Source organism: Silene latifolia, chromosome 11 (genome assembly GCF_048544455.1).
Source record: "Silene latifolia isolate original U9 population chromosome 11, ASM4854445v1, whole genome shotgun sequence".
Classification (NCBI taxonomy): domain Eukaryota; kingdom Viridiplantae; phylum Streptophyta; class Magnoliopsida; order Caryophyllales; family Caryophyllaceae; genus Silene; species Silene latifolia.
Window position 1 is genome coordinate 132,043,168 of NC_133536.1, and position 144,179 is coordinate 132,187,346.

At 38.6% G+C, this 144,179-nt stretch overlaps 4 protein-coding genes and 2 non-coding genes across 6 annotated transcripts in view; 1 reads left to right on the forward strand and 5 right to left on the reverse strand.

Moving 5' to 3' along the window:
- The window catches only part of LOC141614001 (uncharacterized), a 1,567-nt gene extending 703 nt beyond the window's left edge, over window positions 1-864 (reverse strand). The window contains exon 1 of the mRNA XM_074432753.1: window positions 150-864. Coding sequence (XP_074288854.1) covers window positions 150-864 — 715 coding nt within the window. The remainder of the gene's footprint in view (window positions 1-149) is intronic.
- Window positions 865-17,419: 16,555 nt separating this feature from the next.
- On the reverse strand, window positions 17,420-18,772 carry LOC141614002 (uncharacterized). The gene has a single exon (XM_074432754.1). The coding sequence runs from the start codon at window positions 18,770-18,772 to the stop codon at window positions 17,420-17,422; it is 1,353 nt and encodes a 450-aa protein (XP_074288855.1).
- Window positions 18,773-27,468: 8,696 nt separating this feature from the next.
- Window positions 27,469-27,575, forward strand: LOC141616410 (small nucleolar RNA R71). Its single transcript, XR_012530759.1, has one exon. It is a non-coding gene; the product is annotated as a small nucleolar RNA R71 (small nucleolar RNA).
- A 3,969-nt stretch (window positions 27,576-31,544) lies between these two features.
- On the reverse strand, window positions 31,545-32,297 carry LOC141614003 (uncharacterized). Its single transcript, XM_074432756.1, has one exon. The coding sequence runs from the start codon at window positions 32,295-32,297 to the stop codon at window positions 31,545-31,547; it is 753 nt and encodes a 250-aa protein (XP_074288857.1).
- A 45,681-nt stretch (window positions 32,298-77,978) lies between these two features.
- Window positions 77,979-120,565, reverse strand: LOC141614004 (uncharacterized). Its single transcript, XM_074432757.1, has 2 exons — window positions 120,383-120,565; window positions 77,979-78,440 (listed from the first exon to the last, which is right to left on the reverse strand). Exons 1-2 carry the CDS (start codon window positions 120,563-120,565, stop codon window positions 77,979-77,981), a joined length of 645 nt encoding a protein of 214 aa, XP_074288858.1.
- Window positions 120,566-128,678: 8,113 nt separating this feature from the next.
- On the reverse strand, window positions 128,679-128,786 carry LOC141615582 (small nucleolar RNA R71). Its single transcript, XR_012529997.1, has one exon. It is a non-coding gene; the product is annotated as a small nucleolar RNA R71 (small nucleolar RNA).
- Between the last annotated feature and the right edge of the window lie 15,393 nt (window positions 128,787-144,179).

A 144,179-nucleotide genomic window follows, 5' to 3' on the forward strand; every position in this document is an offset into this window, starting at 1 on the left:
CCCACAGTTTAGATGGGTGAGCCTGAATCCACCAAACCAGTTTCCCAACAGCTGCTTTGTTCCATATGTATTCATCTCTCAGTCCAAGTCCCCCCTCCTTCTGATTATTACAAATTTTTGACCAGGCTACAGTAGGGGTCCTAGCATACTCAGTCCCTCCATGCCCGAAAGTTCTGCAGCAGACGCTTCAATTTTGAGGAGCACTGCCTTTGGAATAATGAAAATTGAAGCCCAGTACGAGTGTAAGGTTCTATATACTGCTTTTATCAACACCAGTCTCCCAGCATACGAGAGTTTTTTGGTCCCTAGTTGTCTTATTCTATCCAAAACTTTATCAATCAGTGGTTGGCAGTCTTTGATTGATAGTTTAGATGGTTTAATGGGCACACCAAGGTATTTGAATGGTAGTTTGCCTTCAATGCATCCTGAAACCTGTACTATTTCTCTTCTGACTTCACTGTATACTCCATTAAAGTACACATTCGATTTTCCCCTACTCATCTGAAGTCCTAATGCTTGTGAAAAGGTTGAGAAAGTACGTAGCAGTATCATAATGGAGTCCACATCCCCTTTAGAAAAAAGCAACAAATCATCTGCAAACATTAAGCTGCTCAGTTTCATAGATTTGCAAAGAGGGTAAAACCTGAACTTCATTGTAGAGGTAGTGTAGGCTAGTAATATGGTAAGATATTCCATACAAATTGTAAAGAGCAGGGGGGACAAAGGATCTCCTTTCCTTAATCCTCTTTGTCCCTTAAACCAGCCAAAGCTATCCTCATTCAGATTCAAGGTGTAAGTTGCAGTTGTAACACATTCCTTAATGAGAGCAATAAAACCAGTTGGGATATTTAATTCCTGCAGCATCTGAAAAAGGAAACTCCACTCCACAGAGTCATAAGCCTTCTGCAGGTCTATTTTGAATAGACATCTAGGTGAGACACTCTTCCTTCCCTAGAGTTTAACTAGATCTTGGCAGATTAGAATATTCTCCATTATGCTTCTACCTTGAATAAAGCCTCCTTGTGTGACAGAAATTAAGTGAGGGAGAACCAAAGCAAGCCTTGAACAAAGAAGCTTTGAAATGCATTTGTATACCACATTACAACATGCTATGGGCCTGAATTGCATTACAGTCAAAGGATGTGGCACTTTAGAAATTAATGTAACATTAGTAGCATTCAATTGCTTAAGCATTTTGTGTAACACCCCCATACTCCAAGTGCCTTACCAGGACCACTCAGGTATAAGGATGCCACCATCTCGGTTTTCCGAGGCAATGATAATCATAAGACAATAACGAAACATACTTAAAAGTAAATAATGTTTAAAGTGATTACATAGCAATTCCAAACTGATAATAAGAAATACAAGATTCTCAGACGGTCTACTGCTAAAACTATCAAAGCTATAAAACATCGTCGACACGGCGGAAGACTTCTAATCGCCACGTGATGACTCATCCCAGCTATCCCATACGCGTCATATCATACCTGCTCAATAACTGCTCACCACCTCCGAATGGATCACCACAGTTTTTAAAACATTTAGACGGGGTCAGTACTAATCACACAATTTATATAATCCAACAACACAACAAACAACACAGCTCAAACGGTCACACACACACAATCACACCACTCCCAACAATCTCCGTCACCGACTGTCCACTGGACCAGGCCTGCCAGTGGGGGACCGCAGCCGTTCCCACCTAAGCCCCGCTCATCATACCGAGCGATAACCTTGTCCCATTAATTTGCACATCCCCTTCCGTGGCGGGTTCCACGGAGGGCGAAACTAGGGCGTGAAGCCACTCCCGCAAGTGACTCCACTCAGCCGAGAACGCATCTCGGGAACCAGAGACAAACAATCACATCCATCCACATTAATCAATCAACAACCGTCACGAAACTAATCAACAAGCACTAATTACAGCACAATCACCACACATTATGTAACTAATACTGAGTAGGGAAACCCTACCTGGAAAGCACAACAGTCAGACGGTATCAACAGCTGTATCAAAAAGCCTCTTCTACAAAACCTCCTCCTATCATACAAACACATAAACACTACCAAATCACAATCTACACAAAACCCCCAAATCCCCATATTAGGGTTTAACCAACTTAAAGGAAATACTATAAAAACGGTACATAGATCTTACCCTCGACGCAAGGATCCCAACGGTATAACGAACGGTGAAATCCGACCTTCCAAACTCTGGGATTTGCTAACAATGCGATTAAAGTGAAGAATGTACTTTGCTTTCTCTCTTGACAGTAAATTAGGTTTTGAAAAGTGTTTAAGAACAATGACGGGAAAGATTATATACCTTAATCGCATAATTAAGAAAACCCTAGAAATAACTCCCCGTAAACCGGCTACTCGATCGAGTAGCTAAGGTACTCGATCGAGTGCCCCCTTACTCGATCGAGTATCCTAGTTACTCGATCGAGTACCCAACAGGTCAGAAACTATTTTAAAACGCAACTCACCCTTACTCGACAGAGTAAGGCCTACTCGATAGAGTACCCAAAGACTCATAAATACGGAGTATTACAGTCTTCCCTCCTTAAAAAGAACTTCGTCCCCGAAGTTCAACCCATACTCAAAAACAAACATACTAACTCGATCAAGGCACAACAACGTGACTAAGAAATCAAAACAAAACTCCAACCCAAACATGAACTCGTAACACCAACTCCACTAACTATTCCTACCTCCACAACATGGCTCACGATATCGTATCGACTCCATTATATCTCTCTCAACACTAACTCCATACACTACCAACTAGCTCCGTAATACATCATCCATAGCCAATCCAATATCAAAATACCCATAACATCAAACAGAATGTTACCCACCACCCTTAAAAAGAACTTCGTCCTCGAAGTTTACTTACACTCATAAACATCATCATGCCACTATCTAAACTCTCGAACTCCTAAACATCACACTACTGCAAGCACGGCCATGGCCTTTTAACAACATCAACCACAAAACAAATCCCTCCTTTACGCTATGCTAACACTCCACTTCCAATTATTTTACAACATGCACAACCATGAAACTCACTCTTATCGCATCCTACTCCTCTTAAGACAAATGTTACGTCCTCGTAACTCACTAATACTAAATCCTTAGTTAAATCATCTCATCATCCTCATCACCACCACATGTCAAAGATAACCGCCTATAACCTCATTTCTATACCCATTCCTATTTCCAAGGCTTTCTTACTTAAACAGTTCTCATACTTCAATTCACTCTGCACTTCATCTAACTAATACCGCAAAACCCTTAGCATAACCAATACTCCAACTCTTCCACATTACCGCAACATGACATACCTCTCTATATAGACTATATAAAACTTCTATCGCCAAAAGCATAACTCACAATCCACACTTGTTACGTACACTCACACAAGATCCTCAAGTTCTTTTCTTTCATCACTGCAAAACTCATACATGACTTAACAAGACACTGAATCCAAACACCCTTCCCTCACTGGCCCAACGAAAGATTAAAACCACCTACAGCTTTCAGATCATTACCACACATATTCTACGAATCACTTGCCATGACTATGTGCACCGCTGTCTCGTCTACAACAAGATCAAATGTTCTGTATAACCTCTTACAATCGTGCCCTATCAACGAAAAATCACTATACCATCACAACAACAAAACATACACAACTTTCTCCCATATCATACTCTACCCTCACACCCAAGTTTGGCGATAAGAAACATCAACAAACAAAACAACAGTCTACATGTTCAACCAAAACTCACAAAGAACAACAGCAAACAAAACAACAATCTATGTATAACTGGTATGCACTTTCGAAAACTCGTATCATAATCATCCCGCCTACTCCACCACAACCGGTGACGGCATCAAAACACCGTCACCAACAACCGCACCGTAGTGCGAAAATACCCGCATCACAACACGAAGTACCGTGCCCGGATCACCACCCGAGGCACCACAACCGCACCGATAGACATCACAACTTACTCAAACCCATAAACACTGACTCAACATAACTTCTCAGACAATAAAACTTACTCAAATCCACTTTATTAAATCACAACGCAACATATTATATGGATAAACAGATAAGCACCTCATGAACATCAACTCTACAATTTCACGGAATACGCATGTGTTATCAATACACAAAAAATTATAACTAGCCATACCAAATCAATCAAATTATTACCTTTTTAGCCTCATTCCATTAGATTGTCGTACCCTACATATATCACAAACATTCATATAACAACTTTATAACTATCACACCATACCGCTTCTCGTGAGGTCAGAACCTCACACAAACATTTATACACATCATAGACCCATAATCACAACCAACTAGTCAATCCTGATCACGTAAGTTACCACTCGATAACGGTTACCTGTCGCCCGAGCTTAACTCATAAGCCCCTCATAACATATTTTCCCATTCGCATAACCATCACCTCATGCCATACCATTAATATTCAACCACTAGCGCTCGCCTCATATAACCACATCTTATACTTCCTTACAACCATACATATCAATCCGGCCTTTATAAAATCAACCTCTCTAGGACTGCTGTCTTTCTTATCTATCATCACCCTTAACCACTAGTAACAACACCACAATACCACCACTGCTCGTATATCAAACCTCTTACACTCATATCAAAACGACACGGTTTTTCTCCTATCTTTGGTTAACATCCCCAAATAAAGAACATCAAACCCATCAACAAATTACCTCAACATTATTCCCAATACTATCCTTAATTGTATCGTCATCTAACTTTCCACCAAAAATCTCATATCGTGTAAATACTCCACCAACTCTTACTCCCTTAATTCCTCGAAACTCATTATTAATCATGTTGTCCTGAAGCTCCCATATAACCATTAACTAACATCCTCATGATAATATCACACATTTCGATGATTCCTTACCTTTATATCACATAACTCCGGTGAAAATTTTCCTTAGCTTACTTTTTACTCTTCTTTTCTCTTCACATTCAACAATACCATTTAATAGCTCAACTCCTTATTACTTCTATCTAATTCTTTAGTGCTCCGGTTACCTTCTCATTCCGCCAAAGCTCAAATCCCATTATTTCATGTCGATATCATCTCACTCTTTCTTACCATGGATCTTCTCTTATTATGCTATCGCTCACACTTGCCACTAACCTATCCATAAAATCAACGTTCACTGTTTAAAGAACTTCATTTCACGCCGTTAATTGCCCAAGGAAATCACACCTTAGTTTCACCTCTTAATAAACCAAATCTCCCAAACTCACTCATTGTCTATAAGTCCACCTCGCGGCATGTCTCCATCTCAGTTCACTATAGACCACCTGTTGGGGTTGGTGTCCTTAACAGTTAGTGCAAGGACTTATAAACCTCTAAAAGGATCAAAGGGCATACTTTTGGTATCATTATCAGTTGATCCACGTTTATCAATAACGGTTGGCTTGCTAGATAAGTTTGACGTTATTGTCATACAGATGGCGGTGATCAACTGGTCCCTAAAAGTCACACCTATAGGATACGTTTGAGTGATGTGACGGTATGAAAATACAGTCATGTAGATGCCAATTTTGACTAACCAGTTAGTCTGAGTTATTTGACTAATAATTAGTTAAAATGTGATGTTGAGATATAATATTTAATACGGATTAAATATCATGGGCTAAGGCGAATTAACCAGTTAATTCGTAAAATTAAATATAAGCGACTTATATTTGATTAATGTATATTGGATAAATATAATTATACGATATTGTCTTTGTCGGACACGTATTAAATAATTCAACTAATCCGTGTAATTGGTTGATGCTTTAATATCCGATAACCGATGACAGTTTATAATTAGACCGTGTCATATACACTTAGCGAATTATGAACCGGACCACAAGTTTAAATTAAGAGGAAGTGGAAGCCCACTTCCCCTTGATCCATTCGGTTTGGCCGAATTAGAGAGGCCATAAGGAGAGCTTTCTCCTTTCACTTCTAACCTAATTCATTTGCTAAAAAATATTAGGGTTTTGGGAATTGTGCCTCCTAAATCCCGGATCTCTCATCCAACACAAACTCACAAAACAATCCCCTCGATATTGCAAGGCAATTAGGGGATTCTCTCTAGCACAAGGGCATTACTCGGATATCTTGGGTGCAACGATTAGGAGGAGATCTAACTTGATCTCTCATTGCCTTTTGCACTAGGACCGAAGGTTATTTCTATAATTTTTATCGTTTTCATTGTTAATTTCGTTTCATGACTATAATCTACATATAAATTTTGCGTTATAATCCTATAAAGAAAGGGTTTTATACGGATCTAACCCTTCAAGTGGTATCAGAGCGAGGCCACGTAATTTTTATATGTGTTTTTCATCAAACGATTTTTGAATCGATAATTTTTGTCAAAAAAATTTGGTGCGGCTGGATTTTTTTTATTCGGCACAAATTTTTTTTGGTCTCGGCAATTTTTATGTTGCTGCGTTTTTTTTTTTTTGTGTTGGGATCCGTGTCTAGTTTACACGGTGATGATTGTTTTGTTTTAATTTTGATTGCATATTGTTTTGAAATCGATATTCATTTCAATATGTTAAAGATGCATCAAAATGATTGCATAAAATTTCGTGTGGCACAAATTTTTGTCTCGAAAATTTCTGAAAACCGTGTGGCCTCATGTCTTGGCCTGTTTTTTCTGTTTTTACATTGATTTGCGTGCTACACATTTTGTTTAGATCGTTCGATCTCAAGTTTTCAATCGTTCTTCACATGTTGCAATTCGAACCGATAATTATTGCAATATGTTGAAGATTAACAATTGTAATTTGATTTCTATACGGATTAGATTAAAATTGCAATTGTGTTTTTTTTTTTCAAACCGTTTTGTTTGAACTCTTGTTGCTCTCGGTTTTAGCCGATTTTTTTTTTGGCCTTAAAGGCTCTCGGCTTTTCAGCATTCAATAAAAAAAAAAAAAAAAAAATTTTGGCCACTGGTACTGTTCACATACAGCAGTACAGAAGAAAAAAAAAAAAATTTCTGTTTTTTTTCGGCCCCTTTTTAATGCATAAAACGGTTTTTATGCTCTCGCTTGTTAGTGAAACGGTTCACCCACGTAAAATAAAGTTACTTTAACATGATTTATTGTAACGGATTATTTCGGATTAAAATTAACTTGACTAAAGCGGTTTTGTCATGTAATTTTAATTATCTTTGGTGGTTTGGATAAAAATTTAACATAATTACGGAATTATGTCACGAATAAATTTAATTTTAGTTGATGCATTTTAATTTATCGTTCTTGTTTATATTTTGAATGTTTTGAATGCCTTTTAATTACGTATTTAATTATTTTGCAAACGGTTGTAACTTAGTGTGGCCTTAGTAGAACGTGTTACCGTAATGATGGAACACGGTCTTGGTTGTATTTTGAGATCTCGTATCTCCATTTTATTTCTTTTAATTACAGTTTTTATTTAGAATGTAAATAGGTTTATATTTGTAAATTTTAATTGTAATTTTTGAGAAGACTAAAGATGGAGACCGGATGCTCACTCCCGCTACATGGACAAAGATGGAACACCAAGACAAGCTTTCGGGTCCAACGGTGGATTCCAAAGTTGTATTTTGTTCTTTTTACTAGGATAGGCCACACTAGGAATTTTTATTTACGTATCGCATTCATTTATTTATTTTATTGTAACGATAGTATGCATCATATTCCGCCTAAAAACCAAACCACCTAATTATTGCATGAAAACTGACACATATAGAGGTCACGAGTTAGTTTTCTATGACATTCGCATGTCACACGATTTTAAGCCATCACCCAAATTAATTCATTCACGCAAACGCTAGTTATTCGTTCACTTAATATGAATTATAATTTAGTTGATGGGATCTTCCTCGTATAAACAAAAATTGAGAATAGTCTTTATAGGTCAAACTCCAATGAATCCCTTCTTCGTCGGTAGGCATACTATGACCCCTTCTACGTTGGGTAAGTTGGAACCGATTGACCTATTTTATCTCAACACTATGGTCACTCGTACGATCCTGTGACTGTGGTGGACTATAGATAGGATTTACGGAAATCTATCGACCAAGAGTTCTTCCGGAAGAATTAGCTAAACAGTTGGCTTATCAATTTACAGAAATTGAGTCTTGGGATCACTTGTATCATTCTTGAGGGAGATCAATTATGCAAGTGCGAGAGTCTACATGTTTAAAATGAATTTTAAAATAGACTTAAATCACCTCGATGAGTTGCTTATTTCGTTTTGTTTTTCTTCCTTTTTCAATGTAGAACACGAACATTTAAATCGCTAATAACATAATGGTCTGGCCGTGAGGACGACCCAATGCCAAGTGTCACATTGGACCGTGAGTCCCGGCCGGATCTTCATGGATCGGATGAATCGGTCTACTCGACTAAAGAATGATGGATCAAACTTCACGGATCGGGAGGCGGATTACGGAATGTCGCCATTGCCGATGGGAAGCTCAAATATCCGATTGAGCCCATCCCACCAAACCCAGGCCCCACGGCTGAAATTAACGAAATCGACAAGTATAACGATTTCGCCATGGAAGCGGGTGCGGTAAAGAACGTACTTATTTTTGCAATGGAATCCAATTTGCATAAACGCTTCATAGCTCAAAGTGCAAACAAGATTTTCACTACACTCACTAGGGAATTCTCAAAAGCACCGAGAATCGTGACCTATGAGCTTACCACTCGCTTCTTTGATGCGAGACTCGAAAGGGCCAACCGGTTAGCCCACACATTCTCAAAGCATGATTGAGAATGTCGAGAAGTCGGAGACCTTTGATTGTAAGATCGGCGAGAACATTGTTATTGACCGCATACTTCACTCACTCCACGATGGTTATTCGCAATTTAGAGCGAATTACTATATGAATGATTTGAAGAAAACTCCCCATGAATTGCACTCCCTCCTCGTACATGCACCGAGAAGGACATGAAGTTCAGTGGGAGCATGAAACAGGATGTTCTCGTTGTGTCAAACAAGGGCAAGGGTAAGGGCAAAGTTCAGCCAGGCCTAGCAGTAGGCAAACCGAAGTTTAAGAAGTCGGGATCAGGTAAGAGTGGGCCTGGTGAGGCAAGTAACTCATCAGGCGCGACAAAGAGCAAGACCGAAAACATGGAATGCCATCATTGCCACAAGACTGGGCATTGGAGGCGTACATGTCCTGTTTATCATGAGGACATAAAAGCAGGTCGCGTTAAACCTGTTGGTATGTCTTCTCCTTCTACTTTTATTCATATGATTGAGATTAACCACGCAAGTTACGGAACTTGGGTACTTGATACTGGTTGTGGTTCTCATCTGTGTAATCATGTGGGGCCCGAAATCTCGAACCTCTCGTAAAGGGTGAGGTTGACCTGCGTGTCGGGAATGGAGCAAGAGTGGCTGCCGCCTCGAGGGGAACATATGTGATCCAGCTTCCTAGCGGATTTGAGTTATCATTATATGATTGCTATTATGTACCCAGTCTTTCGAAAAACATTATTTCGATTTCCGCACTTGACAAACTTGGTTTTTCATTTGTAATAGAGAATAATACTTGCATTTTCTCTTTACACGATACGATTTATGGCAAGGCAGTCTCCATGAACGGAATTTATGTTTTAGATCAGACCACCGAAATATTACACGTAATGAATAAAAAGGTAAAGGTTGGTGACAAAGATCAAACGTATCTATGGCACTGCCGTATGGGACACATTAATGAGAAACGCGTTAAACAGCTCATCAAGAATGGAGCTATCTCGGCCTTTGATTTTCAATCATTTGGCACGTGTGAATCATGTCTCATCGGTAAGATGACTCGGATTTCCTTCAAAGGTGTTGGAATGCGCTGCCGACCTATTAGGGCTCATACACACGGATGTATGTGGTCCTATGTCAATCACCGCACGAGAAGGCTATAGGTATTTCATCACTTTCACGGATGATTTAAGTAGATATGGCTATGTCTACTTAATGAAGCACAAAAGTGAATCCTTTGAGAAATTCAAGGAATACCAGAATAGGGTACAGAACCTATTGGGTAGAAAGATTAAAACACTGCGTTCGGATCGTGGTGGCGAGTATCTTTCTCACGAGTTTGATCAACACATAAAGGACTGTGGGATTGCCCTACAGTTAACTCCACCTGGAACACCTCAGTTGAATGGTGTGTCCGAACGGAGAAATCGAACACTACTTGATATGGTTCGATCCATGATGAGTCACACGGTTTTACCGGATTCATTATGGGGTTATGCTCTTTTTGTCACCGCTCTAATACTTAATCAAGTCCGTCTAAAGCTGTTGACAAGACTCCATATGAACTATGGAAGGGAACGGTCCCCAACTTGTCCTTTATACGGGTTTGGGGCTGTGAGGCTTATGTCAAGTGGAGACACGAGGATAAGCTCGGCCCGCGATCGGTCAAGACATACTTTATAGGTTATCCTAAAGGAACACTTGGTCATTACTTCTATTTGCCAACCGAACAACGTGTTTTTGTTGCGGCTAGTGCGACATTCTTAGAGAAGGAATTTCTTGAGAATGCAAAGAGTGATAGAACCTTCGACCTGTCGGAGATTCCAGAACCACACACCGAGCAACCATTGGAGGAACTGTTCCTTCAATCCCGCTGCGGTGAATATTCCCGAGGAACCTAGGAGGTCGGGAAGAGTCTCTATTCCTCCGCATGATACATTGGTATGGTCGAGGAACATGACATAGATGACGTTCTACTCTTAACGAGTAGTGAACCCGCAACCTATAAAGGTGCCATGACTAGTTCTGACTCAAAGCTATGGCTTGAGGCCATGCAATCCGAGATGGACTCCATGTATGAGAACAACGTATGGGATCTTGTTGACTTACCTGCTAAGGTTCGTCCCCTTCAATGCAAATGGCTTTACAAGATAAAGCATTCTGTGGAAGGTCAACAAGATATCTATAAAGCACGACTAGTTGCTAAAGGTTTCACCCAAGTGCCAGGTTTGCACTACGATGAGATTTTTGCACCCGTAGTCATGCTGCGTTCCATTCGGATTATCTTAGCGATTGCCGCTTTTCATGACTATGAAATTTGGCAAATGGATGTGAAAACCGCCTTCTTAAACGGTTTTTTGGAGGAAGAGTTGTACATGGTACAACCCGAAGGTTTCATCGATCCGATACATCCTAAGAAAGTGTGCAAGCTAAAGCGTTCCATTTATGGACTTAAGCAAGCATCAAGGAGTTGGAATCATCGCTTCGACCAAGTGATAAAAGAAAATGGATTCACTCGATCAGTCGAGGAACCATGTTTATATATCAAGTCGAGTGGGAGCAAGATTGTCTTCCTAATATTGTATGTTGACGACATACTCCTGATTGGGAATGACATACCTCTCTTAACTTCGGTGAAAGTATGGTTGAAAAACCATTTCCGGATGAAAGATCTGGGAGAGGCACAAAGAATTCTAGGCATCCGTATCTATCGAGATAGATCACGACGGATGCTATCTCTCATCAGAGTCTTACATAGACAAAGTCCTAGAGAGATTCAAAGCATGACCAACTCCAAGAAGGGGTTCCTTCCTATGGCTCCAGGGGTGCATTTGAGCAAGTCTCGGCACCGAGACACAGGAAGAGAAAGAGCGCATGACACGGATTCCATATGCTTCGGCAATAGGATCAATCATGTATGCCATGATATGCACACGTCCAGACGTGGCATATGCATTGAGTATGACAAGTCGATTCCAACAGCATCCAGGTGAATCACATTGGTTAGTTGTCAAGAACATTCTTAAGTACCTCCGGAGGACTAAAGATTGGGCATTGACTTATGGAGGCGATCAAAAGCTATGCTAAACCAAGATTCGCAGATGCTAGCTTCCAAACGGATCGAGATGACTCGAAATCTCGGTCTGGATTCGTTTTTACTCTTAATGGCGCTGCGATCGGTGGAAGAGTTCGAAACAAAAGTTATTAAACAGATTCTACGACCGAGTCCGAGTACTATGCCGCGTCTCGAAGCTACAAAGGAAGCGATATGGATGCGTCAATTCTTACATGGGCTATCCGTAGTGCCTAGTTCGAATGACCCGATCACCATCTATTGCGACAATAGTGGTGCCATCTTCCAAGCTAAGGAGCCAAAGTCTAGCAACAAGTCTAGACATGTACAACGGAAAGCTCATCTAATCGGAGATTACGTGGAGCAAAAGGCGTAGTGATAGAAAAGATTGCTACGAGATGATAACATAGCAGATCCTCTCACTAAAGCATTACGACAAGATAAGCATGAAGGGCACGTTAATTCCATGGGAATTAAACGTGTTCCTAAGTTGTAGTACTCTTTTATGGATTAGATTCATTCGCTTTTGTACTCTATACAACATCATCGTTTTGATATTTTATATATATTTTGTTTTTCATGTGGATTTGTACGACAAATTTTGAACACCACAAAGTGAATGAAAGAACAATATATTTTTCAGTCCTTAATTGCCCACATGAGCTGATAACTCGGCAATTATTTTGTGACGTTGGTTGATGGTGGGTTCAACTAGCCATAAGTCAACAAGAGGTTGGTGACCAATCACAGAGGCGATTTATACGGATATTTCGTAGGACACAATTGTGACATCGACGTGGAGTCCTAAATGTTTTATAACATTCGGTGCCGGTCGTGGATAGGACCTCCATGGTGATCCTAAGAGTCGATTCTTTTGACTATCGATTGTCTCTAGAGACTAAGGCAGATTTTGGGTGACTTTGGTTTCTTTCTCACGGTCATCCGTAACAGGGGGCCAAGTAGATTGTTTCGGGTCATTTCATTTGTGCTTAGATCGGAAGGAGTTCGAGTTGAAGGAAATATTCAGCCTTTATCAGGTACTCGATATTTCTCAGGGCCACTCGAGGAGTCAGAATCGAAATGCATGGCCATGCTCGGATACGGATTCGTTTTATCAGTTAAGTTACTCTCTAGTCGGGGAAACCACTCTAGATCCAGATCGATTGTAAAATACGACCTTTATGGATCCAGATCTGCAAATTGTTTTACATTGAGTGGGAGAAATTTTAAATGAATATGAGAATCGGTTATCGCACATACACTTGTACGGACAAGTGGGAGTTTGTTGAGCTGTGTCCTTGATTAGTGCGGATAACGTCATTGCACATACACTTGTACGGACAAGTGGGAGCTTGTTGGGGTTGGTGTCCTTAACAGTTAGTGCAAGGACTTATAAACCTCTAAAAGGATCAAAGGGCATACTTTTGGTATCATTATCAGTTGATCCACGTTTATCAATAACGGTTGGCTTGCTAGATAAGTTTGACGTTATTGTCATACAGATGGCGGTGATCAACTGGTCCCTAAAAGTCACACCTATAGGATACGTTTGAGAGATGTGACGGTATGAAAATACGGTCATGTAGATGCCAATTTTGACTAACCAGTTAGTCCGAGTTATTTGACTAATAATTAGTTAAAATGTGATGTTGAGATATAATATTTAATACGGATTAAATATCATGGGCTAAGGCGAATTAACCAGTTAATTCGTAAAATTAAATATAAGCGACTTATATTTGATTAATGTATATTGGATAAATATAATTATACGATATTGTCTTTGTCGGACACGTATTAAATAATTCAACTAATCCGTGTAATTGGTTGATGCTTTAATATCCGATAACCGATGACAGTTTATAATTAGACCGTGTCATATACACTTAGCGAATTATGAACCGGACCACAAGTTTAAATTAAGAGGAAGTGGAAGCCCACTTCCCCTTGATCCATTCGGTTTGGCCGAATTAGAGAGGCCATAAGGAGAGCTTTCTCCTTTCACTTCTAACCTAATTCATTTGCTAAAAAATATTAGGGTTTTGGGAATTGTGCCTCCTAAATCCCGGATCTCTCATCCAACACAAACTCACAAAACAATCCCCTCGATATTGCAAGGCAATTAGGGGATTCTCTCTAGCACAAGGGCATTACTCGGATATCTTGGGTGCAACGATTAGGAGGAGATCTAACTTGATCTCTCATTGCCTTTTGCACTAGGACCGAAGGTTATTTCTATAATTTTTATCGTTTTCATTGTTAATTTCGTTTCATGACTATAATCTACATATAAATTTTGCGTTATAATCCTATAAAGAAAGGGTTTTATACGGATCTAACCCTTCACCACCATTCTCCATCCCTCTACAACGACCTTTCATTACAGATACTCTTAACCAACACAATCTAACCATCTCCCTCCATAATTCTTACACATCTCAAGTTGCTACTATCCACATCCTTCCTGTCAACCCTTTAGTCTCACGTTCCTTACACTTACATTACTCCTTACTCACATCCACTTGCCTTTACATCACTCAAATTCGCGAATATATCACTCACCATATCTCATTAAAACTTGCACCATGCCTCAATCAGCTCATCATTTTTTTTTCCACTTCTCAGCACAACCACATATAGCTCATCTCCTCCCACCAAACTCATACTCACCATAAGGTGCCACTCACCACCCCATAAGATTGGGTAACTTACGTATCAAAACCAACATACATGTAAAACAATGCATTAAGAAGCAAAATAACAACTTTGAATTAAACATAATATGCAACTAAGTCCAAAGATAAGCATATGACCCGAATCATGGGATACTAGATCGAGTACCGGCCACTCGATCGAGTAAGGGACTTACTCGATCGAGTAGGTGAAGATCAGAAGCACGTAAAACGAATCACCAGGGCTACTCGATCGAGTAACTAACGTACTCGATCGAGTTTCCTCTTACTCGATCGAGTACCAAGGCTACTCGATCGAGTACCCCAATTCTCAGCACTGTCCAGTTTTCGTAAAACAGTCATAACTCACTCATTACTTGGTCGTTTTGGGCGTGTGACCTATCGTTAGAATCGTAAAAGGACAAGCTATCACCTCCACTTGGAATAACATCAAAATCATTTATGAATCTCAAGTTATAACAGTTTAAAGACAACCTCTTTATAATCGAAAAACACAACTACTTGATTTTACTTCCAAACAACTTAAACAACAACCAAGCAAACAATACCAGTCCAAAACTCATAAAACCAGTATTCATAATTATATGTTACTATTTTCAAAAGCCAAGCAACAACATTAATCATGCACATAGATTATTTAACTTGTCAATCACGATTTACCCACATGCTTTTATTTTATAACTTTACGTACACAATAACATAATATACGACATAAAATCCCCTATTCACATGTTACACACATTGCAATATTATTAAAATCCATTACCCACATAAACATGTTCCACACATGAATTTCATATTTTTATGCAATTACTTAATCTCATCCAACCAATTCATCCATTACAGCTACACACTTCTTACCACATATACACATGAACAATAGTGGACAAGTACATAAACTTATCATACAACCTTATGCAAATCAAATATACGTATACGACACAACATTCCTATGCACATGTTATTATTATGCCACATTATGAATCATCCATCCTGCAACATCATCATTCATCACATATTATCACATATGAACTACTTCCTTTTTCTACCACATCATTCATCATTCTCATATACTTTTGCTACAATTCAAAACAACATTGTAAACCAACTATCATGCTTTAAATCAATAGCTTACGAAATCACATCATCACCATCTTTTCTACACATTCCCCATTCTCCACATACATACATCCACTGATTCATGCCACACATCACCATATAGGTACACAATTCACAAGATAAACACATAGCGATCCCGACTCATATCCCATGGTGACCGGTTCAAAATTGTAGGGCGAGTTCGCGACTTTAGGACGTCTCCCAAGCCTTTGCATTAGCTCCTACAACCTTTACCCCGGGTTCATTTTAATTGACTCCCTATATTCATTAAATTCATTGGTTACAGGTTTCAGGATCGTCGCTCTGATACCAATTGTAACACCCCCATACTCCAAGTGCCTTACCAGGACCACTCAGGTATAAGGATGCCGCCATCTCGGTTTTCCGAGGCAATGATAATGATAAGACAATAACGAAACATACTTAAAAGTAAATAATGTTTAAAGTGATTACATAGCAATTCCAAACAGATAAAAAGAAATACAAGATTCTCAGACGGTCTACTGCTAAAACTATCAAAGCTATAAAACATCGTCTGACACAGCGGAAGACTTCTAACTGCCACGTGATGACTCATCCTAGCTATCCCATACGCGTCATATCATACCTGCTCAATAACTGCTCACCACCCCGAATGGATCACCACAGTTTTTAAAACATTTAGACGGGGTCAGTACTAATCACACAATTTATATAATCCAACAACACAACAAACAACACAGCTCAAACTGTCACACACACACACAATCACACCACTCCCAACAATATCCGTCACCGACTGTCCACTGGACCAGCCCTGCCAGTGGGGGACCGCATCCGTTCCCACCTAAGCCCCGCTCATCATACCGAGCAATAACCCTGTCCCATTAATGTGCACATCTCCTCCCGTGGCGGGTTCCACGGAGGGCGAAACTAGGGCGTGAAGCCACTCCCGCAAGTGACTCCACTCAGCCGAGAACGCATCTCGAGAACCAGAGACAACCAATCACATCCATCAACAACAATCAATCAACAACCGTCACGAAACCAATCAACAAGCACTAATTACAGCACAATCACAACACATTATGTAACTAATACTGAGTAGGGAAGCCCTACCTGGAAAGCACAACAGTCAGACGGTATCAACAGCTGTATCAAAAAGCCTCTTCTACAAAACCTCCTCCTATCATACAAACACATAAACACTACCAAATCACAATCTACACAAAACCCCCAAATCCCCATATTAGGGTTTAACCAACTTAAAGGAAATACTATAAAAACGGTACATAGATCTTACCCTCGACGCAAAGATCCCAACGGTATAACGAACGGTGAAATCCGACCTTCCAAACTCCGGGATTTGCTAACAATGCGATTAAAGTGAAGAACGTACTTTGCTTTCTCTCTTGACAGTAAATTAGGTTTTGAAAAGTGTTTAAGAACAATGACGAGAAAGATTATATACCTTAATCGCATAATTAACAAAACCCGAGAAATAACTCCCCGTAAACCGGCTACTCGATCGAGTAGCTAAGGTACTCGATCGAGTGCCCCCTTACTCGATCGAGTATCCTAGTTTTTTTTTTGGTAAAATGTAAAAAATATATTGATGCTCAAAAACCATGTACAGAATAAATTGTTCACAACCATGTTCCTACCACAAACTCATCTATATCACTTATCATACTACAAAAACTAGAAGATCATACTAGCTAGTGCAGTAATTTCTCAATCCAATGCTTATCTTTCCTTGACACTGTACCCTGCAACTGTTGCTGAATCCTGTTCCTGATGTCTGCTTTTATCATCACCACACACCTGCCTGGGCTGAGTAGAACATTCTCATGCCTGCTTGCATTTCTCTGGTTCCAGATATAGTACATAGTAGCATTGAGAATACTATTCAGTACCCCAATCTTCAGCCTCGTGAACCTCCTGTGCCACCATTCTCGTGTATTGGCAATCGACATAACCACTCCTGTCCATTCTGAACTCTCTGAATAATTCTCTGCTATATTGACACGAAAGAAGAGGTGAGATGGTGACTCTTCCTCTTGAGCACAAATAGTTAGATTCTTATCGGGGACAATACCAAGCCTGTATAACTTGTCTTTGGTATTAAACCCTTGCTGGTAATGCAGCCAGGCTATAAAGCTATGTTTGGGAATGGACCATTTAGTCCAAACAATATGAGACCAACTTACAGCCTGAGTGGGTGGCCTTAACCAGCTATACCCCTTCTTGATAGTGTACTCCTTACCTGGTACCATAGTCCATTCATTCTGGTGGTATGCTGGCTGAAACTCCTGCTTCAATTTACAGACTTTCTTCCACGTCCAACTGGCATCCTGAGGTGGGTTATAATCCTCCCATTCTTGCCCCTTAAGATAGACAGCATGTACCCATTGCACCCAAAGTTTGGAGGGGTGAGCCTGAATCCACCAGACCAGTTTCCCAACTGCTGCTTTGTTCCAACTGTACTCATCTCTCAGGCCAAGTCCTCCGTCCTTCTGATTAGTGCAAAGCTTCGACCAGGCAACAGTAGGAGTCCTAGCATATTCAGTCCCTCCATGCCACAAGAAATTCCTGCATATTGCTTCAATTTTAAGGAGCACTGCCTTGGGAATGATGAAAATAGATGCCCAGTAAGAGTGAAGAGTTCTATATACTGCTTTTATCAACACCAGTCTCCCAGCATACGATAGTTTTTTGGTTCCCAGCTGTCTTATCCTCTCAAAAACTTTATCAATCAAAGGTTGGCAGTCCTTGATTGATAACTTAGCAGGTTTAATTGGCACTCCAAGGTATTTGAAAGGTAGTTTGCCTTCAATGCATCCTGAAACCTGAACTATTTCCCTTCTGATTTCACTAGCTACTCCATTAAAATACACATTTGACTTCCCCCTACTCATCTGAAGACCTGATGCATGAGAAAAGGTTGAGAAAGTGCGCAGCAAGATCATAATGGAACCCACATCCCCTTTAGAGAAGAGCAGCAAATCGTCTGCAAACATTAAGCTACTCAATTTCAATGATTTGCAAAGGGGATGGAATCTGAACTTCATTGTAGAGGTAGTATAGGATAGCAATCTGGTTAAGTATTCCATGCAAATTGTAAAGAGCAAAGGGGACAAAGGATCTCCTTGTCTTAATCCTCTTTGTCCCTTAAACCAGCCAAAGCTATCCCCATTCAAATTCAAGGTATAAGTGGCAGTGGTGACACATTCTGTAATGAGAGTAATCCTTCTTGATCGGAGCCATTTGGTGTTCACAATTGAGCATATGTGGTCGTTGGTCAATGGTCGATACAAAACACAATTTATACTTCACAAACAACTCTACAATTAGTAAAGAGGCAAGTAAAGGTCGGATCCCAAGGGACGGGTATTGAAATGAAGATTCTATTGTAACTAGCGGTGTCTAGGGGTGTCACAAATTGGGTTGATGTAGAAGGTTACTAAACTAAAATGGCAATGAAAATAAACTAACAAGGTAAATGAAATAAGGGTGTAAACAATTGATTAAAAGCACTAGGGTGTCATGGGTTCATAGGGGAATCATGGGATATGATCATACAAACATGTTCTCAAATTATAAGCAAGCAATTATTGTTGTGATGGATTGAGTTGGGTTATATCTTACAATCCTAGGAAAGTTTGGGTCCCGGAGCCGAATCTCTTGGATTGTACAACACCTACAAGTCGACTTAATCTTCCCTACTTAACACATGCATGGTCTAACAAGACTCGAGTTGGGTTATGTCTTACAAGTCAAGTTGAAAGGATAGAAGATGATAGTAAATGCAAGGATTCATAGGCTTAGCATTTCATCAAATATAACATGTGCATGCATTAAGATCAAAACAAGCAAGCAAATAAGATATGAAAGCATATTAATTTAAGCATGAATCATTCCCCATGTTGGTTTCCCCTAATCACCCATTAAACCCTAGCTAAGAGACTACTCACTCATTATCATATTGATCATGCTAGAAAGGTTGTCAATCATACTAACATAATAAAACATGATGAATAAATGAAAGTAATTAGCAATAATTAAAAAGGGATTAAGAGATTATACCTACTAATGATTCCAATAATAAAGCAAGAATAATAGAAGTACTTGAATCCTAGATTGAGAGGTTGTCAATCTCCCAATAATAACCCAAATAATCTTCAATTACCCAAAATAAAGTAAGAACAAGAGAGAGATTAAGGAACTAAAACTTGGATTAAAACTTGATTAATATTTGATTACAATATTGAAGAGAGATTTGATTGATATTAACTACACTAATTATTGATAAGAAGAACATGCTCCTCTAATTAGACTAATGGGGTATTTATAGTGAAAATTAGGGAGGATGCATTAGGGTTAACTAAGGGCTAAACTAGTAATTACACTTTTTAAGTTGAGCAAGGAGCCTCCGGGATTGTCCGAGAGAAGGGCTTCTTCATTTCGTAGCTTGAAGAACGAAACTGTGCTGTGTTGTGATCCGTGCGGCTGGGAGTCGGGACGGCCGGATCTGGGGTGGACGATCCGAGCGGATCAAGGAACAAGACGCTCGGACTGGGCATGGGGAATCCGAGCGGATTCCTGGTGAGGACGCTCGGATTGGCGAGGACGGCCGGATTCTCTACAATCCGTTCGGATTGTAGTTCAGCAGCTTTCCTTCTTCTTTTTCTTCCCTTTTCTTCATGAATTCCTTGGGGATTTCCTTGGGGACTCAAGGATCCTTTTCTCAACAATGCTCTTCTACTATGCTATGTACAAAGGCCTTCTAGTCTTGTCTCTCCTTGATGCTTGGTCATTGAATATGATCAATTTAGCCTTGTTTTGCCATGAAAATGCAAGATTCTTACTCCTTTCCTACCAAGGGATCAAAATCTCAAAGAATATGCAAAACAAAGAACTAAAGATAAGAAATGACCCAAATAGGCACTAAAAAGCATGAAAACACAAGGGTAATTCGGGGGGCTAAATATGCGCCAATTATGGTCGCATCAAATATCCCCAAACCGAACCTTTGCTCGTCCCGAGTAAAGAGGTGACAAAGACTAGGACCAAAACTAACCTAAAATAATAATAGTAGCCGATATGAGACAATTAGCGGGTCTCACTCCGCCCCTTCAACTCACAACAAGACAACCATGAGGTAGGATGCCTTCTTGCAAGGCAAGGTGGGTCTTGCCAAAATGGCGACACATCCAAACATTAAGCACACAAAAACACATAATGGATGCATCTACAAAAAGAATAGCCACTTTCTTCATCTAAGTGGCGGAAATTATCTATAAGGGAAGCAATTCAAGGGTACACAATCCTTCATAGATGCAATTTGTTCAAACTACTAGGCCTAGAAGGATACCAATAAATCACCTCCAAAATGTGTCAAGCTAGGGTACCTTTGTCCTCAATCGTTAAATGCTTTTGTCAAGAGTAGACTCCCTATGGTGTTAGAAACACTGGAGGATCGCGGAATTCCCCCTCTTGCCTAGACAAGAAGAAGGGTCGTCCCCTCTCTACCATGCACAAAAATGGATACGATGGATAAAGGGATCGATAGATGTTTGAGTTTCATTTTGGGAGTTTGCTTTTATTTTTGTTTTTCCCCCCAATTTCTTGTGGCATTTTGACTTTTTGAGAATACTTTCTTTGCCATTCTTTTTGATTTTTTTGGCATTTCAATGCTTGACAATTTTTTTGCATTTTCTTTTTGAACATTTTCAAAGTCACCCCAATTAGTAACGAGGGTGCCTTGTATTTGAAGCTTTAGGAGTCTATTTTTGCTCCTCTTTTCATTTGATGCATTTTTGCAAACTTTCTTTCACTTTTCATTTCATTGAACTCAAATTGATTTCTTTTTGTGCCCATTCCCTTTGATGACAAAAATATATGGTAGAACATGGATGAATGATGGAAGTATGCATGGTTTCAAGGGTCACCTTGGAATAAACGGTAGCCAAGGAGTTATCACACCACAAGGTACTCTTGACTAGGCCTTAAACCATGGGTCAAAGGATACTAGCATGACACATCCTAGGGTGTTTTACAAGTATTCTAACAAGCAAAGTCTTAAGAATAAAAAGCATCTACTAGGGCCTATATACACTTGTCAAGCTTCCAAAGTAGACGGTTTCGCAAAATTTTTCTAACATGCAACTACATGCCATGATGCAACTAACATATAAACATCCTAATGCATATGATTCTACCAACTAATATGCCATATAAACTAAATGCAATCCTAAGTTCACATTGTTTTACCGCATCAATCAAAATAAAGCCACATAGTCATTAACATAAAGAGGAAAAAGGAGATTGGAAAGATCATACCATGCGGTCTTCAATATCCTCATGTCTCGGATGTGGCGTAGTCAATCAAAGTGAACAAGGATGAAACAAACACAATATATACAAGACAATATATACAAAGGAAATGAACTTGTTTTTGGTTTTTTCAATTTTTCAAATTTTTATGATTTTTTTTTTTAATTTTTCAATTTTTATGGTTTTTGAATAAAAGTTAAGTGTTAGAATTCCCATCCCCACACTAATATGGGCATTGTCCTCAATGGCCAAAATGATGGAAATTATGCAAGAATGATGCATGATTTCTATACTAAATGCAATTCTACACTAAGCTATACTACATGATGCATGGTTTTTGTTATGACGGAGAGGATAATTTAAATTACCTCCCGTTGCGTATGCATTAACTTCCCCAAACCAAATAAGACACTATTGCTAATGTCAAAGCATGGGGGAGTTTATGCACATGCTATGCTATGCATGAAATTAGATTGTCATTTTGGATTTTACAAAAGTGGGAACAATAAAGAACACCTCAAAGGAACCGAGGTGTGAGTCCTTTGATGTTGCTAGGACTAAACCAACAATGATCAAAATGAAAATAAAATACAAAGAGATATAGACAAACCGTGGGAGAGTAGGAATCTCCAAGGCTAGTCTTCCATCATGCTACTATCATCACCACTTCCCTCATGAGAAGTGGTCACATTGCCACTTTCCTTGGCACTTTCTTCTTTGCTTTCTTCATCATCATCTTCCTCATCATTATCTTCACCATCTTCACCATCTCTTTCTTCATCTCCACTTGCTTCTTCCTCAATATTATCATCAATCTCCTCATCATTTCCAACAACCTCATTGTCTTCCACCACGTCCCTAGATGCACCCGGAAACAAGGCTTCTCTATCCGCCCAACTAGGCAAAGGACAAGATGGATCAAGGAGTCCTTGCCTAGCTAGATGTAGGAGGGGAGGATATTGAGCCAAATAAGCATTCTTCCGATCTTCATAAGCTTGCTTGTGCATGGTTTGCATAAGAAGAGTTACATAGTCTTTTCCAATTTCAACTCCTTGTGGTTTGAACTCTTCATAAACATAGGGGTAAGGTGGTATAACAATGGAAGAGGAGGGGGTTTCATGATCACCCTTTTGTTGTTGAATGATGTACTCGGCTTCTTCGGATAGGGGAAGTAAATAGTTGGTCCGGTGGACACTAAGACGGCAAATCTTTGCGGGTAAAGTGAATGATCGAGACTCACTTGTAAGCCACCCATACATGGTATCAAGGGAATTGTGAACAACCCACTTAAACTTGTTAATCAAGGTGGACATATCAATGAGATGGCCACCATCCTTAGCCTTGTACTTGCTATCCTTATTGAAATTAGGATCAAAGTGCTTGGCTAGGACCGTGACAAGGCCGCCATTAACAATTACGGTTTGACCCTTCTTCCCACTATCTATATGGAGCCATCTATCAACCAATAGCCTCAAAGAATTGTAAGGCTTGGTGTGAATTCTTCCAATATTCAAAGTTGATTCAAGGAGAATAAAATCGAGTCCGGTGAAATGATTGGTGTCTTTCCTAGCAATTATGGTATTTCCTACAACTTTGTGCCATATTCTTATGCCCGGATGATGGACCAAAAGAGCACGACAAGCTTTAAAATCTTCAAATTTCTTCCCGGAGATTGCCTCCCAAAGAGGCTCGGGATCATACTTCCCATATTGCTTATAGAATTTATGTTCATCGCTAAGACCCAAAATTGCACTCAATTAGGAAAGGAAATGCGTCTACTAGTGTTAGCTAGACGAAACTCAATATTTTCCCTATTCTCAACTTTTGTCACTTTTAAAGAACTTAAGAATTCCAAGACAAGGGAGGGGTATGTTACTTCCTCCATTTCAAACAATTTCTTTAAACCCATGGCATTGAAAAAGACTCTTGTTTGTTAAAGAACACCCAACTTCTCTAAAGCATCTTGGCATATGAATTTGGTGGATTGAATTTGTCTCATAGCAAACTTGACAAATGTATTTCTATGGGAGTCGGAAATGAATGTTACCTCCGGATAATGCAAGAGTTGATTAATTACCGGAGTAGAGGGCGATGCTTCCATAGGAATTTGTTGAGGTGGTTGCACTTCCAAGCTTGGTGTTGATACCACCATTGCCAAAGCTTTCTTCATTTGTAGAGCTTTTTGCCTTTGAGAGAGAGTTGTAGTCTTTGGTGCCTTTGTTGCCTTTGCTTTTGCTTTTGTTGCTCCCTTTGTTCTTGCCATTTGATGAGCTAACCAAGAAAAAGATCAAAAATCTTCAATTTGTAGAATGCCCAAATCGATTTTGAAAGTGAAAGGCTTTGCCTTTATGAGAACAAAAATCAATTCAAAGGTGAAGATTTTGTTCTTGGTTTTGATTATTAATGAAGATGGAGTGATTGATTTGTTATTTGAAAGATGGTTTGATTTGATTTTGGTGAGTTTTGTTGAGGGTTTTTGTTTTTGAGATGGAGAGGATGAGGGTTTTGATGTTATGGGTAGTGTTTATGAGTGAATGAATGAAGGAATGAAGGTGGGGTGGGTATCTAAAGAACTCGACAATGTTAGGACGCAGGGACAATCCGTGCGGATTAGGCGCAATCCGCTCGGATTCTTCAGCTTCAAATTTTCAAAAATCCCGCCTAGAGACGGGCGGATTCTGGGGAATCCGTTCGGATTCTGCTGAGACGAGACGGGCGGATTTCGCTTGAGACGGACGGATTCTTGTCCAGAGATTTTTCTTTGTTTTTCTTGGTGCAAGACGGGCGGATTGTCCACAAGACGGACGGATTCTGTGAGACGGGCGTCTTTCCAGGAATCCGCTCGGATTCTTCAACAGTCAAGAATTTTGCAGTTTTCAGCTCAGCCCAAGACGGGCGTCTTCTCAGCAGGACGCTCGGATCCTCTGTAGACGGGCGGATTCTCAGGAATCCGCTCGGATTGGTCCTTGTGTACACGGATTCAGGTCCATCCGTGCACCAACGTATTCCCTTATCATTCTTTCTTTCTTTCTTTCAAATCTTGTGTTCTTCATTGCGGGGGCACTACTAAGGCATGAATAGCCTAGGCAATTGCCATCCCCACACTAAGGTAAAGCACTACACATCAATTAAATCATTAGTCCCTCCCTCACTTCTCTCTTTTCATGACAATTATTTTGATCAAAGTAAATAAAATAAATCCAAGAATGACAAAAATGCAATACGAAAATTGAAATGTAAGTTAGGGAGTTAGAAATATTTACAAGTGGTGGTTTAGGGAGGACTCCACCAAACTCTCATTCTTGATGAGATGTCAAGGAGGCATGTTCAAGGTGTTGTTGATGTTGCTCAACACCTCGAAGAAGTAATTAAAAGCTTGTTCATTGTTATGGTAGAGGTCCTCAATAGACCGTGGCCCTTGTTGTTGATCATGATCGATGGCATGCCCAATGTAGGGATTAAAGATCCCTTCAAATTCGTCGTCCCAAAGACCACAAACTTCATTGAGTTGATCATTGAAAATCTCTTGCTTGGATGGAGACAACTCTCCCAATTTCTTCTTTTGGCCAATGAGGCCATCATCTTCTTCCTTGGTTGATTTTAATGAGCTTTGCAAGCTCTCCTTGTCACAATTCACTTGCTCTTTGAATGGAGCATCTTCAACTTTCTTCCTCCATTGGAGTTCCGATTTCTTCTTCTCATCTTTTCGGCTATAATGATCAATCATGAAACATGGTTCATGCAAACGAGGAGCTCTCATGGTCTTGTCAAGATTAAAAGTTATGCTTTCATCTCCCACTTCTAGAGTGAGCTCTCCATGCTTCACATCAATCACCGCACCCGCGGTGTGTAGGAAAGGTCTTCCTAAGATGATTGGAATATTGGAATCTTCCTCCATATGAACAATGACAAAGTCCACCGGGATGAAAAACTTCCCAATTCGCACGGGGACATCTTCCCATATCCCTAGCGGTGTCTTCGTCGATCTATCGGCCATTTGAAGAGTGATATTGGTACATTTAAGCTCTCCCATTCCCAACCTTTTACTTACCGAGTACGGCATGACACTCACACTAGCCCCTAGATCACATAAGGCTTTGTTGATCGTTGTGTCGCCAATGGTACACGGTATTGAGAAGCTTCCCGGATCCTTTAACTTTGGAGGTGAACTCCCTTGAAGTATTTCACTACTCACCTTAGTGAAGGCGATAGTCTCAAGTTTCCGGATCGACTTCTTCTTTGTGAGGATATCTTTCATGTACTTTGCATAGGCCGGAACGTGATTGATTAATTCCGTGAAAGGAATTGAGACTTCTAAGTTCTTCACAATTTCCATGAACTTTCCAAGTTGATCATCAAATTTAGCTTGGCTTGTCGACTTGGAAAAGGACGTCTAATCACAATGGGCTCCTTTTCTTTGGCTTTGTCTTCATTTTTCTTTGAGCTTTCTTCTTTTGATGATTCCCCTTCTTTGGGACCTTGCACCACAACTTCATTCTCACTAGCTCTCACAACTTCATCCTCAACTTGCTCCTTCGGTGCTTCATACCTTGTACCACTTCTCAAGTGAATGGCACTAACCGTTTCATGTCTAGGGGGATTACCTTGAGGTGGTAATTGCCCCTTTTGTCTTTGTGAGCTCGAAGATGCTAGTTGGGTCAATTGTGTTTCCAACATCTTGGTGTGAGCTAGAATGTTGTTGATGGTGGTGTCTTTTGCTTGGCTATCTTTTTGCATTTGGGTGAAAAATTCTTGTTGATTCTTTTGCATTTGAAGGACCGCTTTTTGGACATCAAAACTTTGGTCATTGTGGTGATTGTATGGATTTTGATTTTGGTAACCTTGGTTTTGATTGAAAAAGGGTCTTTGATTTTGATTTCTCATGGGTGGTGGAGTGTATGTTGTTTGAGGGTTTTGGACATTTTGGCTTTTGTATGAGAGATTTGGATGGAACTTGGTGTTTTCATTGTAAAAATTTGAATAAGGGGTACCGCTTTTGTAAGCTTGGAAAGCATTGACTTGCTCGGTTGTTCCCCTACATTCACTTGAGTCATGACCTAAGGTTCCACAATTCTCACATATCCCGCTTGGGATTGATGAGGATGCCGTCATGGCATTGACATGATGCTTTGATGATTTTGAGCTTTCCTCAAGTCTAGCCATAGCTTGTTCAAACTTCAAGTTGATTGTGTCAATGTGAGCACTAAGTTGAGCACCCAATTGAGTAACGGTGTCCACTTCATACTTTCCTCCTCTAGTAGCCTTGCGAGGCCTACTATATTGCGAATTATGGACCGCCATTTCCTCAATCTTGTTCCATGTTTGATTGTCATCAACTTCGGTGAACATTCCATTTGATCCCATATTGAGAATGTTCCTTGAATCTTCATATAAACCATTCCCAAATTGTTGCACTAAAAACCATTCGCTAAGTCCATGGTGAGGACATGAGCGACAAATACCTTTGAACCGCTCCCAAGCTTCATACAAAGATTCTTCATCCCTTTGCTTAAAACCCGTAATTTGAGCTCTTAGCATATTGGTCTTTTCCGGTGGGTAGAATTTTTGGTAGAAAGCTGGAGCTAGCTTCTTCCAAGAATCTATTCCAAGGGTGGCCTTATCAAGGCCCTTCAACCATTGTTTTGCGGTGCCGATTAACGAAAAAGGAAATAAGACCCATCTTATTTGGTCTTGAGTCACGCCCGTTTGAGAGATAGCTTCACAATAATCACAAAATGTTTCCATATGAGAATGAGGGTCCTCACTAGGCATTCCCCAGAATTGGCTCCTCTCAACTAGTTGGATGAAGGCGGACTTGGCAATAAAGTTTCCGGTAAGATGTTGTGGGGTAGGAGTACCATTTGGTAGATCCTCCTCGGTGGGTATAGAGTGTGACGAGAATTTAGGCATTGTAGGTGGATTTTGTGTGGTATTGTTTAATGGGTTCTCTTCTCCTTCTATTGCGAAAGGATTGACAAACTCACTAGTGGGTTGAACAACTTCACCAACACCTCCCAAATTCCTCCTAACAAGTCTCCTATTATTCGTCAAGGTTCTTTCGATTTCACGGTCAAAAGGTAACAAATCTCTTTGTATCCTTCTAGACATGCAAAATATCAAACAACTCAAAAACAATTAGAACAAACCTTGAGGAGTTTTACTTCCCCAAGGTGAAAAAGACACAACTAAAAACAATAAAAGAAATCTTAAATCAATTAAACACCGTCCCAAACAGAACGGCGCCATTTTTGATCGGAGCCATTTGGTGTTCACAATTGAGCATATGTGGTCGTTGGTCAATGGTCGATACAAAACACAATTTATACTTCACAAACAACTCTACAATTAGTAAAGAGGCAAGTAAAGGTCGGATCCCAAGGGACGGGTATTGAAATGAAGATTCTATTGTAACTAGCGGTGTCTAGGGGTGTCACAAATTGGGTTGATGTAGAAGGTTACTAAACTAAAATGGCAATGAAAATAAACTAACAAGGTAAATGAAATAAGGGTGTAAACAATTGATTAAAAGCACTAGGGTGTCATGGGTTCATAGGGGAATCATGGGATATTATCATACAAACATGTTCTCAAATTATAAGCAAGCAATTATTGTTGTGATGGATTGAGTTGGGTTATATCTTACAATCCTAGGAAAGTTTGGGTCCCGGAGCCGAATCTCTTGGATTGTACAACACCTACAAGTCGACTTAATCTTCCCTACTTAACACATGCATGGTCTAACAAGACTCGAGTTGGGTTATGTCTTACAAGTCAAGTTGAAAGGATAGAAGATGATAGTAAATGCAAGGATTCATAGGCTTAGCATTTCATCAAATATAACATGTGCATGCATTAAGATCAAAACAAGCAAGCAAATAAGATATGAAAGCATATTAATTTAAGCATGAATCATTCCCCATGTTGGTTTCCCCTAATCACCCATTAAACCCTAGCTAAGAGACTACTCACTCATTATCATATTGATCATGCTAGAAAGGTTGTCAATCATACTAACATAATAAAACATGATGAATAAATGAAAGTAATTAGCAATAATTAAAAAGGGATTAAGAGATTATAACTACTAATGATTCCAATAATAAAGCAAGAATAATAGAAGTACTTGAATCCTAGATTGAGAGGTTGTCAATCTCCCAATAATATCCCAAATAATCTTCAATTACCCAAAATAAAGTAAGAACAAGAGAGAGATTAAGGAACTAAAACTTGGATTAAAACTTGATTAATATTTGATTACAATATTGAAGAGAGATTTGATTGATATTAACTACACTAATTATTGATAAGAAGAACATGCTCCTCTAATTAGACTAATGGGGTATTTATAGTGAAAATTAGGGAGGATGCATTAGGGTTAACTAAGGGCTAAACTAGTAATTACACTTTTTAAGTTGAGCAAGGAGCCTCCGGGATTGTCCGAGAGAAGGGCTTCTTCATTTCGTAGCTTGAAGAACGAAATCGTCTTTGTGTTGTGATCCGTGCGGGCCGGGAGTCGGGACGGCCGGATCTGGGGTGGACGATCCGAGCGGATCAAGGAACAAGACGCTCGGACTGGGCATGGGGAATACGAGCGGATTCCTGGTGAGGACGCTCGGATTGGCGAGGACGGACGGATTCTCTACAATCCGTTCGGATTGTAGTTCAAATGACTTTCCTTCTTCTTTTTCTTCCCTTTTCTTCATGAATTCCTTGGGGATTTCCTTGGGGACTCAAGGATCCTTTTCTCAACAATGCTCTTCTACTATGCTATGTACAAAGGCCTTCTAGTCTTGTCTCTCCTTGATGCTTGGTCATTGAATATGATCAATTTAGCCTTGTTTTGCCATGAAAATGCAAGATTCTTACTCCTTTCCTACCAAGGGATCAAAATCTCAAAGAATATGCAAAACAAAGAACTAAAGATAAGAAATGACCCAAATAGGCACTAAAAAGCATGAAAACAAGGGTAATTCGGGGGCTAAATATGCGCCAATTATGGTCGCATCAAAAACGCAACTCACCCTTACTCGACAGAGTAAGGCCTACTCGATAGAGTACCCAAAGACTCATAAATACGGAGTATTACATTTTGCCATTCCTAAAAAATTCATGGACATCAGCACATACATCTCCTCCAACAATGTCCCAGCTAGCTTTAAAGAATTGACTAGAATAACCATCTGGACCCGGAGCTTTGTCATTTGGTATACTGAAGATAGTGCTTTTGATTTGCTCATCAGTAACTGGTGTTAGTAAAATCTGATGGTGAGACTCATCACATTTGTTACCTTGCTGTACTACTCTGGAGCTGACAGGAGTTGTGGGGTGAGACTGGCCTAACAGCTGGGTATAGAACCTTAGAAAACTCTCCTGAACACCCTTCTTATCAGTATGTTGATTTCCCTGATGATCAGTAATCTGGACTGTCTGATTTTGTCTCCTCCTAGTTTTCAAAATCCCATGAAAGAATGATGTATTTGCATCCCCATCTGCATTCCATTTCATCTTTGCTTTTTGTTGCAGGAACTGGTTCTGAGCTTCAGCCAGCTGCTGGTAGCTCTCTCTAGCCTCACATTCATGTTGAATTAGGCCTAGGTCCTGAGGATTCACTCCTAAGCTTTGCTGTAATTTTTATAGTTTAGTGAGAGCCACCTCAGCATTGCTCTCAATATCAGCAAACCTGGTCTTGTTCAGCTGCTTGAGCCCTTGCTTCAGATTCTTCAATTTCCTAGCTAGCTCATACATCTTAGTTCCAGTCTGCATACAGTTCCATCCAACTTGAACAATCTCTTTAAAGTTGGAAGCCAGACTCCACATATTAAAATATTTAAAAGGTCTGGATCTCTTTTCATCAGGTAGATTAGCCTGTACCACACAAGGAGTGTGATCAAAAGTCCCCTCAAGCAAAAAATGTGCATACAAAAGAGGGAATTCATTGAGCCATTCCTGGTTCACCAGGAAACGATCCAGTCTAATATACACCCTATCAACAGGGCATTGTTTGTTATTCCATGTGTATAGAGCTCCCATGGTCGGGCTATCTATCACTTCACATTGATGCAAGCATTGCCTGAAGTCTTCTGCATCCTGCCTAGAAAAGGAGCCTCCCACTCTTTCATCCTCGGTCAAAACACAGTTGAAGTCTCCTCCAATGGCCCATGGCCCTGAAATGTTATTTGCCAGTCTGCTTAAATTAGCCCTAAGAGACTGCCTCTCAGTGCTTCCATTGAAAGTATAGACCATAATCATTTGTTGGTACTCTTATGAAGCACTGTCATATCCCATTCATGAACCTGCCACAGAATTCATGGTTGTGTGCAATTTATTTGGTTTGATTTTTGTCTCTAATAAAGCAAAGAAATTAACATTATTATTTATCAGAAATCTATTTATAACTTTCTGCTTACTCCTCCTATTCATACCTCGCACATTCCAAAACCCTAGCTTAATCATTGATCAGGGTTATGGATGAGGTGTCCCTCTGAACTAGTGCCCTTCTCTGCTGAATCAGGAACATAGCACTACAGTAGTCCCTCCTTCTTTTACTGGTGTATGCATTGTCAATGGGGGGAACTCTTTAATCTGGACCAGAACAGGCTCTTCCTCCACCCTGGGTGCAGGGACTCTAGGTGTGATTAAAGGGTTTTCAGAACTTGCCTGATCTAAAGTTTTTGGCTTCTCCACTTTCCTCCAAACCTGTTTAACAGGTTTAATTGATTGGACTTTTTGAGTAGTTTGATTTTTCCCTTTTCTGCAGGTGTTGTGATCATGCCCCAGTGCCTTGCAATTAGTACAGAGCACTTGTTTCCATTCATATTCAAGTTTAACCTCCACCAATTGCTTCTTTTCATCACTAAATTTAACTATTTCAGGAAATTTTTGGTCAATTTGCACCTCAACCAGAACTCTAGCATAGGCTAATCTAGTTTTCATCTCTGTTGCATTATCCTTTTGGATAAATTTACCTACCAGTCCTGCAATTTTTGGCAAGCTTTGTCCCCAAAATTTCAATGGTAAATGATGCAACCTTAACCATGTTGGTACATTTTTAACATGCTCTTTTTCCAGTGCCACATTCTCCTGCCATGGCTTAGTTATGACGGGTTTACTATCAAATAAGTAGTGGCCTGCGTTCAATAACTGGTCTTGCATGTCTTTCGTGTGAAATCTGACAATAAATATCCCATTAGGCATGAATGAAATCTTGTCTATGGTATGCTTATGCCATATCCTCCTCAAATATCCTTCTAGCACCGCCATGGGTGGGTTGGCTCCCAAAACATAGCCATATACAGCCTGCTTCCAATACTCTAGTTCATCATGCACGTCCTCGTCTGATAATTGAAGCAATGGCTCTGACTCTTCTTTAGTGCTGTTTTGATAGGCCCTACAGGTTCTACCTAGACAGTTCTAGGTAAAATATAGTCAAAGGGAAGGCTTGAGTACCTTTGACCCGTCACCTATGTTCCATTATATGGCACAGCAGGTGATTTACTGCGGGAGATGTGGTGCTGCTGAGCACAATGCAGCCATGTGCATGGCGGAGAACAATGAGGTCTACGCGTTCAAGCACCGTAGACAAGCTAGCCATTCCGCTGTAGTTGTGCCGCCATATCTACCCTATCAACGAGGCTACCAACAGCCTCCATTTATCTGGCCACCGCAACAACAAGCTTCTCCTCCTGATAGACAGAAAGAAGAGATTGCGGAGCTGAAATCTTTGATGAAGGCACTTGCAGTCCGAGTGCAAGAAGATGATAGACGTAAAGAAGCTCAACTAATTGAGCTGGAGTCTCAAATAGCTCAGCTAGCTGCTGAGTCAAATATTGGGCAACCAGAGAAGGTATACTTTACCTACACCAAGAGTGGTCTTTCCCATGAAGGACCCGAGTTGCCTAGCGCTATTAATGATTTGGATGACTCGGATTACGAAGATCTATCCGAAAATGAAGCGAGTTATGAATATTTCTGCGATGCACTTCAAAGATCACTCGATCGAGCTAGTAATAGTGCTCGATCGAGTGGATTTCCAGAGAAAACGTTCGATCGAGCAGTTCATTGTGCTCGATCGAGTGATTATCAAGAGGAAAGTTGTCGATCGAGTAATAATTCCACTCGATCAACTGATTTGGCCAAAGAGAGCAATGAAACGTCACTTAGGCTCGTTCTAGATGACGATTTTGATGATGATAATGGTTACGGTGAATCGCCCCTTTTCAAGGCCGAGCTGGATGCACTTGGGGCTTCGATTTAGGGGACGGATTCCACCAAGGAGGGTGATGAGAAGACAGTTGAGTCAGTGATCGCTCATAGCACATAAGAGGTAATATCTTCCTTTGTCGATAATTCCATCACTAAGAGCGACCAAACCAAGGTAGTTGACAATAATTATATTATTGTTTGTTTAAATAGTACATTGCCTCATTTGACTCATGCTCCATATTTTAATGTGATACCCCCTCCTAGTTGGACAAGTAATTTAATAGTTTTTCGCCGTACTTGTCGTCACAACTTTGTTAATCTGAAACGGAGCCTTAAATTATTGTTGATTGCTCCCGAGCTCCTTTATTTTGTTGAAAAATTTAGGAGCTCTCATAGGAAATTTGTTAGACTTAAACATTTATACATGTTATTTTCCTATGTTTCTATTATACTTTGGTGCTACTTATGCTCTTGTGTAGGACATGCGCAGTTATATGATCTACTGTTAAGAGCTTTGAGTTGCTTTGATTCTTACTGACTGGAGCAGCTGACGCTACCCGGGAGGCAACCCGAAGATTTTATTTTTAGTTGTTTTTTCAAACATTGCTTTTCTTTTCAGTTTAGTTGTAATAAATGGTTTTCATACCATAGACTATATCAGTTATGCTTGTTTTGTTAGTTTTGCGGGCTGTTTTGATGCGTCTTTGCAGGAATCCACTGAGGATGACTCGATCGAGTACTTTTTGTACTCGATCGAGAACTTTTTCGGCTGAAATCACTTGATCGAGCATTTATTCTACTCGATCGAGTACCTGCCAAGGAGAAACCACTCGATCGACCATTATTCTTCCAGGATCGAGCTGTTTAAGATGCCCTTTGCTTGGATTAGTTTCCTGTGACGATGTTTTGCAGCTATTAGTGACCTCCCACGTTGCTGGCTGGTTTGGGGAGGCACCTTATTCGCGTATCTTGTGAGTTTTCCGCATCTACACTCTTTCTCTTTTAGTTTGAATTTTTCCCTTTCCCCTATTTGTGCTGCTGTTGTTAGTTGTTGTGTACAATGAGGGCATTGTACAATTCGGTTTGGGGAGGGTATATGCATCCATATCTGTGTCTGCATTTATGTTTTTACTGCATATATGTTGTCACGTTTAATTTCTGTATGCATTATTGTTTATTTTTATACAATTCAAAAATCTCATAAAAATTAAAAATTCTCGAAAAATTAAAAATTTTCACGTTTATTTTAGCATATAGGTTGAGTCGGAACAGTAAATTTCAATGATGAAATTGCACTGCATTTGTCTTTTTGCTTAAGCCTTGCATTGAATTATATATTCTTTTAGCTTTGTCTTTTGCATATCTACGAGTTTATGTTGAAATTTAGCTGAACGAATAGACTTGACCTGGAGTTTTGGCAAGCTACTTATAATTTCTAAGATTTAGAGCCGCATAAACTGGTGTCATTTGTGACCAGTTTCATGTAGGATTGTGAGTAGTTACTCCTTGCATAGCATGTTCATCAATTTGCACATATATGAAATTCAATTGCTTTTTGCCTACATACATTCGGGTTAGTGGTTGGTGTCACATGTAGGGAGGTGGTTACAATTTCACTTTCTTTCATTTTTACCCATTTAACTCCACATTAGCCAAATTTGCCTGTTGACCCTTAGCTACATTCCAAATTTAGCCTGCCTTGCCAAGCTAGTTTAGTGTATGTTTTTGCGGTATATATTTTATTGTGCCGAGTTTGGCTTGTATCCACTGATTTGGAGTTGGTAATTTATGAAGAAAAAAAAAAGAAGGAAAAAACGTGAAAAAGAAAAAAAAAAAGAATTCGAAAAAAAAAGACGAAAAAAAAATAAACCGTGATGAAAAAAGAAAGGAAAAAAAGATGTTGTTTGATGAGACGGTTTCTGCTCCTATGCTTTATTTACATTTATTCAGGAGTATATTCAGTTCGGTTTGGTGAGTTTTGTGCCAAATGAAGGGCATATGCGCTTAATTCATAATTGAGTTGGAAATGGATGTTGTTATATGGTTTTGTTTAGGCACTAGCTTGGCCGTCTATACCTCCACATTCCCATAAATGTTTTGCCTTTTCTTACTCATTGCCTCACTTTACCATATTTTTGTAAGCCCTCGGCTGTGACGGACCTTGTTTGGTTGGAATGTATGTAGGGTAGCTAGAATTGTCTATCATATTGGTTGCATACATGTCTATGTGGGTCGTAGTTTAGGTGAGCGACTATATTTCTTTCTCTCTTACATATATATGTTCACTCTTTGCTTCATGAGAGAAGAGTTACCCGTGAGAGTCCATTATTAAAGTTCTTGCAAGGTCGACAGTTCAGCTATTTTATAAACATCCTATAACTTGTTTGCATTTGACTACTTTGCTATAAGTGTTAGTCTGCTTGCATTAAATTGGTTTAAGTGGGCATTTGTAGCTAGCTCTGAGTTATCTTTTCCGTTCCCTTAGTTTGCATTTAGTTTACTCGAGGACGAGCAAAGGTTTGGTTTGGGGAGATTTGATACGTGCATTTTATATATTCCTTTTTGGCCTTTTTATGCACGTATTTCTATGCTATTATCGTAGTTTTATGCTACGAAATGCCCCGAATTGTCTACTTTGGTTTCTCTTGTATTATTTACAGGAATGAATCGGAAAGGAGCATAATCAAGCCTAAAACATGTCCTTATGCATGCATTAAGGAGATGAGTTGAGTCGGAGCTTAAGACTACTATTTTGAGATGCGCAAAGAAGTAAGTTAGCTAGGCGAGCAAAGGAAGAACTTCAAATTGCTAGTGCCTAATTTGAAGAGCCATATATCGAGTTCTACAATAGATTTTCAGGCGATTCTAATTGGATATGAAATTTTGTCCTCTTAGCTTTCCAACACCACCGGAATCGCCCTGTTTGCCCAAGTAACGATGAAATGGCAGCCGTTTGAAGTTCAGTGCGCGAAGCTGGAATTGTGCGCTGAAAACCACTCGATCGAGTACAATTGTGTTCGATCGACCCCTTTTTCTACTCGATCGAGTAGTGCCTAATTAATAAGTGCTCGATCGAGTACCAAAAGTAATCGATCGAGAGGTTTTAGCTTTGTTTTGCTCGATCGAGTGATATAAAAGTCCTCGATCGAGTATTTAGCTATTATACTCGGGATTTTTAACCCGTGTTAGGTTTATTTTGTGTTAATAATGACTTCCCTATATAAAGGAAGTCGGGATTAGGTCATAATTATCCTGGATACTACTAGGACGACGCTTCTATCACACTTCATGCTTTTCCTTCTCTCTTTTCACTGTTAAACACTTTTCCACCATTCTTTTCCGGATCTCTTAATCAGTAATTCCTTTCCTTACTCTTTTTCTTCCTTTACTTTATCTTTTCTGTTCCATTAGTTTGCATTTAGTTTACTCGAGGACGCGTAAAGGTTTGGTTTGGGGAGATTTGATACGTGCATTTTATATAGTCTTTTTTGGCTTTTTTATGCACGTATTTCTATGCTATTATCGTAGTTTTATGCTACGAAATGCCCCGAATATGCTACTTTGGTTTGTTTTGTCTTATTTGCAGGAATGGACCAGAAAGTAGTGAAATCGAGCCTTTTACCGTCCGTTTTGCATGCATTTGGAGGAAGAGTGAATTTGGAGCGGAAATGTAGCTGTCTTGGGATGCGTGAAGCCGTTTCGGGAGCTAAATAATCAAGTCAAAGCTGAAAACAAACGAACAAGTAGCTGCTGGAGTCATATTTCACTCGATCGAGTACTTTATTAGTCGATCGAGTGGTTTTAGATCAAATAATAAGTCGATCGAGTACTTTCTATGGTCGATCGAACAATGTCTATTTAGTGTTTACTCGATCGAGTAGATTTTCTACTCGATCGAAAGGTTTGAGTCTGATTCTGCGCGATCGAGTGGTTTTAAATCACTCGATCGAGTAGTTTCTCTAATGGGCTCGGGCTTTTTAGTTTTAATTCGTCATTAGGTCATAAAATTCCTATTTTCTATAAATAGGAAAGAGGGACGTCATTTGTAACCCCCCCACATCTCTGATAATCGAATACACTGTTTTCGTTACTTTTCTCATGTTACTTTGTTCATCTCCAATTTCCGGATTTAATTCTGTAACTCTTTCTTTCCCTTTCCTCTTTAATTTAATTAATGTTTATTGTTCTTCTTCCCTTTATTCTTGTTCTTTATTTATTCATGTCTAGCTAAATTCTCCCTGCAAGGATTAGGGAATTCGATGAATGAATATTAATCGCTAATTAGGTTTACGGATTTGTCGTTGTTGTTTTAGTCTATGTTGTTAATCACTGTTATAATTGTATCCTGCTAGTTGAGTTGACACAATTAGCCTTTTAATTTTGGTAAGCCTTGACCTGGACCGGAAGGTTGGAAAGGGTGAGACCTGCAGTGAACAATAGAATGCTTTAGTGAGGGCGGAAGCTAAGCTAGTAGTATTTTAGGGCGAATTGAGACCGGAAGGAGATATTCGTTGCCCTCACTAGCATTCTATTGTAAGCTAAGCTTCCGCCCTCACTAAAGCATTCTATTGTTCACTGCAGGTCTCACCCTTTCCAACCTTCCGGTCCAGGTCAAGGCTTACCAAAATTAAAAGCCTAATTATGTCGACTCAACTAGAAGGATACAATTATAGCAGTGATTAACAACATAGACTAAAACAACAACGACAAATCCGCAAACCTAATTAGCAATTAATATTCATCCATCAAATTCCCTAATCCTAGCAGGGAGAATTTAGCTAGACATGAATAAATAAAGAACAAGAATAAAGGGAAGAAGAACAATAAACATTAATTAAATTAAAGAGGAAAGGGAAAGAAAGATTTACAGAATTAAATCCGGAAATTGGAGATGAACAAAGTAACATGAGAAAAGTAACGAAAACAGTGTATTCGATTATCAGAGATGTGGGGGGGTTACAAATGACGTCCCTCTTTCCTATTTATAGAAAATAGGAATTTTATTTGACCCAATGAAGAATTAAAACTAAAAAGCCCGAGCCCATTAGAGAAACCACTCGATCGAGTGATTTAAAACCACTCGATCGAGCAGAATCAGACTCAAACCTTTCGATCGAGTAGAAAATCTACTCCATCGAGTAAACACTAAATAGACACTGTTCGATCGACCATAGAAAGTACTCGATCGACTTATTATTTGATCTAAAACCACTCGATCGACCAATAAAGTACTCGATCGAGTGAAATATGACTCCAGCAGCTACTTGTTCGTTAGTTTTCAGCTTTGACTTGATTATTTAGCTCCCGAAACGGCTTCACGCATCCGAAGACAGCTGCATTTCCGCTCCAAATTCACTCTTCCTCCAAATGCATGCAAAACGGACGGTAAAAGGCTCGATTTCACTACTTTCTGGTCCATTCCTGCAAATAAGACAAAACAAACCAAAGTACCATATTCGGGGAATTTCGTAGCATAAAACTACGATAATAGCATAGAAATACGTGCATAAAAAGGCCAAAAAGGACTATATAAAATGCACGTATCACTGCTCCCCAATATTTGGTTCATCATAGGTGTTCACGAATACACGATCAAGCATGAGGTTGAGCAGGATAACTAAACAACAATAATAATACGATAACCTGCAAGAAGATATAATAAAGAAACACAAGCCAAAGACCGTCTCATACACACGGCTAAACCGTGTGCCACAACGAAACTCAACACATCCGACACCATACCTGTACTGCTAAGGTCCACGACAAAACCCCAAACACCATCGTGCCTGGCCGACCAAAACCGCACAGGACCACGACTTTTCCACATCCTCGTGTCTGGCCGACCAAATAATCTCAATAGCAATGCCAGTCCTCTCTCACAACACCAACCAACAATAGAAAGCCAACTAATAATAACAATAATATGATTATAAGATGCTCAAGACAACAATTATAACAATATGCTCATCTTTTAACAATTCACCAATTAGAAATTATACATAGTTGAGTAGTTAACCTACCTTTAGCAATTCTTCACAAATCAATCAAATAATTAAAAAGCTTCTTCCACAAATGCAACACCTAATCAATCAATTAAATATTGTATTATTGTAAACTATTCTTATTAATGAATTTAAGATGTAAACTACCAAAAACAATTCCGCAAAAACCGTCACAACGCATCCCCATAACACGGTTGACCCTGTAACACCCATCCTTTTAGGGACCCGTTAACCGACGTTGAGTGACCTTTGACACCTACCTTGACCTTCAGAAACCTTAAGAGTGATAACTTGTGACGATGAGGGTCTTTGTGTGCATGTTACTCGATCTAGCTGAGGCTACTCGATCGAGTAGCTTGGGAGATCGATCGAGTAGATGCCACTCGATCGAGTAAGTGTGTTACTCGATCGAGTAATGGTTTTGCAGCGGGCAATTATAAATCGTATAATCGTGAAACCCAGATCATTTTCTCCTTTCTTCCAAAACCTAAATGTCGTCATTCCACTTCTCCTCCACCATAGTTCCTCTCCTTGAGGCCTTTGAGGATGGTTACACCATCGGGATGGGATGCTTGAGTCGGATAGTGGTCTTGACGCCGGGTTGCTTTGTATAGGTATATTGTCATCATAGCCATCGTCATCTTTGTTTTTAGTTATGGCTATGGTAGTAGTAATAGATGGTTATAATGGTTGCTATAGGTGGTGTTGATGGTTGATTGTTATCTTGTAATCGGATGCGGAATCGCTGTGGTTTGCTAAAGGTAGGTTCGCCTACTCAGTACTATTGATGGTCTAGAGTGTCTACTGTTATTGTATAGTGGTTTTAGTGTCTTTGTTGATGGTTGTTTGTGGTCGATTGATTAACATTGTATTGGAATAGGAATTGGTGATTGTGGGTTGTACAACTGGTTGTGTTTAATTGTCTGCGGTTCTCGAGGTGCGTCCTCCGCTGAATGGAGTCACTTGTTGGAGTGGCTTCATGCTCGTGATTCGCCTTCTGTGGAACCCGCCACAGAAGGGATGTGCACATTAAGGAACATAGGTTATCGCTCGAAATGTTGTGCGTGGATTAGGTGGGAGCGGCTGCGGTCCCCCACTGGCAAGACTGGACCTTCGGGCAGTCAGAGGTGTGTGGTTGGTTGGAGGAGGTATTGTGTTTGTATTGATGTAGTTGTGTTGTGTCTGCTTTTATACTTGTTATCTCAGTTATTGACCTTGTGCTGTTTTGTTGTGTTATCTCTTTGTTTTGTGTCTGCCGTGATCCACTATGGTGAGCAGTTAGTCTTAGCAGGTTGGTGTTTGAATCATAGATGGGTACTTGGAGGGACGAGTCTGAAAGATCATAGATCCATATTAGACTCTCTAATAAAATTAATTTATCTCATAAATTGATGTTTATGTGATCTATGTAACATGCATGCTAATATGAAAGCATAAAAACAAAGTATAAGGAAAAACAATTTCCTTACATTGAATATAAGGTAAAATGGGCACAAATTAGTTCTCCTTACTAATTTGTTCTTGAGCTAAATATATGTGGATGATCCTCCTTGTATAACCTTCAACTAGAAAGTCTCCTCCAAGTAGCACCCAAGAACAACCCAAATAATATTAATAAGTAAGAACTAGTAACTTATTAATATGTGCCCTTGATAATAATACTAGTAATATTACTAACTATTCTTAGTAATAATAGTATACTAGAGAGGAATTATTGTAGAGAGAAGGAAGAGCTTTTTCACATGCAAAACATAATGAATTATGTGTAAGTAAGGTAGTGTGAAGAAGTGAATAAATAGATGGAGTGAAGGAAGGGAAGTGGCGGGTGGAATATGATGGAGTGATGGAGTGTATAAACTTTGTCTTATATTTTTCATCTTACATCACATGCAAAATCTTATATAAGATAAATTATGGTAGTATACAAAATAAGGTAAAATGATTATGTGAGTAATCATCCATTACACTTATTTTACACGGTCCACATGACCATATACGGGTCCATGTTGGTTTTTATATTTGTCGCACAAATCCGTGTAATTATCATATTAAACATCGTATCATGTTTAAATGCTTCCATAATAAATTCGTCCAATTCACTCTGTAAATATACGTGTACCACTACACATATTATTTACGTACTAATATTAATCACATTAATCAATTAGTACAATTTTAGTAAATTAACAGTTAATTAACTAAAACCCGTTTCCCAAAACTTATTATTTAATTATCGCATAATTAAATAATAACTGCCGCTCCTCGAGTTCGCAACTCGAAATCTCTCTAATAATAATCGACTAACCTCTTGGTCTATAAATCAAGGGACTAAATAAATTGTATCTCATACAATTAATTAGATATCAATTTGGGTTCGTTCCTTTAGGTGTGACCGAAAGGGGTCAGTTGATCACCGCCGTCTCACGACAATAACGTCAAACTCTAGTCAGCCAACCGTTATCGATTTACGTTAATCAACCGACGAGGATCAAATAATTAAATATCCGATGATATTCTATTAATGAGATTTATTATGTTAACGCACTATTGTGGAGGACACTAACTCCAACAATCTCCCACTTGTCCGACACAAGGTGTGCGCTACCAATTCTCTTGTCCGTTTTAATCTCCCACTCAATGCAAGGTGTCTTTCAGGTCGCACTTGCACATGAACACATCGCGAGTGGTTTTCTCGATCGGGAGTGTGACTACCCGACCGGAAAAATCTCTCACAGATTACTTCCGAGCGTGGCCACGCATTTGTAGTCATTAACTCCTCGAGTGGCCTTGAGATATAGTTACCCAACGTGGGTGGACAATTTCGTATGCCCTATCTATCCTATTGCACAATACTGACTCACCATGACCTAGTAAATGCCCTTTTGGCCTCCTTTCACGGCACGACCTAGGACAAAAACCAAAGTCACTCGGAAACCGCACCGCTCGGATAATAGTCTCCAGTCAAAAGAATCGACTCACTAGAACATCTTAGAGATCCCCGCCACGACCAGGCGTCTATAATAGAACTTAGGGACTCTCTAAATGGTCACTGTCCGGCAAAGTGTCACACACTCTGCCTATGTAATCGACCAGTCATCACATATGACCTTATGGTGTTGAACAACCATCAATCGACTTACAATCTAGTCACTCCGAGACGTCACCTCATTAAGTGACTAGGGACAAAATACAATGTTCATCTTATTCACTTGAATAGTGTTCAACATTGTCTCCACAACTTATTCAGATAAACAAGGTATTAAAATTTAGTCACACTAAATAAAAATTCATAAAAGAATGAATACGAAAACAATGAATATGATTATCATATATATAATAAAAGATACACTATCCAATTATTACATATCCATAATCTAAAGAAAATCTGGTACTCGTCTCAATCCCATAGAGACGACATGACCATCATGCTTAGCCTTTGATAAAGGCTTGGTTAAAGGATCGGCAATGTTGTCATCTGTCCCAACCTTACAAATGTCAATTTCCTTCCTTTCCACATAATCTCTAATTACATGGTATTTCCTTTCAATGTGTCTAGATTTGTTACTAGACTTAGGCTCTTTGGCTTGAAAAATAGCTCCACCGTTATCACAATATAGAGTGATAGGATCTTTGGCGGAATGGACTACTCCTAGCCCCTCCATGAATTGCCTAATCCAAACAAATGACTTCCTTCGCAGACCTCGACGCGCAAGGTACTCGGCCTCTGTTGTAGAATCCGCAGTAACACTTTGCTTGAAGCTCTTCCAAAGAAACAGCTCCTCCATTTAGCATAAACACGTAGCCGGATTGGGATTTCATGTCATCCCGATCGGTTTGGAAACTTGCGTCCGTGTAACCTCTTACACACAACTCGGTTTCTCCTCCAAACACTAAGAACGAATCCTTAGTTCTTCTCAAGTACTTAAGGATGTTCTTTACGGCTATCCAGTGACTCTCACCAGGCTTGGCTTGATACCGACTTGTCATGCTCAAGGCATACGCAACGTCGGGACGAGTGCAAATCATAACATACATGATAGACCCAACAGCGGAAGCATAAGGGACGGTCTTCATGTGTTCAATTTCCTTAGGGGTAGAGGGAGACTGTGACTTGCTCAAAGTAATCCCTTGGCCCATAGGTAGAAATCCTCTCTTGGAGTCTTTCATATTGAACCGGTCAAGAACTTTGTCAATATAAGCTTCTTGACTCAATGCTAGTATCCTCTTGGACCTATCCCTATAGATCCGGATACCTAAGATTCGTTGTGCCTCTCCCAAGTCCTTCATTTGGAAGTGTTTCCCTAGCCACTCCTTAACGGAAGTGAGCGATGGAATGTCATTCCCAATGAGCAATATGTCATCCACATATAGGACAAGGAATACAACCTTACTCCCACTAAACTTCATGTATAAACACGGTTCTTCCACACTTCTAGTGAATCCGTATTGTTTAATGACATGATCAAAGCGATGGTTCCAACTCCTAGATGCTTGCTTAAGACCATAAATGGACTTCTTGAGCTTACACACCTTCTTAGGGTTAGATGTATCCACAAAACCTTCGGGTTGTATCATGTACACCTCTTCTTCTAGAATCCCATTCAAAAAGGCGGTTTTGACATCCATTTGCCAAATCTCATAATCATGAAATGCGGCAACCGCTAAGATTATCCTAATGGACCTTAGCATAGCGACTGGAGCGAAGGTTTCGTCATAGTGTAAACCATGAACTTGGGTGAAACCTTTTGCCACCAATCTAGCTTTGTAAACATCCACATGTTTATCCACGCCGAGTTTAATTTTGTATATCCATTTACACTGAAGAGGTCGCACTCCCTCAGGTAAATCCACCAAGTCCCATACTTGGTTCTCGTACATGGAATCCATTTCGGACCGCATGGCCTCTAGCCAAAGCGAGGAGTCGGGACTAGACATGGCCGATTTATAGGTAGTGGGTTCATTACTCTCAAGAAGTAACAAAACACCATCCTCTTCGATGTTACCAAGGTAGCGATCAGGTGGATTAGAAATCCTACTTGACTTTCTAGGAATAATTACCGTTTCAGAGGAAGAGGGAATGCTATCCTCCACGTTCTCCTCTACCTCATTCTCGGTTTGTGGCTCTCGAACTTCTTCAAGTTCAAATTTTCTCCCACTCTGTCTCCTAGAAATAAACTCCTTTTCTAGGAAGACAGCATCACGAGCCACAAACACTTTGTTCTCGTGTTTATTGTAGAAGTAATAGCCACGTGTTTCCCTTGGATATCCTACAAAAAGACATTTGTCGACACTGGGTGCAAGCTTATTGTCGACTTGATCTTAACGTACGCTTCACAACCCCAAATACGCATGAATGACAAATGAGGGACTCTCCCTGTCCATATCTCATATGGAGTCTTATCATTTTGCTTTAGTCGGGCTTCGATTTAGTGAAAATATGCAGACAAGAGGGCAAAACCCCAAAATGAACTAGGAAGCTCAGTTAGACTCATCATTGACCGAACCATATCAAGTAAAGTTCGGTTTCTCCTTTCGACCACACCATTTAATTGCGGTGTGCCGGGAGGAGTCCATTGTGATACTATACCACAATCTTTTAGGTGTGAATCAAATTCAATATTTAGATACTCACCACCACGGTCGGACCGTAGAGTCTTTATCTTTTTATCCAATTGGTTCTCTACTTCCTTTTGAAACTCTTTGAACTTGTCAAAGGCTTCACTTTTGTTCTTCATTAAGTAGACATACCCATATCTACTTAAGTCATCGGTAAAAGTAATGAAGTAGTGAAAACCTCCTCTAGCGGTGATGGTTAATGGTCCACACACATCCGTGTGTATGAGAGCAAAAACCTCACTAGCTCGTGTCCCTTTTCCCGCAAAAAGGTGCACGAGTCATCTTGCCTAAAAGGCAAGACTCGCATGTACCATAAGATTCGAAACCAAATGGTTTGAGCACTTTTGATGAAGCAAGTCTCTTAATGCGTCTTTCGTTTATGTGGCCTAAACGACAATGCCAAAGGTAGGATTCGTTTGGATCACCCTTTTTGAGCTTTTTAGTTTCCATATGATAAACGTCATTAACATCATTTAAAACATAAATGCCTCCAATTGAAATGGCCTTGCCATAAACCACATCATTTAAACAAAAAGTACAACACTTGTCCTTAATCATAAAACAAAAGCCTTCCGCGTCTAACGCGGAAATGGAGATGATGTTCTTAGTTAAAGTTGGTACAAAATAACTTATTTAAATACAACTCTAAACCACTAGCTAAAGTGAGCACATAGGTCCCTACGGCAACGGCGGCTACTCTAGCTCCATTGCCCATGCGGAGATCCACATCACCTTTTGCTAGTGCTTGCACGTCCCTTATACCCTGCAAATGGTTACAAAGGTGAGAGCCACATCCGGTATCAAGTACCCAAGTGGAAGTACAAGCATAATTAACGTCTATCACATAGAGAGAGGAAATCATACCAATAGGCGTCACACGCCCTTCCTTGAGATCCTCCAAGTATTTGGGACAACTCCTCCTATAATGCCCCTTCCCATTACAATGGAAACATTCGGCCTCGGAGAGCTTGACACTTTTTGCCTTGGGATTGCCATTCACAACGGCCTTCCCTTTCCCTTGTCAATTTTCTTTGACGATTTCTTGAATTGGGACTTTTCTTTCCCTTTTCCTTTCTTGACTCCAAGAGACATGTTCTTTAACTTCATGGTTAAAACATCTCCCTTTTCACTCCCACTAGCCTCCATATCCCTCTCCGCTTGGGTGAGGAGTGCATGAATTTCATGGTAACTCTTATCCATACCATTCATGTTGTAGTTTACCCTAAAGTGGGCAAACTTGGTGGGGAGTGAGTGAAGGATACGATCCACCACAAGAGTTTTAGGAATCTTACACCCTAGACGCTCTAGGATGTCAACATATTCGACCATTTTAAGGACATGGGGACCAACCTTTTGGCCCCTCTCAAGCTTAGCTTCAAAGAAGCGTGCCGCCGCATCGTATTGACGGACTTTAGGTGTTTGTGAAAACATAGTGATCATACGAGTGAATATCTCGTAAGCATTTAAAGAAATGCATGATAGCTTGAGGTTTGGCGATATTGACCATATCAACACATTCTTGATATCATTCAACATCCTCACATAGTCATCATGGGCGGTCCGCACCGCCGATGAAGCTCTTGCACCGGGCTCAATAGGAGGAGCATCGGTCAAGTAAGTGAGCACATTGTCGGACAACGCGGCACTTTTGATGTTGGATTCCCATTCAAGAAAGTTACTACCGTCATCTTTTAAAATACATTTGTCCATTACGGACCTTAGCCATGAATCTTTGCCTAGTGAAGTAGTCGATGGAGTTGATGAAGTTGCCATTGCGAATTAAAATGCTACAACAAAAAGGGAAAATTAACATTCATTGTTTTAAAAATTACTTGTAAAAACATGTTTAGCAAGTTTTAGCATTTATATAATGACCTCCCACTAAATTATATAAATGATTCCAAGACCCAAATATTAAACAAAAATGAGCATCGCTTGGGCGAAACATCCCATAATTGCGTAAATTCGGTAAGTCACGTTGACTAATTCTACCTCTAGAACTCTTGGTCGACAAATTTCCTCAAATTTATCTACTAGCCCCGGAACACAAGACCGTCTTATATCCCGTTGAGTCCAACCAATTTTGGCGTGTGATAACCGCTTACCACCCTACTTACCCAAGGTAAAAAGAGAACACCCCGCTTGGGCGAGCGTGGCTCTAATGAACAAGAGATTCATAGGTGTTACTAATTGGTAAGGCTAATCTCAATTTTAGTTAAGTGAGAGATCTTGTCAATTTAGTCATAAATTCCTTATAAGTGAATTAATTCGGTGAATGTAAATGACGTGAATTGACAACCGCGAAAAATAAAATGCATGTGAATGGCGATTTTGGCATGCGCGAAAATAAAACAAGCAAACATGTAAGCATATGAATAAATCCTAGTATGGCCTCCTAGTTAATAAACAACTAGTCTATTACACTTCGGAAACCAACTCCTTGGTCCCTTGCCTCTTCATTCCTTAAGTGGCTCTTCCTTGTGGGATTTGGAACACCTTCCAAAAATAGACTCCGTCTCGTTGTAATCCGTCTTTTGGAAACGCCGGTAAAATAACTATTACAAATTAATTACATAGCTATTCCTATTATACATTAATTAATAAAATGAATAAAACTATTAATTAATTACAAACCGACGATACGAGATCGTATTTAATTACAAACAAATCGATATTCCCATTCATTTGGGGTAATAACGATTAAAATTAACTAGGCCATACTAGGTACAAAAGATAAATACTTTAAATAAATGACAATCATTCATTCAACTTAAATAAATATGCTTAAAATGCTGTAAACATGATGCCAAAATCGCCCTACCTATCATTCATTGGTATCCATCTCGGTTTTTGTGGATTTAATCGATTTTTAACATGTAAAAATCAATAATTAACTCTTAAATCTCATTTAAGTCCAAACTAATAGTCCAAACTGTTTTGAACCTCAAAATTAGTCCTCACTAATTTTATGACAAATTATTAGTTTGGTTTGGTGATAATTTGCTAATTAAATCGGAAAAAAAAATCATAATATTTAAGTAAAAATCCAAAATAATTGAAAAATTACCCAAACAATTGAAACAAAAATTTTTAGTATTCTGGAACACTCCCAAGAACACCAAAAAGTCATAAAAATTGCCCAAAAATTTCGGATAAATTTTGTGAAGAAAAAGATCGATATTTATCGGTTTTTAACCACTAAAACCAATAAATCATCAAAACAAAGTGAAAACACACATGCAAAATCACTTTTGACATTTAAATAATATTATTAAATGTACATAAATTTATCATGGGCAGAATCAAAAATTTCGAAATTATGATTAATTAATTTGACTTTTATCGACTTTTTACTCAAAAAATCAATAAACATGCAAAATTTCGAACCAACCTTCAACCTTTTGCATACAATCAGTAGAAAACATGCATGAAATACCATAAAAAGGCCATGCACCGAATCAACATTTAACTAATTTTAGTCAATTTTTCACTAAAATGCGACATTTTGACTCGGTTTTCTACCAAAAATCATTAAAATTAGCAAAATTACTTGACAAATCACCAAAAAATTCCACAAACCTTTTGAGATCAGTAGGTATGCATGTCCCAAAAATTTCGTGCCAAAACCTCTTCTAACACAATTTTTGAGTTTTTACTAATTATCTCATAATTCATAAAAATGCTTAAAATCAACATGCAAATTACAAGCCTATGCTCTGATACCACTTGAAAGATCATAGATCCATATTAGACTCTCTAATAAAATTAATTTATCTCATAAATTGATGTTTATGTGATCTATGTAACATGCATGCTAATATGAAAGCATAAAAACAAAGTATAAGGAAAAACAATTTCCTTACATTGAATATAAGGTAAAATGGGCACAAATTAGTTCTCCTTACTAATTTGTTCTTGAGCTAAATATATGTGGATGATCCTCCTTGTATAACCTTCAACTAGAAAGTCTCCTCCAAGTAGCACCCAAGAACAACCCAAATAATATTAATAAGTAAGAACTAGTAACTTATTAATATGTGCCCTTGATAATAATACTAGTAATATTACTAACTATTCTTAGTAATAATAGTATACTAGAGAGGAATTATTGTAGAGAGAAGGAAGAGCTTTTTCACATGCAAAACATAATGAATTATGTGTAAGTAAGGTAGTGTGAAGAAGTGAATAAATAGATGGAGTGAAGGAAGGGAAGTGGCGGGTGGAATATGATGGAGTGATGGAGTGTATAAACTTTGTCTTATATTTTTCATCTTACATCACATGCAAAATCTTATATAAGATAAATTATGGTAGTATACAAAATAAGGTAAAATGATTATGTGAGTAATCATCCATTACACTTATTTTACACGGTCCACATGACCATATACGGGTCCATGTTGGTTTTTATATTTGTCGCACAAATCCGTGTAATTATCATATTAAACATCGTATCATGTTTAAATGCTTCCATAATAAATTCGTCCAATTCACTCTGTAAATATACGTGTACCACTACACATATTATTTACGTACTAATATTAATCACATTAATCAATTAGTACAATTTTAGTAAATTAACGATTAATTAACTAAAACCCGTCTCCCAAAACTTATTATTTAATTATCGCATAATTAAATAATAATCGCTCTCTCGAGTTCGCAACTCGAAATCTCTCTAATAATAATCGACTAACCTCTTGGTCTATAAATCAAGGGACTAAATAAATTGTATCTCATACAATTAATTAGTTATCAATTTGGGTTCGTTCCTTTAGGTGTGACGAAAGGGGGGTCGATTGATCACCGCCGTCTCACGACAATAACGTCAAACTCTAGTCAGCCAACCGTTATCGATTTACGTTAATCAACTGACGAGGATCAAATAATTAAATATCTGATGATATTCTATTAATGAGATTTATTATGTTAACGCACTATTGTGGAGGACACTAACTCCAACAGAGTCTACCACGAGTCATGGCATAGATAGTTCCACATAGTTGATAGTAGTCTTGAGTTGTATCTTTTATATCGTTTGTTGGTTTTAAATCACTTGTAATTGCTATAACCGTTCTTTTACCGATATTTGATTATTACACTCCTCGGGCAACCGAGATGGTAACGCCTTTATCGGCTAGGGAAGGTCTTGTTAAGGCACCTTGGTAGATGGGGGTGTTACAGACCCGACGGTGGTCAAACCCATCGGTCAACGCCTCCCCATGGCCATGGCCAGTCAACGGTCAAAGGTACGGGTCAAGGTCAAATGTAAATAATTGATGTGAGGCGATAAAACAACTTACCACAATTAACTTGCGCGAGATGAAAAGTCCGTCTTAAGGTTGTCTCACAAAAGCTCTTCCTCACAATTATATGTATTGAGTTTTTGATGTGAAATAATTATGATGGTGAGGCATAGATTATGTATTTATATAAGTTGGTAGGTAAAGGTGGAAGGTTCTAGGAAGTTGTCTTTTTCTAATAAACTAATGAAAATATCTAAGTAGAATAAATAACACCTAAACCACATCTCACCTCCCCCTTCACTCGGTCCAACCCGTGTCCAACACGGTCTAACCACCCGTGTTCATACACGATCCAACACCCGGTTCATATTATTTGTTTTCTTTTTCTTTTTATGACAACAACTATTACTTATTCACATCTTATAAATTACAAATTATTAATTATTAATTAAAAATGCGGAGTATTACACCATAAACAACTCACTTCTTTTGAGAAGTTCCTCCTTGTAGTTCTTTTGTGGAATATATTTGGGTTGAAATTTTGACTCTTCTTGAGATGTATGATCTTAATGCTACATGAGTGAAATTGTGCTTCAACTTTGCCTACTTTTACTTAATAAGAGGTGAACAAGTCATGAAAAATGCAACAAAGAAAATCAAATAGAAAAGAGAAAAAAAAAATGAAATGTAAAACAAAAAGAAAAGAATGTTGTATTTGTGTCCAATAAAGGGTTGATGGTTTTGCAATTGATCTTGTTAAGAAAATAATTGAATGATTTTTAGAAATGGCAATCTTTGCCACCTTTTGTGAAAGAATTCTTTTTCATTGGGTATAGTTAAGTGAATTGGTTAGATGTGGCGACTACTTTTAGTCCCACGTGTCCCAAAATGGTGCTTGCACCAAACCCTTTTCGCCTAACCCAAGCCTCGTTACAACCCGATTGTCTTTCTTGTATGTGCATCGTTTTGACATTTCTCTTGCTGATATTGGATGGAGTACCATATTAGAATGCGGGCATGCTTCGTAAGTTGAGTTAGGGGAGTGATTTTGGTTACTTTCTGTCAAAAAAATCACCCGGTTCTTCAATGAGTGTCTAGTGAAACCCGTGAGAGTTAGACTTGGGTCTCCTTTGGGCAAAGGTTTGATATGAAGTTAAATCTTGTGTGTGTCGTGTCATTCTTGGGAGTATAGCGACGTACTTAACTTTTTCCGCCTAGAATTTGTTTCTTAGGCACTCCGTGTTGTCAATGTAGGCTACTTGAACTAGAATTAGGAGTCGACACCTTGATAATACCCAGAGACGACATCCTTCACTAATGACTCTCTTTGTTCATTTTTGAAACAAAACGGCCGCTTAGATGAGGAAAGTAGTTTGACTTTTTGCGATGCATTTTATGTGCTATTTCGTGCTTAAATGTTTGGACGTGTCAAAATTTTCCGCAATCCCTCACTTGCCTTGCAAGGAAGCACATATCTCATTGTGTTTTGTTGTGAGTTGAAAGGACGGAGAAGTCCCGTTAATTGCCTCTCATCGGATATTATTAAGATAGATTAGTTGTTGATTTAATAAGGGTCGTTGTCTTAGTTTATGAGCTTACTCTAGTACGAGTAAGGTTTAAGTGTGGGGAGATTTGATAAGTAGTATTTTAGTCGTGTTTTACCCCTCATTTATACTTTATTCCGACTCAATTTTGTGTGCTTAATTGATTAAATAGCTCATTTATTTACTAATTTATAATAATTAGTCGTCTTAGTTATTTTTAATAACTAGTCAGATTTTTATAATTTTAGTATTTAATAGTTCAATTTTATTTATCGCGAATATATATATATATATATATATATATATATATATATATATATATATATATATATATATATATATATATATATATATATATATATAATTAGGATCACATGTGTCCACCCTATCTTTTTGAGTCCTGTGAGTCCACTTATGTATCATAGGCTCTACACAAAAATATCACGATTTTTTTTATGATAAAAAATTTTTTTTTTTGTTTTTTTTAAGTCTAAGTTGTGATATTGTTTAGTATAACCTGTAATATTCTATCTGAGTCTGTGATTCCAGTAAAAGAGTATCACAAGTTATACAAAACAATATCACACCTTACACTTAACAATATCACTGGTTGTACTAAACAATATCACGCGTTATACTATGTTTTATAAGGAGTGGATTTTATTCATAAATTTATTTCTAGTTTGTAGTTCATCACTTAAAAAGAGTTACTGTTTACCACTTCACTGGACTTTAGGATAAACACGACACATGGACCCAAAATGTGTTGGGACTTCTTAACATTATTATCCCATGGCCGGAATGCATGATATGTTTTGGATTGACACATCTCGTTTGCTTGTTCAGTCTTGTTTACGTTGCAACTTCGAGTATGCTATCCTTCTGCCCTTCCAGGTAGAGACATTTATTGTCCAGATGATTCTTGTGGATGATGTAGGATTGGATTACATTAGTACTACTGCAGATCGGTTTTTTGCCCTGGGAAGAGTTCTAGCTAATATGGTTGATGCATTGTCGGAACAAGAAGAGCCTTCGACTTTTGGAAAATTTAGTCGGTTAAGTGATCTGAGTGGTGGATATTTCTTTGATTCTGATGTTGAGACCATCTTTTATTTTCTTGCAGAGCTTTTGATGCACTGATATCCCGCATGCCATGCACCCATGTTCAAAGATCCCGCCTTTGCTAGTTGCCTCGGTGTAAGTTGTCAATTCTTTTTGGTTCAAATTAAAGATACCACTGGTTGCATATTGCACTAGTTTACCTTAAGAATGGCTTGTTTGTTTATCTCGTTGTTTCTCTTCATGTTCCTCAGGTATCAAACTTTTGCGATTGTTATATTTTGAAGTAGCAGTCAATCATATAATTCCCCCCGCCATAGATTTGAAAAAGACACTACTATATTGTTATTCAATTCGTGATATTATTATGTACAACGTGTGATACATAAGTGGACTCATGGGACTCAAAAATATAGGTGGACTCACCGGATCTTGCCTCTATATATATATATATATATATATATATATATATATATATATATATATATATATATATATATATATATATATATATATATATATATATATATATATATATTTGGGATCCGGTGAGAACCACCTACATAGTGAGAACCTTGAGAACTCCACCTTAATGATTTTTTTTCTAAAAAATAACGACATATTTGGATTCGGCATAGAATTTTATGTCTAGATAACATATTTGTTGGTCCAAAAAGTATAAATTATTGACCGGAATCGTGACGAGAAAAATTTTATTAATTTTGATGCTCTTAGTACTCATTTTTCATGTATCTAACAATTTTCACGCACCTAGAACTTATTTTCGTGCACGTATAGCCTGATATTTTCATGCACCTAGTAATCATTTTCATGCATGTAACAATTTTCATACACCTAGTATTGGTTTTCGTGCATCTATATCCATTTTAGTATACCTAATTGTATTTTTGTACATTAAGTTTATATTTTGTTAATAAAATCAAAATTTTTTGTTTAGCTATACTAAAAATGTGTTAGAATAAGCTAAACTAAGGGTAAATGATCCATCAAAACTTTCGGAACAAGATTTGATGATGATTTAGTAAGGGTTCTCACGGTTCTCATTATGCTGGTGGTTCTCACCGGATTCTGACCCTATATATATATATTTGTTAATGTATTAGTTTTATTATAAATGTTATATGAATAATGGTTGTTATTATTTTTATATTACCGCTTTGGTTTTGTGTAATTTAATTTTTTAGGAATGGATTCGTGAATAAAAGAAAGACAAAGTGAATTAGTGAACCGAGAAGGGGCGAGGCAGATGAAGACGAGCCAAATAGAGCAAATGACCCAATTCTAAGAAGGAGAAGTCTAAGGTCAATCCTTGACCTTGATCATAAACATCAGCCAAACCATACTCCACTCATCATCATTGTCATTCATTTCATTCACACCCACCATCACCAAATTCAAGCTCCCTTCGTCACTCACCTCCACCACCACAAAATCAGCTACCATGACTTCAGCTCACCATTTATTGAGCACCATCTCGGCTCCCTCCCAGAACCATCATTCAACGCCGCCACAACCATCTGCATCACCTATTTCCCATGTTTACCTTGTTTTATGCCCAATTACCCAAGTGAACCCAAAAGCTCTATTCTTTCTCATATTGATTAACTACACTTTCATTTTAGCATACTTTCATATAAGTTTGCATAATAGTCTTAGAAATTGATCTCCTTTCATTTGTTAAACTAAACTAAAGACTTAAACAAGCCAAGTATCTAACCCCCGCCATCCTTGTGGTTTGACCCCGATAAATACTACTTTAATTGGGTTTTACAAATTATTTTTGGTGCGAGAATTGATGGCAAAAACTCAGTCATCAAGTTCCCATGTCATCATTGATTAACTCAGGTAATTTTGAATCTAGCTGGTCATCGGAATTCACACCAACATCTAAGTCTTTCGCGTTTGTGTCAATGTGACTTTCGAATTATAGGGAATAAAAATTTGCAAGTTCCTCTAACAAAAAACAGTTGCATATGGAACCCTCCACCCGAGCTTTGTTGCCAATTTTTTTTTATATGATTAAGAAATCACTCAAATGGATACATCCATCGATATTCAACATGTCCTCCAACCTTCGCTTCATAAGGTAAGTGGATAGGCAAATGCTACATGGAATTGAAGAAAGACTAGGGAAATATCTTCTCTAACTTGCATATTATCTCGGCAATGTTTGACTGTAGATGTTCTATAGAATCAACTTTAATCATAGAAGTACACAAGTCTCTAAAATATTGGCTTATCTCAGTTATTGCCCTCCAAGGACCCGTTGGGAGCCAATGTTTCAAGGCAACATGGAGTAACCGTTCCATAAAAACATGACAATCATGACTTTTCATTGAATGCTACACCATGTTTCTATGGTCAACACACCGGCTTAAATCTGAAGCATAACCATCCGGGAAATTCAAATTAGCAACCCATTCACATAGAGCCTTTTTCTTCGCGGTGTCTAAAACAAACCTAGATGATATGGGACGTTTGAAGCAAAGTTCATTAAAGTCAGCTTTACCCTTAGGGCCAATTTTTTTTTCTGGGGTACATCCATGACCGTGTCGATAAGCTGTTCAAAAAAGTTTTTCTCAATGTGCATAACATCTAAGTTGTGTCGAATCAATAATGTTTTCCAGTAAGGAAGTTCCCAGAATATGCATTATTTCCACCAACCTTCATGCTTGTCTTTCAATATTTTCAATTCTTGATCAGAAGCATCAACTATTTTCGGCAACTCTTTTACCGAATCCCACACCTTATCACCGGTTAATTTTTCTGCGGCTATGCAATTACCCGTTTTCCTATTCTTAAGAAAATTATTACAATTGTTGCGGGAAGGATGATCAGGTCTCAAACATTAACGGTGACAATCGAACCAACACACCTTTTTGATATTTTTAAGCTAAAAAAATCTATGTTCCTTTTCTTGACAATAAGGACAAGCACGATAACCAGATGTGGACCAATCAGAAATCATGCCATATGCAGGGAAATCATTGATCATCCACATTAATGCAGTCTTTAATTGAAAATTTTGTTTCTTAGAAACATCGTAGGTGTACACGCCGGTTTCCCAAAGTTCTTTTTACTCTTTGATCATGGTTGCAGGTAGACATCCAAATTTGTCTTAGGGTTCTTAGGACCTAGAACGAGTAGAGATAAGAACATAAATTATCGCTTCATAGATAACCAAGGAGGTAAGTTGTACGGAGTGATAATCACGGGCCAACATGAGTAATTCTTCCCAAATTGCCCATAAGGGCTAAAACCATCTGTACACAAACCCAGCCAAACATTACGAGGCTCACTTGCAAATTCCGGATGCTCTCTGGAGAACTGTTTCCACGCTTCTCCATTACTTGGGTGTGCCACTGTCCACCTTTCTCTTAGTCGGGAGTTTCTATGGTGCCAACTCATCTCACCTGCTATGTGCTTATTTACGTATAATCGTTGTAACCTTGGCGCAAGCGGGAAATAAGTTTACGGTTTACAAGGAATTCAGCTCCTACTTGAATTTTTTGTACTTTTATACCGAGATGCATGACACTTTTTACATTCCTCAAGATTTGCATTTTCCTCCCAGAAAAGCATGCATCCAGAGGGACATGCATCGATCTTCTCATGGGGGTAGTTGGAGTCGCTTGAGAACATTCTTAATATCATTAAAATTGCGCATCATTTGATTATCCTTTGGAATAAGGTCACCAACGAACAACACAAAACCATTAGCGCATCTAAGAGATAGGTTGTTCTCACATTTGAGTGCTACCAACCTAGCAACCGTGTGAAACAAACTCATATTACTTCCCTCATACATTGGTTGTTCAGCTTTTTCTAGCATTTTATGGAAGGAAGAAACTAGAGGGTTTGGGGTTTCATCACGCACTTCTTCATCACTAAGGTCATCGGGATTGAGTTGCTCCTCCAATATTTGATCAACATTATCACGTAATGCATTTTCCACGAGCTCCCGGTAAGGATTATCACTAACTACGATACTACTTGTACTTCCTTTGGTAGGCAGTTCCTCACCGTGATACGTCCATACATAGTAATTATCGGCAAAACCATTCGACCAAAGATGATTTAGAACTTTTTTCTTCCCTTTATATGCTCTGTTATTGCATTTCTTACACGGCACCTCATTTCACCTAAATTCTTATACATATTACTTTGTTCCGTGAATTCAATAAATTCTGTCACTCCCTTTGCAAATTCACGCTTGGGTTTCTTTTTTTCGTCTAACCTTTCATTCATCCACTGCCGTTCTAATCTTTTCATGTTTTTATATATTTACAATTTAATTTGTTTGTATACAGGTCATAAAAAAATAATAACAACCAAGAATAATACTCAATAAACATTATCACCAACGTATAACTATTGTCAACAAGTAATCTTTTTTTTTTTTTCGAATTAGGTCCTTATCACTCAAACCTAAACCCATTAATGTACGTTTCAAGTCACTAGCAAACACGCACTTGTGATTTATTAATGAGGAAAAAATTCGGCAACAATTCCCCTATGTTCTCCAAACACACAATGCAGAATAAATAATTACTCCACATATGCATTCAGAGTACATTAAAGGAATTGTCACCGAGCTCTTTCCTCATTAACGAATTACAAATACATGTTTACTACCTAAGTGACTTGAAACATACAAAGACAGTCCCAAAACGGGGATAATTCAAAAATTACTTCTAATGAGTAATTTTTGAATAGGTACTAGGTCAATGTGAACAATAATTTCAATAAACTAAAAACAAAACATATAACAATGACTACTATCCTCATAATGTCAATTAACAAAAACTAAGTAACATTAAGTGTAATTTTACATTTTATATAGTTAATCTAATTAACATTAAGTCTAATTTTTAACAACATTAACATTTCACAAAATTTAACAAAATTAAACATTTAAACAAAGTCTTCTATCCTAAGGCAACATGCATAAATAAAAACATATAATTTCAACATCAGTTCAACAATGACTTCTATCCTAAGGTAACATGCATAAATACAAACAATAATTTGAAGAACAATTCAACAATGATTTCTATCCTAGGGAAATTAACCTAATTAAACAAAAATTAAATCAAAAGAAATTAATAAATTACCTAATTAAGAAACAAATAATTAAAAGGACGGAGGAGAAATAAACTGGAATGGGTGGTGGAATTGATGGTGGCAGGCGGCGGCGGTGGAATTAAGAGAAGAAAGAAAATAGAGGAAGGAGATTGTGAAGGAGAAGAGGAAGGAAATAGAGTGAGTATAGGGTGGTGGCCATAAAATGACAAGGTGGCCGGAGGAGAATCACTAGGTGGGGTGGTGGTCGGATTTAGGGTTATTGATGAAAAAAAACTGATTTGGGGAAAATAGAATGATAGAGGGAGACGGGGGATTCTTCTCGTGATATTTTTGATTAAAACAACTCCTCACGGAAATTCCGTCAAGAAAGTCAATATTTTACTGACTTTCTTGACTGAATTACCATTAGGAGTTTTAGAAAACACGGATTCCTGACGGATTTTTTGTTAGACGTTTACACTCAATAATTGCCTGAATGGCATCTCTAAGTGAGGCTGTCTCACGGAAAATACGTCAGGAAATTTGTTGTACTAACAGAAATTCCGTCAGTAATTATACTCTACTGAGGGAAATACCATCATATACCCTTCACCCGTTATGGCGCCAAAGTCATTATTCAACGCGCCATCTTTATCTGGCGGCTTCTGATGGAATTTCCGTCAAGAATACTTTCCCGACGAAATTTCAATCAGAAAACCGCCAGTTTCCCGTGTCAGCTGACGCCTCTATTTTTTCGTCATATTTCCCGTCACTATTTCGAGTTATTTTAGTAGTGTAAATACACTAAGTGAGAGAAGCACAAGACAGACAATTCAAAAAATCTAAGACATAACTCTCACGGTAAATGGCATGTACAGCGGATAAGATCAGACATGATAAGACCCAATCCTCCTGGTATGCGGACAATCATATAAGACGGTCCTAGTCTAAATTTGGCGTCAGACTCTCCAGATAAACATACCCCAATTCGACAAAACGATAAACATATCGAATTCGAGACCCGATACATGGCACATATAGAGGTGATAATGAGACGTGCAGCTCGCGAGAAGCTTGAGTTTGACTCAGTCAAAGCGCGGCTCGAACATGTGCGATAAGATAATATCTTGTTCTTAATTTTGATAAAAAATTTTTATCATGATTATACATGTCTATAACAATATGAAATGTTTTCATTGGTTTGACCAATAACATTATATATAAACTTAGAATTATGTAATATCGAAAGGAAAAAAAACAATAACTTAACAATTATATATGGGCTCAAATTAGCTCGAACTCGGCTGCAACATCCCCTTCTTGCCCGGCTAAGTCAATGGGAGGATGTTACCATCTCGGTTTCTCGAGGCGGTGAATCGGAGATGCAATTAAGAAACATTTAATATAAATAAAGTATTTAGTGGATTACATAACCATGATTGTATAAATGAAAGAAATGATACAACTTATGACTACTATACTCTTCTAACAGAGTTATGCTCGACTCGAATGTCACCAAGGCTTGTGGCTCGTCCCGTCTCCCACGTGATACCAAAATAACATGTACTCAAACTGCTCCCCATATGATCGGAAATATCATATGGATCGACACAGGCCACCCCGGAAATAGGTGACAATTACACAAACACGCAACACGTCAGTTTCAATAATAAAACACAACAAGGTAGATACATATGCAATAAGGAAATGATATGAATGCAACACGATTATACAATCACCCCGCCGGTACCGGGACACGCCCAGACGTACCCACAATCATCGGTGACAGGGACATGCCCTGGACACCACACCTCACAAATAGGTACTGAGAGATGGCCAGATGTATCGGTTTCGGAAGCCAACCAGGTCCTCTGCCAGACGTCGTGTCTCAACCACACGAGTCCCTCCGTACTCAAGTCATTAATGTGCACATACCTCTAAGAGCGGGAAGCTCCAAGAGGCGAATCAAGCGTAAGACGGTCTCCCAACTGTCTTATGTCTCCTCACAACAAGTATCACCACCAATAATTTCCAACAACCAAATATATCACTAAATGAATCACAATATGCCAATTTGCCCATTTCACAAAGAATATGCATACTCTTACCAATTGTGACTCTTTCTCATATATCATGAATGCCAATCATACCACATACTCATGTATATCAATAACCACATGTTATAATCCAAATCCAATGACATTGTGAAACCAACACTAATGACTCATTATCATGTTATGAAGAAAGCTCAACAATACTATGAGACTAACAACAATTATCCGCAACAATCATGTCATAATGCAATGACAACACAATAATGACACATGCAACCATTTAAACTTATTGAAACCGAGTAGGATTAACCATACCTTTTAGAATATCTTGATAAGCTTTTCGAAACCACCAAGTATCCAACTAATAAAATCGTCTCATCCTACATAAATTACATAATACCTATCCCAAAACATTCTACAACAACTAATAATACTAATTAACTTCTTAATTACTCTACTTAATTAGTCAAAACCCTAATTAAAATCTCATAAGACAACATACTAATTAACTAAGGTTCACTAGCTAAGAATAAGGAAAAAGGAGTAGGAATATACTTACAAGTATGAACAATTATGCAAGAACAAGAACTTGGGAACAAATCCTCACAAGTATGGTGTAGATCTTGTGGATAAGGATGAGAGGATTTTTAGAGGAATTTGAAAGGTAGAGACATAAGGTTAGGTGAGTAAATGAGTGAAAAAATCTGAAAAAAAGGGTTTGAAGGCTAAGGCCCACACAATGTCTAAACGCGGGGTGGTGACAGCGACAATTAATTCGATCGAGTGCTCGGTTCACTCGATCGTGTAAACTAGTCACTTGGTCGAGTGACTTACTCCATAAGTTGATATGAACTTCACACGGTCTATTCGATCGAGTATACCTACGCTCGGTCGATTAGGACTCCACTCAGTCGAGTACTCAACATTACTCGGCCGAGTGCACTATACTATTATGCGGGGTATTACAATCTTCCCCCTTAAATCAAACTTCGTCCCCAAAGTTCACATCACTCTCTCTCCTTCCAACTACTCCCTGAAGTCTCATCACCGATTCTGAAGTACTGTCTCGAGTTCTTGCTGTCATCATCACTCTCATTATGTCAATATGATTCTCATCTCTCTCACCAGGCTCAAACCACCTCACACGTTATCCTTTATCGTATACCCTCTCTTATACTCATATGTTTACTGATACGCTACTCATATATATATATTATGCTCGTTTTCTTTCTTTAGAGTCCCAATTATTACATTATTACTTTCACTCCTCTTAAAAGAGAACTTCATCCTGAAGTTCAACGCCCAATACTCATAAAGTACTCTCAAAGGACACATCGTCTAATACCGCAAACCACCACTTCTTGGGTTTATCAACCGCTTCTCTACTACACAAGTCTAAGGTCAAATCTCATAAGTTCATAATGTCTTTGATATAAATCTTAATTTATTGGTCCCCAACGGTCAAAGCACGACGTCAAACCGAGGTTTAACGTTCTAATCTCATAAGTGTGTGTGTGTGTGTGTGTGTGTGTGTGTGTGTGTGTGTGTGTGTGTGTGTGTGTGTGTGTGTGTGTGTGTGTGTGTGTGTGTGTGTGTGTGTGTGTGTGTGTGTGTGTGTGTGTGTGTGTGTGTGTGTGTGTGTATGTGTGTGTGTGTGTGTGTGTGTGTGTATATATATAGAATTAGGATCAAATGAGTCCACCTTCCTTAGGTGAGTCCATAAGTCCTAATCTTAGCCCTTAGATTGTAACCAAATCAAAGGTTAAGATTAAATCTAAAAATAAAGAGGCTATATAAAAGACAACAAAACCTAATTTATATTCATTTCACTGCCTCTCACTTCTCTCTCTTCCTCCCTCTTTCTCTCTCCGCCTCTCTCATCTCTCACTCACCAACCAACCCTAAACACCCCAAACAACCACCCTACCACCACCAATAACAACTACAACAGTGCACGCCACTACAAGAAGCCGCTCTCTCCCTCGTCATGGTCGTCCCTTCTCCTCTCCTCAACCGCCGCCACCAGACGCCGTCTCTCCCCCTTCTCGTTTTTTTTTTGTTTTTTTTATCTTTTTTCAGATCTTAAAAAGTTTGTTATTGTTGGTGGTTGGTGTTGCGGTGGGTAATGGTGTGGCGGTAGTTTTGCCGCCTTTTCCCTCCTCCTTTGTCTTTTTTTTTTTCAGATGTAGGTGGTGGTGTTGGTGGCGAATGGGGAGAGAAGGTGGTGGTTGTGGTCGTAGTCGCGCACGGTGGCTGTTTACCAATGGTTGTCTTTTTTTTTTTAAAAAAATCTAAGCAAAGGAGTGGTTTTTTGTTGGTGGTGGTTTGAGAAGCCGAGGGTGGTGGGTGTTGATGGTTGGAGCCTTGAAGGAGTCGTGGGTGGACTCGTTTTTCAGATCTACTACAATTTTGTTTTTTTGGTGAAGTCAGGGTGGTGTTGGCGGTTGTTGTTATAATTGTTGGCAGTGGTGGCGACAAAGGAAGTTTTATTGTTGGCGGTGGTGGTGGTTATTGCCTATATATAAAAGGACTCGTATTAAAGTTTCGACTCGCAAGAATTAAAGTTTTACTCGTTTACCATTAAAGTTTCACTCGTAAACCACTAAAGTTTCATTCGTAACATCGAGAAATACCAAATTTTTACATGAATATATAAATACAAACTTTTATATTGAAAATGGCCTGAAAACCATTAAAGTTTCACTCATCACCATTAAAGTTTCACTCGTTTAACATTAAAGTTTCATTCATAAATAACTGAGAATTAAATAAATATTAATTAAAGTTTCACTCGTCAAATGGCCTAAAAAAATTAATGTTTCATTTGTCACCATTAAAGTTCCACTCGTTTAACATTAAAGTTTCATTCATAAATCAATGAAATTAAATAAATTTTAGTCACAATTACATCATTACATAAATTCAAAAAATTTTTATTAAAATGGCCGAAAAAAAGTTTAAGTTATATTTAAAAATATATAAATTTAATTTTTTATTCACAAAATGACTTTAAAAAACTAAAGTTTCAATCGTAAAGAATTAAATTTGCTCTCACAGATTAAAGTTTCACTTTTAAAACATTAAAGTTCCATTTCAAAAATTGATTAGAAGTCTCAAATCTCAACCATCAATCTTAGAAGATCTAATGGCTAAGATAAGGACTTAGGGACTCACCTATTTAGTTGGACTCATTTGAACCACACACACACACACACACACACACACACTTGTTGGGTCTGTGATGAGTAAGCATAAAGGGATTCAAAAACCCGATGATACTGAAGATACTATGGAGGATGAACCACCTATTCCTCCCCCTAAGCCTCTATTACTGAATTCATTTCTGACTGCTACTGTTAACCCTAATGGAGGTCCTTCCCAACCATCAGGGTCCCTCGTAGAGCTGAATAAGGGCAAAAGTAGTACTCGAAAAACTGATGCTATTTCTAGATTGGGTAACAAAAAGACTTTTCCTCAGGTTCTTAAAACCTCTTCCGTAGGTATGAATCTCAATTTTGTGAAACCCTCTGATAAAACTATTGTGTTGGATGAGGCTGATATTGCTCTTGCTCTTGAGCACTGGCAAAATACACTTGTTGGGTCTGTGATGGGTAAGCAAACCACTCTAGCTCAAATTGAAAGTCTAGTTGCTAAGTATTGGACTCAAATTGCAGCACCTCAGGTTATTTATTTCTCTAGGGGATGATACTACTTTCGCTTTGAGAGCAAAGAGGACATGGAAATTATTAGGTCAGATGTATGGAATTTGAATGGTTATCCACTAGTATTTAAAGATTGGTCTCCGACTATTATCGAGCAATTGCAGGTTACTCATGTCCCTGTCTGCGTTTTATTTCCTAATCTTGACCCTTGCTTATGGTCCCAGGCTGCACTTAGCAAAATGGATAGTGTTATTGGCAATCCCATATGTGTTGATGAGCACACCACCAACAAAACCAAGCTTGCTTTTGCTCGCATCCTAGTTGATGTGGACTTATCTAAATAACTTCCCTAGGCTGTGAAACTTAACACCCCCTATCGTGGTATTGTCCTACAGAAAATTGAATATGAGTGGCTACCCTAATTCTATTCAACTTGTCAAAGGATTGGGCATACTAAGGATAGGTGTCCTAAGTTGAAACCTAGATTGGCTTATAGACCTAAAGCTACTGGTCCAAAAGTGGCAGCTACTGCCCCACAACTGGAGGAGCATGTGGCCTTGACTAATCAGGTGATTAGCACACCACCTCTCAACATTTGGACAAAGATAACAACACTCCTACTTCCCCTTCTAAGGCCAAGACTATGCCCCATACAAAGGATATGGTTATTACTAATTTGGCTAATAGGTTTGAAGTCTTACAAGAGCATGTTATTGTGTAAGTGGTTCATGAGGAATCACAGGTTACCAGGGGGGATGTGGTGGACCCAGGAGGCGCGACATCCTCTCATGAATCTCTTTGCCTGGAACATTAGGGGTCTCAACGACCCAATAAAGCAGCATGAGGTTTATAACTTTCTGCTGGCTAATATGATAGGCTGTGGTGCTGTCATTGAAATCCATGTCAAGGACAATGCCATTCAGTCTATCAAAAGGAATAAAATCTCTCATTTTTTCATGGTCAATAATAATGATGTTTCTCTTAATGGCCGCATTTGGATTTTTTGGTCTCCTACAGTCATTACCCTGTCTATTTTGACTAAGTCTGCTAAGCATATCCACTGTGTGTTGTTACATACTAAAACGCAAAAACAGATAGAAGTGACTTTTGTTTATAGGTTTAACATAGGATCTGCTAGAAGGGATCTCTGGGCTCACCTATATCATATTTCTCTTTCTTCTCTCCATCCTTGGATATGTATGGGAGATTTTAATGTGGTTGCTAGTTTTGATGAAAGAATTGGTAGTAACCATCTCTGTATTGATGATATGGATGAGCTTAAGGAATGTTTAACTATGACTGGGCTTAGCGATCACCCAGCCACTGAATGTCACTATACTTGGTGAAATAAGCAAGATGGGAGTGTTAGATGGGCTAAAAGGGACAGAGCCCTAGTCTATGGTAGCTGGTTCAATAGTATGCAATCCTTTGTGACATTTCATCCAGTAGGAATGTCTTACCATTCTCCCATTTTGGTCAGCATTCCCACTGCCTCTCAAACTATTAAGAAAAACTTCAAGTATCTTAACTGTTGGGCATCTTCTCCTAATTTCTTGCCTCAAGTTAAAAAGGGGTGGACAAGAACCTGCTATGGCAACATTATTAGTATTCTTTTTCAGAAGCTTAAAGGACTGAAGGCTATTTTAAAAGCTATTCATCGTGATGACACAACACATTGTTTGTCAACCTTTACCTCTGATCCTTTGTTCGACCATCTCAGCTTGTATGGATTTGGATGGTCTTAGGTGGGTAAGCTCAGCTTGCTAACTAGGGTAGTGGAGGCAACATTAGTGCAACTTCCCCCATTAATTAGCAAATTACAAACCCTTCCCTGGACTGTGCACCTGCTCCTGAAGATTAGGGACCTTTGGCATCTTCCAAAAGAGCCTGTTGGGAGTGCATAATTCTCCACAAGACCAAGCCGTGTCCTGTGTCAGGAGGAATAACAACTTGTCCCTGGCTTGACCCCTCTTCTATCTCCACCACTTCTAAGACCAGAGTTTCATCTTCCTCATACTCAATGAGGCCCTTTCTTTCCCATTCTTCAATTTCATCAGGATAAGAGTCCTGTTGGAAGGACAGCCCTTTCTAAAGTGACCAAATCCTTGGCACTGAAAACACCTTATCTTGTGTCTTGATACAACAGGATTGACTTTTGAGTTTACAGGTGCCTTCCCTTTATCTGTAGTGCTCTAGGTGACAGGTTTGGGTGTCTCTCCATTCCTCACACCTGTGTAAGGTTTGAAAGTGTTCTAGGAGGCAACTTAGACACCACAGGCTTCACCTTTCCCAATTTCTCAATCCTCAAATCCAAGTTGTCAGCTTCATCAAATAACCAAACTTGTTGCATTGTAACCCTGCTAGCTATTTTGGGTTCTAGACCCTCCAAACAAACCTAGCAATCTTTTGCTCAAGTTTCTTAGTAATCTCACATTGTAGGGTTAACTGCTCAAAGTTCCTAAGGTAAGACTCAACAGTTTGTTGGTCTTGTTTCAACTGGGTCAGTTTAATGAACATGTCTTGGATGTAGTCTTTGGCTATGAATTTTTCATTCAGTTTCTTTTTCAATTTAGCCCAAGACCTGATTGGTTCTTTCCCATCCTTGATCCTTTGATGTTTCATACTCTCATACCACAAAGAAGCATACCCCTTAAATTTGAGAATGGCAACCTTAGAGGATTTCCTATCATTGTATTCTTTAAATTCAAAAATCCTTTCAACAGCTCTACGCCAATCTAATAAATCATCAGGGTTTAAACTACCATGGAATTCAGGAATGTCTACCTTTAAATCTTTGTCTCTAGCATTGTAGATTACTTCCTCTATTCTTGAGTTATCCGACTCATAGGTGGTTTCCTCATACTGATCATGTTGTGGCTGTCTCCTTCCTGCTCCCATTGCAAGCCCTCTCCCCCTTCCTCTTTCTATGAAAGGTGGTGGTTGCCTTCTTAGGTCATGATTTGGAAATATTTTCATGACAGTATGGACAACATTGAGCAAAGTATCCATATTTCCTGCCAGATTCTCTATTCTTGTCTCAATACCGGCAAGCCTCTATTCACTCATTGAGTTGTTTATTGTGTTTTTGTTGTAGGTAGGTTAAATGGACTCACTTTCTCTTACTCAGGACTAACACAAGATGGAATTGTGTTATAACCTGGCTCTGGTTATCGATTTGCAGTGTAAAGTATCGACCTTTGATAGAAATGATGAATCCTGACAAAGCCACAAACATAGACTTTCTTAGATATGCAATAAACTTGTGTAATTTAGTAAAAATAGTAAATGAGCTTAACAATTTATGAATTTTGGTGCTAATGTAGTTAAATTGGTAAACTAACACTGATCTAAATTTCAAGATTTTACAAGCCGTCTAAGTATTTTTAGAAATTCTCACAACAGACTAGTACAGACAAAGTTAAACAATTTCACAGGATTGACAATGTGACTGTTTTCTTTGATGTTTTTTGAGATAAAACTAGATATAATTATCAAACTAATAACCACAGCAAGCACAGGAAATTAGTCTAACAATTTAAGCCCTAATTTTGACACAATCACAGTAAGCAGAGAAAGTATCAAGCTTAAGACAACAATGAGGCTCAGACAACCCACAACAAGCACATGATTGAAAGAATCTCACCCACAGATACTTAATCAACACCAGAGTGTGTTATTAAGCCTAAAATAACTCTAGGACTCGGCAAGAATTAAGATTTGAAAATACTTGAGAGAAATCTTAGGTTTTTATTCATTAATCAAAGTCTAAATGTTACAGACTACTGAAAGGTCCTTCTTTAGGCCTTTGCTCAAGTTCTCAGTACAATAAACTCTAAGAAATCTTATCCAAGGTCCAGGATTTTTTTCTTACATAATACATAAAGACAAGTCAGCTATTTTACAACGGTTGCATAAGGTGAAAATAAATTAACTAGGGTCAAACAGACTGGGGACAAAAGGTTGCAGCTGAATGATAGTGACATGTTCTTCCTTTCTCATGGCTTCTTTTGGTTACTTCTGGAGCTAGCTGTCCTTGGGTCAGAATAAGGTCTTATCCTGCTTTGGTAGTATATTCATTTTGGTAAGACATGGCAAAAGAAATCACAACTCCAGCTCCCAAATGTTTACCCAGAAATGGCAAGTTACTTTTCTGCTTTTCCTGAATTGTCTTCTTCTCCAACTTGGTTTTCTTAGCCTATATTTGTGAGATTCTAGTAGAAAATAATCCTGGTTCCCTAGGTGTTAATTGTGCTTAATTAAACATAGGACCAGGTGTACCTGCTGGCTGGACTTGGAACCCTCCGAACTTGTCTTGGAACTGGACCCTACACTGGCTGAATTGAAAGCATGGTTTGCACTGTTTGAGTTTGTGTTGCTTGGACCCTGAACCTGGTTGCCCTTGCCTTGAGCTCCTGCTTCATCCGAGTTAATATATGCAAGTCCTACCTGTCAACAATGCTCCCCATATGGCGGAAATCACCATGTGGTTCACCACAGACGTTTTAAAACACAAGGTTAGCTTTATCAATACAAATGTTCATAAATGTCATGCAACTATGATAACCACTACATGATTATGCAAATGAAGGTCAATAATAATGATACACAATAACTCATGGCTCCACTTCCAACACAACGATGTCAAGGACACGCCCACGACACCACAACTAGGTACTCGGAACACGTCCGTAGTACCGGGCTCAAGAGCGACTCGGATCCCCTGCTAGACGTTGTGTCCCAACCACACAAGTCCCTCCAAACTCAATTTCATAATGTGTACATCCCTCTTGGAATGACAATCACAAACAAGTAGTATGTTTCTCAAATAACATAATTTATGACAAGATAATAATGTTCAATTCATCATTAACTCACCCTTTGTACCAATATATTATATACATGTTATAATGCAATCAATCCAAAAATGTGAGACTAGCCATACTTACCCAAAGTTCACATGTATGAATATTGCCAAACAATAACATACTATCAAACCCTAATTGCCATTACTCATGTTATAATGCATTTACTATGTTACTAATGTTAAACAATGCACAAATAAGCATTCATAACACCAAAGCTAAGTAGGGAAACCCTACCTCTTGCTAATATTCCATAAACTTCTAGCTAGGGACTAGACGAACTCCTCAATGAAGTCTCCTCGTACATAATCCATAGCTAACTATTACTACAACATACTACAACAATAACAATACTAATTTACCTCTAATTATCCCCATTTAATTAGTCATAACCCTAATTAATCCCTTAATACAAATACTTAATAATAATTAGGGTTCACTAGGATTAAAGAACAATAATAAAGATGATCATAAACTTACAAGTGTCAAAGGATGAACAAGGGCAAAAATTAGAGAGTGAATCTTCAAAGGAATTACTTAGGTTTTCTGGATAAGGAGTAGTATGGGTGGTTGGAAGTTTACAGAGAGTTTAGTGATAAGGTGAGGAGTGATTTTAGGAGAGAAAATCTGAAAAGTGAGGCTTAAAAGAGATAAGGTGATTAAAATAAGCTTACATGCGTTTTTAGTCAAAATGACAAGTCGCTCGGTCAGCGAACCACAATCATACACATTACAACAAAGCATCTCAAATCAATTAAGCACAACTGAGTAGGGAAATCCTACCTTAGAACAATCAGCAAGGAATGCGAGCAAGCAAACTAGAACGACTCCTCTACGAAGTCTCCGCCTAAACAACAATAACATAACACAATCACTAATTGCAAAACCCCATTTCCCCCAATTCATAATCAAAGACAAATCCTAGAAATATAACCCATTGAACATGAGAATAAGAACTTACCGACGAAGAATTAAGGGAATGAATGCACTTGCTAATGATCACATACACTTTAGGGGGAGATTTGGAGGTGATTAGAGCGCCGTATGATGTTTTAGGTTTTGTATAACGAAATTAGAAACTGTTTAGCAAAATATATAACGCCCTAATCTTTTTCAAATCAAACCGCGGAAATATTACCCGTCAAAAGGGATACTCGGTCGATTATAAAGTATACTCGGCCGAGTACCCTTTACTCGGTCGACTATTTCACATACTCGGCTGAGTATTCCTGGGCAGTAGCCAAATGGGATATACGACACACTTTACTCGATCGAGTAGGCCATACTCGGTCGAGTACCAGCCTATAAAATCCGTAGTATTACATCTTTACTTTCAGATAACCCTTTGGATAACCTTCATATATTCAGATAACCTTCAGATGACCCTTCACATAACCTTTAGATAACCCTTTCAGGATAATCCTTCCTTCAGCCTTATCCCTTCAGATAATCCTTTATATGTTTTTTTCCCTTCAGATAACCTTCAAATAATCCTTTATTCCTCCAGGCAACTTTCAAGATAATCCTTTCAGTAACCTTCAGATAACTCCTTTTTAGTTAAGTCCCCTTTCAGTCCTTCAAAGAGTTATCCTTCAGCCTTCCTTTTAGAGAGAGTTAGCCTTTAGAAGTGTTAAGAAGTTTCTTCAGAATACCCTGTAACCCCTAATTCCTTCAGACACCAAGTTATCTTCAGACCAAAGAGTTTTGCCGAAGCGCCTTCAGTCTCGTTTCACCCAGGGGTGTCTCAGGTATGGTTTCTTCTTATGGCTGGCGAGCTTCCTTACGTAGTCTAATGGACTTTAAACGACCCTCCCCGATAGTCGACAGACTCTAAAATGTTCCCGATGAATGGTCCTTGGCCCAGACCCCTTGAGCCGCCTCGCATTGCCATAGTCTTCAGGTTGTAATCTTTGATTGACCTGAGGGCTATACTTTGACTTTCGCCTTGTCCAAGCCTCAGTCAAAGTGGGGGCTCTATAGACACCTCATTTTCTGCACCTCCCGCCAAACACCCAGTGATGATTGGGCCGCATGTTTAGCATATGTCGCGATTAGCGCAAAACCGAGTCGAAACTCTGTCCATTTGTCGAGTCAAATTTCGGGCCCAAGCCCATTTCAAAACCTCACTTCGAGTCCACTCCTACAACTACACTACAGTTGACTAGGACCAACATTTTTCAAACCTTGTCATTTCTTCAAAAGCTCACTGACACAAGTGGCACACACCCACTTCATGAGTCGAAACATTTCTTTCCTAGTAAGTGTGCTAGAATGGCCGATCATGTTTTGATTCGTCGTCGATCTCTTATCCAGTTTCCAAGATGCCTGAAACAAGCGACGCGAACTTCAATCAACTCCAAGATAGTAATGATCGAATCCTAGCCGCGCTGGCTCAAATCCAAGTTACTCAAGACCAAGTGCATGATCGCCTTGACACCATCGAGGGCCGGATCTATACCGTAAAAACAAGGATTCCTCCTCGAGAAAGTGAAGTCGTTGATGACTTCGTTAATGACTTCAGGGACGAAAACCCTCCCATGGAATGATTGCAGTTGAGAAAAGACTCAAATACTTAGAGGAGCAATTGATGTACCTTAAATGGGATGACATTTATAGGGAGAATAATCGCAAGTATGAGGCCGTAAATTCCAAATTGACAACCAACTTCAACATGACGGATATCCCTAAATTCAAGGGGCATGAAAACCCTTTGAACCATATTCGTGCCTTCAAGGATTACATGTCTATCAAAGACATCAAACCCGAGATATTCTTAAGGATCTTTCCTTCATCTCTTGACACCATCCCAAAGCAATGGTTCTACTCTCTAGAACACAAGAAGATCGCTACTTGGGAAGATGCCGCGATGGAGTTTGCTAAGAAATATGCGGATATTGCTGAGATCCAAGTTAACATGCGCACTTTAGAGGTTCTTACCCAAAATGACAAAGAAGGTTTCACCGACTTCCTAAGTAGGTGGAGGAAGACTAGTACCCAACTAGTTGAACGCCCGGATGAGGCTACCCTCGTGGAGAAATTCGTGGACAACTTAAAGCCCATCTATGCCAACCATTTGAGATACCAAAACATCAAAACTTTCAAGGACTTAACCGTACTAGGGACGAGAATTGAAGATGACATCCGTAAAGGGCTCTTGTCCAAAACGGTAGGTCGAGGATATCAAGGCTCAACAAGTCGTTCTTACGGCTCCACTAGCAAGACCGATGAAGTTAACCTCCTCGAGCCATCCAAGAAAAGCACCCCACCAAGAAAATTCACAAATCTTGGGGACACTTACTCCAATGCTCTAAAAAGGCTAATGAAACAAGGCAAACTCCAACCCATAGGACCTACTCCCGAACCAGAAAAGAAATCCAAGTTCTGGGACGAGAACTCATACTGTGAATATCATAGGGGTAAGGGGCACGACACAGAAAAATGCTACAAATTGAAAAATGTGCTTCAAGACATGATTGAGGATGGTCGACTACAAATACCGTCGGGAGGTAAGCCCAACAACACTCAGAATCCTCTTGGAATTCTAGTGATCATAAGTGAAGAGTCTACCTTAGATTGTTCACACCTCATTTCTTCAGTCGAAGACAAGATCCACGCGATCGAAAATGAAGGGTTCTACTCTACCATTTCCCCTACCATTGCCGACTTCGTCGCATGGGCAAGAAGTGTGGATAGGCAAGTTTGGGAATTAGAAAATGTGGTGACAACTTTACATGACCCCAATGCAACACCCAAAGAACATGCGCCATTAATCATTTCTCAAAATGCCACTATGCAAGAAATAGTCGCCGTGGTTGACAAACTAGTCGACCAAATCACACAGTTAGAGGACGAGATCATGAGAATAAGGGAACTAGCTACAATCAATGGAGTATGGGCCGATGATGATGAGGACGAGTATCTCACTGAACACTCCCTAGTCAAGGAAATAGTCCAAAATGGTGAAGATCAAGATGTGGACCACCTAACCCGTTCGGGGTGCCCATATCAAAGTACTACTCAAAATGGTCCAACCAACGTTGTCACACCAAATGATAACGAAGATGACTCCAATGATCATTTGCTCAAGCAATTACAGAAGACAAAGGTTGATCTTTCAGTCTGGCAACTAGTAGCAAGCTCATTCCCACATCGCCAAGTCTTACTACAAGCTTTGGCCAAGTTAAATGTTGCGCATAACTCCACACCCGACGATGTAGTCAACTTGGTCTTCCAAGAATCACCGAAGCTAAGTAATCCTATTACTTTCTCAGACGAAGATTTGCCACCCTTTGGTGCTAGTCACAACTTGGCACTGTACATCACTGTCATTTGTCTAAAGAAGAATGTGCCAATGACCTTGGTTGATGATGGCTCTGCGATCAACGTCATACCCCTTAAAACGGCATACAAACTAGGCATGAAAGAGTTGGATTGGACCCCCACCAATCAAGGTGTTCGCGCATATCATGGTACACGACGAAAGGTCGTAGGACTCGTTAACCTAACCATAGCCACAGGGCCGATTGAGCGAAAGGTTAACTTCCAAATAGTGGACATTGAAGCTTCTTTCAACATACTTCTGGGAAGACCTTGGATTCACGCTTCCAAAGCGGTAACATCCACCCTTCACCAAAAGATCAAAATCCCACTAAATGGCAAAGTGGTGACGATCACTTCGTAACCCATCAAGGCAATAATCGAAAAGAAATCAAATAATCAAGTCCTTGCGGATCCAGTACATGAACTTGGGGGCTTTCAAAGCTTAAGTGTCATAGAAAGTGAATTGGCACCCCTATACTACGATCCCTACTCCAACTTGGTGGTCAACCACATACTCAAATCCCAGGGATACTTCCCTGGAATGCCTTTGAACCCTATCCGCAGAAACACCTTCGCACCCTACAAGGAAGGCAACTAAAAAAGAATACCACTTGGACTAGGGTACAAACCCACTAGAGAGGAAGTTCTCGAGATGCTTGCTCAAGTTCAAAACCGTAAGTACGTAGGAGTCTAAATGCGACCCTTCCTCCCTACCCTAAATGGATACTTTGTTAAGGAAGGAAGTCTAGAACTCTTTCACGGATTTCCCAAACCTTGGCATTATCTCGAAAGGAAGCTAGCCGGAATCGAGATCTTTCACGATTGCTACTTCATTCGTCCAGAAATGGTTCCTACCATAAAAGCCCGTCAAGCACGTTGCTTAGACGAACAAGCTGTTAGTCTATTATTTGGAGAAGATCGATTTGTTAGAGCCGCGCAGGATGAGATCATTACCATGATACTTCAAGACAACCACTTCAACCCTACCGCGTTAATCACAGAAACAAACGCGAATCAGCAAAAAGGATGGAGAAAATCAATCAAGTGGACCAACAATCAAGGAAGACTCTTCAAGCTCACCACTAGAGAAGGAGAGATGTTCAAAGGAGAGCCAGAAGACGATGAATTCGAGTCAGAGTCGGAGTCAGAGTCAGAGTCAGAGTCTAGAGAAGTCACTAAGGAGTCTCCTCCTGTCGTCATCCTCATTCCCTTTGTTTCTCCTAGCTTAGCCTCAAATAGCAACAGTAGTTCAGGAAATGTCCCAACAACTGTCCCTTTACTGCCACTGTCCACAGATAAGATGGCTTCTTTGTTTCAACTTTTCTCAAACTTTAATATGAATAAATCAGGTTCTGCTTACTCTTTGTGTTATCTTGAGTGCAATTCTGTTTACGATGATACTGAGGATGACCCGGACCCAGACTCAATTGAGATACCTCCCTACATAGCCAAGGAAATACTACAAGAGGGGGAAGGGGGACCAGTAATAGAGAACACCAAACCCATCAATGTAGGAACCGAACTAGAACCCAAAGAACTTAGGATAGGGACTACCCTGAACCCCACCGAAAGGGCCAATTTCATAGACCTCCTACACGAGTTCAAAGACGTTTTCGCTTGGTCCTACAAAAACATGCCAAGGATCGACAGGGATATCCCCGAACATAGAATCCCAATTAAGCCAGGTTTCAAGCCCGTGAAACAGAAGCTTCGTCGAATGAGAACAGAATGGGCTCTCAAGATTAAGGAAGAAGTCGATAAGCAATTCAAAGCCGGATTCATCAAAGTTTCTGAGTACTCTGACTGGGTATCCAACATAGTAACCGTACCCAAAAAGGATGGGAGAATCCGTGTTTGTGTTGATTTTAGAGACTTAAACAAAGCAAGTCCTAAAGATGACTTTCCTCTACCACATATCGACATATTGGCGGACAATACCGCAGACCACGCGTTACTATCCTTCATGGATGGGTACACGGGTTATAACCAAATCAAAATGGCCATAGAAGACATGCACAAGACCGCCTTTGTCACTCAATGGGGAACCTATTGATATACGGTTATGCCGTTTGGATTAATCAACGCCGGAGCTACATATCAACGCACCGCAACTACACTCCTACATGACATGATGCACAAAGAAGTTGAGGTGTATGTAGATGACATGATTGTCAAATCCAAAGATAGAGAAGGGCATATTGCGAACCTTCGCAAATTCATCTTGAGGCTACGAAAGTACAACATGAGGCTCAATCCTCAGAAGTGCACATTCGGAGTAACATCTGGCAAACTTCTGGGATACGTCGTTAGCCAACGAGGTATAGAAATAGACCCTTCCAAGATCAAAGCCTTGATCGAAATGCCACAACCTCAAACGGAGAAAAAAGTCAGAGGATTCCTGGGTAAAGTACAATATATAAGTCGATTCATATCGAATCTCACCATGATTTGTGAACCTATCTTCAAGAAGCTCAAGAAAACGGATCACACCATATAGGATGATGACTATCAGAAGGCATTCGACCGGATCAAGGAGATATTAGCTAAACCACCAGTGCTCATGCCACCTCAACGAGATCAACCTCTTGGTTTATATCTCACAGTAACCGAAACAGCCATGGGCGCCATGCTAGCTCAAACCGTAGGAAAGGAAGAAAGGGCTATTTACTACCTTAGTAAGAAGTTCTTGGAGTACGAGTGCAAATATTCACAACTCGAAAAGACATGCCTCACTCTTGTGTGGGCAACGAAGAAGCTACGTCATTACATGCTTAACTACTCCGTCAAAATATACTCCAAAATGGACCCTGTCAAATACCTCTACGAGAAACCCGTCCTCAGCGGACGCCTAGCAAGATGGACCTTGATGCTCTCAGAGTTCGATCTCAAAGACGTGCCTCTGAAAGTTATAAAAGGGCATGCCGTTGCCGAATTCTTTGCAGAAAATCCCATCAATGATGCACAAACAATAGATACGTGGTCATTTCCAGAAGAGGATATACTCCAAACCGATGTAGACTCCTGGGACCTTTACTTTGACGGAGCATCAAACCTAATAGGATTTGGAATAGGAGTGTTGCTCATTTATCCTGAAGGCGAGCATACACCGATCTCTGTCAAACTCGACTTCGAGGTGACAAATAATGCTGCAGAATACAAAGCTTGTCTCATTGGACTACAAACGGCAGTGAGCTTAGGCATTAAAAACCTCCGAGTGCATGGGGATTCGTCCCTGATCATCAATCAAGTTACGGGATCTTGGAAAATCCGAAGCGAAAGTTTAGCACCTATCTACACCAACCTCAGGAAGAAAATCAATTTGCAGATGCTCTTGTAAAACTTGAATCATTGATTAATATACCAGATGACATGGTGGAAATGCCTTTATGTATCGAACGACGATCAGAGCCAGCTTATGTCCACCAAATCACCGATGAAGAGGAAATCACAGAAGAACCTTGGTTCCAGGCAATCCTAAATTTCAAGCTCAACGGTACCTATCCACCGGATATGGACAAAAGGGGACAACATGCTATACGCCTACTAGCTTCCCAATACGTTCTCATGCAAGGAGAATTATACAAAAGAACACCTCTGGGTGTAATCCTACGTTGCCTTGATCATTCACAGGCACATAAAGTAATGGAAGAAGTCCATGATGGAGAATGCGGTCCTTACATGAGTGGGCCTATGATGGCAAACAAAATCACGCATTTGGGGTACTATTGGACCACAATGGAATCCGATTGCATCAAATACGTAAGGCATTACCACAACTGCCAAATCATCGGGAATGTACAGCATTTCCCTCCTTCATTGCTCTATACGATGACATCTCCTTGGCCATTTTCTGCCTGGGGAATTGACATAATCGGGAAGATAACCCCAGCCGGAAACGGAGGTCACTGTTTCATCCTAGTGACAATTGACTATTTCACCAAATGGGTAGAAGCGGCTTCCTACACTAGTCTCACGGCTAAAAACGTGGCAAAGTTCATACAAAACAACATCATCTGTCGATACGGTTGCCCACATGAGATCATTAATGATAATGGATCACATTTCCAAGCTGAGACTGAGCAATTGCTAGCCAAGTACAAAATTAGGCATCACCACTCTTCGCCGTATAGACCACAAACTAATGGCACGGTAAAGGCAGCAAACAAGAACGTTGTCACAATTCTCAAGAAAATGATTGACAACTATTGGGATTGGCCAAGCAAAATACCCTTTGCTTTGTGGGGATATCGCACAACAGTTAGGACGCCCACTGGGGCCACCCCTTTCTATTTGACCTATGGCATGGAAGCTGTACAGCCAGTCAAGTTAGAAATACCATCATTATGTATCTTACTCGAAAGTCAAATCCCGGAAGCCGATTAGAAGAGGGATTGATACGAAGAACTCATCCTCTTGGATGAATGTAGGCTATGCGCATTACATAATGTCCAAACATATCAGGCACGTATCAAACGAGCCTTCGACAAAAGGGTCAAGCCAAGGAACATCAAGGAAGGAGACTTAGTACTCAAGTCGGTTAGAGCTCTTTTACCTGTCGATCCACGGGGAAAATTCAAACCTAATTGGGTCGGACCATTTCTAGTCAAGTCCATACGTCCATGGGTGCGGTTAGGATCACAGACCTAGATGGGAATGAATTTTCCAACCCAACAAACCTTGACCAATTAAAACGGTATTATGCCTAGAATAGGGACAAAAACGCGCCTCGCGTAACCTCACGTGTCGCTCTTGTGGCACTTAATAAACGGCCCCTGGCCATGCTGAAATAAGCCAAGGTCACTCTGCTCTTGCATTTTTGACAATTCGTCATCCTCATATCATCAAATAAACTAAATTTGCACCTTTAGAGTAAGTAAAAGGCTCATGCTTATCTTCTAAGTTCATTACAAGCTCTTGCTTAGAACAATTATTCTTTTGCATTTACTCGAACTACGCGCAAGGGTTTGACTTCATTTTTTAAATGAATACATAGGCAATCCTTCATAGGATACAACCCATTAATTTTAAAAATGTAAATAGAAGGACATTTGCAGTTGCATTTTGAATTCGACAAGAGTAATGAATAGAAAATCACAAATGGTTTCATAACCAATTAACCTCTTTTATTTCATTCATTTCTTTTTTTTTTTTTTGCAAAAGATTATCATTTCATTTCAATGAAGAAAGAAATTACAAGTAATTTTTGCAAGAATATCACACTAGAAAACAGCTTAAGCCTAAACTCAAGCAAAACCAAGCTCTAACAAATGAGCACACACAAAGAGCAAACTAAGCACAAAGCCTATCAACGAAATTAGAAAATCTAGGATTCATATACAATCTTACTGCAACATTGTACTTGACTCTATTTACCACTGTCTGAGCAGAGCATTCCTGATTCATGAATATTCGCCTATTCCTCTCCATCCAAAGACCATAAATGGCAGCAGCAAGAGCCGTTCTAAACCAAGCTGCTGCCCAACCAACCTGGGACCTAGAATCATAACTCCATTTCTTTTGTTCAAGCAAATCAAAGTTACTAACGGGTAAATGTTGCCATTGTTTCAAAGCTGTCCAGACTTCCTGAGAAAACGAACAGCGGAAAAACAAATGCTGGTGAGTTTCCAAATCGTGCTTACAAAGAGTGCACCTGTTGACAAATTGGAGGCCCCTATGCTGCAAATTATCCACCGTTGCCAACCTTCTTTGAGCAGCAAGAATGGCTACAACTCTATGACTAGGGACAATGCTCTGATGAAAAAAGACAGAAAACCAGTCCTCCTTCTGAGGTATAGCAAACAAATACTCATTTCTAATAATAATAATACGTCACATAATAATAATAATGCCAAATAAAAAATAAAAATAGGCTAGGATTCTAAAACCCCACCTACTTATTACAATAATAATAATAATAAAGACTTGGGCTATTCCTCCATCTTTCCTTTGCCCTTGTCATTTTTGTCATACTTCTTGTCACGACCTCGAGCCGGACGCTGTTGCGCCACTTCGGACCTAATCACCAACGGTCTTTCTTGAGGGCTAGACTTACCATTCTTGTCAACCACTTTGTCCACGACAGGAGAGGTCTTCGGTTTCTTCGAAGGATGAACAACTCAAAACCAGGCATCTTCCTCTCCCTCAGTCAGATGCTTCTCTTTCTCCTTTTCCACCTCGCGCACCTTGTAGTCAACGGGCTCGCGCTTCCTCAATCTCTCGCGCTCCTCCGGAGTAGCGGCTTTCCTCCACCGCAGATAGGAGTCCGACACCCATAAGGCACTAACAGAAGAGTTCAAGAACCATACATTTATTTGAGCCCATTTAATGGCCCACTCCCTTCGACTCTCAGTAGTAAGCGCCACGGCAGTCTGCGGTACAGTGTCAAGCTTCGGGATCATCTGCTTTAGTCCAACCTGTCTCATCAGCCTCTTCGGGAAGATGCATACCATGAATTCCAAGCCAGGAATGCGCACAGATCGGGTAGGATCCAAGGAAGATACTCTAGTGACAGATTTGAGGTGCCACCATGGTACAATCCACCTAATCAAGGGCCATCATCACTCTTCAGTTTGTTTTCCCAGTAATTGCAGACCCGAGTGAAGTCCACCATGTAAAGCCTGGTCCTCATTGCAATCGAACGAGCGTGATAAGAAGGAACGTGAACTGGGGGCTCGATCAATCGAAGGCGCTCCATAAGCCAGACCTACCAAAAGCTGGTATGAGATCAAAAAAAAAAAAAAAAGATAAGAAAAAAAAGAAAAGAAAAAAAAAGTCGAAACAAAAATAAAGAGAAAAAGAAAAGTGTTCTTTTACCTGCAAAATAATGGCACTTCCCAAATACGGTAGGTCGCGATTGGCTTTCCTATTATCCAAGCCCAATAGGATCTCTCCTAGACATAAACAGGCTGGGCTTCTACGCAGCTCCATTTGCTCAACTAGGCCCAGGAGACGGGGACCACCTCTCAAATCTTCATCAACATGCCCTTGAAGGACATATACATGCAACAAGCAAAATCCAAATGCCCTTGGCCTAGCAACATAAGAAACGGTGGGGTCGGCCTTGTTAATGAATCGGTCGATAAAGTCCAACATTCGCACTCCTTTCGAGGTCACTAGTCGGTCCACCTCAATTCTAGACAATACAAGCAAGTCTCTAAATTTGTTCTTATACCCTTGTGAAGTAGAAGGAATAGCAGGCAAGTGTTCTGGGTCCCACCCACCAATCGCAGCAATTTCTTCAGGAAATGGGCAAATGTCACCTCCGAGGAACGCAAAAACATGAAAATTCGGGTCCCAATAATCAAGACAAGCATCTAGGAATGGTTTGACAACCTTGATAAGCTTCAAACTTAACAAATATCCAAGATTATAAGCACCCATATCGTGCTTCTCCATGTTGAAAAACTCATTGGTCCACTCTTTTAGACGAATCTCCAAAGTATTCATGATGAGTGATTATATTGAGAATTTTATGTAATAAGACGAAGAAGAGACGGAAGAATTGTGTGAATAAAACTTCTATGGACGTCTTTATTTATACTAAAATCTGTTTCCTAAAATCCGCCAGAACGAATACACTTGGGAACAGGGGCAGCACCTGCTGCGCCTTTTCAAAGGGACGCAGCTCCTGCTGCGCCTCTTCCTCAGCTTTGTTTATGTGAATTTCCGCGTTGGATCTTTCCTAAATCCTTTAACGAATAATTTCTTATTCCTACGGGTTATTGTTTTGGTAAATACGTCAAAATTACCATAATTCGTATTTCCGAAATTCGCGGGCACGCATTTCGAGGCAATATCAGCATTTTCGTCATTTTAGCACACTTGTATCATTTTCATTTTAATTTACTTCAAAACTTATATATATTTCTTTTATTTATTCCTTTTATTTAAACATTTCACTCCCGTCCTACATTACATTTCTAACTTATAGATTTCTATTTTTTTTTTTGGGGTAACCCTCCCTACCGTCAGGCCATTTCCGGTAAATTTTTTGCATTTTTCTACGTTTTTAGCACTTTTGAGTCATTTGTTTTGCGCTAATTTAGGCCATATGTATATACAAATGTATGTTTTGCGTGATTTCTATGTAAATTTCGGCAGCATGACGGCGTAAACCGTCATCTACCAAACCTGTTCAAGGCTAACCTGCAGGTACAAGCAACACAACCCAGCAGCAAAGGCACTCAAGCTGTCATATATACAACCAAAAAATGTAAAACAAACAGGGGGCTCGAGCCCCAAACAAAATCCAAAATGTCCAAAAATGTAGGTCCTAAAATGTACAAATGTGCAAGATACAAACAACAACAACAAAACGAGGCTACTGCCGGTAGCCCTCTAACTCCGCAACTCTCGCCACGAGAGCGGCAACCTCGCCGTCACGAAACTCGAGCTCCCTCAACAAGCGAGCAGTCTCCTCCCGAGACTGGGCCAACTCTCGCTTCAGCTCACTCCTCCTCTGCAAGCAACAAAATTGGCTCATGTCAATCATTTCAAGCAATTACAAGAAAAGTTGGAAAATCAAAATTAGGAAGAAAAGACATAAACGAAAGGTTCATACCTGACGGCCTCGACCGCCGACAAGTGCCTCGATGGCAGTAGCTCTCAACCGGTTGGTCACCCTCCATAACGCTACAAACCGAGACGGCACAACCTGCATTTTCAAAAAAAGAAGTTCTTAATAATTGGATAAGTTCAATCAAATGTGTTCTTACACAAAAAACCATGCAAATTGGAGGCTCACCCTCCGAATCAGATGCTGCCACTCGTCCAGGCCAGCATCCGTCACAGCTACGTCAAAGTCACACAACTCGGAGATCGTCGTCCTCCCGGTCGCGTCAGTGTACTAGAGGGTCTCGGGATACTCTGGGGGTTCGATGCCCGCCGCCTCGACCTCCTGCAAAGTGAAATGATTCCAATTAATCGATAATCTTTCATCGTATTCTCAAAATCAAAAGTAAAGAAGGATAAAGTACTTACCACAACCGGCCAGTATGCCAACCTCCCAAAGAGGAACGCCGAGTAGTCCTCGCCAGGAAGAAGGAGGGCGTCACCACCAACGCCAGCCAAGTCAGCCTCCCTCTCAGCCTCAGAAGGCTCCCTGAACATCGTCCTAGGAGGATCGATGGGAACCGTCAAAACATCCCGAGAGCACTGACGAGCCAAGCGCTCGCCCAAGTACCACACAGGGTCCATCGACGACGTCCTCAACAGCAACCGGCTCGAGCTCCTAGGTCGAAGGACCTCAGCCACGAAAGGAGGAGCGCCAGCTTACTCCGCCCAAGGCCTGGGCACCCACTGGGAAAAGACAAGAAATGAATCATTCTTATGATCGGTTGAAAATTAATGAAGAAGCAAAACAAATATAAGTGAGATGCTCACGCTGTCCAACTGAAGAGCGTTCACGTCCCGCCGATAGACACCGTGAGAGGAGCACTTGCTCCTCGTCCAACACATCACCCAATCCCTCACAACGGGATAGGCCTTCCCCAGCGGCTCCGTCCTCTTGGGCGAGAGGCTCGGAAAGTAGGAGTACACCCACGCTTGTGAAGCAAGATTGTCAATAATGATCTTTTGTGATTAAATAAGGAAAAGAAGTGATTATTAGTCCAAATGAAGGTTCATACCTCCAACAGTAGCCCAGGGCCGACAGCACCAGGAGAAGTCCCTTTCTCCACCAACTCTGGATGAACCATGGCCCTCATGAAGCGGATGAGGACCGCAAAGCCAGCAGTGACCAAGTCCCAACGTCCTAGGGAGCTCAGGTCAGAAAGGAAGGGAAGAAGCTTTGTCGACAGCCTCTCTCCCTTGTCTCCGAGGTAAATCGAAGACAAGAACCACCAGAGCCACAAACAGACTCTCTGCTCAGCTGTACAGGGAGGAGGAGCCGTCTCTCTCCCGTCGATCACCACCAGCGCTAGGGTCTTCCCCGCAAAGTAGTCTCGGACATAAGAACTCGGCACCAAACCAGGCACTGTAACAGCCTTCGGCGCCAAGTTGCAGCCGATCAACCTCCTAGCCTCGGCCGAGTCAACCCTCATGGTAGTCTCCGGCCACTCCACCACCTCAATCCCACACGGCAGACCAGAATTCATGCCGTAGTCCTCCGGCGTAAATCCCACCTCACCAAAAGGCATGTGAAAAGTGGAAGTCGTGTCCCAGAATCGGTCCAAGAAAGCGCGGACCATGCTGAAGTTAACCCGCAGCTTCCTCTTCGCGATATCCCTCCAAGCCTGCACCAAGGCACCAAACGCTCCCCGCTCGATCATGGCGCGCTCCTCCACCGACAGCCTCTCGTAGCACTCTATCGCCGTCGTGTAGCCCGAGAATGATCTGATGTTCCCGGCCTCCTATTGCGATTTGAAACAAAAGCTATCTTTAGTTTGAATAAAATTGGAAGAGATATGAGCAAATAAGACAAAAGAAGATGAGTGATGAGTAATGAATTCTAGATTACCAAGCTCTTCACCGTCCTATAGGACAGGTGACCCTCCGCAGCCCAAAGCAAGTGCCTACTGCCCTAGGTCTTAGCCCACGCGGGTGCTCCCCTCAGCTGACGACCTCCTCGCCCAACGTTGGCCCGCCTCGGGGCCTCCTCCTCCTCAGCAGCCTCCTCCTCCTTGACCTCGTCCTCAGCAGCCATCACCGCAGCGGTGAAAGCCTCCTCCAAAGCCCCCTCAATAGCACAAGAAGGGTCAACAGCAGTGTCTATCTCCATGGGAGCTCTCCTAGAAGTAGAAGCCTCATCACCTGCAACGTTAAAGTAAATTTAGGCCGCGTCAAGTGACGACAAGCCTTAGTTAAGGGATTTTCGAGCTTTCGGAAGCCCTGAAATCGCTCTTCTCTCGCCATCTTTGGCCTTATTCCCACAAACCCGATCACTCATGTTGTAATTTGGGTCAAGTCAAGCCTAAGGTGAAGCCTAGTCATGGGTTCAAGTCGAAATTTCGGCAGCATTTCGTTATAACGGCGATTATGCCCTAGGAAAGTGTCCTAAAAAAGCCGTCACAAACCAAAATTTCGAGATGGTAGGAAGTTTACCCATCATCCAAGGATTCCAAATATCAAGTTTCATCGCAAATGGGCAATCCTAAGGCCATTTTCGTTGCAATTTACGGTTTAGCTGTGAAACCGTCTCAATTTCACTCAAATGCTCAATACTCAACGAAACTTCGAAACAAATACATGGTTATGATCCTTATACTACCAATTAGCCATTTACATAATCAATTTTACAAGGCAAGATCATTTGGGGGAAAAGCCCCAAATTTTCGACATTTTAAGGTTGGGAACTCTAATTTTGTCGATCCCATTCATCCGTTATAGAAGATTAATGCAAGAATGATATACATACCTCTATTAGTCATGGTGAATACAAGCTTTTGTATCAAATTTTGGCGGAAATGCTTAAAATTTGAGAGAGAAATTGATAATTTGTATTTCGAAAAAAATGAAATGAGCCTCTGTTTTTACGCAGAAAAGACACACTCAGGAACAGACACAGCAGGGGTTGCGCCTATTCCAAGAGACGCAGCTCTTGCTGCGCCTCTTCCTTAGCTTCCCTCCATACGAGTTTTCAAAAATTCGTTATGAGTTCGTTATTTGTGGGCCCATCTTTGGTGCGCCTCTTCCCTAATGCCATTTTATCTTCTTTGGTCCGTTTGACGATAATTCTTTGTTCAGACCCACATTTGTAAGCCGACTGCAGCCTATTATACGTTATTTATCGCTTCCAAGACTTTGATTGTCAGAACGAGCAGGTATTCCTCCACAGGTGTTTCGACACGCCTTCATTATATTCCCCCAGCGAGAGTAAGCGGATCAACAATCCCTCTCGAGACATGGAGATACATTCCTGATAAGGTTTCCCAACACGATATTTCACGACATACAATCGTCCCTTCTCATGTCCCTCCGAAGTTTGTTTGAAGACGACCCAAGCAGATTTCTCCCAGGAGTTCGCGCCTGTGTCCTGCTACTCACAACATTTCTTGTTTCCCCACGGAGTGCGATAAAGATGTCGTTCTCCAGAAGTTCCCAAACCAGTAGAGTTCCTACACTCAAGCCTTAGTTATCCCTTAGTTTGAAATTATATTTTGGGCCTTCTTCCCATTGACGCTTTCTTTTAGGGCCCCACACCCTAGCATAATCCTTACTTATCCTTTAGGTCTTATCCTTTAGCTCCTACGCTTACCCTTAGCTCCTATGCACCTCCGAAAACGTCTCTCAAGAAGTTTCAGGTATGGTCTCTTCTTATGGCTGGCGAGCATCCTTACGTAGTTTAATGGACTTTAAACGACCCTCCCCGATAGTCGACAAACTCTAAAATGTTCCCGACAACAGGTCCTTGGTTCAGACCCCTTGAACCACCTCGCGTCGCCATAGTCGTCAGGTTGTAATCTTCGATTGACCTGATCTCAGTCAAAGTAGGGGCTCTGTAGATACCTCATTTCTGCACCTCCCGCAAACCACCCGGTGATGATTGGGCCGCATGTTTGGTACGCGGAACGATTTGTGACAGTTCGTAAGTTTATCGTCAAGTGATTGCTCAAACATTTATGTCTACCTCTTAGTTGTCGTCTACGTGCCGATACGGTCGTTTTCACAGTAATTAGAGTATATTTGGAGTTCGGGCCTAAAACCGTCTTCATTTTCTGGTAACCGTTAAATCCCGAGTCAGAATGTTCTGGAATGTTCCGGATATTTCTATTCCATATTTTATAAATATTTCACAATATTTTAATCTTTGGTAAACAATTTCCCGTAATATTCATACAAAATATTAAGGAACATAAGATTATCCCGTCATTCCATAAACCAAACACGGAAATCTTTCTTCCGCAGGAGGAAACCACCTGGGAAAAGACGCAGCAGGTGCTGCGCCTCTTCCAAGGGACGCAGTGCATGCTGCGCCTTTTCCCAAGTCCTTTTCTGCGTATTTTTCGTATCTTTTTCATATCTTTTCGAGATTCACTTCCAAAGTCTCTCCGAAAACCCTATTCCTTCACGTGATTAGTATAAATAGGAGCCTTCGCTCCTCATATTTCTCACGCGAGTGTCCGCCCTTTTCTTCTCCCTTTGCATACTAAACCACGTTCTTACTTTTTGGCGTCTACGTGCTTGAACATTCGACCACGTAAGCTCGGATCTTTCTGAGTACCAGCCTCATTTGCATGAACGGCCAATTTGACCAACTCCACATCAATCAACTTAATTAATCTTAATCGTTTTCCTCCTACGAGGGTACTTTCGTTACATTCGCGTCGAGCATCACTAATCGTAAACTTAGTTCATCTCGTTTCGTCAAACATATAAGTCTGAGGGTGTAAATCTCTCTTTTATTATTTTTATTTACTTTTTGTATCATTAATGTAAGGTTTATGTCGAAAATACTTGTTAAAACCGATTTATAAAACCATGTTTAAAACCCTTTTTACGGATTACCAGAAAATAACCGTCGAGAAAGGATGCAGCAACTGCTGCGCCTCTTCGTGAGCCTGCCGCAGTTTCTGCTTCCTTTCTTCTTCCTTCGTCCTCTGTAAATTCGTCAGCTTTTATTTGTTTTCGTTTGTCTTCTTCAATGCTTTGACACAATAGCATAATAATTCCACATGTACACTATTTATCGTTCATTAGCATGTAATTTAATCTTTAAATTCGACTTAAATCCCAAGTAATCCAATATTTGCGGGTTTTCGTCATTAAACTCAATCCGGGTTGTAGAAATTCGATTCATTCATATTGAGTTTTGGAATTCGACCTTTGATATATTTCCATCTGTCTATTGTCATATTCGTCATTAGTTCGTCATTAATTTGTTATGTTTAATCTATTTAATTCACCCATGTCACTAATCAATCCTTCGTCCATGTAAATAATTCGTTCACATTCGTTTCATCCATGTTTTATTGCTTTTATGACTCATTTGCATGTAATTAATCCATTAAATTACTTCAATCCAAGTCGAATATCATAATCAATCCTTAAATTCACTAACGAATATTAACGATTTGCAGTTCCGGCTTCACAGCCAGAACTCACCCTTGGAACAGACGCAGTAACTACTGCGCCTCTTCCAAAGGGCGCAGTCCTGCTGCGCCTGTTCCAGGTTGATTTCTGCCTCTGAACTTCGTTCTGCCTTGACCTGATTAATTAGTTTACGTATAATTAACTATTAACCGTATTATCGCCTATTTATTTGTTCGTTAATTCATTCCTTTATTTCGTTTTCTTAAATTATCCGTTTTGAAAGTATTTTCGACATAAATCGCTAAACCCGATGTAATTATTGTATTTTTATTGTATTTATCATTGTATTTTGTATCATTTATATGTTTTCACATGTAATTGAACCTTAATCCCAACTTCGACCCAATTGTTTGTTAAAATAATTGTTCACCGACTTAAATAATCTTCACATGCTAGGATTAAAACTTGGATGTTGCATTGCATGCATATAATGGACGATATATCGAGTACGAATAACTTCCCTAATCATTAGTAGAGGCTGCTATGGAGGCGGGCGGGATTAGGTGTTCGATCAAAAGAGCTTCCTAATACGTACCCTCACCCCTTACTCCAGATCTCTGTGAACATCCGTGTTCATTGACATCCACGAGAGTCATTATAGACATAGCATGTTAAGGGTAACGAGTTCCTCGTGTTCATGTCACTACTTTGTGTCTTGACATGACACGAGGTATTCGAACGGTTCCAATTTTCCATAAAAATTGGTGGCGACTCCACAAATGCAAACGCTTGTTTCCCAAGCGCCCCCGTGGCCCTATTTCCACAGACGTGAGGATGTCGAAATGTCAAAATGCAGGAGCAAAGTGACGTAAGCTTTATTTCAGCGGGCCAAGGGCCATTTTTATTTCGTGTCGCATGAGCGGCACGTGGGTGTTACGCGAGGCGCGTTTCTTGTCCTATACTAGGCGTAATATCGTTTCAGTTGGTCAAGGTTAGTTGGGTTAGAAAATTCATTCCCATCTAGGTCTGTGATCCTAAGCACAACCCTCGAGAGTATGGACTTGACTAAGAAAGGTCCGGCCCAGTTGGGTTTGAACTTTCCACGTGGATCGACAGGTAGTAGAGCTCTGACTGATTTGAGCACCAAATCTCCTCCTTTGATGCTCCTGGGTTTAACCCATTTATTGAAGGCTCGTTTGATACGTGCCTGATATGTTTGCACATTATGCAATGCGCGCAACCTTCGTTCATCCAAGAAGATTAGCTCTTCATACCTATCCCTATTCCAATAAGCTTCTGGAATTTGACTTTCAAGTAGAATGCGTAAAGACGGGATTTCTCGTTCAACTGGTTGTACAGCTTCCATGCCGTAAGTCAAATAGAAAGGAGTAGCCCCAATGGGCATCCTGACTGATGTGCGATAACCCCATAATGCGAATGGTATCTTGCTGGGCCAATCGCGATACTTGTCGATCATTTTCGTGAGGATAGTGACGACATTCTTGTTAGCTGCCTCTACCGCGCCATTAGTTTGAGGTCTGTAAGGCGAGGAATGGTGGTGCTTGATTTTGTATTTGGCTACAAATTGCTCAGTCTCAGCCTGGAAATGTGATCCATTGTCACTGATGAACTCATGTGGGCAACCATATCGACAGGTGATATTGGTTTGTATGAACTTGGCGACGTTCTTGGCGGTGAGACTAGTGTAAGATGCTGCTTCGACCCATTTGGTAAAATAGTGGATAGCTACCAAAATGAAATAGTGACCTCCTGTTCCGGCTGGAGTGATTTTCCCAATTATGTCAATTCCCCAAGCAGAAAACGGCCAAGGAGATGTCATGGTGTAAAGCAGTGAAGGAGGGACATGTTGCACATTCCCGACGATTTGACAGTTATGGCAATGTCTGACGTATTTGATACAATCCGACTCCATCGTGGTCCAGTAATATCCCAGACGTGTGATTTTCTTTGCCATCATTGGTCCGCTCATGTGAGGACCACATTCTCCATCATGAACTTCTTCCATCACTTTTTGTGCCTGTGGACGATCAAGGCAACAAAAGACTACACCAAGAGGTGTTCTTTTGTACAATTCTCCCTGCATGAGGAGGTATTGAGAGGTTAATAGGCGTATAGCACGTTGTCCCCTCTTATCCATATCTGGTGGATATATACTATTGAGCTTGAAGTTTAGAATGACTTGAAAGCAAGGTTCCCCTGGATTTTCTTCCTCATCTGTAATTTGGTGTACATAGGCTGGTTCTGACCGCCGTTCGATGCACAAGGGCATTTCTACCATATTGTCTGGCATATTAATCAAAGATGCAAGGTTTGCAAGAGCCTCTGCAAATTGATTCTCTTCGCAAGGGAGGTGTAGATAAGTGACCTGATCGAAGAATTGGGCAACTTGATCTATCCTAGCCTGATAGGGTGCTAGACTTTCACTTCGAATTTTCTAAGATCCCGTAATTTGGTTGATGATCAAGGATTAGTCTCCGTGAACTCGAAGATTCTTGATGCCTAAACTTACTGCTGCTTGTAGCCCAATGAGACAAGCTTCATATTTCGCTGCGTTATTTGTCACCTCGAAGTCGAGTTGGACAGAGAGTGGTGTATGCTCGCCTTCAGGAGAAATGAGAAATACTCCTATTCCAAATCCTCTTAGATTCGATGCTCCATCAAAATAAAGGTCCCAAGAGTCTACACTGGTTTGTAGTATGGCCTCGTCTGGAAATAACCACTTGTCTATTGCTTGGGTGTCGTTGATAGGATTATCTGCGAAGAATTCGGCAACGGCGCGCCCCTTTATAACCTTCAGAGGTACATATTTGAGATCGAACTCTAAGAGCATTAAGGTCCATCTTGCCAATCGACCATTGAGAACGGGTTTTTCGAAGAGGTACTTGACGGGATCCATCTTGGAATACACCTTGACAGAGTAGCTAAGCATGTAATGGCGTAGCTTCTTTGTTGCCCACACAAGAGCGAGGCATGTCTTTTCGAGAGGTGTGTACTTGCACTCATACTCCAAGAACTTCTTACTAAGGTAGTAGATAGCTCTTTCTTCTTTCCCAATGGTTTGTGCGAGCATAGCCCCATGGCTGTTTCAGTCACTGTGAGATAGAAACCAAGAGGTTGATCTCGTTGAGGAGGCATGAGCACTGGTGGCTTGGCTAGTATCTCCTTAATTCTGTCAAACGCCTTATAGCAATCATTGTCCTATATGGTATGATCTGTTTTCTTGAGCTTTTTGAATATAGGTTCGCAGATCATAGTAAGCCTTGATATGAATCAGTATATATACTGCACCTTGCTTAGAAATCCTCTAACCTCCTTCTCTGTTTGGGGTTGTGGCATTTCGATTAGAGCCTTGATCTTGGATGGATCAATTTCTATTCCTCTTTGGCTGACGACATATCCCAGAAGTTTGCTTGATGTTACCCCGAATGCACATTTCTGAGGATTGAGTCTCATGTTGTATTTGCGCAATCTTAGGAAGAATTTGCGAAGGTTATCAATATGCCCTTTCCTATACTTGGATATGACGATCATGTCATCGACGTACACTTTTACTTCTTTATACATCATGTCATGAAGAAAGGTGGCCGTAGTACGTAGATATGTAGCTCCAGCATTGATTAGCCCAAATGGCATAACTGTATAACAATATGTGCCCATTGAGTGAGGAAGGCTGTCTTATGCATGTCTTCTATGGCCATTTTGATCTGATTATACCCTGCATATCCGTCCATGAAGGATAACAATGCGTGATCTGCCGTATTATCTACCAATATGTCGATGTGCGGTAGAGGGAAGTCGTCCTTGGGCCTTGCTTTGTTTAAGTCTCTGAAATCAACACAAACTCGGATTCGCCGATCCTTTCTGGGTACGGGGACTAGGTTAGCCACCCAGTCTGAATACTCAGAATCTTTGATGAACCCGGCTTTGAATTGTTTATCGACTTCTTCTTTGATTTTAAGAGCCCATTCGGTCCTCATTCGACGAAGTCTCTACTTTACGGGTTTGAAACCTGGTTTGATTGGAATTCTGTGCTCTGCAATATCCCCGTCGATTCCTAGCATGTCTTTGTAGGACTAAACGAAAATGTCCTTGAACTCGTGTAGGATGTCGATAAAACTGGCCCTTTTAGTCGGGTTTAGGGTCGTCCCTATCCTAAGTTATTGGGGTTCTAGTTTGGTTCCTACATTAATGGGTTCGGTGTTCTCTATAACTGGTGTCCCTTCCCCCTCCTCTAGTATCTCTTTAACTATGTAGGGTGGTAATTCGACTGAGTCTGGGTCAGGATCATCCTCATTATCATCATAAATAGAATTGCATTAAGAATAACACAAAGAGTAAGCAGAATCTGATTTATTGATATTAAATTTTGAAAAGAGTTGAAATAAGGAAGCCATATGTTCAGTAGTCTGTGGCGGTAAAAGGACAACTGTGGGACGTTTCCCAAGCTACTGTTACTACTTGATGCTATGCTAGGAGAAACAAGGGGATTGGGAGTGACGACAGGAGGAGTCTCTATTGCGACTTCTCTAGACTCAGACTTTGGTGCCGACTCTGACTCAAACTCTGACTCGAATTCGTTGCCTTCGGGTTCTCCTTTGAACATCTCTCCTTCTCCAGTGGTGACTTTGAAGAGCTTTCCTTGGTTGTTAGTCCACTTGATAAACTTTCTCCATCCTTTTTGCTGATTTGAACTGGTTTCGGTGATCAATGCTGTGGGGTTGAAATAGTCATCTTGAAGTATCATGGTAATGATCTCATCCTGTGCTGCCCTAACGAATCGATCCTCTCCAAACAGAAGGCTAACAGCCTGTTCGTCTAAACAAGGTGTTTGACGAGTTTTGACGGTAGGAACCGTTTCTGAAGGGATGAAGTAGCAATCGTGGAAGTCCTTGATTCCAGCTAGTTACATTCCCTTACAGTGCCAAGGTTCGGGAAATCCGTGAAAGTATTCTTGATTTCCCTCTCTAACGAAATACCCATTTAAAGTAAGGAGGTAGGATCGCATTTGGATTCCTTTGTTCTTATGGTTTTGAAATTGTGTGAGCATCTCCAAAGCTTCTTCTTTTGTGGGTTTGTATCCCAATCCTAATGGTATCCTTTGAGAGTTCCCTTCCTTGTAAGGTGCGAAGGTATTTTTCTTGGCAGGATTCAATGGCGTTCCCGGGAAGTATCTTTGGGACTTAAGTATGTGGTTGACCACTAAATTGGAGTATAGGTTGAACTATAGAGGTGCCAGTTCGCTCTCTACAAGGTTTATGCTATGAAAGCTCCTAAGCTTATATACTGGATATGTGACTACTTGGTTGCTTGACATTTTCTCTATTACTGCCTTGATAGGTGACGAAGTGATCGTCACCACTTTGCCATCTAGAGGAATCTTAATCTTCTGGTGCAAGGTGGATGTTACTACTTTGGAAGCGTGAATCCAAGGCCTTCCCAGAAGTATATTGAATGATGCTTCGATATCCACTATTTGAAAATTAACCTTTCGCTCAATTGGCCCTGTGGCTATAGTGAGGTTGACTAGTCCTACTACTTTACGTCGTGTTCCATCGTATGCTCGAACACTTTGGTTGGTAGGAGTCCAATCTGACTCTTTCATGCCTATCTTGTATGCTGTCTTTAGCGGTATGACGTTGAATGCAGAGCCATCATCTACCAAAGTCATTGGCACGTTCTTTTTTAAGCATATGACGGTAATGAACAGAGCTAGGTTGTGACCGGCGCCGAAGGGAGGCAAATCTTCATCTGAAAAAGTAATTGGGTTACTTAGTTTATCTAAATCTTGGAAGACCAAGTTGACTACGTCATTAGGCGTAGAGTTGTGTGCCACGTTCAATTTAGCCAAGGCTTGCAGTAAAGCTTGGGGATGAGGAAATGAACTCGCAACTAGTTGCCAGACTGAAAGATCAGCCTTTGTCTTCTGCAGTTGTTTTAGCAAGTGGTCAGTAGGTGTACCTTCACCATCATTTGGTGTGATGACATTGGTGTTAGTGACTGGACCATTAGCTATATGACCATTCTGAGAAACATTTTGATATGGACGCCCTGAACGAGTAAGGTGGTCTATATCTTGGTCTTCACTACTTTTGACTATATCCTCACTAGCTTTGACTATGTAGTGTTCTGTGAGGTATTCATCTTCATCGTTATCGGTCCATATTCCGTTGATGATAGTAAGCTCTCTCAACCTGATGATCTCGTCTTCTAAACTGATTATTTGGTCGACTAGATTGTCAACCACGTCGACTACCTCTTGCATTGTAGAATCTTGAGATAGATTTAGTGGCATGCTCTCTTTGGGTATGGTGCTTGGATTGCGGAGGGATGCTACTACATCTTCCAGTTCTGAAACTTTCCTACTCACGCTCTTTGCCCATGCAATAAAATCGGCAATGGTAGGAGAAATGGTGGAATAACTCCCCTCATCTTCTAATGCATGAATCTCATCTTCGATTAGAGAAATGAGTTGTGAACAATCCAAGGTGGATTCTTCATCTGTAACCATCATAACTCCAAGAGGATTCTGAGTATTGTTAGGCTTACCTTCAGGAGGTATAGGTAAACGACCATCTTCAATCATATCCTGAAGGACATGTTTTAGTTTAAAGCGTTTCTCTGTATCGTTTCCCTTGCCTCTATGATATTCGCAGTACGCATTCTCATCCCAGAACTTGGATTTCTTTTCTGGGTCAGGTGTAGGTCCTATGGGTTGGAGCTTATCCTGTTTCATCAACCTTTTCAGAGCATTGGAGTATGTATCGCCAATGTTTGTGAACTTCCTTTGTGGGTTATTCTTCTTTGATGATTCGACAAGGTTAACCTCATCAGTCTTGCTAGTAAAGCCATAAGCACGACTCATTGAACCTTGATATCCACGACTTACCGTTTTGTACAAGAGCCCTTTACGGATGTCATCTTCAATTATCGTCCCTAGAACAGTCAGATCTTTGAAGGTCTTTATGTTTTGGTACCTCAAGTGGTTTGCATAAATGGGTCTCAAATTATCCACGAACTTCTCCTCAAGGGTAGCTTCATCTGGACATTCAACCAGTTGTGTGCTTGTCTTCCTCCACCTACTTAGGAAGTCGGTGAAGCCTTCTTTCTCATTTTGGGTAAGAACCTCTAGAGTGCGCATTGACTTGGATCTCATCATTATCCGCGTATTTTTTAGTGAACTCAATTGCAGCATCATCCCAAGTGGCAATCTTCTTGTGTTCCAAAGAGTAGAACCATTGCTTAGGAATGGTGTCGAGAGATGAAGGAAAGATCCTTAAGAACATCTCAGGTTTGATGCCTTTGATAGACATGTAGTCTTTGAAAGCACGAATGTGGTGAAAGATTCATTAATCTCTTATTAGACACTTCTAATAACTTTATATTTATTAATTAAGTCATAAACTAAAAGGATCTTATGAATGCAAAACAAAAGATACAAAGTAAGAAGAAATCGATTAATCTTACATTGAGGGCCAAATGGATTATACTAATCGGTCTCCTACCAATTAGTCATCTTAAGTAAATCCAAGTGCTCCAACAAAACCCTTAGATTCAATAGTAGAATCTACTCCTCAAGGATTGTACCAAGGAAATCACTCTTAATACAAGTACTAATTTAGTTACTAGAAATTAGTATTTCTATCCTTAAATTAATATTATAAGATTACAACTTCTAGTAATAGAGGAATAATATTAGAGATTTGTGAGAATTATTTTCTAGTGTGTTCCATAACAAATACTCGAGAGATGAGTTATTAACAAGGTAATAATTTTATATCAATGAAAAACAAGAATAAGAAGAGAAAATTTCTCATCTTTTCTTAGGGGTGGCCGGGTAGGTTGGGGAAGAGTGCCCAATACATGCACACGTTTGTTCTTCTCAAGAGTTTAGGTATGCAAACCTATCATTAGTAGGTTATGATTATGTTTCCATTTAATAAAATAAACAAAACACAATTAACCCCTATAATCCCATTTACATGGCACAACCATTTAAAATGGGTCCATTTTAAGTTTGTCAAATGTTAATTTGTGTAGTGTGACATATTGGATATGTTACTAGACATGTAATTTAAATAATGAATTTTTAACTTATTAAAAATCATTATATAAACAAAATAAATCACATACAAAAATTAACTAGTAATTCACAATTACAATTACTTAAAATGGGTCATAGAATTATAAATCACAACTACTTGTATTTATAATAACGATTCATTCTTATTTTAATTGTTTCATAAACAATAAATAAACCTGAAGTAATAAAACAATTTAATTACTTAGTACGAATCTTATTTAATCAAATTACAATAAGATACGTAATTTTACTCACAAAATCATTTGTCAATTTTAAGGAATTAATTAACTTGTATCAATCATACAATTAATTAATTAATAAATTAAGAATGTTTCCCTAGAGGTATGACCTTAAGGGATCAACTGATAACCACCTTCACACGACAGTAATGTTAAACTCTAGTCAGCCAATCATTACCGATTAATGTAGATTAGTTGACAATAAAATATTGCTTTCACTACAAAGAAAAGCTTCCATAGCGACGGACAAATCCGTCGCAAATAACGAAATCCCGTCGCAAATATAGAACTTGCGACGGAATTAGCCCGTCGCAAAATTTCGTCGCAAAATTTCGTTTTTCGACGGAAATTCCGTTGCAAAGTAAAATCTGCGACGGATCAAAGCGTCGCAGATGGCCGTAGCAAAAGATGGATCTGCGACGGAATTTCCGTCGCAGTTCACTGTTCATGCAAGGCCACGTAGGCACAAAGGTCAACCAAAAAGTCAAAATCTGCGACGGATTTTCCGTCGCAAAGTACTGTTCATGTAAGGCCACGTGTCCTCTTCAGTCAACCCATTAGTCAACATCTGCGACGAAAAATCCGTCGCCAAGTACTGTTCATGTAAGGCCACGTGTCCTCCTCAGTCAACCCATTAGTCAACATCTACGACGGAAAATCCGTCGCAAATTCCGTCGCAGGGAAAAATGAATCAGGGGGTTTACAGCGTTTTTCTAGCTCCCCAATTACTTAGAAAGCAATTACATACTCATACTCCCGGTTTCCTGCAAACATACAGAAAATCCAGCAATTGACAAATTCACAACTCGTTCAAGACGAGATTTCAAAACAACATTTTCGCATTAACTTGAAATAAAAGGTTTACATAAGTTTAGTACAATAACTGTTCAACAAAGAAAGCTAAATAAGTCCATAAACCGGGAGTAGGAGTGATAACTACTAATCAACAAATAACTACTAATCAATACACGGGAGTAGGAGTAGGCCAAGCATTGTCGCCACCATCATCATCAAAGTCATTTCTAGCTTGAAATACACCTCCGGGGTTACAAGTTTGAGTAGTAAAACCTTGTTGGCTCAAGAACTCCTCTATTGCCGCAATCCTTTGAGACTGTTCGGCCTCGACTTGCTTAAGTCGGGCATTCTCTTTTGCGACTCTAGCAACAAAACCCGGAGTATGAGGAGTAGAAGTGACGTTACCAGTCGAGCGGTGGTGGTTCTCCCAAATTTGTGGTGCTGCATTTCCCGTGCCAAGTACTCTACCTTTCTTATCAAATCCTCCATGTTCTTCAATATAAATCTCATTATCATCGATGTTCTCGACCCCTTGACTCTGAAGCTGAGTTTTCTTTGAGATGATCTTACCCTATATCATTAAAAAACGAAAGATTAGATACCATCTACTAAATAATCATGATTGAAAAAATGAGTTAAAAATTAAATAATTATATTAACTTACGAAGAGTTGACTCCTTTTTTGGATAACCATCCTTTTGTGCTACGCTTCCTTGTCTTCTCCAACAACTGCAAAGCGGACGGAATTTCTCCTTTCCCATCTTTATCAACCTACAATTTTGATACTTGTTAAATATAATTACTAACTTTAAATAAAGTTAAAGAAAAAAAAGGTAATAAATTAAAAAAGAAAGTGAAGAAATTACCATTGAGTCCATATATTGCAATGTGTTTTTTCGACCCATTAGGTGAGTACCCAACGCCTTCCCCTTCTCGTCACATCCCGACTTACGGTTAGCCGAATTCTACTCCGATTTTTCCGTGAAAGTAGGTTCTTCAAGTGGTCTTCTCTTCAATCTACGGTGCAACTCAACACTAATCCAATCCGGCTTTTCATGCTCTTCCTTATGATAAGCTCGATAAATCATTTGCCGTAAACGGGTCTTCATGGCATCTTCCCAAGCCTTCTTAACCCTTGCCTTGTAGCGGGGATCGTAACTAACACGCCACTGTTCAATAAACAATAAAGTTAGAAAATAAACTTCATTGTAAATAAATATAAAATAAATGAATAAAATACCTAATATTAAATTAAATGACAATTGCTAATACCTCAAACCAATTCCACCAATCCTTCTTTATAGTAGATGACGCCGATTTCCAATTAGGAGAATGTTCTTTGTAGTTGCATCCAATATTATTCGATATCAAGTTCACAACGGATTCATGATTGAACCTGGAAAAAAAAATGACAATATAGTAAATATATATATATATATATATATATATATATATATATATATATATATATATATATATATATATATATATATATATATATATATATATATATATATAAATCGTTATAAAAATAATTAATTATGAAAAAATAACATACTTACCAAACGGCATCTTGCTCAAGAGAATCGAGATGAATTTTCTCAATTGGCACATTTTCTTGTTCTTGTTGATGACCTGCTGGTATTTCTTCATTCTCGTTTTCATGTCCTCGGTTTCCTGCATTACTATTACTACCTTGTCTTCGTCCCCTCGTCGCCATAGAAACCAACTAAATTCTTCAACATTGTTAGAAATCAAATAGTAGCAACAAAATAAAAAATCAAATAATAGCAACAAAGTAAGAAATTGGCAAAGTAAGAAATTGGCAAAGTAAGAAATCAAATAATCAAATAATAGCAACAAAATAAGAAATTGGGAAAGTGAGAAATCAAATAATCATATAATAGCAACAAGATAGGAAATTAAATAGTACTCCCTCCCTCTCGGTCAAGTAATCAAATAATAGCAACAAAGTAAAAAAATAAGATTGAATAAAAAGTAAGATTGAATGAAAACAAACTAGATTTCAATAAATTAAGCCATACGGCATCTACAACTAATAGTACCAACAAAGTAATAAGATTGAATGAAAAGGTACAAAACATCTACATCATCATCACTTAATTGGCAACAAAGTAAGAAATTGGCAAAGTAAGAAATCAAATAATCAAATAATAGCAACAAAATAAGAAATTGGCAAAGTAAGAAATCAAATAATCATATAATAGCAACAAGGTAAGAAATTAAATAGTAGTCCCTTCCTCTCGGTCAAGTAATCAAATAATAGCAACAAAGTAAAAAAATAAGATTGAATAAAAAGTAAGATTGAATGAAAACAAACTAGATTTCATTAAATTAAGCCATACGGCATCTACAACTAATAGTACCAACAAAGTAATAAGATTGAATGAAAATGTATAAATCCTAGTCATCATCATCATCATCATGACTTAAATTAGTGTTTTCGTTGCCTTTAAAAAGCGAATCTAAAAAATCCTCATCATCATCTTCTTCTAAATACTTCTTCAAAGCCTCCTCCCCTAACTCTTCCTCATCTTCCTCCTCTTGCATATCATCATTCTGTACTTGCATTTCATCTCCTTGCATTTCTTCTTGTTCCTCCTCAACATTTTCATTCTCATCTTCTATTTCAATTATTGCCAATGTTGTATTACCATTATTAACATCTTCTTGAAAGATAGATTCATCAGTAGGAGCATCAACTTGTGATCTTGCCTTTATTTTAAATACTGCTGACCACTGATCTTTATCTCTTTTGATATTTGGATAAGGAGCATAGCAAACGTGTTCCACTTGATATGCTTACACAAATGGGTCATATTTTGGAAAATTTTTGCTCCGATTAACATCCACAAGTTTATATTCCTTATGTATTTGCATTCCTCTTTCTAAGTTATCTATCCAATTACATTTGAATAAAATAACGTTGTAAGGGTTTTTCTCGCCAGTATAAGACAACTCAACAACTTCATTTAGGGTTCCATAGTAGTCAGCTCCTTCAGTCGAACTCACACACACTCCATTGTTAATTGTCGACTTTTCCAAATCTTTCTCATCTATGAAAGCTCGAAATTTGTCAACATTGATGGAATAACGCTTCCATGTTCTTACTTTTCTTGAAGGTCCATTTGCTAAGGCAACTACAACTGGATATTTTAAATTATTTACCTAGTATTAATGATAATGAACCAATTATTTACCAAATAATAATATAATTTAAATAAGCATTATAGAATATATATTATTTACTTACTTGACCTCTAAACCAGTCAGGGAATTTTGTTTCAAATTTGTTCCAAATATCATCGGCCATAGAAACCTCAGGATATTCTCTTTTGATGTAATCCTCAAACAACCTATTCGAAAATGCTGAATTAAGTTTTGAATTAACTTTTGCATGTTTTACTATTGAAACAACATTTAAAATTAAATTTTTTTTTCACCTACCTTTCCATACGTTTCAACTCATCAGAATCACAATTAGATAAAACATAGAGGTGTGCACGTTCATATTCGTTATCTTCCAAAAATCTTTCACGACATTTTCCAGAAGTAGTGCCCTCATGATCTTGAAATAGCTCAGGCAAGGTAGAATACTTCAGCTTTTTCTAACCTATGTCAAGGTCTTTTGCCTTCGTGTCTATATGTTCTTCAAAGTAAAAAGAACAAAAATTTGCTATTTCTTCAAGCAAATATGCGTTGCATAATGACCCTTGAACACGAGCTTTATTTCCAATTTTTTTTTTCAAATGATTCAAGAACCTACAAAAAAATTGGTTAAGAATGAATGACATTAAGTAATAACCTTAAAAGGCTTCATAAAAGATAGTGATATTATCTCTCAAAAGGATACATCCACCTATATTGCACAGGACCACGTACTTTCACTTCATATTGCAAAATGAATTGGCAGATGTTCCATTGAGTTAAAAAATGAAAGTGGAAGTATTTTTTCCAATTTGCAGATTATCTCGACAATATTTTTCTCGAGACTTGTTATTTTTTTAATTTGTACAGATGAAGTGCACAAGTCTCTGAAAAATTGACTAATCTCAATTATGGCATTCCACTCATTTTTAGGGAGAAGGTGCCTTAAAGCAACCGGCAGTAAACGCTCCATAAACACATGACAATCATGGCTTTTCAAGCCAAGTAGCTTCAACTCATTCATATCGGCACATCTTCTCAAATCTGAAGCATAGCCGTCTGGAAACTTTAAATTACATATCCAATCACACAACACTTTCTTCTGCTCTTTTTTCAATACGACTGAATCCACCTTTCGCGACCTTAAACAAAGTTGTAACATGTATTTTTGTGCATTTGGGTTCAAGGTTGTCTAGTCTTTCCTATCCATCATCGTGTGAATTAGTTGTTCGAAAAAAAATTTCTCAATATGCATGACATCAAGGTTATGTCGAATTAGTAGTGTGCTCCAATATGGAAGCTCCCAAAAAATACTTTGTTTCCATCACCCAATTCGTTTCGCTTTAACCGTTCTCAATTCATGGTCAGATGCATCCACGATTTTTGGTAAATCTTTCACACATTCCCACACTTGTTCGCCCGATAACCTCGTTCCAGCAACATCGTTCTCTATTCTTCCTTTTCGAAAGTGGACCTTATCCTTGCGAAAAGTATGATCTGTGTCTAAATATTGTCTATGACAATCAAACCAACTCCATTTTTTGCTATGCTGAAGCCAAATCGATTTAGTCTCTTTTTTCGTACAACATGGACATGCATTCTCACCAGTAGTTGACCAACCAGTGAACCAGATAACATGCCATAAGCAGGAAAGTCTTTGATCGTCGATAGGAGTGAGGCTCTTAAGTCGAAGTTTTGTTTCCTAGATACGTCATATGTAAACAATCCCGTGTCCCACAATTGCTTCAACTCGTGCATTAGAGGCTGTAAATAGACGTCAAGGTTTTGTTTGGGACCCTTTGGCCCAGGAAAAATTAAGAACATAAATTGTCTTTTCATGCATAGCCAGGGTGGTAAATTGTAAGGTGTAAGCATCACCGGCCAGCATGAATACAAGTTCCCGAATGGCCCAAAAGCCGAGAAACCATCGGTGCAACGTCCAAGTCTAACATTCCGAGGCTCAGATGCAAAAGAAGGATGAAGATGATCAAAATGTTTCCAAGCTTCACTGTCACTTGGATGAGTCATTGTCCCACTAACTCGGGGGTTTTCATAATGCCAACGCATTTGTTCCGAGAGTTTTTTTGTGGCATAAATTCGTTGCAAACGTGGCCCTATTGGGAAATAATTTAAGACATTTTTGGGGACCCTTTTGCCATTTGCATTCTTTGCACTTTTGTACCTAGCTCTACCACATTTTCTACACTTGTCAAGAAGAGCGTCGTCCATCCAAAAAAGCAAACATCCATTAAAACATGCATCTATCTTTTCATGAGGAAGTTGAAGAGCTTTGAGAACATTTTTTTTTTTTTGGTAAAATGTGAGAGGGTATATATAAGCTCAAAAAATAGGTACATACAAGATATGGACTTAGTACAGGCACTAAGTCTCCACTACCAAACCATCACGGATGCTACAGAAGAAAAGCATAAAGATTACAATCAACTTAGCATCCTATCAAAATGTATCACAACTAACATCATAAACCCCATTTCTTGCTTTGAGAACATTTTTGGTTTCATAGAAGTTACGCATCAAAATATGATCTTGAGGAAGAAGGTCTCCCATGAGTGACGTGAAACCATCTACACATTTATGGGCTAAGTTAAATTCACATTTCAGAGTGACAAGCCTTGCAGCCGACTGTAGCAATGAGAGTCGACATCCCTCGTAGACAGGTTGCTCGGCACGTTTTAACATTTGAAAAAAGGCTAATATATTGGGATTTGGAGATTCATCAACCACCTCGGCATTAAGAGCTTCTTACCTAATTTGATCAATGTTATCGCACAACACATCCTCTACCATATCCCTATAAGGATTGTCAGAGGGCATTGCCATTTCCTCTTCCTCAACGGGGAATTTCTCTCCGTGACACACCCAATCATAATAGTTGTCACAAAAACCCTTTAGACCAACGTGTTTTCGTACTTCTTGTTCAACTAAATACTTTTTATTTTTGCACTTACTACTTGGACACCTAATTTCTTTAATTCTAATGAATTCGTCTTGTTGCTTAACATAATCAATGAATTTATTAACCCCTATTACGAATTCCTTCCTTAATTTTTTATTGGAATCCAACCATTGATACATCCAGTTTCGTTCTAATCTCTTCATTGCAAATCTACATATATATTAGTAAATAAAAATTATTAATAAAAATGGTAAGAGCATTCATAAACCCATCTTTGAATCTTTCATACAACAACAACAACAACAACCACAACCACAACCACAACCACAACCACAACCACAACCTGCAAAAAAATACTTTCTGTATTGGGGTCCTTATCTCTCCAATCTAAACCCATCTTTGAATCTTTCATACCATTAGTAAATACCCAATTTTTTTCTTGATTGTAATGAGACAAAAATTCGGCAGCACTTCCTTACAATTCTCCAAATACATTATTTAGAATGAATTCTCACTCTACATATGTATTCGGAGAACATTAAAGGAAATGTCAACCAAATTTTGTCTCATAACTATTCAAGAATTACACCTAATGTGTAATCCCTGAACGGGTACTAGGTCAAAAATATATTAACAATCACAACACAAGCATAAGATGAATTAATATTTGTAAAAAAAATACACACATATGTACACAACTTATCAAAACAAACTTAATAATTACTAATAAACCTTATAAAACTAAGCAAAAGTATAGTAAGCATGCTAAAATTGGTTTAAACATCATAAATTGGCTTTTAACTAAACTAAATTAACTACCCTAATAATCCTAAATATCCTAATTGTCTTTTAATTAAACTAAATCATTTTAATAATCCTAAACTTAATTAAACTACGCATCCTAAAATTGGTTTAAACATCCTAAATTGACTTTTAACTAAATTAAACTACCCTAATAATCCTAAACATTCTAAATTGGATATTAATTAAACTAATTTATTTTAACAATCCTAAACTTAATTAAACTAAGCATCATAAAATTGATTTAAACATTCTAAATTGGCTTTTAACTAAATTAAACTATCCTAATAATACTAAACATCCTAAATTGGCTTTCAACCAAACTAAACTATCCTAATAATACTAAACATCCTAAATTGGCTTTCAACTAAACTAAACTAATCATAAACCCTAATTAATCATAATTAATCAAAACAATAACCATAAACCCTAACTAATCAAAATAATAAAATAAATTAAACAAACCTTATATTAATTAAGACAAGGAAACAAGGGGAGGGATGAGCGTACGGCAGGCAGGAGGCAGAAAAAAAGGAAAGGGGAAAGGAGAAAGGAGAAAGAGGAGGAGTGATGTGCGGAGTAGGATGGTGGTAGGAGTGGTGGTGGTGGGAGTGGTGGTGGTGGGATATGAGGGAGATGGGTTTTAGGGATTTTTGGGTAAAATAATTGAAGAGTGATAATGAGGGAGGCGGGTTTGGCTGCTGCCCATATAAAGAAACCCTGCGACGGAAATTCCGTCGCAAGAATAAAATATTAATAAAACCTGCAACGGAATTTCCGTCGCATGATTAAAATAATATTAAAATTCTAGCGTGTTGTGAGCTGTACAGGTGGACATTAAAAAAAGGTTGCGACGGAAATTCCGTCGCAGACTTTATTATTATTTTAATATGGCGACGGAAATTCCGTCGCAGCCCTTCCCGCCATGTCAGAAAATTTAGCGGTCTGGGAAAATTTGTTGCGACGGAAAGTCCTTCGCAAGTCCGTCGCATGTTCTGTGGTCCGTCGCAGATTCCGTCGCAGGTTTGAATTTGCTACGGGTTAATATTCCGTCGCAATGTGTCCGTCGCATCGAAACCTTTTTTTCGTATTGTTTCCCTTAGCATTCTTAATATGAGATTTAAACATGTGATCGCATTATTGTCGAGGACACATACTCCAACAATCTCTCACTTGTCCACGACAAGTGTGCGTCACCAATTCTCTTGTCCTATTACTATCTCCCACTCAATGCAAGGTGTCTTGCAGGTCGTACTTGCATTTGATCATATCATGAGTGGTTTCCTCGATCTGGAGAATAACTGTCAGACCGGAATTATCTACCATAGATACCTTCCGAGCGTGGCCACGCATTTCCAGTTCATTAATCCTCGAGTGGCCTTGAGATATAAGATAACCCGCACGGGGATGGACAATTCCTATCGCACTCTTGCCTTCGAATAGCCACAACTCATTATGACCCAAAACATGCCCATAAGACCCCAATTACGAAGGTCGTAGAACACAAATCAAAGTCACTCTGAAACTGTGCCATCTTAGGCGAACAGTCTTTAGTCAAAGAATCGACTCATAAGAATACTATAGCAGCTCTCGCCACGACCAGACTATACAAATTTCCAGAACTCTATAAGCGGTCATAAGCCCGACAGAGTGTCCCTCACAGTCTGTCTACGTGATCGACTAGTCATCTCTCATGACTCTATGGCACTTGAACTTGCCATAAATTGCATCACAATCCAGTTACTTCAAGTTGTCACCTCATATAAGTAACTAGGGGCAAATACTATGTTAATCCAGTTCACTAAAATGGGGGTTCAAAATTGTCTCAACAACCCATTTGGATCTAACAAAGTACAAGATGAGTTAATGATAACTCAAACGATAAATGTGATTATGACATACGGGTAGTTAATACCATATTACTAATCTGTCTTATAATCATAAGTGTACTTATGCACTTGCCTAACGCAATAAAATTTTAGCTTGTGAACATACCATGTGTCCAAGTGTTCAAACTTTATGAATTGCAATTTCCTTCAATTTGATGTTATGCCTTATAGCATGAATTCTACTAAGTACATGTCTAGACTTCGTTTTAGACTCAGGCTTTTTAACTTGAAGGAAACTCTTGCTATTATCATATAACTTGTGATGTGGGTTTCGGTGGACAACACTACTTGTAGTTTTAAAGTACACCACCTAATCACAACGTACTTAAGTATATTTCGTAGAAACTTGTAATGATTGACAATAAAATACCCTTTCTAGTCATTTACTCCTTAGGTCAATAAAACCAGCCTAGGATTTTCACAAATCCAAATGAGTTTGGAAACTTGAGTTTGTGTAACCTCTTAACACACAACTAAGTATCCTTCCAAATTCCAGAACAGACCATTAGTTCTCCTTGAGAGTTCATGACTATTCCTTGAGCCTTACCAATGACTCTCATATGGGTTAACTTGTTATCGACTTATCATGCTCCAAGCATGTGATTCATCTAGGACATGTGCATAATGGCATACATGATTATACCAATGGCGGAAACATTGGTTATCGAATTCATGTAGACAACAGTCACTACGCCAAATAAGACATCCAATAATGGTCAAATAATGCAAATTACCGTTTTTAAATAGAAACACGGGACCGTTATTGCAACGACGGTTGTTAAATATATACAACGGTTGTACAAATAACAAGCGACCGTTATATAACATCAAGAACCGTTGTTAAATCTTAAGAATGGTATCAAATCCGTTGTCGTAGTTTACTATTGACAACGTCTTATCGTTCCAAAACCGTTGTTAAATAGTATATATGATAACGGTTTATTTCGTTATCTTATTTAATTGAATGTCAAAATTTAACAACGGCTTTATTGCGTGCAAAACCGTTTTTATATTCATCTATTGATAAAGGTATGTAACCGTTATCTATTTATATTAATGAAATTTTGTCAACGGTTCTGCTTAAATAAAGCGTTGTAAAAGTTTTGAACTCAACAGCGGTTATCGTTCGTTATCTTATATTTTTGGCGGTTTGAATGAGAGGGAAAATATGTCAACAGTTATTTATCTAAATAAAACCGTTGTCAAATAATTGTTTGCAACGGGTTGTTTTTAACCGTTATCGTTTTTAATTTTTTTTTTTTAAAAATGATTTTATCCTGTTCTAGCAATTTCTTTGAAATGCTATTTTTAATGACTTTTTATAGTATTTCTTTGAAATGCTATTTTTTCAGCTCTATTTGAAAAATAGCATTCAAAGAATTTGTGCAGTGCAAAAATTCAATCCTGTATCAAAATATTACACCCCGCAATCAATTAAACCTAGTTTAAAAAAAGTACAAACAGGATGATCAACAACCAAAACACAACTGCTATTGAGAAAACAAAAGAAACCAATACACAATGGATCTATATATACACACTCGTACATAAACCATGAGAAAACTATTGAGACCTCGCTAATGAAACAACATAACTGGCCCACATATTTCTCATCTGGTTGATGTCCTCTGGCAAATATTCCGGGGCTTTGTTGAGTATTTATTGAAACTACAGTTCAAAATATACATAATGAAAATAGATATAATACATGGAAGTATACAGAATTGAATTCAATTTACGTCTGAAATAGTTTTTAAATCACACTAACCCGTATCGGAATAGTAGATAGTTTTCTGTGGATAACCTCCCACATGGACTGGCAAACATAAAAACCGTATTGTTTGTCGTCAGGTACTTTAGGAGACTATTATATAAATCACACACAAATCAGCTGAATTAGATAACCAACCTCTCGCATAAACATTAATTAAATGATACAGGTAATTATTAAGAATACACTTACTAATGGCGTGATAAAGTTGGGAACAACATCGCTTTCATATTTCCCAGGTGGAAATAATCTTTTTTTTGCTTCAAAAACACTAAATCATAAATTTACACATATGCCATTATTATTTGTATATATATGTCTCAAGTCATACAATAACAAATGACATTATTGAAGGTTGTAAACTTACTTAGTTATCATCCTTACACAACTGTCCGAGGGTGTAATACCCCGTATTTTTATATAATAAATTAAATGGATATTATTATATATAATTATTATACATTTTATATTACTAATTGAGTCGAGTAATTGTTGGGTCGTATTGATATCGTAGGATTAAGTTATTCGTGAGCTTGTTAAGACGGGTTTAGCTGAACGAAGTCCCGTTAACCAATTCGTGAACCAACCACGCGGACCATGACGTTTACCCATTTACCCAGAATTAATTACCCATGACCCAATTAACCTCTTAACCTAAGTTTAACCTAATTCTACCCTAACACAAAACGCCACTCCCTCAAACCGCCACCCTACTTTCAGCAACACCAATCCCCATCTTCACGCAATTCGAGAGAGAGTGAGAGGGCGTGGGCATTAACGGCGCAGCAAGGAAGAGATAGGGGCGTTTGTCGGCACTCATAGGCGGCTCTGGCGGCGGTAGTGGTGGCAGGAAAAGGTAAGAACGCAACCCTCTCCCCTCTGTTTTCTTTGTTTCTGTCGGGTTTTGGAGGGGGTTGTGCGTGTTTGATTGAGGATGCTAGTGGTTGTTGCCAGGGTGAGGGGGTAGAGTGGTTAGTGGCGAGTGTAGTGGTGGTGTTCATGGTGGTTATAGGTGGTGGTTGTGGCTGTGCAAGGCGGCATCGACATGGGGGGTGGTAAACGGGTTTAAGCAGCGGTTTTCAGGTGGGTTTAGGGGTTGAGTTGGGGTGGCACCACTGTGGACTCGGGGGAGGTCGAAACAGTGGTGACACGGTGTCTGGGTTCGTGGGATGACGGGGAGCAAAGTCGTGGTGGTTGGCAGGGGTAAGGTTGTTGGCTGCGGTGGTGGTCAGGAGAGAAAAGGAGGTGTTTGGTGAGGCTCGGTGTTGAACCAGGCCGTTTGGCCGTGGTTCACCTCGCCGCGAGGGTCGACCCCTTGTGGGGGTGGTTCTTTGGTGGTTGGGTCGAGTGGGTGTTGGGGTGGTGGTTGACACGGCCTCACGGTGGCTGTTGTGGTGGCGGGTGAGTGCGTGTGAAGGGGGTGCGGGCTGTTTTGGTTTTGAAGCGGGTTTTCATAATTTAATCGTTATATTTCGTTATGGGTCGTATTCTAAATTAATTAATTGATTCCCGAGTGCATTAAAATGATTAAAGACGGGTTTGAGTCGGGATGCTTGAATTGTTTTATGTTTGATTCGGGTCTTCTTAAAACGTTTAATTCGTTTAATATTTTATTAGCACATTAGCTATTTAAATTTAATTCCCGAGGCGTCTAAATGATTGGAAACAGGTTTTGTGTCGGGATTGTTAAAAGAGAAAAGTTTCTATATCGGGAAAGTTTCTATTTTTGGTAAATTTCTATTTTGGGAACGAGAATAGTTAAGTAATCAATTATCATTTATTTACCTTTCAGAGGGCGAATTGTTGTGGAAATATTCTTGAGCACCCGACTATTTGATTTTGCAGATCGAGGTAGGGAAATACACTTGACTTTAGGTGTTGTTAAATTGTGTTGAGTTGTTGTGTTACATGTGACCGAAATTTTGTGATCGATGACTTGTGCGTGGTTGTAATTTATGTTATGATTCATACACTGGAGTGTGGTTGACTGAACTGTTCGTGTTGATTATGTTATTTCATTATTTTGATAGCTGGCATGATTTCATTCATTGATATACATATCATGTTGCATTGATTACTGTTGAGCATTGCATATGCATTGGAGTTGGAGGATGGTGTGGTGGTGACGATGATGAGATATGATGTGATGTTGTGATAAGGCCCAGGCTGGTTCTGCAGGACTTGCCCTGGTGTCCTCCCGACGGCGCGGGCGGATCGACTACGGTCGATATATATAGTCTGGGGATCGGTATGGTGGGCGTCGGGGTTGTGTGTGATGAGTTGAGGTGGAGATGGAGGTGACGGAGTATCATGCATATCATATTTATTGTTTTATTGTTTTCCCTACTCAACCTCGTGGTTGACCCTGTGTATTCGTGAACACATGTGATGAACCGTTTTATGGGAGCGAGACTTGACGGGTTTATGAGATAGGACGGGAGGCTGGATGGGCGTGAGACACTGGTTCAGATGACCTAGTGGCTAGTTCATCATCTAGAGGACTTCACTTTTATTTACGTCAGTTCTTGTAATTTAATTTAAAAGGAGAATTTGTAATAGTTAAGTTAAAATGTTAAATAAATTGCCTTGGAGTTTAATTTGTTATTCACTACCTCGGGAAACCGAGATGGTAATAATTCGGTTTATTAGGGAATGTCTTGACGAAGGCTCCTTCATAAACCGGGGTGTTACAAAGTGGTATCAGAGAGAACGATCCTTAGGCCTGAACCAAAGAACCCAATGAACGTAGGATGTGTCTAAATAAAATGAACCCACGGGAATAAAGCTGTTAGGGGCTCACGGTGCGGTTAAGAAGGCGCCCTTAATACGTGCTCTTTTGCCCTCTCGGTTTTGAACCACCAACCCAAGAGAAAACGAGTGAATGGGGCGGTTAGAAGGAAAACCTTGGGTATAATTGAGTTGATGTATACCCCGAGACCATATATTCTAACCATTCTATAGGACAGCGTTACGGTAAGTGTTTTGTATGAATGATGACGTGACCATATGATGTCGTGGAAATGAGAATTAAGTTTCGTGATCAGTTTAATAATCAATGAAGTGTTGGCTTGTGGTAATCGTGAGCGTGAAAATAATTGCGAATTGATGATAATTATCTGGATAGATGTTGAATGATGTGTTGATAGTACTATTATGTCAAGTGATGTGCGGTGATGTGATCCCAAAGCCATGCTAGTATAGTATCGTGATAGTAATGAGAGACACCATTGAATTGCTTGTTTCTAGTCGTAGCAATCGTGATTAGATGTAAGGGGTAGGTCGGGAGGCGAAGGGACTTCTATGGGATATATGTTTACGTAAATACAAAAGTGTGAGAATTAAGTTAGGATGAGTTAGTATCGATAGTATGGTTGTAAGAGCTTGGAACATGGAAAATGAATGATTTAGTGTTGAAATCCGTTTTGTTTGATTTTACTCTGTAATTGATCTTGCTGTCATTTCCTTTCTGTTAATTTTCTACGGATGAAAATTTTATGAGAAATAGCCTTGTGAGTTAGTGTTCTTTTGGCGTTGGTTTCATGCTTATAGGGTATACGGGTTAAGAGCAATAAATGTTTTAGTGGGCTGTGGTTGGGAAGTTCTGTGCGGTGATGTGTTGACCGACGATTTTGTAAAAATCCTCATTTAATTTGTGTAAATGATTTTTGCATAATTCCAACTCCATCGACTAGAGGTTTCGCATACGTTTTCAAATTGATGAGCCACGAAAATTCTTGATGTCTCTATATTAAAAGGTAAGCTTTGCGAATTGACCCAAGTTTCGGACCAATTTCTTTGTCACATACTTGTTTGGACCAACTGAGTTGTAAAATTCTTTAAAAATTGAATTCCTTGAACTTTCGACCTCATTCTTTTTATCACAAATTATTAACTCTTTGTATGTTATGAAAATTAATATAACTTCAGTTTTCGTTGAACGGCTGTTTACTCGTGATTTTTGAAGGTTACAACGTGAATCATGACCTGTAAAATGTGCGTTCTATGCTAAGTTTTCACACAGTTGTTTGATTAATTCATGAGCCTTAGTAAGGTGAAATTATAATGTTTTATGTGATGATAGTAGCACGCATGTTCAGTAGTTATATATCTTAACAAGTGATAAAATTACAACTTAGTTGATAACATTGTTGGCATGATCGCATGAGTAAAATTGGATAGCTTAATTTGATTCTTAATCGAGGGTGAAATGTTTATACGAGTCCAGTTGTTTGCATACCTTGTATACATTTGGCATGATGTAATGACTCTGGGTGTGCATCTTATTTGCATAGTGGTCGGGTATATATATACATATAAAACTATATTGTCATATATTGGTAAGTTGATAGCGTTAAAAGTTAATTGACTGTTCTAACATACCCGCATGAATAATTATAATAATTAGGTCTAAATGTCTACACATGAATGGTAGTAATGGTTATGCCTAAATATTACCACATGTAGGGTGTCATCTGAGTCCTAAGGTCCTTTTTGTGAGCCTGTGTGCCTATGGTTATACCTGTTGCTTTCATTGCATTAAATTATTTCGGTTGAACCTAAACCTATAACATGATAATAAACAGTGTTGTTATTTTTGTTATTTGAATATGTTCGTTATTACAATATCGTAAAAAAAAAAAAAAAAAAAAAAAAAAAAAAAAAAAAAAAAAAAAAATAATACTAGAGTGATTCTTGCAATTGCATGAGTGTGATATAAAGGAAACTGTTTGATATAACACAACAATTGGCATATTTATATTCTCGAGTCATTACTATCAATTATATTAAAATAAAGATTGTTATGATAACTATGTTGACAATTATAATAGGATAACCCTTTGATGATTCACACGATATGCTTTGGTTTAAATGATAGTCGATATAGTTACATCTAATTGAGTCTACAAGTTGCCCAAGTAATTAAGTCGTGCAAATCAGTGAAGTGTCCAAGTTGCTAATCTTTTAGTACAGCTAGAATTCTACAAAGTATAAGATGATGAATGTATGTTTAAACTATTTACGCGATATCGTTTGTTTTGCTGCAAATGAGTTGTACTAAGTTGCTGGACACAATTGAACGATATGGTTGCTATGATGTCAAACACATGTGGGATATGGAAGTAATGTTGTGTTGTTATGAATCATATGTTGTTACTTTTATTAGCAAATACGTTTCAGAATTTATATCAAACAAATTGGCTAATTCGTGTTGTATGCCTGATGAGTCAAAAGGTTTTGATTATGTGTTATGTTTCTATGGTTTCAAGGTGTTTAAGTAGTGCTTACGTACCGCAGGTTTAATACTCCTGGTGATTTATTAGTAGTAGGGCGGTTCAATTGTTCGGGATTGGTAATAGTTTTGACTTGGGAGAGGAATTTAATGGGGTCAATGTTAAGTTGCATCGACTTACGTGTATTCTTGCGATTGATATTTCTAAAGCGATTGTTCTCTGGTAGATAATGCGAATTGTGATGATCTTGAGTTGACCAAAACCCTGGTATTACAGTTACCCTGGAAACTTGTTATGTAACTTCCGCACACTTAAACCTCGAGGATGAATCCTTTGTCGTAACACCCTTGTGTCTTAATTTGTTAACTTTCCATTTTGTAGGATGGATCCCTACAATGTACACCCGCAAGACTGTTACATGTCACTTGATCTTGACTTTAATGAGCATTGTGAGAGACTTTGTCTTGCCATGGACATGTATGGCCATAATGGGCACCCCGAGTATTTAACTAATACTCAGTTAAGAGCGTATACCCTTATCGATTCTATTCCGACTACGGCATACTAAAGGACAAACAAACGATTGTATATGAGAGAGTGACCACCCATTGCATGAGGCTATTCCGTGACCCCACTTTGCGGCGTGGCCAAATACCCGCCCGAGCATACCTTTGACTTTATAGCAGCAACCCGAGACACGAATTTTACGCTAATGTACCGATGCCGAAAGTACGTTGAACCACCCATGCCAGACTTCGGGGAATAGGTGAACCAGAAAGGGAATGACATAGAAGTCACCAGAATCAGAGGAAGCGCGACCTAAGGACCGTTAGGTTAGGGCTAGTAACACCATGATCGGTCTGTTATGAAACCGTGTAAACCTTTGGTTCCTTCTTGTTGTTCTTTTAGTTTGAAGTTGTGTTTTAAGTCAAGCATGAGCTAAGTAATAAGTGTTACTTGTTGACAATCAGTTAATTCCATAATAAAACCTTGTTTCCGACTTAATGTTTCTGCGCAATCTCTTGTCATGTGTTCTTTTCTGTTACCTGTTGTTGACAGTGAGTTTGTTGCATAGGAATATGACATTTGAAAAGAGGTTACGAGGACGTAACCATGTTTTTAGTTGGGTAGGATTGTAAAATCTTAATGTTTATGTTCCACTTGTTTATAGATTGTGGTTTTGATCAAGTTATAGATCGTGGTTTTGATCAAGCTGATGTTGTGTTGCGTGGTACCCATACAAATGAGTTCTCTATGTTGTGTAATTAAACTGCTGCTGTTATGGTGCTCTGATAGTTTGCATGAGTTCATGAGTGGTGAAGGGTTTGCATGAAGTAAGTTCCGGGACGTAACTTTCTTTTTAGGAGGGTAGAATGTAACATTCCGTAATTGTTATGTTAATTGGTGTGTCAAAAGTGTGTGTTAACCGAGTTAGAGTTTCGTGACGTCCGTAAGTACGATATACAATACCCTTCTGTTGTTGAGTATGAGAGCGAACTTCGGGACGAAGTTCATTTTAAGGGGGGAAGACTGTAATACCCCGTATTTTTATATAATAAATTAAATGGATATTATTATATATAATTATTATACATTTTATATTACTAATTGAGTCGAGTAATTGTTGGGTCGTATTGATATCGTAGGATTAAGTTATTCGTGAACTTGTTAAGACGGGTTTAGCTGAACGAAGTCCCGTTAACCAATTCGTGAACCAACCACGCGGACCATGACGTTTACCCATTTACCCAGAATTAATTATCCATGACCCAATTAACCTCTTAACCTAAGTTTAACCTAATTCTACCCTAACACAAAACGCCACTCCCTCAAACCGCCACCCTACTTTCAGCAACACCAATCCCCATCTTCACGCAATTCGAGAGAGAGTGAGAGGGCGTGGGCATTAACGGCGCAGCAAGGAAGAGATAGGGGCGTTTGTCGGCACTCCTAGGCGGCTCTGGCGGCGGTAGTGGTGGCAGGAAAAGGTAAGAACGCAACCCTCTCCCCTCTGTTTTCTTTGTTTCTGTCGGGTTTTGGAGGGGGTTGTGCGTGTTTGATTGAGGATGCTAGTGGTTGTTGGCAGGGTGAGGGGGTAGAGTGGTTAGTGGGGAGTGTAGTGGTGGTGTTCATGGTGGTTATAGGTGGTGGTTGTGGCTGTGCAAGGCGGCATCGACATGGGGGGTTGTAAACGGGTTTAAGCAGCGGTTTTCAGGTGGGTTTAGGGGTTGAGTTGGGGTGGCACCACTGTGGACTCGGGGGAGGTCGAAACAGTGGTGACACGGTGTCTGGGTTCGTGGGATGACGGGGAGCAAAGTCGTGGTGGTTGGCAGGGGTAAGGTTGTTGGCTGCGGTGGTGGTCAGGAGAGAAAAGGAGGTGTTTGGTGAGGCTCGGTGTTGAACCAGGCCAGTTGACGGCCGTGGTTCACCTCGTCGGCGAGGGTCGACCCCAGTGGGGGTGGTTCTTTGGTGGTTGGGTCGAGTGGGTGTTGGGGTGGTGGTTGACACGGCCTCACGGTGGCTGTGGTGGCGGGTGAGTGCGTGTGAAGGGGGGGTGCGGGCTGTTTTGGTTTTGAAGCGGGTTTTCATAATTTAATCGTTATATTTCGTTATGGGTCGTATTCTAAATTAATTAATTGATTCCCGAGTGCATTAAAATGATTAAAGACGGGTTTGAGTCGGGATGCTTGAATTGTTTTATGTTTGATTCGGGTCTTCTTAAAACGTTTAATTCGTTTAATATTTTATTAGCACATTAGCTATTTAAATTTAATTCCCGAGGCGTCTAAATGATTGGAAACAGGTTTTGTGTCGGGATTGTTAAAAGAGAAAAGTTTCTATATCGGGAAAGTTTCTATTTTTGGTAAATTTCTATTTTGGGAACGAGAATAGTTAAGTAATCAATTATCATTTATTTACCTTTCAGAGGGCGAATTGTTGTGGAAATATTACTGAGCACCCGACTATTTGATGCAGATCGAGGTAGGGAAATACACTTGACTTACTTAGGTGTTGTTAAATTGTGTTGAGTTGTTGTGTTACATGTGACCGAGCTGTGATCGATGACTTGTGCGTGGTTGTAATTTATGTTATGATTCATACACTGGAGTGTGGTTGACTGAACTGTTCGTGTTGATTATGTTATTTCATTATTTTGATAGCTGGCATTCATTGATATACATATCATGTTTCATTGATATACATATCATGTTGCATTGATTACTGTTGAGCATTGCATATGCATTGGAGTTGGAGGATGGTGTGGTGGTGACGATGATGAGATATGATGTGATGTTGTGATAAGGCCCAGGTGGTTCTGCGGGACTTGCCCTGGTGTCCTCCCCGCTAACGGCGGGCGGATCGACTACGGTCGATATATATAGTCTAAGGGGATCGGTATGGTGGGCGTCGGGGTTGTGTGTGATGAGTTGAGGTGGAGATGGAGGTGACGGAGTATCATGCATATCATATTTTATTGTTTTATTGTTTTCCCTACTCAACCTCGTGGTTGACCCTGTGTATTCGTGAACACCTGTGATGAACCGTTTTATGGGGAGCAGACTTGACGGGTTTAAGAGATAGGACGGGGAGCTGGATGGGCGTGAGACACTGGATCAGATGACCTAGTGGCTAGTTCATCATCTAGAGGACTTCACTTTTATTTACGTCAGTTCTTGTAATTTAATTTAAAAGGAGAATTTGTAATAGTTAAGTTAAAATGTTAAATAAATTGCCTTGGAGTTTAATTTGTTATTCACTACCTCGGGAAACCGAGATGGTAACAGTTCGGTTTATTAGGGAATGTCTTGCCAAAGGCTCCTTCATAAACCGGGGTGTTACAGAGGGTTTGCCTTCGCGAGAGTCAATCCAGTACATTGTTTTTGTTTCCACTTGGATTGCCAGTAGCACCCAATGCTTCCTATTCAATTTGGGACATTGAACTGTTAGTTCATTTACACGCATTTAACCATGTTAGTAATAAATTTATAGAACCGTGATTCATTACAATAATCACGTACTATACATACATAATCTCATTGTAGGGGGAAAGCCATAGTTTTTTGGACGACATCAACCGACGAGCGATACTATTGATTTGTTCTTCGTATGAAATTCTGTGCACCGAGAACGCCTTAGGACTCAAGAATCCGTAGGCGTGAAATGGTACCTTCCACTCAGCGATCTGATTATTCATGTACCTATTACGCCACATGGAACGAAGAATGTTATTGTAATTGATAATTTAAACAAACATCATTATTCATAAATGAAAATGACTAAATAGTTTTATTAATAAAACTTACTTCATCCAAATCAAAATGTGAACAACATCTAAATTGTCAAGGTCGACAAATTGCATCAGTTGCTTTGGATCCAGTACGACTACATCAGCTGCGCCCATAATTTCCTCTTCAATGTTAATCATGACTACATCCCCTCTAGGTGACTTCTTTACAGCCAGGTTGTGCAAAGCCATCAGCGAAGCAGTTTTCATTTTTTTCTTATATTCACACGATTCATAATAAGAATCATAAGCAGGCTTGACTGCAACAACTTCCGTTGATGTAGTAGTAATTGCTTTAGCTGCTGCCATGGCTTTGCTTAACTTCTGCAAATGTAAAGATTAAAGTACTTATGATGTGTTAATATTCGTACCCTAATATATTTAAAGAACAAGTAATAATTAACGTCTGCGTATAGGTACCTCGGGGATGACAACATTGATGAGGTTGTTAGGCCATTGCACATTAGAGCTCAAGGCTTCTTTCAAATAAGTGACCTCCTCAGTAGGAAATGGTACTTTTACTTCCCCATACTCGTCTTTATATAATTGGGACACTTCCACTTTACTGCAATTGTGACGAAGGGCTATACCATTAACCTTAACTTGTTGAAGTCGGTCGTAAGCGAACACGTATCCGACAACAACAACTTTCTGTTTCCCCTGTAAATGGAACAGACGACAAGGCACCTTGCAATCGCCCTTCACGACAGCTTTAATCAATTAGTACAAATACATTCACTACCTTTAATAAATTTCATAAGTACAAAACTAGCAGCTATTACATTTTTCGGTGTAGAGAAGAACGTCTGATCATCAACTACCTCAATCTCTTCCTGTGTCACGGCCTTACTGGCTTCCTCTTCCTCTTTAACTGCCGGATATTGATCCTCGGCTCCCAACTGAGTCTCCTTTGCCATTCCCTTCTCCCTTGCCATATCCTCCTCGACTTCCTTCTGTACATTATCACTTGTCCATATAACACGTACTGATTTTCCAAATCATATAACACATTGTATATATAGAAGACATAAATATTATTACCTCTTTTTCCTCCTCCTCATCCTCCACCTTCCCTTCCTCCTTCTCCTTCTCCTCCTCCTCCTGCTCCTCCTTCTCCTCCTCATCTGCTTCCTTTATGACTTCTTGAACCATATCCAACTCTTTTTCTGATGGCTTTTCCCCAGTTTCCAACATTCTCATCATCAACCTGGCTATTTTATATAGCTGTGTAGTAGAAATTAATGTCAGCATATATAGTTATAAATTACGTTGGTTCAAATACAGTATTTATAGATTACCTTCATGGAATCATCACCACTTCGAGTAGTTTTCCCAAAATACTTACTGATACCAACATGTGTCGATACCCCTCTCACACGACCTGGATGCCCTGCTTTGCCGATTGCCCTAGCAAGAATGTCATCGCGTCCTTTAGGCTTCTATTTTCCTTCCTCTACCTCCTTCTCACAAATGCTCTATATACACATAAAACCATTAAGCAACACACAATTATATAACTCCGACTACCAGTGGTAGGAGTGACATATTTATTCAAACTTACAATTTTCTTTTTGATGTCCTTGTCATATTCAGTTTTCGTCTTTCCATTCTTAGGAGTGTGACCTTGTACCCAAGCGTCGTGACGACTGAATTTTCCAAGCTTTGCCTACAATTCATTCATCACATTGATATCCTCTCAAAATATGTATGATTACGATGAACATATATAACATCCGACTAAAACACCTAATAGTCTAATACTATAAGAATTATGTACTTACAAGTTTCTTCTTAATCAATCTATAACCACCTCGGGAGCCGTAAAAGACGGTCTTTTCTTTGAAATGTTCGTCTTGTTCCTCTCATTCATAGCCTTCATCAAATAAATTGTATCAAAAAATGTAAGCATGACCAAACACTAAACTAAGTATACTTCTTTACTTATTATTATTAAGTTACGTTAAACTTGTCAGACTGCCTATAAGCGATATAGCTATCCCAATGGTCTTGACTGACATACGGATACTTCTTTGTTGGTGGGTTCTTGTTCATCTCCCCGGTTTCCTTGTTGAACAAGTGGTTCTCAGCCATCTTTAACTTCTAAGAACTGAGGGCTTCCCCTGTCTTTGTTTTTAGGTACTTATCATACTTTTTGAGGACAACGTAAGCTAACTGCATATATGATGAGCATAGTTGGTACAAGTGTTTCGGCTAATACACATATCAAGTAGTAACTTAATTTCAGCAAAAACATTTATTATTGTATATAAAAACTTAATTTCGGCTAATACCTTTATTCTGCTTATTAGCATGGTGTTCCGTAATTTACTCAGTTCACTGACACACGACGTACCGAGAGGCACATACTGTCTTACACAACAACCAATCCAACACGCAAAATACCCGGCATACTCACCATATGGTAGCCCCGTATCTTTATCCCATTGTAAAGGATTAGGTATCTTTGAATTTATTGCTTCTAGGGAAACCCTGTGGCGCATTCGACCCGAAGTGTGTTGCAAATTATTCTCATCACCTGAGTGATTGCCTGACGCATTTCCATCGTTTCTTTTACGCTTTTGGACCATATCTAAAGCAGAAATTAATAAACAAAAAATAACAATGCATACTTATAAAAACAAACAAATCTACCGGGAGGAGGGTTTATTACTTCTTTAAAGAGGAGAATCCGGATTGATCTGGCGGCGGCAATGGCGACGATGACAATGACTGCGACGATGATGGGGTAGGCTGGTGGTAGAGGGGAAGCTCAATGTTTGAGAATATTATGTGGGGGACGGGAAGCTCAGAGTATATATGTGTGAATAATACAACACTTGCAAGACCTTGTTTATTGGAAAGTAATAAGCACGGTATAAGAAAAACCGTTATATTTTGTTTCCGAACAGACTACTGTTTTGTTTGAAACCGTAATTGATTCGTACTATCTACAACGGGTCAGAAATAACCGTTGTCTGTAATATTTTCATGTTGTTTGGTTTTCCCGCCAAGAAATAAAGCATCATTTTTATATACATAACAACGGCCTGAACCGTTATAACTGTATACGTCCTTAACAACGGTTTGGGTATAAGCGTTTTATTTTATATTTCATTGTGTTTGATTTTACCGCCAAGAAATAAAGCATCATTTGGTATATGCCAGCTAATTACAATATGTTTCTTAGAAAATCTTGCTTATTTCCATTAATTTAAAGGATTAAAAGTTTACACATAAAGAGTACAAACTACCACCATACATAATTAGCTAGCTAAATAACAATTAGAAGAAGAAATTTGACAATTAACTTAAGCCATGCCTCATTATTTTTGAGTTCTACGATATCCATGGTTAACTTCTTGCATTCTTCTTTTGCCTTCAATATTTCACTATCATTTCCCCGCTTCAATTCTTCAAATTGATATAGTATAATTCTCACTTGCGTAATCTCGATATCCATGCTCTTTTTCTCATTCACTAACCTGTTTATAACCTTCCTCTGCCACTCAGTCATTGGTTCATCAACCCACTTGAAGTAATTGCATCCACGCATTTTAGTCTCGGAATTATAGAATTTGCAAGTAAGAAACTTTCTTCCCGGATTTTATAAAGTCCAAGAAGTCCGCAATGTTGCTGGAACTGAGCAATTACATGTCCCTATTGAAATAGAGGAAGAAGAAGAGATACCACTTGACATAATTTGAGTAATAAGAGAGAGAGAGAGAGAAAGAGAGAGAGAGAGAGAGAGAGAGAGAGAGAAAAGAAATGTAGAAATAAAGAAAGAAAGAAGGTTATTTAAAATAATGTTATTCAGCAATTGTATAATTTAACACGGTTCTTATAAGACCCGTTGTAATTATCTTATTAATATCATCGAATTTCCATTTATTTTTAGAGGTGTTTATGACCTAACATGATTTTTATGCATTACCGTTGTCATTTTTAGAGGTGTTTATATTCAAGAAGAATGTAATAAAGCGTAGAACCATATATTAAAATGATCATATATTAAAACAAGCATATTATACAATGGCGAAATAAAAAAAAAATAGTACAACAAGAGAAAAAAAAGAAACACAATAAAGAATAAAAACCACAAAAACAAATAGCAAACTAATTAGTAAATTAATTAATCAAACACCCTAACAGGAGTTTGACGAGGCGATGGGTACCGAGGATAAACTTGATTATAAATCAAGCTTACTACATCGGCATCACGACGGTGATCAAAATGAGGCACTTCTTCGTCTTCCTATGATTTCGGTACATTAATAAAACTGTACGGTATGAACCTTCTCATCAGATGAGCATCCTTAGCGGTGGCAACCCATAAGTAAGGCCCAACGTGTATATAATGATCCTTAGGGTCGCCGTCATAATAGTCACTTTTGCCCCTTTGTTTGCCACGTGATGCATACCTTGCAGCGAGTTGTTTTGTTTGGCGAAAACCGTCAAGACCATCCCCTCGAAACACGATCAGAGCATATCCAAGAAACCCACGACCAGAAATCCAAGTCGGGTGGATTGCCCTATCATTTGAAAACCCATTCTCAATGAGGATGTCCCTCAATGGGTTAAGAGACTTAGAAGCTCGCTTCCCAGCAGAATCGCGTATGACTTGGAGATTGTGAATTATGCACGTAATCGGGTTGATATAGTGGGTTACCGATTGCTGAGAAAGTGGGACTGCAGCTGATGAAGACGACGACATTCTTTTAATTATTATATTTATTATATGTATGTATATGTAGATTATTTAAAAAGTGAAGTAGAAAGGATAGTAATAATAAAGTGATTCTTATTGTTACTGCAAATGTGATGTTATTTATAGTATAATAAAGCTATAATTAATTAGATTAATTTCATCCATACGTTACATTCAAACTTGTATTAATTGTGCATGCATGCATGAGGTGAATAATGCTCAAACAACCAATAATAATAGGGCATGGATTGGTAAAACCACAAACTTTTCAGTTTTGGATCTGTATTTAAAATGGTTATAAGAAAAACCGTTGTTTATTGGAGTAATATGACAACGGATTTAAAAAAAACCTTTTTTTTTTATATATGAAATATGATAAAAAAAATAACAAAGAACCGTTATATTTTTGTGTTATACATGCGGTCAAAGAATCAATACCGCAACTTTGAATCTGGAAAAGTAAAAATTACGGGGCATGCATTAGTCAAATCACAAACACTAGAAAATCACATATAATTAAACAACTTTTTTTTAAAACGGATTCTGTCCAACCGTTGTTGATATGTGAAATATGATAACGGCTTAACAAAGAACCGTTATCATTTTATGTTATACATATGGTCAAACACGCAATACTGCAACTTTGAATCAGAAAAAGTAAAAATTACAAGGCATGCATTAGTCTTGTTAAGTAATTGGACCATTGTGTTTTTACTAATTGGACAACGGTTTTTTGATAACCGTTGTAACCTAATATGTTTAACACGGTAAAGTTGACCGATTCTTATTTAGCTTGTAGCGTTTGCACTTTCCAATTCTTAACTTGTTAAGTTTCCAATTCTTATCTTACTATTATACCGGTTCCAATTCTTACTATCTTATTATACCGTTTCCAATACAACCCAAACTCATTATAAGTAGAATTATAATTTTCATAATCTTAAATTGTACCATTTGCACTTTCTAATTCTTAACTCTCGTATAGCCTTGACTGGTTAATAGGTTTGATTCAGTTAGCTGGATTGAATTTGGTTCAAACTATCTACCCGAACAATGATGCGCATCATGGCTTCGGGCGGTGCGCCCTCATCGAGTTTGGCGGGGGTGAGGAGCGGGAATGCTTTCGTCAAGCTCGCAAACTTTAGCAGGCATTCTATAACAATGACTCTTCGAGACTCTAGTTTGATCAGGATGAACAGCGGGTAGGCCCATATTTATGGGTTGTGAATGAATCTAACCGTCTCCTACTACTTCCGATTCTGCCCTGCCAAGGTCGCATTGCCGAGCAGGGGACAATGCCGTTGCAATGGGAAAACGACCGTGTGGATTGGGCTGAAGGTGAAAGAGACATATATGGCGATATTGTCTCTGAATTCCAGAGGATGGGGTAACAAAAAACATACTCCCTCCATTCAACTCCACACTACATATTTGCTTTTTCACGTTTGTCAACGCTTGTTTTACGCGATTTTTTTTCTTTAGCTTGATATTTTAATGTACGCCTAAAAACCTAAGTCATTATAATAAAAGTTTGATATTTTTCTGGTGATATTGTCTCTGAATTCCAGAGGATGGGGTAACAAAAAACATAAATAATTAAACTTTAATTCAAACCACCACCATAATCCAAATACAACTTACAATGCTAGATAATAATTAAAGACTTAATTATTAGAATCTGATGAAGTATTAGGATACTCATTATGAATTTCGGTATAGAGCAAGTCGTAGATCGGCCCTTCATTATCACCGGGAAGCGCAGGTGGAATGGCCTCTCTCTCCCATAACATAGGCACGGTGGCAAGAATGTGATGCTTCCAGCAATGTTTCAGCAGATGATGATCAAGATGGGTCGCAACCCATAGATAAGGGCCTTGTTATTTATCATCCGAATAGAAGTCCTCTTTCCCCGCATCTTCCCCCGCAAATCTAGCTTCTAATTTTCTTGCCTGACGAAAACTATCATGGCCGTTGGCTTCGTCAAACACGATAAAAGAAAAGCCTACAAAACCTTGCTTGTTTGTAGACAAAGGGTACACATTTTTAACCGCGGTGAAACCGGAGTTATGAAGCATTTGCGTCAACCACCCAAAATTAGGGTTTAAACCCTTTCCATTCACACCATAATGAACCTGGAGATTATGGAGAATACGAGTAAAAAGTTGTGCGTAACGAGAATGTGATTATAGCTCAGTGGCCATATTTTTTTTAGAGAGATATTTAGAAAGAAATTAGAGAGTAAATGTTTGATAATTTAAAATTTGACCTAAAACATTATGAAGACATATTTATAGAATTATTTTGGTCAAATTGAATATTATTGGTCAAATTGAATATTTATTAAAGTTCAGTTTTGAATGCAGTAATCAAATTGAAAAACCTAATCAAATACTGACAACGTTGAATTGAAACACCGTTATCTCATAATAGAAAATAATAACGGTTACAAAAAATCCATAGCAATAACATAACAACTGGTAACAAAAACCGTTGTTGGTGTTAATTTAGTAACGGTTTTCGAAATGCCGATATCTTAAACTGGTAACGGTTTTCTAACAATCGTTGATAAGAGTGATTCTATAACGAGTTTTTGGAAACCGTTAAAAGTTTTTGACAACGGTTTGTTAATCAGCCGTTGTCAAATTATAATAACAACGGTTTTCGAGGAAAACCGTAATTCCTATTAGCGCGGTCTAGGTTTCCGCCAATATTTGGAAAACGGTAATCTAAGTGTCGTTATTAAATGCATTAAACCGTTGTGATACGCTCCTTATTGATTGCCAGATTTGGCGTAGTGAGTTCTTAGGTTAAGTAAATAACCATGACTCTATCATGGTAATTCTATATTCATCGACATGAATAACCTACTTAACTGGTTGATATCTTTAAGATGAAGGATCATTATCAACATAAGATACCTATCTAAGTGCCAATCCAACATCCCATGTAATAATAGATTTGCATAATGTCTAATTTCATCCAGAATTGAAAACCTATTTGCACGTCATTACCAATGAGTAATAAGTTATGCAATTCTTGAAGGATGATAGCTCCCACTGAACTTCATGTCTTAACATAACAGTCATTTGCTCCCACTCAAGTTCATATATACACATGTTTCGTTTTCGACAACTCATTCGAAACATTACATGATTTGGAATAATCATTGCTTCTTTAAGTATTAGTTAAAACCATATATGTCATTCACATATCCCTTCCAAAATACCCATTTGGAAAGTGGTTTTAATACCTTACTTATTTTTATAATGAGGTATAGCAATGATTTGAATCTTTAGCATAGTTAACAATTAACTTAGCTTTCGTAGACATCAACATGCCTCTCTATGCAACTCTTAATCATAAATTTCTATTTACTTTGGATTGGTCAGAACAATCTCAAATAAATCTATTTACTTACATAGATACCATTTTTAGTTTCATGAGGCTCTTAAGTAAAATATCGAATTTTAAAATATCTAGTTATATCCCTCCATAGATCAAAATCTTATATTCCAAGAACATCTTCTTTTGGTCTCCTCACGTATGTTCCCTTAATAACATCTTCTTTTGGTCTCCTCACGTAGTTCCCTTAAGAACATCTTCTTTTGGTCTCTTCACGTAGATCCCATCTACTCAAGGTTTTTGGCTAGATTCACTCCCACTCTATCTTTAGGAGAAAAGCACTTTTTCTCCAAAGATAGCTTTTGAGCCACAAATAATGATGGTGAAGGAGGAAAACATATCACATATCAACTTTATAGTGATTTATTTGAGACAATTTAGAAAAATAATATAGACTAGATGATTTAAACTTGATAGGTGTAAAAATAAGGTTGGTAATATTCCCTAGTGTGAGTTCAATAACTCAATATAAGTTTATAATTGATCTTACATAAGTAAGTTGTGACTTTAGTCACAATGGCATAAGGAGAATCGAATTCATAGCTTATGGACATATAATGACTCAATCATTATAATTGCCCATTTCATCAATTTAAGTCGATAATCTTATGTTTCTATATGCAAGTAGTGTATGATGACAAATTTTAGAACAAACTATACGATAAAGTAAGTGACTTGGGTTTCAAACCAAGTCACCAAAATCCAGAATGCAACCATTGTTTAAGGAAACAACCAAATTTCCAAGTAGAACGAGGAAATCAAAATAGTTCTAAAATTTCAAAATATAACATGAAAATAAAGACAGAGCAAAATAAAGCCCAGCTTTCATCGATCTAGCACCATGGGCAGCTACATCTACCTTCCCTCAAGATCTTCTAGGCTTCTTTTTCTTTGCCCTTGTCCTTGCTTGGATGCCCTAATTACAATAAAAAGAGGTAATCATCACAACTTGTATCAAAATAGCAAAGTTGAGATCGAAACATAAAAGATAGGGATAGTTATTTACCTACTGGAATGACTTTTCCAGCTTTGATATCGCCAATGTACTTTGGACAATTCCTCTTCCAATGCCCACCACCATTACAATAGTGGTATTTGTCCCCGGACGGGGCACCCTTCTTGGGCTTAGAGGAGCTAGCTTCACAAGCCTTTCCATTGTTCTTGTAGGGAGTTTGCTTCTTTCCCTTATTGCCACCTTTCTTGAAATTCCCTTTGCTCTTATGATTAATGTTGAGCACATCCTTGGTGGTGCTAACACTTAGCCCCATGTCCCTCTCGGCTTACACAAGTAATTTGTGCCATTCATCGAGGGACACTTTCTCGTTTTGCATGTTAAAATTCACCCTGAATTGAACATATGCCTTAACCTTGTTCAAGGAATGAAGAATTCGATCAATGATGAGTTCCTCGGGAATTTCTACATTTTGCATTTTTAAGGTCTTAACATGCTCCATCAACTTGAGCACATGAGGGCTAACGTTTTACCCCTCCTTGATGTTGAGATCAAAGAATACGGATGCCGCTTCATATTGAATAATCCTCGGAGCTTCTGAAAACATGGTCACAAGCTTCGTATAGATCTCATATGCGGTGCTAATCTTTATAGAACTTCTTTGGAGTTCGGCCTCCATAGAGAATATCAACACATTTTTGATCGTGGCTGACTCCTTTTGGTAATTCTCATAGGCTTGCCTAGCGCCGGGAGTAGACCTTAGGGTAGGTGCGGTGGGAGAGGCCTCGGTAAGGTAACGAAGCTTGTCGTCACCCTCCGCGACCAATCGAAGTTGTGCGTCCCAATCGGCGAAATTGGACCCATTCTTTTCTAATTTACAATGATCCATGAAGGATCGAAGCCATGAAACGTTGGTGAGAGTGTTTGAGCTAGTGATCACGGATGAAATTGGAGTTGCCATTGCAATTGAGAAAACAATTTCGACTACAAAATAAGATGTAAGGAATTAATAAACATCTATCATTTTAATAATACTTTTAAACATTTTAAACAAGTTTAAGCATTTATATAGTGATCTCTACCCAACTATTATAAATGATTCCGAGATCCAAATTCATATCAATTCGGGCACCGTGAGCCGGTTCATCCCTTATCATTATAACTCGATGGATTAACTCTTTAATCGATTCTACTTCTAGAACTCTCGGTTGATAAAATTACTTTAATATTTATCTTGAGCCCGGATCACATGCGACTACGGTCACAGATACTTCCGTTGAGCTCAATCCAAATTTCGATGTAATAACATTTTACTACCCACTTACCCAACGTAACAAGTTTAGCACCCCGGTGAGCCGAGCCTACTTCCTTATGAAATTGAGATTCATGGTTCTACTATTTGGTTAGGCTAATTCTCAATGATTATGTAGTGAGAGGTTGATGTGACTCATATTTAAGCATATTTAGTCCCGGAATTAGCCTCGTTCCTATGCTTTTTGGTGCATAATTGGGTCAATGACCAAGCATCAAAAGGAAGACTATATAAGAAGGCCTATGTAGATAATAAAGTTGATTGGGCAATGATGAAAGGATCCATGCATCCCCAACAAGATCCCCGAGGATTGTTGAGGAAAGAAGAAAAGAGAAGTGCTGACCCAGGATCCGAGCGTCTCCCTGCCCACCAATCCGAGCGTCCCGATGCCAAGACGCTCGTCTTGAGGCCAACAGATCCGAGCGTCTCTCCCCTAATCCGTTCGGATTCCCTTGCAGAACCCACCGTGCTTACTGCCTAAACGCTCGGGACGCGCAGATTTCCTAAAGACTACCAAAACAGAGATGAGCATCTCCTTGGAGAGGAGCACTTCCTCAACGTTTATTAAGGGTCTTAATAGTCATTTAAGCCCTTAGTAACCCTAATCCTTGTACCTAATCTCTAGTATAAATACCCAATTGTACTACCTAGATTTGCATGTTATCTTAATAGGATCTTAATCTTATCTTAATCAAGTCTCAATACTCTCTTAATCTTGTAATCAATTCTTAATTTAGCATTAATACAAATCTCATTTCTTAATCTTTCCTTAATTTCTCTATTTTTCATCATTTATTTTGGGTAATTAGAAGATTATTTGGGTTTATTTGGAGGATTGACAACCTTCCATCAATCATCAAGTACTTCTATTATTCTTTGCTTTATTATTTGGAATCATGTTTATAGGTATAATTCTCTCTTAATCCCTTTTTAATTATTGTTAATCATCTTCATTTGTTCATCATGTTTTGCCTTGCTAGTATGATTGACAACCTTGTTAGCATGTTAATCTTGATAATGAGTGAGTAGTTTCCTTAACTAGGATTAATGGGGAATTAAGGGAAACCAACATGGGGATTGATTCATGCTTAATCTAATATGTTTTCATAATTAATTTGCTTGCTTGTTGCGATTCCAACTTATGCACGTTATGTTTGATGAAATGCGAGCCTATGAATCCTTGCATTTTTTAGCCATCACTTACCTTTTCAATGAGACTTGTAAGATATAAACCAACTCAAGTGTCATTAGACCATGCATATAGTTGGATAGGGAGGATTAAGTCGACTTGTAGGTGTTGTACAATCTAATGATTCGGCTCCGGGACACAAACCATCCTAGGGATTGTAAGATATACACTAACTCGATCCCATCATAACAATAAGTGCTTGCATCTACTAGAGAATATGTTTGTATGATCAAATCCATGAATCCCCTATGAACCCATGACACCCTAGTGCTTTTAATCAATTGTTTACACCTCATTTTAATAATCTTGCTTGTTTTCATTACTCTATTTGCATTATTGATTAGTTTAGTTGATCTCCTACCTCAACCCATATTGTGATACCCTTAGACACAATAATTTGCCATCGAAAATCCTACATCAATACCCGTCCCTTGGGATCCGACCTTTACTTACCTCTTTACTAAGAGTAGCATAGTTTGTGAAGTTATAAATATTGTTTTAGTCTAGGTAACTTTTGACGACGAGTAACAAAACCGAACACGACCAAAAATGGCGCCGTTGCCGGGGACGGTGTTAACTTGATTTGATTTTCTTTGATTGTTTTTAGTTGTGTCTTTCTTTACCTTGGGGAAGTCAAACTCCCCAAGGTTTATTCTAATTGTCTTCGAGTTGTTTGATATTTTGCATGTCTAAGAGATCACAAGGTAACTTGTTACCCATTGATCTTGAAATTGAAATAACTTTGACCAACAATAGAAGACTTTCTAGAAATACTTTGAGAGGTATTGGTGAGATTGTGGACATTCAACCAAATAACATTGAGTTAATTAACCCTTTTGCAAGAGAAGGAGAGGATAACCCAACACATAACCAACCACAAAATCAACCCACAATGCCTAAATTTTCATCACATTGCGTACCAACCGAGGAGAACCTACCAAATGGTACTCCTACCCCACAACACTTAACCGGTAATTTCATTGCAAAATCTGCATTTATACAATTAGTTGAGAGAAGTAAATTTGGGAGGATGCCTAGTAAAGACCCTCATTCTCATATGAAGACTTTTTGTGACTATTGTGATGCGATTTCTCAAACCGGAGTGACTCAAGACCAAATTCGATGGGTCTTATTTCCTTTTTCTTTGATTGGTTCCGCGAAACAATGGTTGAAGAGCCTACACAAGGCTACTCCTTGTATTGACTCTTGGAAGAAATTGGCACTTGTTTTCTACAAGAAATTCTTTCCTCCGGAGAAGACCAACATGTTGAGAGCCCAAATCACCGGGTTCAAACAAAGGGATGAGGAATCTTTGTATGAAGCATGGGAGAGATTCAAGGATACTTGCCGATCTTGTCCACATCATGGACTTTGCGTGTGGTTCCTTGTACAATAATTTTGGAATGGTCTATATGAAGACTCCCGAAACATTCTCAATATGGGATCAAATGGTATGTTTACCGAAGTTGATGATAATCAAACATGGAACAAGATTGAGGAAATGGCGGTCCATAACTCACAATATAGTAGACCTCGGAAGGCTACTAGATGAGGAAAGCATGAACTGGACTCTATTACTCAATTGGGTTCTCAACCTAGTGCTCATATTGACACCATTAATTTGATGTTTGAGAAGGCTATGGCTAAACTTGAAGAGGCCTCCAAATCACCTAAGCAACATGTTAATGCCATGGTGGCATCTTCATCAATTCGAAGTGGAGTATGCGAGAGTTGTGGAACTTTGGGACACGACCAAAGTGAATGTAGGGGAACAAGTGAATGCTTTCCAAGCATACAAGAGTGGTACCCCTTATTCCAACTATTACATTGAAAACACCAAATTCAATCCCAACCTCTCATACAAAAGCCAAAATGTTCAAAACCCTCAAAAAACATACACCCCACCTCCAATGATAAACCAAGCTCAAAGACCCTTTTACAATCAAAACCAAAGTTATCAAAATCAACTTCCATAAAAACAAACAAATAGCCAAGGTTTTAATGTTCAAAAATCGGTCCTCCAAATGCAAAAGAACCAATAATAATTTTTCACTCAAATGCAAAAGGATGGCCAAGCAAAAGACATCACCATTAACAACATACTAGCTCACACAAAGATGTTGGAGACCCAAATGTCTCAATTAGTATCTTCAAGTTCACAAAGACAAAAGGGGCAATTACCACCTCAAGGTAATCCCCCAAGACAATAATCGGTGACTGCCATCCATTTGAGGAGTGGTACAAGGTATGAAGGGCCGAAGAAGCCCGTTGATGAAGATGTTGTGAATGCTAGTGACAAGGAAAGAGTTGTTGAAGACTCTAAGAAAGAAGAAGAACCCACCACCATTCAAGAAGTTTCAAAGGAGAATGAACAGAAGGCTAAAGAGAAAGCGCCTATTGTGATTCGGCTTCCATTTCCAAGTCATCAAGCTAAGCCTAATTTTGATGAACAACATGGGAAGTTTATGGAGATTGTCAAGAACTTGGAAGTCTCAATTCCATTTACGGAATTAATCAATCATGTTCCAGCCTATGCGAAATACATGAAAGATATTCTTACAAAGAAGAAATCTATCCGGAAACTTGAGACTATTGCTTTCACTAAGGTGAGTAGTGCCATCCTACAAGGAAGTTCACCTCCAAAACTAAAGGATCCGGGAAGCTTCTCTATTCCATGCACCATTGGCGACACCATAATCAACAAAGCTCTATGTGACCTTGGTGCAAGTGTGAGTGTCATGCCATATTCGGTGTGTAAGAGGCTAGGAATGGGAGAGCTCAAGTGCACTAATATCACGCTTCAAATGGCAGATCGATCAACGAAGACACCTTTAGAGGTATTGGAAGATGTGCTGGTAAGAATTGGCAAGTTCTTCATCCCGATGGACTTTGTTATTGTTGATATGAAAGAAGACTCCAACATTCCTATCATTTTGGGAAGACCCTTCTTACACACCGCGGGAGCGGTGATTGACGTGAAACATGGAGAGCTCACACTTGAAGTGGTAGATGAAACAATCACTTTTAATCTTGACAAGACAATGAGAGCTCCCCGATTGCATGAGCCATGTTTCATGGTTGATCATTATAGCCGAGAAACTGATAGGAAGAAGTTGGCATCTCAATGCAAAGAACAAGATATGGGTAAAGAATCACCACCCATATGGGAGAAAAAAATGGGTAATCTCCAAGATGCTCTATCCAAAGAGCAAGAATGTTTCAACAAGAATGAGAGCTTGAATAGCTCACCACCACTCATGACAAGAGAAAAAGAAGGCCTCATTGGCCATAATGACAAGAAGAAAGAAGAGTTGTTCTCATCAACTCATGATACTATTGGGGAACAAGTAGACAAAGTTTGCGGTCTTTGGGATGATGAGTTTGAAGGGTTATTCAATCCTTATATTGGCAATGCTATGACCCAAGACCACTATGAAGAACATCGTGTGCAAAGGTCTATTGAGGATCTTTATCATGACAATGAACAAGCTTTCGACTACTTATTCAAGGTGTGGAGCAACATCAACAACACCTTGGCTATGCCCCCTTGACATCTCATTTATAGATGAGAGTTTGGTGGAGTCCTCCCTAAACCACCATTTGTTAATATTCCAACCCCTTAACTTGCATTTTATGTATTGTATTGCATTTTTGTCAATTTAGGATTTGTATTTTTATGCTTTGATCATGATTTTCATCATTTCGAGAGAAAGTGAGGGAGGGACTTATATGTTTATTGATGTGCAGTATTTTGACATAGTGTGGGGATAGCAATTTCCTAGGCTATCCAAGCCTTCCTAGTGCCCCCACAATGAAGACCAAAGGAATGAAGAGTAAATGACACGAGTTATGAAATACCCACGGATGGAACTGAATTCATGAGGCAGAGGGACAATCCGAGCGGCCCGACAAGAATCCGCTCGTCCTAACAGACAATCCGAGCGTCCTGTGAAGAAGACGCTCATCCTGAGAGTGCTGGAAAGAAATTTTTTGGTCTGATTGAATATCCGAGCGTCTCCACAGAGAATTCGCTCGTCTTAGTCAAGACGCTCGTCTCAACAAGAATCCGCTCGTCTTACTGCTAATAAAATTTGGGATTTCTCCCTGACAAGGAATCCGAGCATCCTCAAATAAATCCGCTCATCTCCTCAGAAAGACTCTCGTCTTCCTCAAAAGACGCTCGTCTTAGCACGGTCTTATTTTCTGAAGCAAACTGAAGCAGAATCCGAGCGTCCCGACCCAGAATCCGCTCGTCTCCCCTGTGTAATTCAAATCCAACGGGATTAAAACCCCACCTTTCCCATTTCATTTTACTCATTCAAAAGACAACCACATCTCTAAAACCCTCAAAACCCTCAATCCCTCCATCCACATAAATCAAATTTCTCAACCAAATTCACCCAAATTAATTCCAAACTCCCTCAAAACTCAAAAAAATTACTCCTTTGTCAACAACAAGCAATTAAAACACCAAAATCATCAATGTTTGAATCGATTTTTAGGATAAAAGGCAAAATTAAACTATCCTAAATCGATTTGGGCCTTATTGAAACTTGAAGAAATCAAGCATACCTTTGGTGTTACTACATACAAGGAGAAGATGGCTAGGACAAAAGGTGGAAGCAAGGCACCTCCAAAGAAGAATCTCTCAAAAAGGCAACAAGCTCTACAAGCTTCAAAGGCTTTGGTGGTTCAAAGTGCAAGTATGGAGATTCAAGAGACTACTCCTCCTATGGTGGAAACTACTACTTCTACTCCGGTTGTTGAGCAACTAGATTATTATCCGGAGGTAATTTTCGCATCCGATGCCCATAGGATGAAATTTGTATCTCTTGCTAAGAAATCTATTTCACCCACCAAGTTCATATGCCAAGAGACTTTGACCAAATTGCGTGTCTTAGAACAAACAAAGAATTTCTTTGAGTCCATCGGATTGCTTACATTTTTTAATATGCAAGAGTTGACCTACTCATCCCTCACCTTGGAGTTTTTAAGCTCATTGAAAGTTACAAAGGTGGAGACTCGAACAAACATTGAATTCCGCCTTGAGAATGTTGATAGGAAAATGTCTAATGCCGTGTTTGGTAAAGTTTTTGGCCTTAGCAATGATTCGACCTATGTTAAGAAACCCGTCACAAAATATGATCCCACTCCCTTATGGAAGGATATTACCGGGAGAAAGTTTACATCTTACCATGATTGTCGTGCCCTTTATGTCCATCATTCGGACATAAGGGTGTGGCATAAGGTTGTTGGGCATACTTTGATTGCAAGAAAGGGAACAAACCACTTCACCGAGCTTGATTTTATTTATCTCGAGTAAACCTTGAATGTTGGTAGAGAGTTCACCAAGAGGTAGAATATTCTTCGACTTTTGATCGAGAGGTGGCTCAATATCGACCAAGGAAAGGAAGGCACGGCCTTTATTTTTAATGGGGGATTGGCAACTTATTTGGCAAAACACTTCAACCGGGACTTCAACAAAGATGGAACTTATAAACCGGTTAAGGGAGGCCATATCATTGATCTAACCACCATGGTTCAAAAATTCAAATGGGTCAAGAATGATACTCTTAACGACAAATTTGGTGGTTAATAAAAGATGCCAAGTCCTTCACTTTACCGAACAAAATTTGCCGATTAAATCTCCATAGGCCACACTACCTTCTACCACTCTCCGAGGAAGCCGATTACATCATATAACATCAAAGGGAGGACATTGCCGAGCCCTCCCCCTCTTTTATCAGTCCACCCTACCCATTCACCTACCATGAGTTTCAACTCGAAAATGTTAAGGCAGGGAATGACTACTTGACCCTTTTGATGCAACAAATGCACAAGCAATCTTATGAGGATAGAGTCGATGCTTATAGAGCACAATATCCGCCCCTTCTACAACTAAATAGGCAAGGACTTCTTGACCCCTCTTGTTCTTTGCCTAGTTGGGCGGATAAGGAAGTCTTCTTTCCTAGTGCTTCTAGGGGTGCTAGCTTGGGTGAAGAGGAGGTTTTTGTTGAGAGTAGTGAAAAATAAGGTGAAGAAAATGATGAAGAAAATGAAGAAGGTGAAGAAGAAGAGGGTAGTGAGGAAGAAGAAGGAAGTTCAAGTGCAAGTGATGATAACTTCGGATCTATGGAGGTTGATTCTAGTGAAGAGGTTGATGATGATGATAGTGATGACGCCATGGGCGAAGATTGAGGATTAGCAAGCTCTTGGGAGGATGCCACATTACTTTGTGAGTTTCCTACACCTCCTTTAAAGTTTGTTTATTTCTCTTGCTTTTCATATAATTTTTATCCTGATCATGATTTTTGAGTCCTAGCATCAATTAGAGGACTGACACCTCGTCCCATTTAGGTGTTTCTTTTATTGTTCCCACTTTTTCAAAATCCAAAATGACAATTGTAGTTTCATGCATAACATCTTTATGCATGAACTCCCCCAATTTTTGACATTAGAAATAATGTCTATTTTTGTTTGGGGAAGTTTATGCATATGCATTAGGAGCTAATCTAAATTATGCTATCCAACCAAAACAAAAAAAATCATGCATCATATAGTATAGTTTAGTTGCATCACTTGTTTATATGTCATATAGTTTGCATTTAGCTTAGAAATCATGCATTTTCATATAAATTGCATAACTTCCTATCGTATTGGCCATTGAGGACAATGCTCATACTAGTTTGGGAATGGGAAATTTTAACATGACTTCTAAAAACAAAAAATGATAAAAATTGAAAAATCTTCAAAAATACAAAAACATGTCTTTTTATTTCATAAATCATAAAAACCATAAAAATTTGAAAAATTTAAAAACCCAAAAAAAATGATCATTTCCTTTGTAGTGTAGTCTTGTATATATTGTGTTTGTTCATCCTTTTTCACATTGATCGACTACGCCACATCCGAGACATGAGGATATTGAAGACCGCATGGTATGATCTTTCCAATCTCCTTTTCCTCTTTAAGTTAATGACTATGTGGCTTCATTTTGATTGATGCGGTGAAAACAATGTGATTATAGGATTGCATTTAGATTATTTGGCATACTAGTTGGTAGAGGCATATGCATTAGGATGTATATATGTTAGTTGCATCATGGCATATAGTTGCATGTTAGGAAAAATTTTGTGAAACCATCTATTTGGGAAGCTTGACAAGTGTATATAAGGCCCTTGTAGATACTTTTTCTTCTTATGACTTTGCTTGTTAGAATTCTTGTAAAACACCCTAGGATGTGTCATGCTAGTATCCTTTGACCCATGGATTAAGGCCTAGTCAAGAGTACCTTGTGGTGTGATAACTCCTTGGCTACCATTTATTCCAAGGTGACCCTTGAAACCATGCAACCATCATCCATGTTCTACCACATTTTGTCATCAAAGGGAATGGGCACAAAAATTGTTTAAATTTGACTCCAAGCAATGAAAAGAAATGAAAAAGTTTGCAATTGCATCAAAAAAAAAAGAGGAGTAACAAAATGAAAACACATATGCTTCACATATAAGCACCCTCCCTACAAATGGGGTGACTTTGAAAATGTTCAAAAGAAAATGCAAAAAGTTGAAAAATTGACAAGTGTTGAAAATGTCAAACATCGAAAGAAATGGCAAAAAGAAAAGTGTTCTCAAATGTCAAATGCCACAAGAAATTGGGAGAGGGGGGGGGGGGGTGGGGGGACAACAACAAAACAAACTCCCATATGAAACTCCTGTTCTATTGATCCCTTTTCCATCGTATCCACTTTTGTGCATGGTAGAGTGGGGACGACCCTTCTTCTTGTGTTGGCAAGAAGAGGAATTCCGCGATCCTCCAGTGTTTCTAAGACCATAGGGAGTCTACTCTTGACGAAAGCATTTAACAATTGAGGACAAAGGTACCCTAGCTTGACACAACTTGGAGGTGATTTATCGGTATCCTTCTAGGCTTATTGGTTTGAAGAAACCGTATCTATGATGGAATGTGTACCCTTAGATTGCTTCCCTTGTAGATAATTTCCGCCACTTCGATGAGGAAAGTGGCTATTCATTTTTGTAGATGCATCCATTACTTGTTTTGTGTGCTTTAATGCTTGGATGTGTCGCCATTTTGGCAAGCCCCACCTTGCCTTACAAGAAGGCATCCTACCTCATGGTTGTCTTGTTGTGAGTTGAAGGGGCGGAGTGAGACCCGCTAATTATCTCACATCGGCTATATTAGTAGGATAGTTTGAATAAGGGTCCTAGTTTTTGTCACCTCTTTACTCGGGACGAGCAAAGGTTCAGTTTGGGGATATTATCAGAGGTCTTGTCAATTTATTATCTATCTCATTTTAAGTGAACTAAAGCGGTGAACTACGATAATCATAATTGACACGATTGATGACTCGATAAAATAATATGCATGTGTAGTTATGGCGATTTGGTTATGCATGCAAACATATAAAACAAATGCAAAGCAAAAAGATAAAATCCTAGTATGGCCTTCTTAAAATAGTAAATCTAATAAACTATTTAACAAATTCGGAAACCAACTCCTTTGGTCCCTTGAACTACATTTGGCACGCACTCCAAGGCAACACGGTCTTTGTCGGAACGCCTTCTTGAACGGCACCGTCTTCAAGGAACTCCGGGATAAATAAATTACATAACTTTTCTACTTTATACATTATAAAAAGGAAAAAATAAAAAATAAAAAGTAAAAGTGATACGAGATCACATTAATTACAACCGAATCGATATTCCCATTCATTTCGGGAAATATCAATTAAAAACTAAGGCCATACCAAGTACAAATTACATAATTCAAAATTATATAAAATTAAAATATGACAATCATAATAAAAATGCAGCATTAATATATGTATGAAACATGCCATGTGATGTGCCAAATCGCCCTATTTAAGCTAATATCGTATATTCGGCCCGGTTTTATGGATTATTGTGTCTATTAACTTATTAAAATCACACAATATTACATAAATCAAATCTATGTCCAAGTTAATTATCCCAACCTTCTTAGGACTCAAAAATTTAGTCTTCACTAAATATTTGACAATAATTCCACTTGATATCTTATTATTGCTCTTTAAACACTATTATTCATAAAAATAAGGAGATAATTCCCAAAAAGTCATAAAAATTCGAAAATTTCAAAATCATAATTTTGTATATTCTGGAAAATTCCCAACATTCCAAAATTTTAATAAAAACTTGCCCTTAGATTATTTTAATTTATTTCACAAATATATCGTATAAAACAATATTTTAACCCTTTAATTCCAAATTAAATATAAAATTACGCAATAAACCAAAATTAAAATTTTGAATATTCTAAATAAGTTTCTAGAACCTGGAAATGACAGATTTTTAAGTCCAAAAATCGAATTTTTATATTAATGACTATTAAAGTTGGTTTTTATCAATTTATATCCCATACAAATTTATAACCATACAAATCATACGAAATTAAACATGGAACTTTAAATCTGATGTTCATATCATATATACAACATTGGGAAGAATTTTCATGCCATAAAATTCATTTTTTTTCTAAAATAGTCACTATTTATGTTATTTTTACATCTAAAAATCATAAATCATGCAAAATAAAACCATTTCCTCTCAAAATTTACATACAGTGTGTAAATATTACATGTGATAACACACTAAAATTTGATGGTCATTAACGAAGTCTAACCATTTTTAACCAAAATACCTCTATTTAATCAATTTTTATCATGTAAAAATCATAAAACATGCAATATAAATACAAAATTTTAAATACAATGTGTAAAATATTCATGTGAGGTCGTGTAAAAATTTCAAGGTCAGAATCATAGTCTAACTAATTTTAGCATTTTAAGTGACATTTTACTCAATAAAAAGTAATAAAAATACTAAAAATCATATTAAAGAGCAATAAAATACCATAAATCATCAAAGTGACCTAAAATAAATTTAGGAACATAATGTTATTCATGCAAAAAAATTCGTGGCCTTTATCATCATAAATCACAAAATACAAGTTTTATATTGTTACATTTTAACTCGGAAAAACTAAACCGATTATGCATGCAACAACTCTTGTTATGATACCAATTGAAAGATTCATTAATCTCTTATTAGATACTTCTAATAACTTTATATTTATTAGATAAGTCATAAACTAAAAGGATCTTATGCATGCAAAACAAAAGATATAAAGTAAGAAGAAATCGATTAATCTTACATTGAGGGCCGAATGGATTATACTAATCGGTATCCTCCCAATTAGGCCCTGTTCTTTTGGACTTAATTTCAGTTCTAATAAGTTCAGTTCAGTTCAGTTCAGCTCCATTCAGTTTAGTTTAGTTAAGTTCAGTTCAGTTCAGTTCAGATAAGATCAGTTCAGTTCAGTTCAGTTTATATTAGTTTATTTCAACATTACTATTACTATTATTATTCTTATTGATATCATTATTATTATTTTTATATTAATGTATTTACTATTGTTATTATTATTATTATTATTATTATTATTATTATTATTATTATTATTATTATTATTATTATTATTATTATTATTATTATTATTATTATTATTATTATTATTATTATTATTATTATTATTATTATTATTATTATTATTATTATTATTATTATTATTATTATTATTATTATTATTATTATTATTATTATTATTATTATTATTATTATTATTATTATTATTATTATTATTATTATTATTATTATTATTATTATTATTATTATTATTATTATTATCATTATTATTATTATATTATATTTATTATATTTATTAATATATTCATTATTATTAATATTATTCATAAATTATTATTATTATATTTAATATTATTATATTAATAAGTTATTATTTTATTAATATATTCATTGTTGTTAATATCATTAATCACATATTTATTATAATTATTCTATTTAATATTATTATTTTTAATATTATTATGTTAATACGTTATTATATTAGACCTATTATTATTATTATATTATTATTTATTTTTACGTTATTACTATTAATATATTATATTATTATTAAAAATGTTATCATTTATAATACTAATATATTATTATTATTATTATTATTATTACCATTTTATTTTATTTTTTATATATCTTATTAGATTATTATTATTAGATTATATTAATATATTATTATTAATGATTAATATTATAATAATATTTATTATTATTATTATTATTATTATTATTATTATTATTATTATTATTATTATTATTATTATTATTATTATTATTATTATTATTGGTATTATTTTTGTTAGAATATTTATTATTAGTAGTAGTAGTATTATTATTAATATAATCTTTTTATTATTATTTGATTCGATTGATCGGTTGATTCGATTGATTGATTCAATTGATTCGATTGATTCAGCTCCATTAAGTTCAGTTCGGTTCAGTTCAGCTCCATTAAGTTCAGTTCAATTCAGTTCAGACAATTTCAGACCAAAAGAACAGGGCCTTAGTCTTCTTAAGTAAATCCAAGTACTCCAACAAAACCCTTAGATTCAATAGTAGAATCTACTCCTCAAGGATTGTACCAAGGAAATCACTCTTAATACAAGTACTAATTTAGTTACTAGAAATTAGTATTTATTTCCTTAAATTAATATTATAAGATTACTACTTCTATTAATAGAGGAATAATATTAGAGATTTGTGAGAATTATTTTCTAGTGTGTTCCACAACAAAAACTAGAGAGATGCGTTATTAACAAGGTAATAATTTTATATGAATGAAAAACAAGAATAAGAAGAGAAAACTTCTCATCTTTTCTTCGGGGTGGCCGGGTAGGTTGGGGAAGAGTGCCCAATACATGCACACATTTGTTCTTCTCAAGAGTTTAGGTATCTAAACCTATCATTAGTAGGTTATGATTATGTTTCCATTTAATAAAATAAACAAAACACAATTAACCCCTATAATCCCATTTACACGGCACACCCATTTAAAATGGGTCCATTTTAAGTTTGTCAAATGTTAATTTGTGTAGTATAACATATTGGATATGTTACTAGACATGTAATTTAAATAATGCATTTTTAACTTATTAAAAATCATTATATAAACAAAATAAATCACATACAAAAATTAACTAGTAATTCACAATTACAATTACTTAAAATGGGTCATAGAATTATAAATCACAACTACTTGTATGTATAATAACCATTCATTCTTATTTTAATTGTTTCATAAACAATAAATAAACCTTAAGTAATAAAACAATTTAATTACTAAGTAAGAATCTTATTTAATCAAATTACAATAAGATACGTAATTTTACTCACAAAATCATTTGTCAATTTTAAGGAATTAATTAACTTGTATCAATCATACAATTAATTAATTAATCAATTAAGAATGTTTCCCTAGAGGTATGACCTTAAGGGATCAACTGATCACCACCGTCACACGACAGTAATGTCAAACTCTAGTCAGCCAATCATTACCGATTAATGTGGATCAGTTGACAATAAAATATTACTTTCCCTTAGCATTCTTAATATGAGATTTAAACATGTGATCGCATTATTGTCGAGGACACATACTCCAACATGTGGTTCAAAGGGTTTTCATGTCCCTTGAACTTTGGGATGCAGTTATGTTGAAGTTGGTTGGCAATTGAACATTCACGGCCTCATACTTGCGATTATTCTCCCTGTAGATGTCATCTCCCTTAAGGTACATTAGTTGCTCCTTCAAGTATTGGAGTCGCTTTTCAGCTTCAGTAGAACCTATTGGAGGGTTGGTTTATTGTTGTCCAACAAAGGGTGGAAGGTTATCATGCACGATCTCGCTAGGAATATCGTTTTCTGCAGGAGGGAGTCTATTTTCAACAGCAATAATTCGGCCTTTAATAGCGTTGAGGCGATCATAAGCTTGGTCTTGGCTTGCTTGGAGACGGACGAGCGCAGCTAGGATTCGATCATTACCATTTTGGGGTTGACCACTAGCACTCGTGGTACTAGTTTCAGGCATCTTAGAAACTGGATAAGAGATTGACGACGAATCAAAACACGATCGACCATTCTAGCACACTTACTGATGCGTGTCATTTATATGATGTTTTACACCTTATTTTACACGCATTTCAGAGCTCAAATATGTAGTTTATGCTACTGTTTTCCCTATTTCCGTCTACTTTTGTGTTTTTGTATAATATTGCAGAAATGTGAAGAATTCTGTGGAAATCAAGCCGAATCCGTCCCCGAGTACTTGGCATATTAGTTGACATGAAGTATTTACTCGGGCAGCAAACTTGGTGCGCGTATCAAGGCCTGAAAGACGAATTCATGAAGCTTTTGGAGCCAAGTACCTGTTGAAGTGGTCGATAGACTGGTGCCTTTGGTCGATCGACCAGAGCACGACTATCTGGAGCTACTGTTCAGCGCATGTCAGTCGATCGACCGGTCCCATTGGTCGATCGACCAAACCGTTAATCTGGCGGAATTTAAAGGGACGAGAAGTTAGAAGCCCAATGTAATTAGGTTTTAGGAAAATAAGTTACGTAGATTATCTATATAACGTAACCTGATGTCTTCTGAATAGGCATCAAGTCATTGGCATCGAAAAAAAAGAATTTGAAAAAAATTCGGAAAAAAAAGAGAGAACAATGATGAAAGAAAGAAACTGTGAAAGGAAAAGATGTTGTTTGTAGACGGTTTCACTCCTATTCTTTATTTACATTTATTGAGGAGTATTTTCAGTTCGGTTTGGTGAGTTTTGTGCCTAATGAAGGGCGCATGTGCTTAATCCTATAAGTGAGTTGGAAATGGATGTTGTCATATGGTTTTGTTTAGGTACTAGCTTGGCCGCCTATACCTCCACATTTCCATAAATGGTTTGCCTTTTCTTACCCATTGCCTCACTTTACCATATTTTTGTAAGCCCTACCGTGATGACAGGACCTTGTTTGGTTGGAATGTATGTACGGTAGTTAGAATTGTCTATCATATTAGTTGCATGCATGTTTATGTGGGTCGTAGTCTAGGTGAGCGGCTATTTCTCTTCCTCTCTTACACATATATGCTTACCCTTTGCTTCATGAGAGAAGAGTGACCCGTTAGAGTCCAATTTTAAAGGTCTTGCAAGGTCGACGTTCAGCAATTTTTAACGACTACATAACTCGTTTGCATGATTCATATTGCTAATTGATTGTTAGTTGTAGCATTAAATTGGTTTAGGCTTTATAGATGCATTTCGCTCTGAGATTGAACTCGTTCCAATTAGGTTTTAAGATCGAGTCTAGTTCTTGCTTGGGGACAAGCAAGGGTTTGGTTTGGGGAACTTTAATGCGTGTCATTTATATGATGTTTTACACCTTATTTTACACGCATTTCAGAGCTTAAATATGTAGTTTATGCTACTATTTTCCCTATTTCCGTCTACTTTCGTGTTTTTGTGTAATATTGCAGAAATGTGAAGAATCCAGCGGGAAATGAGCCGAATCCGTCTCCGAGTATTTATCATAGGACCTGACTTGAAGTAGTGACTCGAGAGATGAACTTGGTGCGCATTTCAAGGCCTAAAAGATAGCAAAAGCATGGTTGCGTACAAGTTGCAAAGCTTAAACAAGCGAAGAAGTGCTTCTCGACATTGCAGGCTGCTTAAAATGGCTATATCTCGGGTTCTAGGGCAGATAATCGAGTGATTCTAATTGGAGGTGAAAGCCTATCCTCTTAGCTTTCCAACGCCATATAGAACGCCTGATTTGACCAAGTAACGAAGAAATGGCAGCTGTATTAAGATCGGTGCGCGCTGCAGAATTCGTCAGAATGCATTACTGTACAGCGCCTGTGGTCGATCGACTGGTCCCTGTGGTTGATCGACCACTCCATGACCCTGACGCGCAGAATTACAATGAGACTAAGAAGCCCATATGTAATTAGGTTTTTAGGAAATAAGAGTTGCGTGGTATCTTATATATAACGTGACTATGATTCAGTTGGAGGCATCGGATATCAGAGACATTAGGTCTCGATTTTAGCATAGTTTACATTCAATTCAAATACTTTAGATTCTCAATAAAGTTCGCTATTTTGCATCTGGATTTCCTTTCTGCCTTCGTTTTCGGTATTTCTCAATCATAATTTCAGTCTTTAAGTTTATTATCTTCGTAGTTAGAATTGCTAGATTAGTTCCCTTAAGCCCTAATTTTCTTTATTGCGAATTTACTGTTAAATCGTTTTAATCATGCTTTCGTTCACTGTTTTAATTGTTTTCGTAGTTGTAGTTAGAATTATTATGAGTAGCTAGACATCCTCGTGCTAAGATGTAGGGGATCTATGGCGTAGATGGCATTAGAATAGGTGACCCCGAATTAGGGCATGGTCGATCGACTGGATTAACTAGTCGATCGACTGAGCCGGTTTGTCGATCGACTGGGGTAGCTGGTCGATCGACCGACTTCGTGTCTGATTAGCAGTCGTTTGTTTCGTTAAGTGCAATATTTAACAATGAGACCGAGAAGAGACTTGTTAGATGCTTAGTTTTGACTAACCCATAGATCGAGAGATAGGGAAGGGCATTAATTAATGAATTAAGACGACTAAATTGCTGAGATCGGGAGATAATGTAATTTAGGCTTTAGGAATCGCTAATCGGGGCGAGAGCTAGCATTAGTGAGACTTAGGGACTGGTAGCATTGGCCGAAAGGAGCTACTAGTTAACTTGGACCGAGAGGACTTGTTTTACCCATCCTACACGACTGTATTTTGGACTTTCCTAGGATTATGTGCCATCGCAGCTATAGTGAACCGACCGTCTTAGCATTTCTTTTATCATTGTTTACATCTTTTGCTTCTATTATTTGTTTATTTAGTTTATGTTATTAGATTTAGTTATAATTCACATTAAACCCCCCCCCCCCCCCCCTCATTATTACCGTTAGACTAAAATTACAAGCAACTATTATCTCCCTACCTCCCTACGGATCGACCCTTACTACCGATTGCTAGTTGTAGTTTGGAACTTATAAATATTATTTTTGGTACTCACTTCGACAGGTATCAAATTTTGGCGCCGTTGCCGGGGAGTTGACTAATTGTGTAATTGTGAGATTAGTGCTAATCATTAGCACCGTTTTGTATCGATTGATCTTGAGCAAGAAGTTGGATGTTGTTATAATTTGGTTCCCTTAGTTACTAGCTTGGCTTTTAACTCTGTTTTTATCCAAATTTATCTTAGCCCCTTCTTACCCATACCTCACATAACCATATTTACCTCGGCATGAGTCATGGTCATTTGTTTGGTTGGAATGCATATGTACGGTTGTAGAGATCAATTTCATATTAGATTGCAGGCATGTTCTTATGGGTCGTAGTTAGGTGAGTGTCGCTACAAAATTACTTCTTTCTATCTTTACATATACTCACCTGTGCTTATGTGTGATATGAGCGACCCGTGAGAGTCCATAATGATAAGTCTCTATAGTTGACGGTTCAGCAGTTTTTAACGACTACATAACTCGTTTGCATGATTCACATCGCTAATTAATTGTTAGTTGTTGCATTAAACTGGTTTAGGCTTTACAGTTTGCATTTCGCTCTGAGATTGAACTCGTTCCATTAGGTTTCAGGATCGAGTTTAGGTCTTGCTTGGGGACAAGCAAGGGTTTGGTTTGGGGAAGTTTGATGCGTGTCCTAAATATGATGTTTTACACCCTATTTTACACGCATTTCAGAGCTCAATTATGTAGTTTATGCTACTATTTTCCCTATTTCCGTCTACTTTTGTGTTTTTG

Bases quoted from the DNA above. Each gene is read 5' to 3' on its own strand.
- LOC141614002 (XM_074432754.1), bottom strand. From the start codon at position 18,772: ATGAAGTTCAGATTCCATCCCCTTTGCAAATCATTGAAATTGAGTAGC.
- LOC141614003 (XM_074432756.1), bottom strand. From the start codon at position 32,297: ATGGCGGTGCTAGAAGGATATTTGAGGAGGATATGGCATAAGCATACC.
- LOC141614004 (XM_074432757.1), bottom strand. From the start codon at position 120,565: ATGTCGTCGTCTTCATCAGCTGCAGTCCCACTTTCTCAGCAATCGGTA. The intron at 78,441-120,382 runs GCAATCCACCCG...TTTTTTCATCAG, and splicing joins ATGGGTTTTCAAATGATAGG to AGCATTGTCCCTAGTCATAG.